This window comes from Oryctolagus cuniculus, chromosome 1 (assembly GCF_051225735.1).
Source record: "Oryctolagus cuniculus isolate XC-2025 breed Fujian yellow rabbit chromosome 1, ASM5122573v1, whole genome shotgun sequence".
NCBI classification, from domain to species: domain Eukaryota; kingdom Metazoa; phylum Chordata; class Mammalia; order Lagomorpha; family Leporidae; genus Oryctolagus; species Oryctolagus cuniculus.
The window spans coordinates 15,774,419-15,901,197 of NC_142867.1; the positions used below are offsets into that span (position 1 = coordinate 15,774,419).

At 37.3% G+C, this 126,779-nt stretch overlaps 7 protein-coding genes and 1 pseudogene across 7 annotated transcripts; 1 reads left to right on the top strand and 7 right to left on the bottom strand.

The window, feature by feature from the left end:
• Positions 1-2,320: 2,320 nt before the first annotated feature.
• On the bottom strand, positions 2,321-3,280 carry LOC100351471 (olfactory receptor 8K3-like). Its single transcript, XM_002708944.4, has one exon. It carries the CDS (start codon positions 3,278-3,280, stop codon positions 2,321-2,323), a length of 960 nt encoding a protein of 319 aa, XP_002708990.4.
• Positions 3,281-19,719: 16,439 nt separating this feature from the next.
• Positions 19,720-20,661, bottom strand: LOC100351222 (olfactory receptor 8K5-like). The gene has a single exon (XM_002708943.3). The coding sequence runs from the start codon at positions 20,659-20,661 to the stop codon at positions 19,720-19,722; it is 942 nt and encodes a 313-aa protein (XP_002708989.3).
• A 21,142-nt stretch (positions 20,662-41,803) lies between these two features.
• LOC100342012 (olfactory receptor 8K5-like) lies at positions 41,804-42,745 on the bottom strand. The gene has a single exon (XM_002709131.3). It carries the CDS (start codon positions 42,743-42,745, stop codon positions 41,804-41,806), a length of 942 nt encoding a protein of 313 aa, XP_002709177.3.
• Positions 42,746-55,041: 12,296 nt separating this feature from the next.
• Positions 55,042-55,992, top strand: OR5J2 (olfactory receptor family 5 subfamily J member 2). The gene has a single exon (XM_008273033.4). The coding sequence runs from the start codon at positions 55,042-55,044 to the stop codon at positions 55,990-55,992; it is 951 nt and encodes a 316-aa protein (XP_008271255.3).
• Positions 55,993-72,589: 16,597 nt separating this feature from the next.
• Positions 72,590-73,555, bottom strand: LOC100350465 (olfactory receptor 8K5-like). The gene has a single exon (XM_002708940.5). It carries the CDS (start codon positions 73,529-73,531, stop codon positions 72,590-72,592), a length of 942 nt encoding a protein of 313 aa, XP_002708986.4. The 5' UTR covers positions 73,532-73,555.
• Positions 73,556-84,952: 11,397 nt separating this feature from the next.
• On the bottom strand, positions 84,953-85,891 carry LOC100341754 (olfactory receptor 8K3-like). Its single transcript, XM_002709130.3, has one exon. The coding sequence runs from the start codon at positions 85,889-85,891 to the stop codon at positions 84,953-84,955; it is 939 nt and encodes a 312-aa protein (XP_002709176.1).
• An 11,465-nt stretch (positions 85,892-97,356) lies between these two features.
• Positions 97,357-98,304, bottom strand: LOC127492828 (olfactory receptor 8J2-like). The gene has a single exon (XM_051853815.3). The coding sequence runs from the start codon at positions 98,302-98,304 to the stop codon at positions 97,357-97,359; it is 948 nt and encodes a 315-aa protein (XP_051709775.3).
• A 12,544-nt stretch (positions 98,305-110,848) lies between these two features.
• LOC127490246 (olfactory receptor 8K3-like) lies at positions 110,849-111,786 on the bottom strand (annotated as a pseudogene).
• Positions 111,787-126,779: the final 14,993 nt, after the last annotated feature.

Here is a 126,779-nt window from a genome sequence, read left to right on the forward strand (position 1 = left end):
AAATAGTTGAAAAGCTCACATAAAATATTTCAGTTGCAAGAAGAAGATGATAAGGAATAAATTTAAACCTCACAGATATCTCATTTTGGGAAGGAGAATTTATTATTTTTCACCCTGGTAGTCTTCTTCCACTTAATCAACAGTAATAACCTGTAGCCTTTTTTTTTTCCAACTCTGCTTCTCTGTAATCTCCCTTTCCGAAAAGTGTTTGAATTTCTCTGGACAGAAATAATGGAAATAGTTGATTATTTCTTGTTTTGAACATTCTTGACTACTTAATGCTAATAATTACTCCACAATTTATTAAAAAAAAAAACTACTCAAACCATCTACATCTAACCAGTTTGTAATGATTTTCTATCTCAGCAAAGTCACTCATCTAAAAAGGACATAAGCATTTATTTTTGAGACTATTATTTAATTAATTATGTCTACTTAATTCATTTTTTATTTTAGCAAGGTATTAGGCATCTTTACTCTTATTTATTTTATATAGAGTATTAAATAGATAAATAAGATATGATTTCTATGTCTAGAGTATACATATAGTGATTACTACAACTGAATTAATTAACATAATTATTACCACTCTTATTTACCCTCTATGTAAGTGTGTGTGAAGATATGGGCAGGTAAGGATGCTTGAATGCTGCCATCTCAATAAAATTCAAGTAAAAATGCAGTGTTATGAACCATACTCACCACATCATACCTTTGATTTCCAGAACTTATTTGTATTAAAAACTAATCCCTGAGAGTCTCCTCTTCTATTCTGACACCTGCCAATGTGGGATTTTACTCTTTATCAATTCAGACTGTCATCAATGAAGAAAATAAGGTTAAGATATAATTTTGGGTAGTTGTTAACATTAAAATATCTGGAGCTAGGTAATCTGACTTTGAAAAACAGTTCTAATATCTAATATTTTGATTAACTGAATTTACTGGTGTGGTGATGACTAAATTAATGTAGACTAGAAGAATGTCTATAACAGAGTACCGAGTAAGTGTAAAACATCATTATTACCCTGTAGCTCCTGTAACTATCTTAAAGATTCATTTTATTTGCATAAACAATGTGATATTTATATTCATATAACTATGCACTATATGCTTCTATATATCAATCCAACTCCAACAAGAAGTATTCAATCAACTTTCATTGGCAGTATGTGGAATTTAATTTCATCATGGTGAACTAAGAAAATAGGATATTTTTTAAAATTAACAAATTTACATGGAATATTGTAGGAAGTTACATGGTACAACTATTTCCAGTGTTAGGCAAGATAATTGCACTTTAGCTAAACATCAGACCTCACTTGTGATAATGAAAGTCTGTAACCACCAAGAGACATTTCCAAAATCTAGAGTAGAAATATGGTATTGTACTGCATATGTGATTTTTCCTATTTTTGTCTCTCACATCCACAGCAATCAACTGATGCAGTTAAACTGGGAAAGTCAGTGAAAAGATAGTTCACTAACAACAATCATCAGAGGACAGTTCAGTGGGTGGCATAATAGGCTAAGGCTCGGCGGGCAGTGCTGGCATCCAGTGTAGGCACCAGTGCGTGGCCTGGCTGCTCCTCTTCTGATCCAGCTCTTTTCCTGGGAAAGCAGCGGAATATTGCCCAAGTGCTTGGGGTCCTGCACTCTTTGTGGGAAACCAAAAAAAGCTCCTGGCTCCTGGCTTTGGATCAGATCACTTTCTTTGTGTTTACAATTTTAAAGATTTTATTTATTTATTTATTTATTTGGGAAGTAATATTACAAAGAGAGAGAGGGAGAAACAGAGGATAAGATCTTCCATCCACTGGTTCACTCCCCAATGGCAGCAATGGCCAGAGGTGAGCCAAATCAAAGCCTTTGTTAAGGGAAAATTGGGTTCCAATGTTCGGAATAATTTTTAATTCAGTGCATTTACAAACATTCAAATCAACAACACAGGTCATGTAAATAACTGATTTGGGATACAATTCCAAATGCAGCAAAGAAATGCAGGAGAGTTAACATGGAAACAGTTGAAATCACAGAAGTCCTCATCATTTCATTCTGAGTTAACATAGTTCTTAATTCCCCCTCAGCAAACTCACTTTTCTTGCCCAGTTTCATTTGGTCTTTATCTGGGTGGCATGACCTAATGTTCTATAAAATTATCATTAAGAAAAAAAGGCAAATATTTTTATTATTTTGCTCATTCATCTATGAACAACAATGCAAAGACAACAGAAAACATATATTGAACCTATTTGTTCTTCTTACTGATTTTAGAGGCACACAGAGCTGAGATTGACACTCACAACCTAACTTACATAAATCATGTTGTATGCACACTTGAAGAAAAAATACTGCACACATTATTCCATGTCCTTTTTAGGGCACAAGTAACATCTTTGTTCCTTAAACTGTATATCAAAGGATTCAGCATGGGTATAATCAAGGTGTAAAATATGGAAGCCACTTTATCAGTGTTAAAAGAATGGGTAGATTTGGGTTGTGCATACATAAATATCAAAGTCCCATAGAATACGGTGACTACTGTCAGGTGAGATCCACAGGTGGAAAAAGCTTTGCGTCTGCCCTCAGCAGAGTTCATCCTGAGAATGGCTCTTAGGATCAGCAGGTAAGACCCAAGGACCACCAGCAGAGAAGAAATCAAGTCAACAGCTGCTATGATCAGAATGATCAACTCTATTTCGTGTGTATTTGAGCAGAGCAAAGATAGCAAGGGGAGACTATCACAGTAAAAATGACTAACGACATTGTCACCACAGAAGGGTAAATTAAAGATCTTTATGGTGATTAGAAGAGACACAAATGTGCAGTAGAGATAGGGGATTGCCACCAGTATGTGACATACCATTTCTGACATGATGACTGTGTAGAGCAGAGGGTTACAGATGGCCACATAACGATCATAAGACATTGCCGACAAAATAAAAAGTTCAGAACCAATGAATACAAGAAAGAAGACTAGCTGCGTAGCACAAAAATAATAGGATATTATGTTTTGCTCCACAACAAAATTTACTAACATTTTGGGTCCCACAGCTGTAGAGTAACCAAGATCTGTAATAGCCAGGTGTCTGAGAAAAAAGTACATGGGTGTTTGTAGCCTGCTGTCTATCTTGGTGAGGATGATCATACCCAGGTTACCCACTGCTGAGATCAGATAGATGATGAGGAACAATGCAAATAATGGGGCCTTCAGCTCAGGGCGATCTGTGATTCCCATCAGAATGAATTCCTTCACCACTGTGAGGTTGTGTTTTTCCATCCAGGTTAATCAGAAACCCTATTTCAGAGAAAGACATCATCATAATTAATAAGTTTTCTGTTTTGTTTAGTGGGAGATATTTTATGTCATAATAAATAAGATATCCCAAAACTTTCCATTTTATGATATTTGAAATTGGACCCATCTGTCACAGATAAGGATCTCTCTCTCTCTATCTCTATCTCTCTCTATCTCTCTCTCTATCCATATATACATATTAACTCAACTTGGGCTACTTTTACTCACAAAATAAAATTTCCAGTACCTAAAGACATTTTCTTTGTCACTTCTGAGAGATAGCTGTTGTTTATCTATCATTGTTAGAGAACATTTAAACTTCTAGAATCCTACTTTATCCAATGTCTGCATAAAAATAGCCACCCCAAAGTAACAATAGTGTTAAGATTGAAGAACAATGTTGAACAAATAAATAAGTGGTAGATAGAAACAGTAGATAGATATTGTGTAATTACTCATATAAACAAGAATTCTAAGGGAGGAAAGAGTATAAAAGTTCAAGATACTTGATATATGGCTGATTATTATAGTATTTATAATCTTATAAGCATATTTATAAATTATACAATCTTGCAAACATATTTATAAACTAAATGTAATTATATATCACAAAAACTGCGGTATTACAAAAAAACTCAAACCATAAATCCCCAAAATGCATATAGCAACTTGCTTTAAACCATGGTCCTGTGTTTTTTTCTTACTATTTGTTGAACTCTTTACTAGTGTAGGATTAATCTTAGGAATATAAAGTCAACCAAAAGTAGATCATTGTAAAAATTAGGAAAGGGACGAAGAAAGGAAAAAGGAGGAAGGGTAGGAGATGCTTGGAAGGTATTGCTATGTTCCTTAATTTCGTATATGGGGTACATGAAATTTGCTTACTTTAAAATAAAAAAAAATGGTCTTTTAAAAACTCTTACCCTTAGATGTAGTATAGTGGAAATTTCAATACACTTGACAAATATTGGATATATATATATATGTATATATATATAAAAGCACAGAATAATAGGTCACTATGATAATTATTTTTAATTTTTATTGAGGAAAATATCAGGATATACATGTATGGAGAGATATTTTGTGGTGTATCTTAATTTATGGTATATTTAAAAGGTTACTTTGGACAAATAATTTATCTAAAACTCATTTACTGTCATCTTCAAAAGCAAATGTGTTGTTGGCAAGGATGAGGGAAGATTAAATTATTCAGCGTATTTATACCAACATGAAATAGCTTTTAAATAACAAGTGCATAGTGAGATTTGTGTTTGTTTATGAGCTTGTGACTGTGTCCTACCTGAAAAATATTTCCTTGCATACATACCTATAACATATTCTGAATTATGAGTTAACTTTTCTGTCAGGGTATAATGATGCTTAAGTAAGAAGCAGACCAAACAGGTTGTGGTACTTGAAACTCATCCCATTCTTCAAATCACTCCCCCATCTACGACAAAATTCGGCAATCAATGGATTATTCATTTGGATTGCTTATTTTCTATTTCCATAACTGTTTTAATAAATTTTCACATAAATTATTTTCACATAAAACTGTTTTACTATTCCTCACAGGGCATTGTCATTACAATGGAGATACATTAATGAAACAATGAAACGCAGTTTATCATGAAAAAAAATTGAAAATGAGGCAATCTGAGCAAATTGAGAAAAGGAGAAGTCACTGGACATAAATTTATGAAAACTTATGTTTGAATAAAAACATTAAGAAAAAAGTTGTTTAAAACCACTTGAATATAATGATATTGTAAATAAAATGCTCTAAATAAGAGTTATACACAAATTATGATATAACATATAATGCAGTTAAACGTATATAATTATTTAAACATGCTTGACTATCAATAATAATCTGAAGAATAAAAACAAACCAGAATAGAAGAATTATTTTTTTAAAAATTTATAATCCCAAATGCTGCTAACAAAGAAAAAATTTGCTATTTACAAAGAATTGTATTGACAATAATCTTTGTCTCAGCTATAAATAAAAATAAAATATAAAAAAACATACTAAACACAAAGAGGATTGTAGGTAATTTGCAGTTAAATCAATTAAAATATCATTTATAAGATTGTGACTTCTTGTTATCCTGCCTTGACACCATGAACACACCTTTCTTATCTTAGAAATATGGAAATGTGTACCAGCAGATAATGATATTATGAAAAAACTCAGCAAATGCAATGCAATGCCATATAAATCTTGAATCTTGTTTTCTTTTGCAATTATGAAAGTCAAATAAAAATAATACAGTTGATAAACATTTGTTTTATTGTCATGCAAGAAAAGATAAATGAGCTTCATCTGACAGTCCTTGGAATTCTAGAAAAAGTACAAGATTGCTTTTTCAATTTTAATGTTTTACTGAATATCAATTACCTTTAAAAAACATATACTCTTTGAGAAAATTACATGCGTTTTTGTCAGATCCCTCTGAAAATTAAAGTGCATATTAATGCTGTATTCTGACATAAATCTGTTGTCTTAAAAGTTTTCTAATATGGAAATTATGCTTTTCAAAGCTGAGTATGAGGAAAAAAACCTTTATTTCAGGAAACGGGGAATTAATAATACCTACACATATATTTTAACATTCACTATTTGTTTTTAAAAATCATAGAAGTGCAGTAACTAAATAACCAGGTACTTAGAAGAACAATGACATGAGCAAATAAATATTAGCAGTCCTAAATCTTGACATTTAAAAATAATTCAGACTTTTTAGATGTGCTACCTTCTTCGTGTTTTGGCTTCATCTGAAGATAAAATTATTTATGTAAAATTGATAATTTATAGGCAATTCAAGATGTGTTTCAAAGATGCTCGTAAGCAGCAAGCCTCTCAAAACATGTAAAAATATTTCAAAAGTTCACCTGACATGAAAAACTGACACATCTCATTTCTTCTCAGGCTTCGGTGATTAGTGGAAAGCACAGAACTGAATGACAGACGTTAGCAGTTTTCTATGATTGTGCTGGCAAATTAAAGTGGAGCTTCACTACGCCCCTGGAACATTGTGACTACGTAGCAGTCTATGAAACATTCTTTCTCCCTCTCTCTTGTGTCCACCCTGTGTTTCACATATGGCCTACTTAGAACAATTTATGGATTTTATTCACTTTTTGGAGACTTTCCCTGAGGAAATGCAGTTTGTTGATTGTCCATAAAGCATTTGAGTGCATAATAGACCGTCTAGAGACTGTGTGTTAATTGTCAAGGGCAATGCATGTTTTCTAATGTGTGCACTAGGATTCTTCAGAGAAACAGAATAGGATTGATGGGCAGATTAATAGATAAGTATTATAAGGAATCGGCAAATATTATGTTTGCTGAGAAGCCAGTGATTCCCGTTTTTCAAACTCTGGGCTGAAATTGTAGCTGCAAGGCAAATCTAGAACAACTTCATCCTTCCTCTGCCTTTTTATTAGATGCAGGGCCCCTATGGATTGGACTGATGCCCACCATCACTGATGAGGGTCATTTGCTTTACTCATTCTACTCAAATTCTAATCTTTGCTAAAAACACACTTGATGGAACACCCAGAAATAATTTTTGCCAGTCGTCTGGTCAACATATAGCCCGTGGAGTTGGCACATCCATCGTTAGTCCACCCTTTTTTAGTCTGGTACTCACCTGCATCTCCTTAAGCCATATTTAATCTCCAATATATATATATATATATATATATATATATATATATGTTTAAAGATTTATTTTAGCCGGCGCCGTGGCTCAATAGGCTAATCCTCCACCTAGCAGCGCCGGCACACCCGGTTCTAGTCCCGGTCAGGGTGCCGGATTCTGTCCCGGTTGCCCCTCTTCCAGGCCAGCTCTCTGCCGTGGCCAGGGAGTGCAGTGGAGGATGGCCCAAGTGCTTGGGCCCTGCACCCCATGGGAGACCAGGATAAGTACCTGGCAACTGCCATCGGATCAGCGCAGTGCGCCAGCCGCGGCGGCCATTGGAGGGTGAACCAACGGCAAAAGGAAGACCTTTCTCTCTGTCTCGCTCTCTCACTGTCCACTCTGCCTGTCAAAAAAAAAAAAAAAGATTTATTTATTTATTCGAAAGTCAGAGTTACACAGAGAGAGGGGAGACAGAGAGAGAGAGGTCTTCCATCCGCTGGTCCACTCTCCAATTAGCCTCAATGGCCAGAGCTGAGCTGATCTGAAGCCAGGAGCTAGGAGCTTCTTCTGGGTCTCCCATGTGGGTGCAGGAGCCAAGCGAAATTTGTAGCCAAAAATCGCACCAGTTAATTCCCTACAATTGAAATTAAAATGAATTAACAAAATTGAATGTAAGGAACATGGCTGGAGCAATTACCCTTAGTGCAAAAAGGGAAAAAGTTTAATTCAGAGTTATGAAAACATATCACAAACTGAGTAATTTTCAGCAAAGATCTATGAGTCACGAAAAACAGAAAAAGGAAGGACTGAAGCCTGCTTGATGTGGAAAGCTTGTAGTGAGTGGGAACTGTCTATTACTGCATTCAGATGTTGAATTTAGCAGACAGCTTCATCCAGGAAACAGTGACTAGTATTTCAAAGGATAGAAAGCAATCACATTTAAAGTACTTAAGGAAAAAAAATAAAAAGTCTGGATCATCAATAAAGAAACTGATTCTATTAAAATAGAAATTTTACAGCGGAGAATGATAGTAATGAGTTAAGATAAGGAATTTTCATGATTCAGTAGATATGATTCACTTGGAAGAACTTCTTACGGTAAAGATGATTTATGGAAAGTGTAGTGCTTATTTACCTAGTGTATCTGACTAAGCATTAATCTAAATATGGTATTGCACCCATTTTACACACAAAGAAGTGAAGAATGGCACAAATCTACCAGAATAAAAATCAGACTGCTGATATGAAAATAGTTGGCTTTCAAATCCATGTACTTCTGACTTGGGACTCTCCACCTAATCATTAAGTTGTCAATATAACATCCACATTTATTCTATGGTTGGAAACATAATTGATTCACAGATTTTTTTCATTATATGGCACTATTAATATCTTTATTTGTAAATCATAACCTTACACGATCAAAAGGTATGAATCCTCAAATACTTTACAAATTCTGACTATTAATTTTTTATTAGTTGCATAGTTTGCAAATATTTTGAGCCAGTCTATCAGTTGCCTCTTCACTTTTCTGAGTTTTCCTTTGCAGTACAGAAACTTCTCAGCTTGATGTAATCCCATTTGTCTATTTTGGTGCTGATGCCTATGGTTCTGGCTTGGTTTCTGAGAAGGCTTTGCTTATGCCAATGTCTTATAGGGTTTCCTAAATGTTCTCCAGTAATTTGATGGTATCAGATCAATGAGCTACATCTTTGATTCATTTTGAGTGGATTTTCTTGTAAGGTGTAAGCTAGGGTCTTGTTTCACATTTCTGTGGGTAGAGATACAGTTTTCCCAGCATCATCTGTTGAAGAGACTGTTCTTACACAGGGATTGATTTTATCTCCTTTTGTCAAAGATAACTTGGTTGTAGATGTGTGGGTTGATTTCTGCAGTTTCTATTCTGTACCTTTTGTCTGCACATATTATTATTATTATTTTTTGCAAATAATAGGCCATTTTTATTATAAGTGCCATGCAGTATGGCTTGAGATCTGGAGTTGTGATGCCATAGTATGTCTTAAGATCTAATGTTGTGATGCCCCCAGCTTTGATTCTGTTATTTAGGATTGTTTTAGCTATTTGGGGTCTCTTGTGTTTCCATATTAATTTTGACATTGTTTTTTCTAGATCTGAGATGAATGTTGTTGGTTTTTTATTGGGGTCACATTGAATATGTTAATTTTTTTAATAGTATTGACATTCTGATTATATTGATTCTTCCAATCCATGAACATGGAACATTTTTCCATTTTTTGTGCCTTCTACTCTTTCTTCCTTTATTGCTTCAATTTTCATCATAGGGATCTTAGATACTCTTGTTTAAATTTATTCCAATGTATTTGATTTTTGTGAATGGGTTTGATCTTAGTAGCTCTTTCTCAGCCATGGCATTTCTGTGTATACAAAGGCTGTTGATTTTTTGTGTTAAATTTATATCCTGCCACTTTCTCAAACTCCAATAGTCTCTTAGTGAAGTCTTTTGTGTCTATCATATTAGAATCACTTCATCTACACTAGGGATAGTTTGACTTCTTCCTTCTGAATTCATATCCTTTTGATTTCTTTTTCTTGCCTAATGGCTCTGGCTAAAACTTCTAGGACTATATTGAGTGGAAATGATGAAAATGGGCATCCTTGTTGGTTCAGGATCTTATGGGGGAATGCTTCCAACTTTTCCCCATTCAGAAAGTGCTGGCCGTGGGTTTGTCATAGATTGCCTTGATTTGTTTTGAGGAATGTTCCTTCTATACACAATTTGTGTAAGGTTTTCATTATGAAAGGATGCTGTGTTTTATCAAATGCTTTTCCTGAATCTATTAAGATAATCATAAGGTTTTTGTTCTTCAGTTTATTAATTTGATGTATCACATTTATTGCTTTGCAAATGTTGCACCATCCCTGAATACTAGGAATAAACCCCACTTTCTCCAGGTGAATGATCTTTCTGATGATTTGTCGGATTTGATTGGCTAGTATCTTATTGAGGATTTTTGCATTTATGTTCATCAGAGATATTGGTCTATAGTTCTCTTTTTCTGTTGTATCTTTTTCTGGTTTAGGAATTAAGGTGATATCAGTTTCATAATAGGAGTTGGGAGGATTCCCTCCCTCTCAATTGTTTTGAGTAGCTTGAGTAGAATTGGAGTTAGTACTTCTTTAAATGTCTGGCAGAATTCAGCATCAAAGCCATCTGGTCTTGGTACTTCCTTGCGAGAGGTTTTATTACGGATTCAGTCTGGGCCTTTTTTATTGGTATATTTAGGTTTTCTATGTCTTCATGGCTCAATTTTGTTAAGATTTATGTGTTTAGCAATCTATCCATTTCTTCTTCCAGCTTTCCCGATTTGTTGGCATACAGTTTTTGTAGTAATTTCTGGTGATTCCTTTTATTTCTGTGGTAGCTGTTACATTTCCTTTTACATCTCATTTTATTGATTTAGGTCTTCTTCTTTCTATTTATTTTGCTTAGTTGGACCAATGATGCATCAATTTTATTTAAAAAAAAAAAACAGGTCTTCATTTTGCTGATCTTTTGTATTGCTTTTTTGTTTCAATTTTGTTTATTTTTTCTCTAATTTTAATTATTTCTTTCCTCCTACTAATTTTGGGTTGGTTTGTTGTTGCTTTTAAAGGTCCTTGAAATACATTGATAGCTCATGTATTTGGTGTCTTTCCAATATAACACCAACTGCTACAAACTTCCCTCTTAACATGGCTTTTATTGCATCCCATGAGTTTTGATATGTTGCATTGTCATCTTCTTTCACTTCCAAAAATGTTTTGATTTCAGTTTTGATATCTTCTATGACATACTGCTCATTCAAGAGCATGATATTCAGTCTTCATGTGTTTTCATAACTTCTAGATATTAAGTTGTTGAATTCCAGATTCATTTGATTGTGGTCAGTGAAAATGCATAGTATCTTTTCATTTTTTTTTAATTTGGTGAGACTTGCTTTATGGCCAGAATTTGTTCTACCCTAGAAAAAGATCCATGCACTAATGACAAGAATGTGCATCGTGCAACTGTGGGATATAAAGTTCTGTAGGTATCAGTTAGGTCCATTTGGTCCATACTATTAGCTCCGTTGTTTCTTTATAGATTTTCTATCTTATTTATCTTCCTATTGATGAAAGTGGGGTGTTGTATTGGAGTCTATGTCTCCCTTTAGAATCATTGACATTTTTTTAAATAGCCAGGCACCCTGTAACTGGGTGCATATACATTTATTGTAGACACATCTTCTTGATGAACCGATCCCTTAATCATTAAATAGTGACTTTCTCTGTCTCATTTAACAGTTTTTGTGTTGAAATATATTATGTCTGCATTAGGATGGTTAGACCAGCTTTTTTTTCCATTAGCATGGACTATCTTTTTCCAAACTTCCACTTTCAGTCTGCATGTATCTTCGTTGTTGAGATATGTTTCTTGTAGGCAGCAAATAGATGATTCTTGATTTTTAATGCATTCAGCCAGTTGTTTCTCTTTACGGGAGAATTAAATCCATTTACTTTTAAGATTATTATTGATAGGTAATGACTTAATCCAGCCATTTTTCTATAAATATTCCTAAGGTTTATTTTGGGTTTCCTTTGTACTTTTACTGGGAGATTTTCTGCTTTCACATTCTTTCATAATGATGACTATCTTTCTGTGTTTCTGTGTATAGCACATCCTTAAGCATCTTTTGTAAGACTGAATAAGTGGTGAGAAATTCTTTTAATTTCTGTTTTTAGAGGTTTTTTTCACCTTCATTCATAAATGAAAGCTTTGCAGGGTAAAGTATTCTTTGTTGACAGATTTTTTCTCTTAATTAGACTATGTCTCTCTGTTCTCTCCTAGTCTGTAGGGTTTCTGATGAGAAGTCAGCTATGAGTCTAATTGGAGATCCTTTGTAAGGTAATGCTATGTTTTCCATCCTACCACTTTTCAAGATAGTTTTTCTTTTCTACTATCTTTCTTTTAAAATTGTAATGAAGGGCCTGCACTGTGGCACAGCAGGTTAAAACCCTGGCCTGAAACCCCGGCATCCCATATGGGTACTGGTTCTAGTCCGGCTGCTCCTCTTCCAATTCAGCCTCTCTGCTATGGCCTGGGATAGCAGTAGAAGATGGCCCAAGTGCTTGGGCCCCTGTACCTACATGGGAGACCCGGAAGAAGCTCCTGGCTCCTGGCTCTGCATTGGCACAGCTCAGGCCGTTGTGGCCATCTAGGGAGTGAACCAGCAGATGGAACCTCTTTGTCTGTTTCTACCTCTCTCTGTAACTCTTTCAAATAAATAAAATAAATATTTAAAAAAAAATAAATATATTTTTAAATTGTAATGAAAATTCATTCTATGATCCTCAGTGAATCTGCATCATTTTCCAATGAGGCCAGGCCCTCTGCTATTGATATGCTAGCTTTCCATTTATTTACAAAAAATACACCACAAGGTATTACTTATCTTCTCCATTATTTTCCTTGGTAAACATAACTATCCATCAAAATAATGCTTTGAAATTATAGCAGCTCTTCCAATTCTGTTAAAATAAAATGTGTTACTTACTGGTTTTATATCTTATTTAAAATGCAATAATAATTAGAACTTATTTTAAATCATGAAAATACCATTCACCTTCAAATTTTCCCTTTCAAAGACACAGATTGTGTTATTTGCTAATTTCTATATATATATTTCCTCATTCTGGGATATCTCTTCCAATTCCAGGGGTCAAGCCTTCATTAAGATTGTCATTAACAAAGAATATCCTTCCTACTCAGCGTGGTGTAATTACCTGATTAACTGGCAGGTACAACCTTCATGATTTTTATTCCTTTTTTTGTGACAGGCAGCGTGGACAATGAAAGAGAGAGAGAGACAGAGAGAAAAGTCTTCCTTTTCTGTTGGTTCCCCCCCCCCCCCAAGTCGCTATGGCTGGCGGCTGCACACCACATTGATCCGAAGCCAGGAGCCAGGTGCTTCTCCTGGTCTCCCATACAGGTGCAGGGCCCAAGGACTTGAGCCATCCTCCACTGCACTTCCGGACCACAGCAGAGAGCTGGACTGGAAGAGGAGCAACCGGGACAGAATCTGGCACCCTGACCGGGACTAGAACCTGGGGTACCTGAGTCACAGGCATAGGATTACCTATTGAACCGTGGCGCCATCCTTAATACATGTAATCTGAGCTACTTGTTAGAAATTTTTATATGCTCTTTACTCATTTTAATGTATTCCACAATCATGTCCATATTGCTTTGTCAGTCAGGGTATCTATCCTACAAGACATGTTATGAAGATTGATTTTCATCTCTACCCCTCTGCATCCTCACGCATACTGATTCTTATAAGATGAAACTTCATGTGTGAGAGTGATGGCTCTCTCTTACCTGCAAAATGACATAGTGGAGTAGTTGGCAGCAGGCAGTCAGAAACTGTAAATGAACATAGTGTCAAATTGAGCTAAAAAGATTCAATTCAGAGTATTAATTATTAATTAATTAAATTATAAACATTTGCTTTAAAATATCTAATTCATTTATGAACAACTATACATATTAATGGAGTACCACATCATGTCTTTTTTTTTTTAAGATTTATTTATTTATTTGAAAGTCAGAGTTACAGAGAGAGAAGAGGCAGAGAGAGGTGGGGGGGGGGTCTTCCATCCAATGGTTCACTCCCCAATTGACCACAAGGACCGGAGCTGCTCCGATCTGAAGCCAGGAGCCAGGAGCCAGAGCCAGGATCTTCTTCCAGGTCTCCCAAATGAGTGCAGGGGCCCAAGCACTTGGGCCATCTTGTACTGCTTTCCCAGGCCATAGCTGGGAGCTGGATAGGAAGTGGAGCAGCCTGATCTCGAACCGGCATCGATATGGGATGCCAGTGCTTCAGGCCAGGGCGTTAACCCGCTGCGCCATAGCACCAGCCCCACCGCATCATGTCTTGATGCTTTTACACACTTTGCAAAGTTCAAATCAGGGTAAACACATATATTTTATCAAACATTAATCATTTCTCTAAGGTGAAAACATTCAAAATCATCTCATAACTTTTATTCATTTGATTTCTCTACTCAGTCTACTGTACAATGCAACACCAGAATTTCTTTCTCCCAACCAACTATAACTTACACCAATTAAGTGACCTGTCCCCATGTTTTCATTGTCATGACTCTCCACAGCCTCTGGCAGCCACAATCTGCTTTCAATTTCTGAGTTCAACTTTTATAGACTCTACATATAAGTGGGGTATTTTTTTCCTGTGTCTGGCTTATGTCACTTAACATAATGACTTCTAGTTCCATCTACGTAGTTGCCAATGTAAGAACATTATTCTTAATCATGCCCCAGGCATGTTCAGGTCTATTTTAGAAAGAGTTTGCATATACTAGGCATATTATTTTATGTCAGTTTTACTAAAGACAACACAGAAATGAATATTTTCTCTGAGTTTTATTTTTCTATCAAATCTGGAATTTAGATGTATTTGTTTAACTGAAAGGCAGACTTACAAAAAGAGATGAAGAGCCAGAGAGAGAGAGAGAGAGAGAGAGAGAGAGAGAGAGAATCTTCATTCACTGGTTTACTCTCCACATGGCCACAATGGCTGGCATTGGGATTGGGCCAAGTGGAAGCCAGGAGCCAGGAGTTTCACTTTTGTATCCTATGTGAGTGGCATGAATCCAAGCACTTGGGTCATCTTCTGCTGTTTTCCTAACTCCATTTGCAGGGATTTGGCTAGGGAAGTGGAGCAGATGGAGCCAGCAGTGCCCATATGGGATGCTGTCATCACAGGCAACATTTTAACCACAGTTCCAGCCCCTGTTCAGTCTCTTAAAATATCTTGTTACTGCTTATGTGAAATTTCTCAGATGGAATATTTTTTAAATGGAAGACATTTGTGAGATATTATAGGTTGGCAGATTTATTTTACTATAAAATAGGTGGTTAATCTAAACATGGTCCACTGTTGTTTTGATTACATGTAGTATTTCAGGAGAATATTAGTCTTTATGTTATCAAATGGAGTGAGTAATTTTTCTGAGAAAAATTGTGATATGCAATTACACTCAAGAAAGGTCATCATATAACTTTGAGAAGCTGTCTATTTGTTTCACATGTTATCCTGTCAGTTATACAATTTTCATTTCAATAATATTTTAAAAATAAAATTGACACAACATCAAAGAACTAAAATCTACTGTTTAGGTAGTGATATAATTTACTTAAGTAAATGAGACATAATGATGCCAATTCTAATTTGGAAGCATAAATAGCTGATCATATTTGATGCTCTATATTCCTGAAAATAGTTAACAGTCATGAGAACAGATTCTAGTTTAAGCATTATATTATTTTATTATATGAAACTCCCAGTATCTTCCAAAATGAGAATGAAGTGGCCCATTTAGGACATGATTGTGGAGTTTTTAAAGGCCTTTAAACAAGAATAAGATAAAAACCGCCTACTCACCTCTAATGCAGAATCTGCTTCAGAATGGCTGCAGTAATGAGAGTTGAGAGTCTCTATAAACCTTTAGAGGCTAACTCTCAAGTACAGATGACTCCAGGATCTGCATTCTTGGGGAGGGTGTTACCTGGGACAAGCTCCTGGACAAGATTTCCTTCTAGGAATCCAGTCATATAGTCTTTGAATTTTCTTGGGTGCAGTCTAAGACTATGTTATAGTTTTATTTTTTGTTTGAAAGGCAGAGACAATAAAAATGAGAGTGAATTCACCCATCTGCGGTTGTACTCTTTAAATGCCAGTAACAGCTGAGGCTGGGTCAGGCTGAAGCTAGAAGTCCAGGACACAATCTGGGTCCCCCAACTGGGTTGCAGGAACCAAGTACTTGGGAAATCACCAGGGTCTGAATTGAGAGGGAGCTGGAGGGCCAGTACAGTGGTACAACAGGTTAGGCCATGGCCTTCAATGCCAGCATCCCATAGAGATGCCTGTTGAAGTCCTGGCTGCTCTACTTCCGATCCAGCTTCTTGCTCTGGGGAAAGCAGTGGAAGATGGCCCAAGTCCCTTGACTTCTGCCACTACCTCTGGTAGTTGAAGTCATTTGGGAAGTGAATCAACAGATGGAAGATCTTTCTGTCTCTTCTCTCTGTGTAATTCTGCCTTTCGAATAAATAAATTAATCCTTTTTTTTTTTTTTTTTTTTACTAGAAGCTAGAACTGGATGCAGAGATGAGAATTGAACCCAGGCTCTCCTAAATGGCACCCAAGTGTCTGAAGTGATGTCTTTTTTTTTTTTTTTTTTGACAGGCAGAGTGGACAGTGAGAGAGAGACAGACAGAGAGAAAGGTCTTCCTTTGCCGTTGGTTCACCCTCCAGTGGCCACCGTGGCTGGTGCGCTGCGGCCGGCGCACCGCGCTGATCTGATGGCAGGAGCCAGGTACTTATCCTGGTCTCCCATGGGGTGCAGGGCCCAAGCACTTGGGCCATCCTCCACTGTACTCCTGGGCCACAGCAGAGAGCTGGCCTGGAAGAGGGGCAACCGGGACAGAATCCGGTGCCCTGACCAGGACTAGAACCCAGTGTGCTGGCGCCGCAAGGTGGAGGATTAGCCTAGTGAGCCGCGGTGCCGGCCTGAAGTGATGTCTTAACCAACACTATAAACACCTGACCCTTTTAAATATTGATTGATTGATTGATTGATTTGGAAGTCAGAGTTACACACAGAAAGAAGGAGAGGCAGAGAGAGAGAGAAAAAGAGAGAGAGAGAGAGAGAATCTTCCATTTTAGTTCACTCCCCAATTTAATGCAACGGCCGGAGCTGTGCTGATCTGAAGACAGGAACCAGGAGGCAAGAGGCAGGAGCCAGGAGCTTCTTCTGGGTCTCCCAAATGAGTGCAGGGGCCCAAGCACTTTGGCCAACCTCCACTGCCTTCCCTGGCCATAGCAGAGAGCTGGATCTGAAGTGGAGCAGCCAGGACTCGACCGGCACCCATATGGGATGCCGGCACTGCAGGCGGCAGCTTTACCCACGGCACCATAGTGCCGGTCCCTGAACCAATATTTTTAAAACGGGTTCAATTCTATGGCACCTAAGCAACACAGTGAATAGAATGTGTCTGTCAATGTACACACTTTTTCATTTAGAGATTTATTTTTGCAAGTACAGGATTATTAAGTGATGGTGAATGATAGTCCAGCAAAATAAAAGAAGCTGTATCTACAAATAATGCATTTATTTTGCCACCAATCTATTGGCTTTCCCCCTCCCACAACAATAAAATTGACACAGCTTTTATTTTAATAAATGGGTGAAGTAAATGTTAAAGGGAAGATATCTCTTCTGAGAAACAAATAACGAGATTCCTTTACTGTTTCCAATATGCTTGCTTTTCAGAAGAGAAACGGCAGAAAACAACTACTGGAGAAGTGTCAAACACAGTATTGGGTCTTTAAAAAGTTCTTGGAAAAATGAATGTTATGAAAAATCTATATGTGAATTTAATTTTTTTGCACCAGAATCTTCTTATTTTTGGCATTCTTCTATCAATTCTTTTTTTTAAAGATTTTTATTTATTTATTTGAAAGGCAGAATTAGAGAGGCAGAGGCAGAGAGAGAGAAATGTCTTCTATCTATCTGCTGGTTCACTCCCCAAATGGCCACAGCCACTGGAGCTGGGGCGATCCAAAACTAAAACCCAGAGCTTCTTCTGGGTCTTCCAAGTCAGTGGCCCAAGGACTTGGGCCATCTTCTACTGCTTTCCCAGGCCACAGCAGAGAGCTGGATCGGAAGAGGAGCAGCTGGGACTAGAACTGGTGCCCATATGGGATGCCAGTGCTTCAGGCCAGGGTGTTAACCTGCTGCGCCATAGCGCCAGCCCCAGTACTGGGTTTTTAAAAAGTTCTTGGAAAACTGCATGTTATGAAAAAAATCTATATGTGAATTTAATTTTTTTGCTCCAGATTCAACTTATCTTTGACATTCATTTGTCTATTAATTCTTTTTTTAAGATTTTTATTTATTTATTTGAAAGGCAGAATTACAGAAAGGCAGTGGTAGAGAGAGAGAAAGGTCTTCCATCTATCTTCTGGTTCACTCCCCAAATGGCTACATCCACTGGAGCTGAGCTGATCCAAAACCGAGAACCCGGAGCTTCTTCTGAGTCTTCTACTGCTTTCCCAGGCCATAGTAGACAGATGGATCAGAAGTGGTGTAGCCAGGACTCAAACTAGCACTCATATGAGAGGCTGGCAATGCTAGCACTGAAACCACATTGAAACATGGCATAGTTATCATAGTCAAAGTGAAAATAATTGATGAGGTTAAAGTCAGAGTCAAAGAAAAATTTAAATGCCTTTTATTAATGAAATCACTCAATTACTTAGAGAATGACAGAAATGTACAGCAGACAGTAAAGTGTTGTACCAGAACACAATGCATGGTGACCATGTACAGAAGATCATTTCAGTTGTCTCAAATTCTGAATAGGGACTCCTGAATAGTGACCTCCCTCAGTGCTGTTAGCCCTAGCTTTCCATGTCTCAGGTAAGCATATTTTAAGTTCAGGTAGGTACACTTTTTTTTTTTAAGTTTCCAGATAAGAGATAGCACATGCGGTATTTGTCTTTCTGGGTCTGGCTTCTTTTCCATATCAGAGAAAAAAAATTACAAATAACACGATTTCATTCTTTATTCTTACAGTAAATGAGATATATGGATATATACTATACTTCTTTATCCATGGCCACCGAGATTTTACTGGGAACTTAAAAGTCCTTGCCTGCTAATTCCATCATCACTATAATTTCAGGGTGTATTTTAATTGTTTAATGCACAGAGACATACTGGTGCTTTCTCATAAGTGGAGAATGGATGCATTAATGTTGAACATTATTAATTTTTTAAAATTTTTGAGTGCTATGTTTTGTTTTGATTTTTATCCTAACATAGTGTTTTAATGTTTTAAACAAGGATCAGTTAGCTTTATTTAAGGTTCGTTTTACAGCTCCCAAAGGGACCTAGAGTAGATTTTACCTTTGAAGTCTTTATTGGATGCACAGGTGTTGAACAAGGATTCTATATTATGGTTATTTAGAACTTGAAAATCTTCTTGCCCCATATGCTCTCTAGGAGTGGTCAGTCTTAAAACTCCTTCATCATTCCTTTTACAGCCTTGTGAATATTCAATATAGACGTCACTCTTCAGAGTTCAACATGTTTTTGAAGCAAAAGATGACCAATGGTTAAAAAATAGATAGATACAATGTATAGGAAATAAATAGCAATATGCCAGAAATATCTTCTCCATTATTTGTAATTGATTTGCATATACATGGATTAAACTCTTCAAATAAGAGATTTGCAAACAGAATACAAACACTTATGATCCAACTATGGACTGTCTGCAAGATAATTACCTTGTTCACACTTATTTTAGCTTCAGAAAATACAGTTAAAATAAAATTGAGATGAGTACTATATGAAAATAAACCAAATAATATAGGAAACTCAAAACAGAGTTTGATGATGTAGAGTTTAATATGTTTCCCATTGGAAGAATGTAAGATTCTTAGAATGAAAAGAACTGTTACATCATATGTAAAAAATGTTGTGTCAGAGACATTTCATTGAAATGTAAAATATAAGATTTATTTTGATAAATATAAGGGAAAAATCAATTTTTCTGTCAGTTACAAAGATGTCATTGCTGTAGATTTAATCACTGTAGCTCTTAGAAGTAACGTCAAGGGAAAGTGTCTTTCTTATGACACTTGTCTATGTTATGTTTATTAAAACTGTATTTCATTTTAAACATTAAATATAAAACTGACATTGATTCTTAAAGACCCTATGGAAGGCATTTTCCACTTCTTTGTTCCGTAAGCTATAAATCAGAGGGTTTAGCATGGGAATCACTAATGTATAAAACACAGAAGCCATTTTATCAGTTTCAAAGGAGTGAGTGGATTTGGGCTGCAGGTACATAAAGAGAAGAGACCCGTAGAACACCACCACCACTGTTAGATGTGAGCCACAGGTGGAGAAAGCCTTTTTCCTGCCCTGTGCAGAATGCATTCGACATATGGCTAACAGAATCAGTGTATAAGACAGTAGGACTACCAGGAGGGAGGAGATCAAGTTAAATGCTGAAAAGTATATGATTAACAATTCTATTTCTTCAGCATTAGAGCACAGCATAAGTAACATAGGAACATCATCACAGTAGAAATGACTGATAACATTAGAGCCACAGAAGGTCAATGTAAAAATCTTAATTGTAATCATCAGAGCCTGAAAGGTACTGTAGAGATACGGGATGCCCACCAGCAGGTGACAAAGCCTTGGAGACATGATAACATTGTAGAGCAGAGGGTTACAGATGGCCACATAGCGGTCATAGGCCATGGCTGATAAGATGAAAAGTTCACTGATAATGAACATGATGAAGAAAGTCATCTGTGTAGCACATCCGTAATAGGAAATGGTATTGCTGCCCACAACAAAATTCACCAGCATCTTAGGATAAATAACAGTAGAATCACCAAGATCAATGAAAGCCAGGTGTCTGATGAAAAAATACATTGGAGTGTGTAGGTGAGGGTCCAGCTTGGTAAGAACGATCATGCCCAGGTTGCCCAGAACAGTGATTGTGTAGATGAGAAGAAGGATCCCAAAGACGGGAAGCTGCAGCTCAGGCAGCCTTGTAACTCCCAGAAAAATGAACTCAGTCGGCATTGTGAGATTCTGTTGGCCCATGAGTTCAATTGTTCCTTCTATGGAGAAATAGAGGCATTGTTATAAACTTTTGCCCACTGTCATATCTAAATTATAATATTTATAGACAGAGTAGAAAGTTGTTCTAATAGAATATAGATCAATGATTTCAACATCTGATTCTGAAAGTAAACTATTAGAATCTTCCACTTCCTCCAGAGAATTGGTAAGAAATTCTTTGCAGAGTTTAGTATAGAGCTAATATAGTGATTAAAAACAAAGATATATATATATAGAAATATTACACTTCATTTCATTTATAAATAACATCATAGTTTTCCTTAGTACACTCCATTTTTGCCCAACAATTCCTGTGCAATTTTGATATTCTTAGAAGTAGAGATATTAACTGGGATAAACAGTGAGAGAAGCTACAAGTACTTAGGCCCCTTTCACCCAAAAGGGGAACCTGGAAGAAGGTCCTGGGTCCTGGCTTTGGCCTGGCCTGGTCCTGGCCATTTGGGGAATGATTTTGCAATAAATAAATAAATACATCTTTTGAAAATGTGGAGATAATATGAAGCTAACAAAACTAAACTGCCAGCTCTCATTTGTGCTTCCAAGGCTGTAGGCAAGGTTTTTTTAGCAATGGACTCAGAAAGAGGTACATATTTGTTAAAAGCTGCAAAAGCAAGATACATAAATCACAACTAATGAAGCCCACTTCTCTTTCTATTTTGAATTCCATTCCATCATATATTAACTGCTATCATGGTACATTAACTGTTTATAGGCACTTATAGGGTCAAGCTAGTGAAATCGAGTTAACAATACTCATTTCATATTTGGTGGATATATTTTTATGGTTCAAAATTAATGTTAATTATCATTTAATAATGCTGTCTCTTCTAGTGTAGGCATAGCAGTAAAAACACTAGTACAACCCAGAATGCAGAGATGTGTCTGGAGTTTCATTAATGAAATTATTATATTTTGACTTATTTTGCTTTGTGGTTGAAAATTTAAACTATTTATTCTAAATATTATTCTAAATATTCACATTTATTTGACAAGTTACATGTACAATATAATTTTATTTTTTAAAGAAAAAATATTCAGATTTGTATAACTTGCACAACACAAAAAGTTTGGATATTTTGCTGCTAAAATACATTGTTTATATTAATATACATGGGTTTTGAATATTTCATTTTAATGTATTTCCTCTTATATAACACATGAAGATGACAGGGTCTATAAGGCATTTAAATACTTACTACTGTAACTTCTTACATCAGATATTAATAACTGGCTGATTTTTAAATTTTACAACAGAGTAATATAGTTTTACAAATATTTCAATGGTAAGTGTCCCTCATTTTACTAAATTCTCATGAGAAGTCAGCAAAATAAATTGGAGATTCTCTGATTAAAGACAATGTGTTTCCTTCAGCTTACTGATTGTCCTTCCTCATCACTTTCAGTGTCTCCATAATGAAAACCTGAAACTGTGTAAGTATGATTTTCCATAGGAGGAGTAATTGTTTATCATAATATTCAGTCATACAAAATTCCGGATAGAGTTACAATTTATTGAAATGTCAGCTTTAGCCCGTATCACTAACAAGCAGTATTTCTGGGAACATACTACAGGATTCACACTTAGCTTGGAGCATGTGGAAGCCTGGAGACACCTGTGGATGCCGCCTGTGGGTTTCTAGGATCTGATCACCATCATGTGTAGGTTTTGCTACTCGGATCCAGGTAGTGGAGAAAGGGGAGAAAGGAAAAACTTGAGATTAATGAGTCACTCAATTTTTCCTCCTGGATGAAGTTGCCTCCTGTTTCTCCATTGAGTCCCAGTCTGTCTTTCTACCCTTTCCTGCATAACAGAAGCATAAATATTTTCATTTTTGGAAATTTGTGTTGGGTTTATAGGGCCACCACAGGGCTTTACATTGGAGCTGCATTGGAACATGCAAAGAGTTCTAGAATTCCATGCCACTCTTACCACTTTGATGCATTCAAATTTTTCCACGAATTGCTCTAGTTCTTAATGTTGTCTCTATTTTTAGTATTGGTCATTATTTCTGGATTCCTTTATCCTATATAGACTATGTGCACAGAAAATGAAATTTCTGGTATACTGGAGATCTAAGTGAATAAATATCTCTACTTAGGGATAACCCATCGAATGTGTTTGAAAAATATACAATGCACTGATTGAATCTCAATCCTTAGACATGCTCATAGTACTTAGAAATTAATTTGAGTTCAAGAGTTTCTCCATGACTTCAAAATGCCTTAAAGACAATTGAATTTATTGATATATACTGGGTGTTACTAATTCCAGTATAAAAAAAATACCCAGAAGTAAGAAACCATGAAGGAAATACAACAAAACAAGTGACTAAAAAAATCTGTTTATGCATGTTGTAGTGTTAAATAAATATTACCTGTGGTTTATAAAATAAAACCATAGAAATGTCTTAAATACTCTTTTAAAAATCATATTTCTGTATTTTGTACTAAAGTGGCCTTTTTGTTTACATAAAACATCAATATTATTCATCATTTATCTGAAAACCAAATAAAATTGGGCATCTTGCATTATATCTGGAAGTCCTCATCTCATTAAATTCCAAAAGGAAAAAAAATCAGTGATGGATTTTCAGGTTTCTAACTTTCTTTACACTCACAGTATTTAAATGTCACATTCAACACTCATAAATCAAATAGGTCCAGGAAACCTGCTCCATTCTCAGAATTTTATGCCCTAGAATAAAACATTAATCTAAGAAACCAGTTAGCAAAGGAGATATTGGTACTGGTAGGAATCACTGGTATTGAGCATATGAGTATCTGCAGTGAGAATTCAGGAGTAGTGGAAAACTACCCAGATGATCATCCCATTCACCCACAGTTCTTGTCCACTCACCTTTAATGAAGAATCAGATTCTCCTTTTCAATTACCCTCACATTGTTTTGAATAGGAGGAATTTATTATTCCCCTCTTTCTTTGGGAAGTTCCCTGAGGCCCTAACATCTAATTCATTCAGTTATTATGCCTAAATCATGTGAGAGACGTTTCAAAAATTCCCTGGTGACACTGCTTATTCCTCAAGGACAAAATGAAAGAGATAACTCAACAAACAGGAAAAACAAACCAAAAGAAAAAATCATCTGCAAAGTTCCATGAGACTTAAGTGACTTAGAGGTACCCACTTAATAAATCACAAAGTCATATATTTTGGAAAAACGGCATACAGTTTGAAACCAGCTGTATAAGTGTAAAACTGGAATATTTCAAAAGTCATAAAATTTTAGTGGGGTCAGCACCGTGGTGTACCAGGTTAAAACTACTACATGCAGTGTGGGCATCCCATATGGGCATCGATTCAAGTCCCGGCTGTCCCTCTTCTGATCCAGCTCTGTGCTATGGCCTGGGAAAGCAGAAGATGGCCCAAGTGCTTGGACCCTTCTACCCATGTAGAAGACCTGGAAGAAGCTCCTGGGCCTGGGCTTTGGATCGTCCCAGCTTCAGCCATTGAGGACATTTGGGGAATGAACCAGAGGATGGAAAACCCCTCTCTCTCTCTCCTCTTCTGCCTCTGCCTTTGCCTTTCGAATAAATCTTAAAAAAAATTAGTGACAATATCATTATCACATAGCATTTTTCATTGGACTTATTCGTCAAATTAAAACTTATAGTAGGCACAAAATTAAAAATACATCATTTATCTCATATATGTGCGATAGATATTTCTATTCTGATATTGACAGAATACCAAATTGAGGTAAACTATTCAGTTTACCTAAAGGCACGTAAACAATAGCTACAAAATTTGAAATTAAATCTTAGTTTCTAAATGACTATACCTACCTTGTCCTTTCATTTGTTAAATGCTTAGCAATTATTATAAAGCAACTTGTTAAGACAATGTCTACCAATCTGTAGTATGTCTTGAGCTCAGAACTTGTCATTGTTGGATAATGATCAGTAAATCTTATTAGGAATTAGATTTGTTTTATTTATTGAAAGAGAGAGAGATATTGATTCTCCATCAACAGCTTCTGGAGTCACTTTTCAAATGGCCACAATTGCCAGGGCTGGGCCAGGCTGAAGCCAGGAAAGACAAGCGTCTTCCATGTCCCCCATGTGGCTGCAGGTTCTTAAGCACGTAAGCCATCCTCCACTGCTTTCCTGGGAGCATCAGTAGGGAGGTGGATCAGAAGTGAAGTGACTGGGACTCAAACCAGCACCCATATGGGATGCCGGTGCTGTGGTGGTGGCTTAAATTGCTACAATACAGCCCTGACCCTGGGAATGAGACCTATTGAAAGATATGCTTTGTCTCCTGAAACACTTTTTTCTTTTTCTTTTTTTTTTGGGGGGGGGATATATTTCTTTGAAAGAGATACACACACACACACACACACATACACACACATATATCTTCCACCCTCTGGTTCATTCACTAGATGGATATAATGGCCAGGACTGTACAAGGTTGAAACCAAGAGCCAGGAGTTTCTTTCATGTCTCCCACATGAGTGGCAGGGCCCCAAACACTTGGGTCATCTTCAGTTGTATTTTCCAGGTCATTAGCAGGGCAATGGATCAGAAGTGGAGCAGCCAGGACACGAACTGGTGCCCACATAGTATGCTGGTGCTGTAGGAGACAGCTTTATCTGCTGTGTCACAATACTGGGCCCTCCTGAAACACTTTCTATTTATCATTTTTTTATTTGAATATTCCAAAAATGGAGACAGTGAGGCATGGGACTTAACTAAATTATGAGTCTTGAAAAATACTATTTCATGCTTAAGTAAAAATACAGAATAAAATAAAGTTTCTTCATGCTTTTAATTACCCACACCCCACTTACATCCATCATAGGGAAATGTTTCTCAAATCATAACACTCAAAAATCCTCCATACCAAGCCAACTGTTGCTCTGCTTTGTATGCTTAGACTTATTAACTCTATTTTTAAAGATGAGCTCTCATATATAAGGGAAAACATGCAGTATTTATCTTCCTGTGTCTGACTTATTTCACTCAATACGATGCCCTCCAGTTGCTATCATTTTGATACAAATGACACAATTGCATTCATTTTTATGGCTGAATAATATGCTGATGATGGACATTGTGTTTGATTCCATATTTTGGCTACTGTGAATATTGCTGCTGTAAACATGGTGGAGCTGGTGTCTCTGCTGTGATGTGTTCACGTCTTTGGGGCATGTACCCAGTAGTGGGACCGCTGAATCATGGCAAATCTATTTCTAGTTTTTATAAGAAATTTCTACACTTTTTTCTGTAGTGGCTGCACTTTCTTACATTCCCACAAAAAGAATTTGAGTTCTCCTCTCTCCACATACTTGACAGCATTTATTACTCTGTTTTTATATAATAGCCATTTTGATAGGGGGGAGGTGATATCTCATTTTGTTTTTGATTTGCATTTGCCTGATGTCTAGAGATGTTGAGCATTTTTTCATGTATCTATTAGCCATTTACATTTCTTCTTTTTTTAAATTTAATTTTACTTATTTGAAAGAGTTACAGAGAGAGGTAGAGAGAGAGAGAGGTCTTCCATCCACTGGTTCACACCCTAAATGGCCGCAAGGACCAGAGCTGTGGCGATCCGAAGCCAGGAGACAGAAGCTTCCTCTGGGCCCACGTGGGTGCAGGGGCCCAAGGTCTTGGGCCATCTTCTACTGCTATCCCAGGCCACAGCAGAGAGCTGCATTAAAAGACGAGCAGCCAGGACTAGGACCAGCACCTATATGGGATGCTGGCATCCAGGCCAGGGCTTTAACCCACTACGCCACAGAGCTGTCCTTGCATTTCTACTTTTGAAAATTGTTTATTGAGATTCTTTGCCAAATTATTAACTAATTGGTAGTTTTTTTGTTATTGAGATTTTTGAATTGTTAAAATATTCTAGATATTAATAGTTTGTTATATACATAGCTTCAGATATTTTCCAATGTTTTTGGCTCTGTCCTCACTCTACTGATTGTTTCCTTTGACATGTAGAAGATTGTAAGTTTGACATAATCCTGTTTTTCTTGTTTTGCTTTTGGTTTTTATGCTTTGGGGGGGGTTCTTATTAGAAGTCACCACCTACACTGAATGGGAGAGGGAAGAGATGTATAATTTGGGACATGCTCAGGCTGACTTGCCCCAAGTGGTGGAGTTGGAAGCATACCAGGGGATTCCAATTCAATCCCATCGAGGTGGCATGTACCAATGTCATCTCACTGTTCCAGGTGATCAGTTTCAGTTCACAGTTGGTCATGGTGAAGGGACTGGGAGTCAAAGGGAACACATAGACAAGTCTAGTACCTGCTAACGCTAACCGATGGAGTAAATAAAGGGGAGAGTGATCCAACATGGGAAGTGAGATACTCAGCAGACTCATAGAATGGCAGATGTCCTAAATAGCACTCTGGCCTCAGAATCAGCCCTAAAGGCATTCGGAGCTGGCTGAAAAGCTCATGAGAGTATTTCAGGCATGGAAAGCCAAGACACTCTGGCAAAAGATCTCTGCGAGTGAGATCCCAGTGGAAAGAACAGGTCATCAAAGAAGGAGGTACCTTTCTCTGAAGGGAGGAGAGAACCTCCACTTTGACTATGACCTTGTCTAAACAAGATAAGAGTCGGAGAACTCAGAGGGCTTCCATAGCCTTGGAAACTCATGACTGGAGCATAGGGAGATTACTGATGCCATAGACGGGAGTGTCAATTGGTAAAGTCAACAACAGGAGTCACTGTGCACTTACTCCTCATGTAGGATCTCTATCCTTAATGTGCTGTACATTGAGATTTAATGCTATAACGAGTACTCAAACAATATATTTCACTTTGTGTTTCTATGGGGGTGCAAACTGTTGAAATCCTTACTTAATGCATACTAAACTGATCCTCTGTAAAAAAAAAAAAAAAAAGAAAAAGAAAAAAAAAAAAAGAAATTATCAATTCCCAACTTGACTCTCACTGGGATTAAACATGACAATAGGTCTGCTCTGATTTCATCATCATTTAAAAAAATCATCTATTATTTTTCACTTTATGTTTCTGTGTGGGAGCAAACTGTTGAAATCCTTACTTAATGTATACTAAGCTGATCTTCTGTATATTAAGATAATCGAAAATGAATCATGATGTGAATGGAAGGGGAGAGGGAGTGGGAAAGGGGAGGGTTGTGGGTGGGAGGGACGGTATGGGGGAAAAGCCATTGTAATCCATAAGTCGTACTTTGGAAAATTATATGCATTAAATAAAAGTTAAAAAAAAATTTACATAAAAATATATTATATGTTATAAATATTTAAATATATTAAAATATAATTTCACAGTTGTTACTAATTTTATTCCTTTTAGACTGACAGATGGTGCTGAACTGAAAGGTGCACTGTTTGGATTTTTTCTGGTACTTTATGTCATTACCTGGGGGAGGAGTTAACTAAAAAGTTCTGGGCATGCTCCTTTTAACTGAAATCACTTTCAAGTTCAACACATACATTTTCCTCATCTATCATAGATTTTATTATACTGTTATTCACCAGTTCCTGTGCCAAAAATACAGGTCAGCTTCTTCGATGAGATGGGATTAGTCTCTTCCTCTGCTTGCTTAGTACAATATTTTTAATGAAGTCTCTTTACCACAGAAGGCTTCTTACTTTCAGTGGTGGTCTATGGCTGCTGCAAGGCCAATTCCAACCCTGTTCTGTGCACTGAAGTCATGTCTAGAGGAAAGCGTGCAGGGCTAGTCACTGGTTCTTATATAGATGGGATCAGCAAGTAGTTGGAAGACACAGTAAGTTTCGGGAACTGCCTTTCTTGGGTCCCAGTGTAGGCCACTGCTTCTGCAATGTTCCCTCCCTGCTAAAGCTGCCATGCTCAGCTATCCCTATGAATGAGGTTTTTTTTTCATTTAAAATTCCCTAGAATCATTGTTATTAGCATATTCTTGTGATCATTTCCTAACTTTAATTGATTTTGGTATTCTGAGAATCCACTTAGCATCACACAGAAAGCTTTCTCCACCTGTGTCTCTCAATTGACTCCTGTGGCTGTATTAAATGGTACCTTGGCTTTAGTTACATTCAGCTATATTAGCCTATTCTCCCAGTATTCTTTAGAAAAGGAGGACATGAGCTCTGTGATCTACATACTAATAATTCCAATGTAGAATCATTTAATTACATATTGAGAAACAAGGGGAATAACAGTTGCTGTGAAATGATTATATAAATGAATCATTTCCCTCTCAATTCAAGTCAGTGTGAATCCTACAATGTTCAACCGATCAGTTCCAATTTGCAAGAAACCTGTGGATGATAAATTGTCATACAATTGTGCAAATGTTCTCATGCTGCACACTCCTGTGTCACATAAGGGCACAGACTGTGAATGGGAAAGCTACTAATCCACAAACTTGCCTTACAAAAATAGCAGTCTATCGCATAGTTAGTTGGTATTCAAGAGTTATTTTGGAGTATTTGAAATTCAAAAGCTGTACATTTCTTCTTTTAAGCTGTCTCCTTACTTTTCAATCAGAATTCAACATTAAAAATGGCAAGAAAATATTTTCCATTGTGAAAATGTATCATTTACAGAATATCCATGGAACATACTTGAAATCAGACTGTGTAAGCTAATATTTACTTTTTGATCTGGTTCTGAATTATTCATTCTTTGATGTTGTAGTTTTCCTTCATTGTATAATGTCACCACTTATCCTCAATACACAAGTATTTTCCATATATATTTGTGAATTTACAATAAATCAATTCCTTTAAGTACATTTTTCTCTGTTTTGAGCTGCATTTGGTATCAATATTAGTGGAGGGATATGAGTTTCTTAAAATTTAAGAGCCTCCTCAAGAAGCATTCATGATTCAGGAGGGTTGTTCAAAAAGTTTGTGGTACTGTGCAGTATGAGAAAACTGTGTGGAGTTAGGCATGAGCTTCAAAGTTGTTTGCATCAAAATAAAATTATATTTTAATTTGATTTTCCATGAGTTATTTGAAGTCCCTTTGTATAGTTGCTAGTCAATAGTTGAATGGTCAGATATACTTAAATTCTAGATATATAGAGAAAAAACAGTTTTTAGTCATTGCTTTGTTAGAAAATATAGTAAATGTCCTATACTTTGGATCCTAAGGACTTATTTAAATTATAACTGATTCTTTTGCCTTACTTCTCTTCTAATCTAATACTTGCCATTGGGAAGTTTTGTGCTTTTTTTTTTTAAGTGAGAAAGAGAGACAGATTAGGAGAAGGATATCTTCCATGTAGTGATTCACTTCACAGATGGGTGAAATGGCCTAGGCTGGGCCAGGATGAAGTTTGAAGGCACATTAGCAGAGAGCTGGATCAGAAATGGAGCAACTGAGATTTGAACAGGGCCTTTGCTACGGGATACTAACTTCATAAATGGTGGCTTAACTAGCTGCACCACAACACTGGCTTACTCCCTGTCACTGTAAACTGATATCAGTGAAGCAGAAAAATGACCAAAGAGAGAATACATGGCACTTGTGAAGAGTGTGAAATCTGGCACTATGCCAGTTAACATTGATAACTGGCTCTAACCTCTAGTATCTTGATTAATTCTATCAAAGTACTCTCTCCTAGCCGCTATTTTATATCTGAAAAACTGAAATTTTAGAGCATGTCTCAAAAGCTGTTGTGATGGCTAAAATAATTAAGATATGAAGAATGCCTCTTATATTCAGTAAATGTGAGGATTTATTATTGCCTGCTAATTCCAATGATGAGCTTCAGGATTCATTCTAGCTTCATCAACAATTTAGTAACACACATGATAATATACTCTGAACTTTATGGCTTCATTTTAATGATCCATTTTCATTCATCATTCTGTGTTTATACAGGAAATTGTGTTTCATAATGACTAAGAAAATATACAACTCTTGCAGTCTTAATAAAATTTTAAGACTATCAAATGTAATAAAATTAATTAAAATCACATGAGATAACATGAGGAGTTGTATGAAGCATCTTTGTCCAGAAGGCAGAGCAACTATACTTGTTTACATATGAGACTTCACTTATGCCGGAAAGAGGGCACAAGAGGATTAATGCATTTTGCTTTTCTTAAGATGAACCATTGATTTATACAAATAATAAAAAGTCAATAAAATACAGTATATCATTAAATCAAAGAAAATTATAAAATTATATGCTATATAAATTATATAAGCCTAATTAGTTCATGATAAAATGATCCACTTATCCAAAAATATAGAATAACTTATGGCTTTTAAATAAGTATAAATTTTTGTGGTAAATAATAAAACACCAATTAATGAAAACAAATGAGTGGTTGCAAAGCAAGACCAACAATTGGGGAACAGACAAACTTGGGAATTTAAAATATTTATCATAATATTTGTATCCATTCATGTCAACAAAATGGAAACATTAAGAAAAAATCAGATAATTTCTGGATTACAAGGTATGTTAATTAAGCAGACACTCATGTGATAAATAAAGGTGTTGTGTAGAAATAATGTAGTACCGAGTTAGGAGTAGGTTTTTTTATTTAGTAAATATAAATTTCCAAAGTACAGTTTATGGATTACATTGGGTCCCCCCCCCATAATTTCCCTCCCACTTGCACCCCTCCGATTTCCTGCTCCCTCTCCCATTCCATTCACATCAAGATTCATTTTCTTTCTTTATATACAGAAGATCGACTCAGTATATATTAAGTAAAGACTAAGTAAAGATTTCATCAATTTGCACCCACACAGAAACACAAAGGGTAAAAATACTGTTTCAGTACTAGTTATAGCAATACTTCACATTGGACAACACATTAAGGACAGATCCCACATGAGAAGTAAGTACACAGTGACTCCTGTTGTTGACTTAACAATTTGAAACTCTTGTTTATGGTGTCAAATATCTCCTTAGGCTCTAGTCATGAGTTCCCAAGGATATGGAAGCCTGCTGAATTCGCTGACTTTGATCTTATTCCGACAGGGTCATAGTCAAAGTGTAAGTTCTCTCTTCCCTTCAGAGAAAGGTACCTCCTTCTTTGATGGCCCCATTCTTCCCACTGGGATCTCACTCACAGAGATCTTTCATTTAGGTCTATTTTTTTTTCCCGGGAGTGTCTTGGCTTTCCATGCCTAAAATACTCTCATGGGCTCTTCAGCCAGATCCGAATGCCTTAAGGACTGATTCTGAGGCCAGAGTGCTATTTAGGACATCTGTCATTCTATGAGTCTGCTGTGTATCCCACTTCCCATGTTGGATCGTTCTCTCCCTTTTTGATTCTATCAGTTAGTATTACCAGACACTAGTCTTGTTTGTGTGTCCTTTGACTCTTAGACCTATCAGTGTGATCAATTGTGAACTGAAATTGATCACTTGGACTAGTGAGATGGCATTGGTACATGCCACCTTGATGGGATTGTATTGGAATCCACTGACACGTTTCTAACTCCACCATTTGGGGCAAGTCCAATTGAGCATGTCCGAAATTGTGCATCTCCTCCCTCTCTTATTCCCACTCTTATAATTAACAGGGATCACTTTTCAGTTAAAATTTAAACACCCAAGAATAATTGTGTGTTAATTACAGATTTCAACCAATAGTACTAGAACAAAAAAAAATACTAAAAGGGATAAAATATTACATTGTACATTAACAGTCAGGACAGGAGCTGATCAAGTCACTGTTTCTCATAGTGTCCATTTCACTTCAACAGGTTTCCCCTTTGGTGCTCAGTTAGTTGTCAGCAATCAGGGAGAACATATGATATTTGTCCCTTTGGGAATGGCTGATTTCACTCAGCATAATGTTTTCCAGATTCCTTCATCTTGTTGCAAATGACTGGGTTTCACTGTTTTTGATGGCTGTATAGTATTCTATAGAGTACATTTCCCATAATTTCTTTATCCAGTCTACTGTTGATGGGCATTTGGGTTGATTCCAGGTCTTAGCTATTGTGAATTGAGCTGCAATAAACATTAATGTGCAGACAGCTTTTTTGTTTGCCAATTTCATTTCCTTTGGGTAAATTCCAGGTAGTGGTATGGCTGGGTTGTATGGTAGTTATTTTCAGGTTTCTGAGGAATCTCCAGACTTCATTGTGGCTTAACCAGTTTGCATTCCCACCAACAGTGGGTTAGTGTCCCTTTTTCCCCACATCCTCTCCAACATCTATTGTTGGTAGATTTCTGAATGTGAGCCATTCTTACAGGGGTGAGGTGAAACCTCATGGTGGTTTTGATTTGCATTTCCCTGATGGCTAGTGATCTTGAATAATTTTTCATGTGTCTGTTGGCCCTTTGGATTTCCTCTTTTGAAAGATGTCTATTGAGGTCCTTGGCCCATCTCTTAAGTGTGTTGTTTGTTTTGATGTTGTGGAGTTTCTTGATTTCTTTATAGATTCTGGTTATCAACCCTTTATCTGTTGCATAGTTTGTAAATATTTTTCCCATTCTGTTGGTTGTCTCTTGACTTTCCTGACTGCTTCTTTTGAAGTACAGAAACTTCTCAATTTGATGCAATCCCAAATGTTAATTTTGGCTTTGACTGCCTGTGCTTCTGGGGTCTTTTCCAAGAAGTCTTTGCCAGCACCTATATCTTGGAGGGTTCTTTCAATGCTCTCTAGAAATTTGGTGTTGTCAGGTCGTAGATTTAAGTCTTTAATCCATGTTGAGTGAATTTTTGTGTAAGGTGAAAGGTAGGGTCTTGCTTAATGATTCTGCACGTGGAAATCCAATTTTCCCAGCACCATTTATTCAATAGACTGTCCTTACTCCAGGGATTGGTTTTGGATCCTTGATCAAATATAAGTTGGCTGTACTTGTTTGGATTGATTTCTGGTGTTTCTATTCTGTTCCATTGGTCTATCCATCTGTTTCTGTACCAGGACCATGCTGTTTTGATAACAACTGCTCTGTAGTATGTCCTGAAATCTGGTATTGTAATGCCTCTGGCTTTGTTTCTGTTGTATAAGATTGCTTTATCTATTTGAGGTCTTCTGCATCTCCATATAAATTTCATCATCATTTTTTCCAGATCTGAGATGCATGTCTTCGGTATCTTAAATGGTATTGCATTGAATGTATAAATTGCTTTAGGGAGAATGGACATTTTGATGATATTGATTCTTCCAATCCATGAGCATGGAAGATTTTTCCATTTTTTGGTATCCTATTTCTTTCTTTAAGGTTTTGTAATTTTCATCATAGAGATCTTTATTTTCTTTTATTACAAGATACTTGATTGTTTTTGTAGCTATTGTGAATGGGATTGATCTTAGAAGTTCTTCCTCAGCCGTGGCATTGTCTGTGTATACAAAGGCTGTTGATTTTTGTGCATTGATTTTATATCCTGCCACATTGCCAAACTCCTCTATGAGTTCCAATAATCTCTTAGTACAGTTCTTTGGGTGCCCTAAATAAAGAATCATATCATCTGCAAAGAGGGATAGTTTGACTTCTTCCTTCCCAATTTGTATACATTTAATTTCTTTTTCTTGCCTAGTAGCTCTGGCTAAAACTTCCAGAACTATATTAAATAGTAGTGGTGAGAGTGGGCATCCCTGTCTGGTACCAGAACTCAGTGAAAATGCTTCCAACTTTTCCCCATTCAATAGGATGTTGGCCGTGGGTTTTTCATAAATTGCTTTGATTATATTGAGGAATGTTCCTTCCATAGAGTTTTCGTCATGAAAGGGTGTTGAATTTTACCAAATGTTTTCTCTGTGTCTATTGAGATAATCATATGGTTTTTCTTCTGCAGTCTGTTAATGTGGTGTATCACATTGATTGTTTTGCAAACATTGAACCATCCCTGCATACCAGGGATAAATCCCACTTGTTCTGGGTGGATGATCTTTCTGATGTGTTGTTGCATTCTATTGGCCAGAATTTTATTGAGGATTTTTGCATCTATGTTCATCAGGGATATTGGTCTGTAATTCTCTTTCAATGCTGCATCTTTTTCCGGCTTAGGAATTAAGGTGATGCTGGCTTCATAGAAAAAATTTGGGAGGATTCCCTCTTTTTCGATTGTTCTGAATAGTTTCAGAAGAATGGGAGTTAGTTCTTTTTTGAATGTATGGTAGAATTCAGCAGTGAATCCATCTGGTCCTGGGCTTTTCTTTGTTGGGAGGGCCTTTATTACTGTTTCAATTTCTGTCTCAGTTATGGGTCTGTTTAGGTTTTCTATGTCTTCCTGGTTCAATTTAGGTAGGTTGCATGTGTCCAGGAATCTATCCATTTCTGATAGATTTACCTGTTTGCTGGCATACAACACTTTGTAGTAATTTCTGATGATTCTTTTTATTTCTGTGGTGTCTGTTGTTACGTTTCCTTTTTCATCTCTGATTTTATTGATTTGGGTCTTTTCTTTTTTTAGTTGGTTGGGCCAATGGGGTGTTAATTTTGTTTATTTTTTCAAAAAACCACCTCCTCATTTGGCTGATCTTTTGTAATGTTTTTGTTTGTTTGTTTGTTTTTGGATTCAATCCTGTTGCTTTCTTCTCTGATTTTAATTATTTCTCTTCTCCTACTAGATTTGGGTCTGGTTTGCTGTAGGTTTTCTAGATCCTTGAGATGAATTGAAAGCTCATCTATTTGGTGCCTTTCCAATTTCTTGATGTAGGCACCTATTGATATAAACTTTCCGTTTAACACTGCTTTTGCTGTGTCCCATAAGTCTTGCTATGTTGTGCTATTATCCTCATTTACTTCCAGAAAATTTTTGATTTCTCTTTTAATTTCTTCTATGACCCATTGTTCATTCAGGAGCATGTTGTTCAGTCTCCATGTGTTTGCATACTCTCTAGGGATTCCTGAGCTGCTAATTTCCAACTTCATTCCTTTATGGTCTGAGAAGCTGCATCATATGATTCTAATTCTTTTGAATTTGCTGAGACTTGCTTTATGGCCTAGTATGTGGTCAATCCTAGAGAAGGTTCCATGTACTGCTGAGAAGAATGTAAAATCTTTAGCTGTAGGATTGAGAGTTCTGTATATATCTGTTAGATCCATTTGGGCTATAGTGTCATTTAAATCTACTGTATTCTTGTTGATCTTCTGTCCTGTTGATCTGTCTATTTCTGAGAGTGGAGTATTGAAGTCCCCCAGTAGTATTGTATTGGGGTCTAAGTCTCCCTTTAAGTCCCTTAACAAATCTTTTAAATAAACTGGTGCCCTGTAATTAGGTGCATGTACATTGATAATCATTATATCTTCCTGTTGAATTGATCCCTTAATCATTATATAGTGCCCCTCTTTGTCTCTCTTAACAGTTTTTGTGGTAAAGTTTATGGTGTCCGATATTAAGATGGCTACGCCCACTCTTTTTTCATTTCTGTTGGCATGGTGTATGTTTTTCCAGCGTTTCACTTTCAGTCTGTTTGCATCTTTGTTGGAAAGATGTGTTTCTTGGAAGCAGCAAATAGATGGGTTTTGTTCCTTAACCCAATCAGCCAATCTGTGTCTTTTAACTGGACAGTTCAGGCCATTAACATTCAATGTGACTATTGATAAGTAGTAACTTTGCCCTGCCATTTTCCCAAAGATATTTTCTAGTATATGTTTTGAACTTCCTGTGATCTTTTGCTGTGAGGTTTCCTTCCTTCACCTTCTTTCATACTGATGACCGTGTTTCTGTGTTTCTGTGTGCAACACATCTTTAAGCATCTTTTGCAGGGCCGGACAAATGGCGATGAATTCTTTCAATTTCTGTTTGCTGTGAAAGGTCTTTATTTCACCTTCATTCACAAATGAGAGCTTTGCAGGATACAATATTCTGGGCTGGCAGTTTTTCTCTCTTAGCACCTGTGCTATGTCTCACCATTCCCTCCTAGTCTGTAGGGTTTCTGATGAGAATTCTGCTGTGAATCTAATTGGAGATCCTCTGAGAGTAATCTGATGTTTCTCTCTTGCACATTTTAGAATCTTTTCTTTATGTTTCACTGTGGTGAGTTTGATTACAATGTGTTGTGGTGAGGATCTCTTTTGGTCATGTTTACGAGGGGTTCTATGAGCTTCCTGTACTAGGATGTCTCTGTTCTCCAATCCCGGGAAGTTCTCTGCAAGTATCTCACTAAAAAAGCCTTCTAATCCTTTCTCTCTCTCCATGCCTTCAGGAGCTCCTAGAACCCAAATGTTGTGTTTTTTAATAGTATCCTGTAGATTCCCAACCATATTTTTTAGATTTCTAATTTCCTCTTCTTTTCTTTGGTTTGACTGTATATTTTTCTGTGCTCTGTCTTCTAAGTCTGATATTCTCTCTTCTGTTTCACTGACTCTGTTTTTAAGGTTCTCTAATGTGTTTGTCATTTGATCTATTGAGTTCTTCATTTCATTTTGATTTCTCCTCATTATCACACTTTCCTGTTCTACTAGTTTCTGCGTTTCATTTTGATTCCTCCTTAAGATTTCATTTTCCCGAAGGAGATTTTCTATCCTGTCCAGTAAGAAATTCCGTACCTCGAGCATTTGTTTTTGAAAACTTCTAATTGTTCTTATCATAAATTTTTTGAAATCCGTATCTTGCATTTCTTCTATCTCATCATCTTCATAGTCTTGTCTTGGGGTGTCTTGTTCATTTGGGGGTGCCATAATTTCTTCCTTGTTCTTGTTTCCTCTGTTTCTGCATTTGTTGCTTGGCATTGTGGAGATATTCTTTGGATTTTCTTGCCTCACTGTGGTGTTTTTTTCTTGTTATACTATGACTCTAGATTAAGTGGACTGTCTGCTTTTGATGGAGCCTTAGAGGCTTGAGATGGGTGTGGCCCGAGAGCTCTGTTTGGTTCCTCAGGGTTAAGAGTGTGCCAAAGGTGACACTCCCAGATTAGGCATGGTATATCTATCTTTCTTTCTTTCTTTCTTTCTTTCTTTCTTTCTTTCTTTCTTTCTTTCTTTTTCTTTTTTTTTTTTTTTTTTTTGATTCAGAGGGGAAGTAATTCTGCACAGCTGAGTGGAATTGAAGGTCCTTAGCAGGTAAATGATATACCCACAGGAGCCAGAGATCAGAAGCTCTTTGCCAAGGACCACACAGGAATCTGTGTGCCCTCAGTATGGGCTCAAATTCTCCTGCAGTCTCCCACTCCTGCAGTTGCCACGGTTACCGAATTGTAGCATCTCTGGAGAGTTCTCACGTAAATTCCGTGAGTTCTCTCCCCCACCGTCTCTTTTTTCACAGTCTCAGTTCATTAGCACCACACATTCACTAGGTCCTAATCTCTGTTATTTCAACACACCCCCCCCCCCCCCCCGGAGTCAGGTTTTTCTACTTGGCTGAAGGCGGGTGCAGTCCTCAGGATGCGCACTTATGATGTATGTCCAAAATGGCGCCTGCTCTTTGTCTTGCTCGCCTTTGAGAGGTGAGCGGAGAGAGAGAAACTCGTGTCCTTACTGGTCACTTTTTTTTTTCCTCTCTCTTCTAGTTAGTCTGGTGAACTTTTTCCAATGGGGTTTCAAGCCTTGTTCCCTCTAGTCTCCTCTTTCCACTTTCCCGCTGATGTCTCGGGTTATTGAGATTCGGCTCACCTCGCGTTCCAGCGCTGGTGTGTTGATTCTGCCGCTGGTGTCCTGAGCTGTGGGCTCCCAAGCCCTCCACGCAGGTCCACCATGAATCACTAGTTCCAGAAGAGTTTCCTCTGCTGTTTCTTCCCCTACTCTTCCTTTTTTTTTTTTTCTACAGGCAGAGTGGACAGTGAGAGAGACAGAGACAGAGAGAAAGGTCTTCCTTTTGCCATTGGTTCACCCTCCAATGGCCGCTGTGGCTGGTGCTCTGTGGCCAGCACACCCCGCTGATCCGATGGCAGGAGCCAGGTACTTCTCCTGGTCTCCCATGGGGTGCAGGGCCCAAGCACTTGGGCCATCCTCCACTGCACTCCCGGGCCACAGCAGAGAGCTGCCCTGGAAGGGGGGAAACTGGGACAGAATCCAGCGCCTCGAGTGGGACTAGAACCCAGTGTGCTGGCGCCGCAAGGTGGAGGATTAGCCTATTGAGCCACGGTGCTGGCCTCCTACTCTTCCTTGAACCTGCAATATCTCCACTTTTATTAAACTGTCTCTTCCTGGACTATCAGTGTACTCCCTTCCTATTCCGCCATCTTGCTCTTGACTGGGAGTAGTTTTATTTGAGCATTCATATGAGTGACTTATTCATATCATCCCAGGACCCATAAATAACTAGTATCAAGTGCAACTCAAGTAAATATCAGCCAAAAGGATGAAAGACAAAATCGAAAAATGCTTATGTCCTTATTAAAATAGACACAGGAACTGGAAAGTTTATTCTGATAGGTGAAAAACATCTAGAATTTTTGCCACTGCCTTCTGTGGCTAGTACTTTTCTCAGTCCTCACTCATTGTACTCACTTTCCTTACCTGTGGCTTTTAGCCTGTAGCCATCTAGAATATTCTGTTGTACTATCATTTTTTCTTATTATGCACATAACAGGTATATTCCTCTGAAGGAAGGCAGTGGCTTTTACTGTTTTTTTTTTTTTAAATTAACATATTATGGCAAATACGATCACTGGGCATGCATGAGATGAGGTATAAATACATTTTGAATTTATTTGTGTTAACTCTTTCTCCTGAAGGTATGAAGAATAAAATTTTATTTCCATAATCTAATTTATAGAAATCAGATTGCATATATAACTTTGCAAAATTATCCAATTTTTTCACACCTTTTTAGGACATAACTTATGCCTTTGTTCTTGAAGCTACAGATTAAAAAAAAAAAACAAAGGAAAACAAGGATAACCAAAGGTGTGAAAAAGATAATTTATCAATGTCAGAAGAATGACTGAAATTGGGTTGCATGCACACAATAAATATCAAAGTCCCATATGGCTGTATAGCCACTGTCAGGTGGATCCACAGATGGATACCGTCTGTTGCCCACTCTCAACAGAGTTCATATTGAGAACGGCTGTAAAGATGAGCTATTGAAAAATAAGAGCTATCAGAAGAGTCAGTAAGATCAGCATAATCAGTTCCATTCCTTGGATATTTGAACAAAGAAAAGCAAACAATGGGGGAGACTGTCATAGTAGATGTGATTGATGGCATTGTGGTCTCAGAGAGTAAAGTACAAATATGCAAGTGACTAGAATAGAAATAATGTATTGTTGAGATATGGGATTGCCACCAGGTTCTGAAATACCGTTTATGACTTAAAGACGGTGTGGAATAGAGGATTACAGAGGGTCATACAACAATTTTAAGACATTATCAACAGAATAAATGGCTCCCTGATGATGAATGCAAGAAAGCAAGTTAAGTGTGTAGCCCAAAATTATTAGAATATTACATTTCGATCCACAACATATTTTTTTAACATTTTGGATTGCTGTTCTAGAATAACCAATATCATTGAGATTCAGATGTCTGAGGAAAAAATGTATGGGTATTAGTAATCAGGAGTCCAACTTGGTAAGGATTATCATTCACAAATTGCCCACCATTGAGATTATGTAGATGATATGGAAGGGTCTAGAAAAGAAAATCTGTAGCTCAGGCCCTTGGTGATGTCCATTAGAATGAATACACTACTTGTAGAATACATTTTAAATCCAAGTTTGTCAACAAACTGATCTGGACAAATACATCATAATAGGTGATAGATTTTATGTTATATCAGGTGCAATTTTTAAATATGGAATTATAGTATGATGCATCACCTAATTTTGTAATATTTAATTATTGAAAATAAACATATCATTTACACATAAAATATTTACAGAGCTAGAGGCAGAGAAATAATTATATCAATGTTCCTCAACTGATTTTACTAAGCAAGTAATATTTACCAATGTCTAGACATTTTCATCATCACCACTCTATGTGATAAACTGTTGGTATCTAATGTTTATAGATCATTTGCACTATTAAACATCCTATTATTTCCTATATTCAGCTGACAATATTACTGGGCCCAAATTATCAGTAGCTCTAAATTTGAACAATCTTGAAGATGTAGAAGATTGATATTGATATAGCATATAGATATGTAAAGCAAAAAGAGAATTATAATAATATTAGTATTTTGGTTGTTAAAATATGGATATTAATATATTGCTCTTTAAGATTTTTTTTTTGACAGGAAGAGTGGACAGTGAGAGAAGAGACAGGGAGAAAGGTCTTCCTTTACCGTTGGTTCACCCTCCAATGGCCACTGCGGCCAGTGTGCTGCGGCCAGTGTACTGCGCTGATCCGAAGCCAGGAGCCAGGTGCTTCTCCTGGTCTCCCATGCCGGTCCAGGGCCCAAGGACTTGGGCCATCCTCCACTGCCCTCCCGGGCCACAGCAGAGAGCTGGCCTGGAAGAGGGGGCAACTGGGACAGAATCCAGCGCCCCGACTGGGACTAGAACCCAGTGTGCTGGTGCCACAAGGTGGAGGATTAGCCTATTGAGCCGTGGCACCAGCACTCTTTAAGATTTTTCATTTTCATGTTAAAATCAATTACAAATTGACAGTTTGTTATAGGTGTTCTTTTGTTTCACAGCTTTGTGGACTATAATTGTAGGCATTCACAATGCAGTGTTCAGTCATAATCTTAAATATTCATGAAATGAAGGAAGAGATGAGCAAAAAATGCATACAGAACAAATGATCAATATGCAAAAGAAGTTATTATCAATAATTATTAAAATATAATCATATTAAACTGTTCAATTAAAAGTTAGAATGGTCAGAATCTGTTTTAAAAATAATACTGTATTTAATAATTAACCACAAAGCATATTTCTGGAAAGAGGCTCACTTTGCTCACATTGTTGTTTAAGATTCAGACAATTAAATAAAAGAAAATGAGAGAAGATACCTGTCCTAAATAGAAATGACAAAGACAAACGTAATTTAACTTGGAGAGGTGAATAAATTTATAGGTGTTCAATATAGCAAAAGTATAAGATTCTATGGAATCACTAAAAGAAACACTGAATCAGATGAAACCAACGCTGATAAGGAAGCCACAGTTAATTTAAATCTAAACATTAGAGTTAATTTGGCTAGATATACTACTTGCCCACGTATTATAATTAGTCTTTGCTCTGGATACAAAAACAATGAAATTATTTCTGAGACAAATATTATCAAATAGTATTGTATGTAGCATGGTTTGTTAGAACAGCAGTCCATACTACATATCAAATACAAATTTTGCGTTGATTCTTAAAGACCCTGTGAAATGCATTTTTAACTTCTTTGTTCCGTAAGCTGTAAATCAAAGGGTTGAGCATAGGGATCACTAATGTGTAAAACACAGAAGCCATTTTATCAGTTTCAAAGGAGTGAGTGGATTTAGGTTGCACATACATAAATAGAAGTGACCCATAGAACACCACCACCACTGTCAGATGGGAACCACAGGTGGAGAAAGCCTTCTTCCTGCCCTCTGCAGAATGCATTCGACATATGGCTAACAGAATCAGTGTATAAGACAGTAAGACTACCAGGAGGGAGGAGATCAAATTAAATGCTGAAAAGAGTATGGTCAAGATTTCTAGGTCTCGTGTATGTGAGCAGAGCATAGGTAACACGGGAACAACATCACAGTAGAAATGACTGATGACATTAGAGCCACAGAAGGTCAACGTAAAATACATTGTAGGGAACATCACTGCCTGAAAGATACTGTAGAGGTATGGGATGCCCACCAGCAGGTGACAAAGTCTTGGATTCATGATGACATTGTAGAGCAGAGGGTTACAGATGGCCACATAACGATCATAGGCCATGGTCGACAAGATAGAAAGTTCACTGACAATGAACAGAATGAAGAAAGCCATCTGTGTAGCACATGCACAATAAGAAATGGTGTTTTTCTCTACAACAAAGTTTACCAGCATCTTGGGACAAATGACAGTGGAATTACCAAGATCAATGAAAGCCAGGTGCCTGATAAAGAAATACATTGGTGTGTGTAGGCGAGAGTCCAGTTGGGTCAAAATGATCATGCCCAGGTTGCCCACCACTGTGATGATATAGATGGTGAGAAAGACCCCAAAAAGGGGATGCTGTAGTTTAGGTTCCCTTGTGACTCCCATCAGAATGAAGTCATTGAACACTGTTAGGTTTGAGTGACCCATCAAGTACAATTGTGTCTTCTTGGAAAAAGCAGAAGGGTTTAATAAGCTTTGTTGTAGTGCAATCTAAAGAAAAAAATTACAAAGTTGGGGTGATTTTTTTCATTATAAAGGAGAGTAAAATAATCCCTACATCTGCTTTTGAAAGGAGAAAAAGGATAGAATCTTTCCCACAGGAAAGATCTGTATGAAGCATGTAAATTTATGCAATAGAGATTAAACACTAAATCTGATCAACTGTGCTTGGAGCATCCACATTGATATCAAAATCATGCAGATATTAATTAAGAATTATTAGATATGATTTCATTTACACAATGACTTTCCAGTTTTTCTTAGTGAACTTTCATATTTTTCTAAGATATTTTGCCCAATTGTGATATTCTTAAATGACAGAGGCAGATTTAACATGAAACCAATGAAGTGTAAGTGTTAAGCTTCTTTGTCTGTACTTCCAAGGGCCTGGAAAGACCTTAATAATGGACTTAATACACGACATATCTTTCTGAGATTTGTAAAAATATAGGACTTAGCCTGATCAAGCAAGCCCATTTTATCACACTTCATTTAGATAGCGATACACTGTTTGATCTATTAATATAGGGTCCTGCCAAATGAAGATTAAATGATTATGCTCTATTTGATGTTCAGTATATATACTTAACACAGTTTGAGCTCAATGTCATTCTTCATTGAATAATGCTATTTTGTGTAACAACGATATCACAGAACATTCCTAATACCCCGTGTTGGATGTATCTGCAGTTTCAATAGTAAAATTAAAATATTTACATATTTTATGATATTTGGACAATTTTGTTACCACTGATTTTTTATAATTTTTTCATTCTATGCAAATAACCACATTTGTTTGAACTTGCACTTATAATTTTATTTCCTTTTACAAAAAGAAAGCCTGAAATAAGCTTAAGGCACACATAACCTTGATCTACTCTTGCTTAAAAACACAATTTATGTCAATAGTCAGGGAATTTGAGTATTTTATTCTATATACTTTGTTTTTCTAACATAACATTGTGGATGATAGGTTATACAAGGAATTTAAAATATTTATTTGAATATTTGTTATATCATTTATTACTAAAATATCAATTTATTCCTGGAATTTTACAATGGAGCATTTATAGCACTGTGATTTTCAACTGCATCAATGACAAATACCTCAGCATTCATTAAAAATATTTACATGAGATGTTCATTAAACAAATGGAATGGAACTTATTAAAGATACTAAGCTAATTTAACAAAATATAGTTGGATTCCCTTTCTATCACATTCAGTTTAACCTCAGTAAAACCTGGAAGTCTTTAAAAATTCTTTGTAATTGGAGGAGTAATTGGAGTTCAAAATACTCAGCCAAAGAAAATTCAAAATAGTTAATACAATGTAATAAGATGACAGCATTAGTTTGAACAACTATCAGATAGAAACTTCTGGTATCCCCACACATGGTTCAAAGATATATTTTGGAGCAACTGCAGTCCATAGCCATCTAGTGAAAGTAGACAGTAATTCTAGGAACCTGTTCATTGTTGGTGAATATTTTCCTAGATTTTTGCCTGCTGTTTTTCCATTGATTTCTCTCCTATTTCAGGTCATTTGTTTATGCATCAATAAGAACAGTAAGTATACCTTCTTTTGTAAACTTTGCTATGAATTTGAAGTGTTGCAAGGTCCACTATCATATAGCTTTATGGTGGAAGAAAAGGTGAATGGATTAAGAAAAGGTTTCAGAATTTCAGCCCCAATCCTCCCAAGTTAAAATCTTCAATGCTTTTCCTAGTTTATTGAATCTATCTTTATTTTGTCTCCGCTATTATCTCCCTCAGATGTCTGGATTCATTTTATCCTGCCAATTCTTCTCACATGAAGATGACTGATTTTTTTAAAATTTGCAGCATTGTAAAGTCAGTTAGGAATTATTTGTAGCTCAGAGGATTCTCTGTAATCCATAAAAGTTATTTTATCATTAACAGTTTGTGATTGATATACTCATGCTGTATGTAACCTTTAATACATATTAAATACATATGTGCTAAAATTTGTTAATTGTTCACATGAAAATTAGATGTATCTGGGTGTTTTATATTATGTCTGAAAATTCCTTCATTAACAGAATTAATTAATATATATGGTTGATAATCAGTTTTTTTCTAATTTCCACTTCATTTCCATGCCACTATCATCAACCACATATCAGACAGGTCTAAGACATCTATTCGGTTCCTAGGACTTAATGCCTTACTACTCCAGGGAAACTCATTTCACAATGGAGATAATTATTTTTGTGCTTTATTAAAGAATTAGTTTTTGGTTACTATAAGAGTGTCTGTAGTCTAAAGCCAGAAGTAATGTGAAATTATTCATATTTAGGTGACCCTACAAATCAGTGATAACTCTTACCCACTTACCTTTACTGAACCAGATTTACTTTTCCAAAGACACCTAGTTCTTCTTTGAGAATAATTTATGGTCTTCTTCCCATTTTTTGGTGCTCCCTTAGGACGTATGCAATTCATTGAAATCATTATGCCCAAATCTTCTGAGAGATTTTAAAAAACACTTCCTTGATATACCTGTTAATTATCTAGGGTACCATACATAGTCACCAATGAGGAAATTGTGAACGACAACTCAAAGAAAGGAACAAAACAATATGTATTTGCTGTTCCCTTGTGTGGATATCAACCCAAATCAACCAATAATTAAAATAGCAATGAAAATATTTTCTCTTTTTTTTTTTTTTTTTTTTTGACAGGCAGAGTGGACAGTAAGAGAGAGAGACAGAGAGGAAGGTCTTTCTTTTGCCATTGGTTCACCCCCCAAGTGGCTGCCACACCCAGCGCACTACACAGATCCAAAGCCAGGAGCCAGGTGCTTCTCCTGGTCTACCATGCAGGTGCAGGGCCCAAGCACTTGGGTCATCCTCCACTGCACTCCCAGGCCACAGCAGAGAGCTGGCCTGGAAGAGGAGCAACCGGGACAGAATCTGGTGCCCCAACCAGGACTAGGACCCGGGGTGCCGGCGCCGCAGTCGGAGGATTAGCCTAGTGAGCTGCAGCGCACCCGAAAATATTTTCGTATTAGATTTATTCTAACAAAATTTGTCACTTCCAATGTCAAGATGAATATGTTGTTGTCATTATCATGTGGAAATGTTCCCTTGAATTAGTTAAAGTTTAAAAACACATTATTTAATTCATAGACATGAGATCAAAACAATTTTTATCTTGAGAAGGCAGCTAACACATTTAAGTATGTAAGTTGCCCAAAGTCATGTAATGGATAACTGAGAATTTGAAATTAGAACCTCAACACCAGATAAGATATCTACATGCTTTATCTCTCTTGTAGAAAATTATAAGAAATTATGTTTTTGTCCCCGCTCAGGAAATAATACAATCAGATAATCATTGTATTATAATGGTTTTGATGAAGTTATACAATAGATTATATTTTATCCCTTAGCACCTTTGTGTAACATTCATTGCCTTTGAAATGCATCCATGCTATGTTTTCCGGCAGCATTATACCCATTTCATGAATTTATCATAATTCTTTAACTATCCTCCTGTTGTTTGAATTTTGGATTGTCATTAATAGTCTAGTATAAACACTCCTATAAAAACATATTTGTTGACATAACCATTAGTTTTTCTTGACTGTAGATATAAGACTGGAATTACCTAATCTTAGGATGTATATGTATAAAACTTTAGAAGAGACTGTATTTTCAAATTTAATTTATCATCTTACATTGCTAGCAGCCATGTATGGAGGTCTGATTTTCTCCCCATCTTCATCAATATTTGATGTATAAAGTGTTTTCATAATCTTTACTATAGAAGGAGGAACTGGAAAAACTATTATTTAATTGTGACTTGACATTCATCTTAATTCCAATGACAGTGAATGTTTATATGCAGTTGTTTATTATTTTTTGTGATGTTCCTTAATGTTGCCCATTTTTAGTTGGGTTATGTTTCTTAACTACTTTTTCAGATTTTCTTCTAGAAGTTCTACTGATATTTAGTTCTTTGGTTCTCATAATAGCAGAGCTGTTCTAGCACTAGCAGTGACCTAAAAATGTCTCCCTCTGAGTCATCCACATGTAGAGAATTGATTGTGATGCAAGGATTGCTGTGGGTAGAAGAAGCTAATGAAGCCATTACCCAATGTCCAGGTACATAGGCCCCTCCTAAACCTTAGGAGTGAGTAGGAGAACTAAGAATTGATCTTTGTTCCTGCTTCAAACCTTGCTTTAATTCTTTAATGCATTCATGGATCAAGAGAATTACCAATTCTACCGTGGGTATGGTGAACTTTACTGTGGAGAAATCTGAAATTTTTATTCTTTGAAAGGTGTTTAATTTTGGGGGGTAGGTGTCAGAAAATAAACATGTTTGGCTCAGCCTGCAAACTTTGTCTCATGGATGGTATTGCAAGTGTCAGTTAAACTTTCCCACATCTGTGTACACTTACATGGTGCTTGATCAGTGAATTGAACAGTGTGCACACTGAATGTGGATTTCCCATTCCCTGGCTGTATCTTTTCTCAGATTCATCCAAAATTTATCAAGACTGTGGTAATCAAAAGCATTTTGTTTGTTTGTTGTTGTTTTTTTAAGATTTATTTATTTATTTCAAAGGCAGAGTTATATATAACGAGAGAGTGAGAGTTTCCATCTGCTGGTTCACTCCCAAAATGGCTGCAATGACCAGAGCCAGGTAAATCAGGCTCATTGGCAGGGAGCTGGATGGGAAGTGGAGTAGCCAGGGATCCCATAAGGGATGCCACAGCACCAGCCACATTTTGTTCTTTAATCCATAAAGATTATGGGTTTTAAATTAAATTCCTTTGTGTAGATTTGGAGTGGTTTCTTTCCTCAAAATAAAATTTGCAAATTGAGACTGACATTGTGAGGTAGCAGATTAAGCTACCACCTATGTTGCTGGGACCCCATATAGGCACTGGTTAAAGTACCAGCTGCTCCACTTCCAATCTGGCTCTCTGGTAATGTGCCTGGAATGCAGGAGAAAATGGGAGACCTAGATGAAGCTCCAGGATCTTGGCTTCAGCTTGGCCAAACCCTAGCTGTTGAGGCAATTTAGGGAGTGATCAAGTGGATGTAAGATCCTCTGTCTCTCTCTCTCCCACTCTTCTCTGTAACTCTCTGCCTTTCAAATAAAGAAATGAATCTATATAATATAAAAGTTGTAAAACTATAGAAACAATCTGTTCTTTTGTGTTAAATGTATTTCAGTATTTGCTATTTGCCTGGTTTTGGTTTCCACCCTGTGGTCCCAGGATTTCATGCAGGATGATTTGTCTTAAAGGTTTTTTAACCATTGCAAGAAACAAAACAATAAATCATATCTTTCCTTTTAGTTTTAAATTACATGGGTATGCATAGTATGGAATTATATTTTGACATATTTATAGGATTTTAAACAGGTTATGATGTTTTCTTTTGGCTCTCATTATTTCAACAAAAAGTCTGAGTTCATCCTGATTACTTATTTTGTCTTACTGTGTGTGACATATTTTCAATAGGTATTTGAAATTTCAAAAAATTACATCCTTGAATGTCACATAGAAACTCCTTTTAAAAATATTCTATGCTTCCTCACACTTATTCTTTTTCTTTACTTTTAGCTTATATTAAAATTGTACATATTACTCATGATTTATGGAATATTTTGATGCATCTATGCATTGTGCATGTGCAGTGGTGAGTATGATAACTGTGGGGGTGAGAAGAGATGGCTCTGGATTGGAGATGATGCTAGAGAGACAAAGTGACCAGAACATGAAGAGCCTTGTTTTTCATGCTAGGGAATTGAAATTTTATCTTGTGAGCAAAAGGGATCAACCAGAAACACTGAAATGGGAATATAATCAAATCATATTCATATTTTTAAAAAATCCTCTCAGGCCAGCGCCGCGGCTCACTAGGCTAATCCTCCGCCTGCGGCGCAGGCACCCCGGGATCTAGTCCTGGTTGGGACACCGGATTCTGTCCCGGTTGCTCCTCTTCTAGTCCAGCTCTGTGCTGTGGCCCGGGAAGGCGGTGGAGGATGGCCCAGGTGCTTGGGCCCTGCACCGAATGGGCAACCAGCAGGAAGCACCTGGCTCCTGGCTTCAGATTGGTGCAGCGCCAGCCATAGCGGCCACTTGGGGGGTGAAACAATGGAAAAAGGAAGACCTTTCTCTCTGTCTCTCTTTCTCACTAACTCTGCCTGTCAAATTAAATAAATAAATAAAATAAATTAAAAAAACCTCTGAATCCTGGCATTCTGTTGAATAATGGGGTGATTTTAGCAAATAGTAACACATGGTATAATTCAAATAGTTAAAAAAAAAGGTTTTAAAATATTTTCACAACAAGTAAATGATAAATATTTAGACTGATGGATATACTATTTAACCTGGTTTGATTAATACATCATGTATACATGGATTGGAACATCACATTTTATCAGCTACATATGTATAAGTATTATGCCAATAATTTTTTTAAAAAATATTATTTATCTTTTAAAAGGCAGAGTGACAGAGACACACAAACAGAAAGAGATCATCCATCTGCTGGTTCACTTCCCAAATGACTGCAAGGAAGAAGGGCTGTGACAGGCCAAAATCAGAACTGATCTCCATCTGTATCTCCCACACAGGTGGCAGGGTACCAAGTACTTGGACCATCTTCCACTGCTACCCTGGAGCACAAGCAGGGAGCTGGTTGGAAATGCTACAGCTGGGACTTGATCTGGCACTTTAATATGGGAGGCTGGCAGCTTATCTTGCTACAGCACGGTGCTGGCTCCAATGTCAATGATATTTCAGGAAATTCTTTTTTTTTTCCTCCCCTAATACTTAAATATGGATGTTTTTTATTGTGTTGAGTTCAAATTCACTGTCTTTTTTTATTTCTTGTCTGAAATGTCAATTCTGCTTTATGAAATGATCAATGGAATGTTTATGACAGATGTAATGCTCAACCTTAATTATGCAGTTTCCACACAATTTTGAAGATTCATTTATTTTTTTGAAAGTCAGAGCTACAGAACAAAAATAAATATAAAGAAAGAAGAAGCCGATACGACAGATAAAAAGGGCTTCTTTCTGCTGAGAACCGTCACTCGTATGGGATGCCCCTGTTCATAGGCTGCAGCTTAACCCAGTACACCACCACAGCTACCCCCAGTTTCCCTATTTTAATGTCTGTTTCTCTTTTTAATATTCATGTTTACTTTTAAATCCTTGCAAATGTGTGTAACTGTTATACTGTCCTTGTCTACTACTTCCATCATCTCTACTATGATTAATGTCTTTCTGATAAGTGACTTTTCTTTTTGTTTTTACAAGATTTATTTATTTGAAAGGCAGTGAGTTACAGAGAGAGAGGGAGAGAGATCTTCCATCCAGTGGTTCACTCCCCAAATGGCCACATCGGCCAAGACTTGGCCAGCCTAAAGCTAGGCTCCAGGAACTCGACTTAGGGCTCCCCTGTGGGTGACAGGGCCTCCTTGGGCCCTTACCTGGGCTTTCATTTGCTGCTTTTGCTGGTGCATCGACAGTGAGCTAGAATGAAAGGGGAGCAGCTGGGACTTGAACCAGCAGTCTTACGGGATGTCTGAATTTCATGTGGTGGCTTAATCCACTATATCACAACAATGACCTCAAGATACATGGTTTTCCTTGAAATTATGGGTACTATTCTCCTGATTCTTCAACTTAACAAATAAATATTTCTTTGGTAGCTGGATATTGCAATCATATTGCCATTGAGACGCAGAATGTTTTAATCATTTGTTTAAACAATATTGAATTGTTTATTTTTTTTTTTTTGGTAGGTGGTTTATCTACTTGAAAATTGGCTTAACTCTTTTTTTGTTGTTGTTGTTGTTGCCTGTAGATTTCTTTTTCTAATTTATTTTTTTATTTAGTAAATATAAATTTCCAAAGTACAGTTAATGGATTACAATGACTCCCCCCCCCATAATTTCCCTCCCACTCACACCCCTCCCATCTCCCGCTCCCTCTCCCATTCCATTCACATCAAGATTCAAATTTAGTATTGAGATATAATCCATAAGAAACTGGCTTAGTGATTTAGTTGCTCTGAGGAAGTGTCTTTTCCCTTCTGCTATTACCATTGAATGCCATAAATATTCTATAATTCTGGAGTTTGCTAGTGCTTGAATGTATCCCATTCCTATGCCAATTTATGGATTTCATCTCCCAGTTCTTGTCGCTTTTTCTTCTTTCAGTAGTTGTGGTTAGCAAGACCTTATGGGATATCATTGTAATATGAGCAGCTTAGGGGCCATCCAAAGTCCCAACAGACTCCAAGCTGATTATTAATCACATTTCCTATCCTTGTCTCTACATGAAAGTAGTCAGCTCTATGTGGTCCAGACACCTTAACCCTTCTTGTTTGGATTTTGTGTCCTCATCTAAACAGGACTATTGCATTCTCCTTGTGTGCTACCACCATCTCACATCAAGGACAGGAAAGGAATCCTTTCTCTAATAAACCGTAGCCTGTCTGCCAGTTGTCAACTTTATGAAAACATATATCACCTATGACATACACCTGTGTAGATTCCATCAGCAGAGTTATTAAAATACAAAATCCCAGCAACAGAAAGTGACAACTGCTGCCAGAAACATGTAGCAATTTCTTATCAAATTTTGAGCACCCTCTTATTTTACTCCATTGATTATCCTCATTTTCCTGTCATTTTAATGTACATTTTAAATCATGGTTAGGCTCTATTTATAGATATTAGCATATGAGTGTTTTGCAGACTGTGTTAATTTTCCTACCTTTCTGACAATGAATCCTTAGTCATTTCTGGTTGCCCTTTTGTCTCTACTGTGCAATATAATAATGCCTAGGATATAGCACACATGGGTAAATAATAATGTGATGGATAAACCTTAGATCTAAGTCACATTTCTTGTAGTATTGTTCAAACTCATTCCATATATTAGACAGGAAATACATGGATTGGCAACTCGACAGGGAGATACTTAATCCAAACATCAGAAATTTGCTTATGGACCGTGTGTGTGAGCAAGTGTGTGTTATGTATGTTTGTGTGGTGCTTCAGAAGGTTTTAATAAGAATACTATTTGTCAGGTTTCTTATCTTGCACATCTGTACAAAATATCTTTTGTAAGGAGTCTAGTAACATTTAAACATTGATCACTTAGGTAATGCACGTTTGATCGAATTGATTATTATCAAGTATTCCTTCTGCAATGTTTTGCAGAATTAAAAAAAATCCTCCCTTCATATTTTCTTGATTATTTTCAAATCTTTATAGTATTTTAGTTAATTATATACTTTAGGGATCTACAGGAGTCATGGGAAATTCCAAAGTCCCTTAAGACAAATAATGCTTCCTAAGGGTTTACTTACTGCTTCCAAACACTTAAGCATATGATAGTGCTTATAGATGCTGATGTTATATATAAATGTGTGTCTAGTTCTCTAAATTTGCCCTATTAGAGGGAAATAAATATGTAAAGCCTTTATTTGTTTCTTGTGATTGATGTGTATCAATGATTAATGATTTCTTTAATTATTTTATCTAGAGTTATTTTTAGGTATGTACCCTGGAAATACTGGTTAAATACATATCATGTTATCATCAACTGAAACTCTTTTGGTAAAGGGTGAGAAACCACTAAAACAAGCATGACATTCCTAAATTTGAAAACGTAAAATATCATCTTTTGGTAAGTTAAGAGTATTTTGTAAAAATGGTTTAATTTATTTCAATTATTTTCAGTAGAAAAATTACACTTGCTTTATATCATAGAGGCATACATAAATTAAAAATTTTGGGTTGGCGCTGGCACTGTGGCTTAGTAGGTTAAGACTCTGCCTGTGGTGCTGGCATCCCATACAGGCACTGGGTGGAGTTCCAGCTGCTCCACTTCCAGTCCAGGTCCCTGCTAATGGCTCGGAAAGCAGCAAAGATGACCCACGTCTTTAGGCCCCTGCATTATATGGGATATCCAGAAGAAGCTTCTGGCTTCAGATCGGCTCAACTCCGGCAATTGCAGCCTTTTGGGGAATCAACCAGGGTATGGAAGACCTCTCTACTTCTCCCTCTTTCTGTAATGCTCTCAAATAAATAAGTGAATCTTTTAGTAAAAGAATATTAGGATTCATTTAATGTAATTCCATATGCTATCATTTAATTATGTTTATGATGTCTTATTAAATTTAGCATAGATTGATTATACTCTAGTATAAACAATATCTTTGAATTTCTGATTTCCAATTGGAAACTTTTGTGTCTTTTATTATGCTTGGAATTATAAATACTTGCACTAGTAACCCATTCTTTCCAATATACCATTTGCTTGATATACAAGAAAGATCAAGGCAGAGGATTAGATAATAGATCTAAATAATTCAAATTTATACAGTGATGGATATGTACCATTATCTATGTTACTCAAAATGGCAGCCAATAGTTACATATGTGTATTGAGTACCTGGATTGGGATTAGTCAAAAAACTGAAATTTTAAATTCAAATAGATTGTAGCTGATTTAAATTCATATTTCCATATGAGCATGCACTTAACTGGTTACTGCGTTTTACAGAACACTCAAGAGAGAGTGCACTGATTCTCAGTTTTGAATGTCGAGGTTTAACATAATTTGTTGAAGAGACTTTTACACTATAGTAAATAATCTGCTCATGTTTACACAGTATATAAGAAATCCTGAAAACTACAGACTAATCCTTTGTCATAGAAAATTGAAGAGCACACATTTGCTTTTCTACTTAATTAATTCAGTTGTGGAAATTGAATTGGTGGACTAAAATAACCTGCTTGATGTATACATAGCCACACCAGCACCCATCAAAGTAAAATCTCATATAGCATCTATCTTTTTCTAATTTATTGCATACTTCGTCTACCTATCTTTTATATCTATATAATCTGAATAGTTGTTATAGACCTAAAGCATTAGTTAACATTTCACATGAAGTGTTTATTGCTTTTTATTTAGAAATACTATTATGTAGGTATAATTAGACAAGGCTGAGATAACAGATACGAAATCCTCAACAGTACAGAGTCAAATTAAAGGACAGTGATATTTTTAATCTAAGGTTAAATATTTTTTAATCCCATGTTGGACTAATTCCAACCTCTTTACCTGTGTGGCTGTTGAAATATAAAAGGAAAATCAATTAATGTAACTTATGAAGATAATTCAAATTTCATCACTGTTTTATCTCCTTATCTCTAAAATGATATGTTATCTCAATTAAATCTGAATGAACAAGAGAAAGGAAGACAGGGATTGCTCTATTCTATTATGGTATATTGACAATTGTAAAAGCTTGCTTTGGGGGGGTAAATGGAATTACTTTTTAAATGACTAGCATTGCATGTGGTTGCTTGCATTGAGATTGCAATGTGTGCATTTATTTTGTAGTTGTGACATCCTGTTGACATTGAATAAGACTTTCATAATAAATACACAATCCTGAAAACAGAAAGCTTCAAATAAGTAAACTTTGCAAAACCATTATGGTCATATATGTATATATATGTTACATAAACCATTATATATAATATAAATCATTATAATCATACATATATATGTTTACCATTATGATTTATATAATGTGTTTGGGAAAGCAGCAGAAGGCAACACAAGTATCTGGGCACCTGAAACCCATGTGGAGACTTGGGTGGAGTTCTAGGCTCCCGGTTTCAACCTGGGCTAACCCTGCATGTTGGGAACATTGAAGAGTGAACTAGTACAGGGAAGATCCCTCTCTCTCCCTCCTTCCCTCCCTCCCTCCCTCCCTCCCTCCCTCCCTCCCTCTACCTCTTTTCTAACTCTGCCTTTCAGATAAGTAAATAGATCTTTAAAAAATGAATATTAAGCAGAAGGCTTTGACTTAATTTTGCGACTTGCAACCACCATCTTCCCTTCATGGGAGTGTCACCTTCCTACAGGGATAGACACTTTAAAGACCATCTGAAATCTTTGAGAGCCTAGATGTTTTTGACTTATTTCTTTAAGAGAAAAATCACAACTAGTGCACAAAAAGACGGTAGTCAAGTTCCTAATACTTGGAAAATATTTGGGCTTGGCATAAATATGTTTATTTTTCTAAGGACACAGGCCCTTCCATGCTACAATTTGATTTTTAATAAATATCAACTTCTCCTCTATCCATTGTGATCCACTTACCTTTTTCACCTCAGATTTTAGGAAAAGGAATGAACAGATGGCGGAAGAGAATGTTTCGGTTGTTACTGAGTTTATTCTTCTGGGGTTGACAGATCGTGCTGAACTCAAAGTTGTCCTATTTGTGCTGTTCCTGGTGATCTATTCCATCACCGTGGTGGGGAATCTGGGTATGATCTTCTTAATCCGAATCACACCGAAGCTCCACACACCCATGTACTTCTTCCTTAGCTGCCTTTCACTTGTGGACGCCTGCTATTCATCCGTCATTGCTCCAAAAATGCTGATCAGCTTCTTGGTTGAGAGAGAATCCATTTCTTTCCCTGCCTGCATAGCACAGCACTTGTTTTTTGGGGTGTTCATTACCACGGAAGGTTTCTTGCTTTCAGCGATGGCTTACGACCGCTATGTGGCCATTGCCAACCCTTTGCTTTACAACGTGGCCATGTCCAGGAGAAAGTGTGTCGTGCTGCTGGCTGGGTCCTTCACGGGTGGCCTGATTAACTCGTTGACACACACCATTAGCCTGGGGAGACTCTCCTTTTGTGGACCCAATGTTGTGAGCCACTTCTTCTGTGATGTTCCCCCTCTGCTGAAGCTGTCATGTTCTGATACGTCTATGAATGAGTTTTTGCTTTTAACCTTCTCTGGAATCATTGCCACGGGCACGTTCTTGATAGTGATTATTTCCTATGTATTCATCGCTGTCGCTATTCTGAAAATCCACTCAGCCTCAGGCAGGAAGAAAGCTTTCTCCACCTGTGCCTCTCACCTGACTGCTGTGAGCATATTCTACGGAACTTTGAGTTTCAGCTACATTCAGCCAAGCTCCCAGTATTCTGTGGAGCAGGAGAAGGTGGTTTCTGTGTTCTATACACTGGTGATTCCTATGTTAAACCCACTGATTTACAGTTTGCGAAACAAGGAGGTCAAGGATGCTGTGAAAAGAGCCCTGGGCTCGACACATTTCTCATGTGAAAGTTACTGTTAATCTTACCACATGTACTAGTCAGTCCTCATTTACTGAGAGTCACATGAATTCAGCGACTTCTGGAGTTAATGTATTTTTATAATTATTCTATTCTTAATATTCATTATTCACGTGAGGAATAAAACTAGAAAATTGAAGTGACTTCATGTATAATTTCGTTTTAGAAAAAGTAGCTAAAACCTCAACTATCCTGAGAAATTTGCCCATTAATGTTTGAATCAACCAAATAATTGTACATATCTTTTCCAATATATGAAGTGCTGTATGTGTATAGGTACTTGGAGCATTATACATGTATATGTGTATATATGTTTATATATATGTTTATATATATGTTTATATACACACATGTGTGAATGTGACTTTTAGAAATATAAAGAATCAGGGCTTTTTTCTAAGGTTCTTAAAATGTATTTTCTCAGGACATTAAAATCATTGTGTTCCTGATATTTGCTTTTCTTTTCAAAACTTGCATTAAATTCTTAATTCTAATAAATCTTCATGATAACTAAATAAGTGGGCATGGTTCCAATTGAGATTTTACATCTTATAGGATTTACTGATTTTTCTTATTGGACCCGCATGACCTAGCAACAAAAAGTGGATGCACATAACCCTATTATAATTCTAGGTGGCTGTGGGGAGCAACCGGACTAGACTGAGTTACTGGAATTAAGACTTATTCTATGCATCTGCTCTCCCACAATATGGCGCTGGGAGAGAAGTAAACAGCTTCCGCACAGCTGCCTCCAGTTCAACTAATAAACTGTAGGACTTGCTCCTGATTGGAGGAGAGCAGCGTACTCGGCGTGTGGGCAGCCGAGTTAGGATTGGCGGAGGAGGACTATAAAGGAGGAGAGAGACGGCATGCACCAGGAACATCTAAGGGGAACATCTAAGGGAACCTGTGCAGCCCCCGAGAGAGCCGGCCGGCGGTGTGCCGCTCCCCTGCGGAAGTGGGGAATGTGGCCAGGGGGAACTGCCCTTCCACGGAGGTGGAAGGGATAGTAGCCAACCCGGGAAGAACCAGCAGCAAACCCGGGGAGGGCCGAGCAGACGAAAGAACAGCGCAGGGTCCTGTGTCGTTCCTCCACGAAGAGGGGGAGCGACATAATGGTGCCGTGACTCGGATATGAAGCCTAGGCAGGACTCTGTGTTGCTCCTCCACGAAGAGGGGGAGCGACATAATGGTGCCGTGACTCGGATAGGAAACATGACTCGGATTAGGAAACCTAGGACGGATAGGAAACTTAGGAGGGAAGAAACGGGAAGAAGCAGGAAAATACCGGAGAGAGAGACTAGCAAAGAGCCTAGGTGCCGGAAGAAGCTATTGAAAGCCTAGGCATAGACTCGGATATGGACTGTGGGAAAGAAGTTAGGATTGAAAGCGAAAGTGAAAGCTTTCATAGACTCGGATGCGGACTATGGCGGGGAAGCTAGGAGATTGAAAGCGAAAGTGAAACCTGGAGGAGGCTTGGACTCGGATATGGACTGTGGGAAAGAAGTTAGGATTTAAAGTGAAAGCAAGAAGAAACTTAGACTTAGATACGGACTGCAGGTTTAAAGTGAAAGTGAAACCTATAAGAAACTTAGACTCGGATACGGACTGTGGGGAGAAGCCAGGAGAAATGAGAGGAATATTGTTGGAAGAAAACTTAGGGAAACATACCAGGTAGAGAAAAATGTTAGGGAGGATGAAGCCGCGAGTGCAGGCCGAGACGAAGACTTAAGCCACCTTGGAATTCTTCAAGTCACCCCGGGGAGCAAGAGGCGAAGATCTGGAACCAGAAGCATTGACGTGGGCCGCCAGGTTGAAATTCGCCAGGTTAGTCCGGGGAACTTGGACTGAATGCCGGTGGTGGCGGAAACATTCGCGGAAGCCGCTGCGTGCAGAGAGAGCACGGGGCGTGAATAGATGGGGAAAACGGGGCTGGCGTGAGGCCGTGGTGCAGAGGCGAAGGGCGTGGAGACCGCGGAGCGCGCGAAGCCAAGCCGCGCAAAGCCGGGAAGCTGCGCAGATGAAAGAGGCGTGGGCTGAAGCGGCTCAGCCGGGAAGCCGCCGAGAAGTAGCCTCGGGGCGGGCACCGGGAAGCTGCAGGGATAAGAGAAATAGAAGTTTAGAAGCAAAGTGAGAGAAATAGGAATGCTGGAAGATAGAAGTAAAATGGGAGAAATAGGAATGCCCGGAGATAGAGAAATAGAGAAATAGAAAGGCCTCCCTACAACACTGCAATGTGAGAGCTTGGATTCGGTCTGCCTGATTAAGTGAGGCGATGAGCACGATGAGCACCTGCGGCGGCTAGCAGCTTATGCGCCGCAGGTCACCGAAGACAGGCACGAATTAACATCAGTAAGGCCTCCCCACAAAAAGGCAATGAGAAGGCTTGGATTCGGTTTGCCTGATAGGGCTTGTAAGCCCCTGCAGGCTCGACCAGAGCATGCGCTGCAGGGCACCGAACACAGGCACGCATCAGCGCCTAAAAACCTCCTCACAACATGGCGAAGAGAGGATCCGGATTCGGTTTGCCTGATTGATAGGACTTGTAAGAGCCTGTGGCAACTCTAGCAAGTAGAGCAGAGTGTGTGCCGCGGGACACCGAAGACAGGCGCGTATCAACGCCAAAAAATAAAAAGAAAGGGGGATCTGTGGGGAGCAACCGGACTAGACTGAGTTACTGGAATTAAGACTTATTCTATGCATCTGCTCTCCCACGATATGGCACTGGGAGAGAAGTAAACAGCTTCCGCACAGCTGCCTCCAGTTCAACTAATAAACTGTAGGACTTGCTCCTGATTGGAGGAGAGCAGCGTACTCGGCGTGTGGGCAGCCGAGTTAGGATTGGCGGAGGAGGACTATAAAGGAGGAGAGAGACGGCATGCACCAGGAACATCTAAGGGGAACATCTAAGGGAACCTGTGCAGCCCCCGAGAGAGCCGGCCGGCGGTGTGCCGCTCCCCTGCGGAAGTGGGGAATGTGGCCAGGGGGAACTGCCCTTCCACGGAGGTGGAAGGGATAGTAGCCAACCCGGGAAGAACCAGCAGCAAACCCGGGGAGGGCCGAGCAGACGAAAGAACAGCGCAGGGTCCTGTGTCGTTCCTCCACGAAGAGGGGGAGCGACAGGTGGCAGTAATGTAGTCTTCCTAAAATATTCACTTAAAGGGGTAGATGTACATATGAAATGACATCATTTTTAACTTAAATCCAGCACACTTCATATACATATCTCCCTATGGGAAACTCCTTCAGCTTCTTTAAAGATAAATAAACAGAGTAAATTTCAAAGCACATGATACTTTGATATCTAACTCGAGGTTCAGCTCTGAAATGATCAGTTGCTTGATTATACAACCTCATAAAAGCCCATCATTTTACTAATAATTACCTATTACCAAAAAGGTCTATGAACAACATTGTAATAAAATAATAAAATAAATTTTATTATCTACTATTTTCTGTTTTGCATAGTCTCTTTTAAAACACTAACACCATAGATGACCTTAGATGACCTCAGATAGTTAATATGAATGTGAATTTAAAAAACAGTTACATATTTTTCATTTGCTATTTTACATTGGTAAACATAGCCAATGTGCAGAAAGAACAATATTTTAGAAAATAAAGCAATAATTAACTTTGCTATGAACAACAACAAAAAACATTTTAAGATTGTTTGTTGTTGTTTGCATATTTTACAACATATGTTGTCTAAAAGTAGACTGATTTAAAGAGAATAATGATGTTCATCTGTGTGCAATGTGATTCAAGTTCTATACACTATACTTCCATAGAGAATAACCATCTTCATTACTGCAATAGTTATAATAGTTTATAGTAATACTGTATGCAAATAAACATATTTAATTTACATGTCAAGAATATTATTTATGCATATATGTTCACATATATTCATAAGTGGATGATATAATAATGAAACAATGATGACAGAGTATTGATTTGTATAGGTGAAAGAATTACAGATACTTTTTGTCTATATTTTAAAATATCTACTATATTCTTTATAAAATTATTTATTTCAAGTACAGCTTAGCATTTACTCCAAGGTGACTTTCTTTTATGCAAATAACAGAACAATATAACACATTTACAATCACTGGGGAATCAGTGACTTTCTTAATCCATTATGTGTATGTTCTCGTAGTTGATCTGCGTCATTCAATTCCAGTGTGGCTTGAAGTTGTTTTTGATAGAAGTCCTATGTTGGTTGTAGGTGCTAGAAATTTTTAATGTAACCTCTTTTTTGGTTTCATGTATTGCAAACATATTCTTTGGTTTCATGGTTTGTCTTTTAGTACATATTTCTTCCTTTGCCAACAAAATTGGGCATTTCAGCACAATTTAATTATACATTTTCTTGGATTAATATTTCCTATTTGAGTATAATAAGAGATATATTATTAAAAAGATTATGTTTCCCACCCTATATGTCTATAAGGACTCCCAAATGTATTAGCATCATTTCATGAAAAAACTGTTCTTTGCTGTTATGAGTTCTTCATAGAGCAAGCATTTACGTATACTAAAGGAAAGATCCTAACTCAATTCTATCTCTGCTCTCCAATGACCTATCTTTTATTCTTGTGTCTATATTATTCCATATTAAACACACTACCTAGTATGTTTTGGCATAAAGGAATCAGTATTTTTCCTTAGATACTAAATTTTTCAGAATTTAGCTGTGCTTGACCCCTCATCCTTGCAGTACACATTACTGGGAAGTTTCCCATTGGAACACACTGATGTGGCTGAAACAGATCTCATAGTCTTGGTCTAGTTCTCTCACCCAATTTACAGAACACAAAGTGTTTTGTGTAGAGACACTGTCACACAATTGAGTGTTTCAAATGTGTTATCACAGGAATGATCACCAATGTACTGCAAGTTTTCTTTCTCCCATCAGAGACCACAAGTTAGGCAAGCTTGGCCCAATGGCTTATATCAGAATAGGTGAATATTCCCAGGAGGAGATGCTGATTGGAAATACTTTGTTTTAAAAGCATGTCCACTGGAATTTAGTTCTTGTAAAAATAATTTCTATGACATTTTGCTGGTACTGTAAAGTGGAATTCTTTAAAAAAAAAAAAAGTGTGGCTTTAGAAGTTTGCAGTTGTATTGTTTCCTTGCATATTGATCATGTTTACCTGTGGGGAGCAACTCGGACTAGACTAAGTTACTGGAATTAAGACTTATTCTATGCATCTGCTCTCCCACAATATGGCGCTGGGAGAGGAGTAAACAACTTCTACGCAGCTGCCTCTCGCCAACTTGACTGAGCTGCAGGAGCTGATCCTGCTCCTGATTGGAGGAGAGCGTGTGGGTAGCAGAGTTGGGATTGGCGGAAGAGGACTATAAAGGAGGAGAGAGACAACATGCACCAGGAACATCTAAGGGGAACATCCGGATAACATCTGAGCAGCCCCTGAGAGAGCCGGCCGGCGGTGTGCCACTCCCCCGTGGAAGTGGGGAAAGTGGCAGGGGGAACCGCCCCTCCACGGAGGTGGAGGGGTCGACAGCCAACCCGGGATGGACCAGCAGCAAACCCGGGAAGGGCCGAGCAGACAAAAGAACAGCGCAGGGTCCTGTGTCGTTCCTCCATGAAGAGGGGGAGCGACATTTACCCATAAGTTGGATATACCACACACACACATACACACACACACACACACACACACACACAAGCTCACCTGTATATAACAGCACAATATAAGAGTAACTGGGCTGGCGCTGTGGCTCACTTGGCCAAACCTCCGGCTGAGGCAGCATCCCATATGGGTGCTGGTTCTAGTCCCAGTTGCTCCTCTTCCAGTCCAGCTCTCTGCTGTGGCCTGGGAAGGCAGTGGAGGATGGCCCAAGTGCTTGGACCCCTGCACCCACATGGGAGACCAGGAGAAAGCACCTGGCTCCTGGCTTCAGATCGCATAGCTCCGGCAGTAGCGGCCATTTGGGGGGGTGAACCAACAGAAGGAAGACCTTTCTCTCTCTCACTGTCTAACTCTGTCATAAAAGAAAAAAAAAATAACTGAGGGGCCGGTGCTGTGGCATACTGTGTAAAGCCTCTGCCTGCAGTGCCGGCATCCCATATGGGCACTGGTTCAAGTCCGGGCTGCTCCACTTCCCATCCAGCTCTCTGCTATGGCCTGGAAAAGCAGTAGAAGATGGCTCAAGTCCTTGGGCCCCTGCACTCACATCAAGACTTAAAAGAATCTCCTAGCTCCTGGCTTTGGATTGGCGCAGCTCCAGCCATGGCGGCCATCTGGGGAGTGAACCAGAGGTTGGAAAACCCCTCTGTCTCTCTATGTAACTTTGACTTTCAAATAAATAAAATAAATCTTTACACAAAAAAGTAACTGAAAGAATGATTTCTTAGAAAACATTCCATGATGATTTTTATTTTTATTTTTTAAATTTATTTTTAATTTTCACATATAATTATACATATTTATGAGGTACCATGATGGATATTTTGATATATATGTAATTATAGTCTTATAATTATATTTTGATATATATGTAGTTATATGTCTTAATAGATGGATATTTTGATATATATGTAATCATAGGTTGACAATGTTATGATTTATATTCCTATGTCAAGTAATAGGAGTCTCAGTGGGTTAAGCTGCTGCCTGAGATGCCTGCATCATAGATAAGAGTAATGGTTTGAGTACCAGCTGCTCCACTTTCAACCTAGCTTCCTGCCTCTGATCTCCCTACTGGATGCCCACATAGTGAACAAGGATTCACTCTACACGATTTCTTTGGGACTCAGATGTGTTCCTTTTTTTTTTTTTTTTTTTTTTTTTTTTTGTGGGCTATAGGAGCCGTTCAGATCTCCATGTAATTCCCTGATTATTTATTTACCATGTGGACTTTCACTGCAAGAATACACAATTTAATGCCCTGCCAAAAACTCTAGAGTATCTGTAATACTAGAAAGAATAGAAAATCAACAAATATTTGAGATACAGAAAGAACCCAGCAAAATGTCAGAAGTAAATCTTTCATTATTATTACTTTAAATGTGAATTGGTTATACCTGCAATTTAAAACCAAAGATTGGCAGAATCAATCAGGAAAATCCGCTCCACCTACGTGTTATCTTCAAGGGTGAAATTGTTTTCATTATTGTTACAGCTTCAGAAAACAAATTAAACACAAGATTGAGAAGATACGATTCCTTAAACCAAACTGACAGAAAGTAAAAAGGTGTTTTATTGATATAGAGATTAATAACTGTTCCCGTAGGGAAGTATATGAGGTTCTGTGGAATCAATAATGGAAACAAATATGGAAGGAAAAAATAACTAAAGTAATGCTGGAGGGGAAGTGACATTTACTTGAAATATAGAACATGAAATTTTTTTAGCTGAATATAAAAACAAAATATATTTGTAAGTATATTATAATTAGTCTTTGTAGTCAAAGACTAATTTTTTTTTTTTTTTGATAGTGGCAACGTTTATTTTTATATTGTGTTCTATCATGTCAAAGACATTTGAGTCCTGGAAGTTCTTATTTACATCCAGAATCCAGAATATTCTTGGGACAGCTCCCTTTCCCCAATCCAAAACAAAACAATGAATACAATCACTAGGAAGCTTAATGAAGGCCTTGCTTCACTTCGGGATGCTGGAGTCAATCTTATCCAGGGGCTGCCAGTGACAGTTCATGAGGGAATCGTAGAGTTCTTCACTTTTTGCCATATATTGTTTGTTTAATTCTTCAATATTCAAATGAAGATTGGGATCTTCTAGTGGGTCTTCGTCTTGGTTTTCAGCCACAGCTGTGGTTTCCTCTGCCAGCAGCGGTAATGGTCGTTTTGCTGGGCTCCGCCCAAACCTGCAGAACTCTCCCATCTAGCCATTTACCCACGAGCTTTTTTTTTTTTTTTTTTTTTTTTTTTTTCCCCCCCACTGGAGTCTTTCCCATTCTTTTCATGACACTAATAAATTGAGAGATTTCCAATGGTAACCCTAAAATTCCACCACAAGCCTTTTGACTTCCCTGCCAAGGTTGTGTACCCTCATGGACTGTGCACACGGTAGCTTGGACCAGAGGGACAGACCCCAAACCTTGTCCCAGGTGATACCAAGTTTCAAGATACCAGGCTTTGGGACTATTCATATTTCCTTTGACCCTCAAGTTGGGTTTGACATCTCAGTGCACAGAATCCCCCGGTTGGAGCTGTGCTGGTGCAAGAGTGGGCACTAGGGACTCAAACTCCAGGTCTACTGTGGAGCCTTACATGAGCTCCAACAATCTCCCTTTCTCTATGACTCTCAAAGTAGTGAATTTAGACTAGACCAGAAGTTTCCAAAACTGTGTTATCAGACTTCAGGAATACTTAGAGGTGCCCCAGTTGTCACCAAGGAAGTCAACTTCAAGTGGTCAGAAGGTCGGGCTCACTTGCTTCCTGCTACTAATAGAATGATTTACCTCTGCATGTTGGGTTTTCCCATGAGATGTTATTAGGAATCAGTGACTCTCTGCTTAAATAAGCAAGTTTGTGAAAGTATGTCGTTGTAAAAATTTTTTTAAAAAATAAGAAATGAAGGAGGAGGGAAGGTGGGAGCATGGGTAGGCGGGAGGGTAGAATGGGAAGTATTATTATGCTCTTCAATCAGTATAGATGAAATACATGAAGTCTGTCCACCTTATACAAGTAAAAAAGTTTTAAATACATAAACAAGTTTGAAAAACATTCATTGCTCTGATACACACAAATGCTAATTCCCCCAAAGAAAATAAAATGACCAAAACACAGTATTTTCCTAGTAATATGCCCATTTCAGAAGATAGGCATGACAAAGAAGTTAACTGTGAAAATACTTTGCTTGCTCATCCACCCCTTCACATATCCCATGAGGGAAGACTCTTAGAATCTTTGCTTTTAGGGGAGTCCAGTATGCTGACTTCAGCTTCAGTGAGCTATTGGGAGAAGGAAACAGAGTCTTCATGGCTACCTTTCATTTCCCTAAAAATTATTATACTCTGTATGTGGTAATGCATCTCAAAATCTACTGACTATTCTATTATGAACAGACCTACAAATTTGGTTAGACAACAACTTCCTTTTTACTGCCACCCCCTAGTTCTTCAGGGCCCTCTCTATTTCTTGAGAATTTGAGACTAGAAGATCCTTCTGTATTCTACTCTAGCCTCATTTCTTACCCCCTCACATTTTAAGTTGCAGTCTCATTGAACTACAGTGCTCTAGGAAGAAATGAAAACTGAACTAGAATGGCTGAAAAGATATGGGAGTAGGGGGAATGATGAATGGTAGAATCCACAGGATATACATGATATATGTGAAGATGATGATGATGATGATGATGTGTGTGTGTGTGTGTTTAGGTTGCTAGAGAAGATTGAATGGGCAGAGTGCATATAGGCATTGAAGGTGAAACAAGACCCTAACAATGTGGATGCTGGGGCCAGTGCCACAAATTGAAATGGATAGAAGAGAAGCAATTCTGGAGGAAAGAAAATATAGCTACTGATAGAATTAAATGCATCTTTAAGGACCTGGAGGGCAAGGGCTAGTCTTACTGATAGAGGATGCTGTTGTCTCTCAGGTACCCTTTCTCAAGTCCAGGGCCTGGATGGATCAGGTCAGAGGAAATGATGGGTCACGGCAGAAGGAAAGCAAGTTGATATGCACATTGATTTATTCAGTGTTCTCAATACAAGATGATTCTGAGGTAGGAGTAGGCTGGGCTGGGAAGAAAGAAATAATTTAAATGAAAGAATCGACTAAAATGTTTTACAACAACATGTGGTCCATTTATATCAGGGAGAGTACATTAATAATGTAAATGACTGGGCTGGCCCCAAAAGTACTATATCAGAATTTCTGTGAATTTTTATTTTTTACCCTTTTTTGGATGATTTTTATGTCTACTCATGTTCAACACATACCCTGATTGAGAATATCCTTGGGATGGTAAAACCTAATAAATGTTCCCCAAAGGGTTCCCCAAGCCCTTTGAATACTTGTTCTTCTCTCCTAGTTCCCCCATTCTGGCTTCCTGTGAAAGGCAGAGCAGACAGGGTTTCTCTGGGTACATTCCTCTTCCTTTAGGCCCACATTGTGTCCTCTTGTGCATCATGGCTAACATTGTTCATAATGGTGTCGCTCCCCCTCTTCGTGGAGGAGCAACACAGGACCCTGCGCTGTTCTCTCGTCTGCTCGGCCCTCCCCGGGTTTGCTGCTGGTTCTTCCCGGGTTGGCTACTATCCCTTCCACCTCCGTGGAAGGGCAGTTCCCCCTGGCCACATTCCCCACTTCCGCAGGGGAGCGGCACACCGCCGGCCGGCTCTTCTCGGGGGCTGCACAGGTGTTCCTTCAGCTAGATGTTCCCCTTAGATGTTCCTGGTGCATGCCGTCTCTCTCCTCCTTTATAGTCCTCCTCCGCCAATCCCAACTCGGCTGCCCACACGCCGAGTACGCTGCTCTCCTCCAATCAGGAGCAAGTCCTACAGTTTATTGGTTGAACTGGAGGCAGCTGTGCGGAAGCTGTTTACTTCTCTCCCAGCGCCATATTGTGGGAGAGCAGATGCATAGAATAAGTCTTAATTCCAGTAACTCAGTCCAGTCCGGGCTGCTCCCCACAGATCCCCCTTTCTTTTTATTTTTGGCGTTGATACGCGCCTGTCTTCGGTGCCCCGTAGCACACACTCTGCTCTGCTTGCTAGAGTTGCCACAGGTTCTTACAAGTCCTATCAATCAGGCAAACCAAATCCGGGTCCTCTCTTCGCCATGTTGTGAGGAGGTTTTTAGGCGCTGATGTGTGCCTGTATTCGGTGCCCTGCAGCGCATGCTCTGCTCTGCCTGCAGGGGCTTACAAGCCCTAACCCTATTTATTGGAAATATTATTAAGTTCAATGTTTTCTTGTTTATATGTCTGTATGTTCTTTCCATTGAGAAGAGTAAGGTATTAGAATCCATTATTGCAGGCATTATTGTAAGCTCTTTTTCCTTTTATTCTGTTAATATTTGCTTTTTATACACATAAATATTTTAATGATTATATTTACTCATTATTTGACTTTATTATATATTTTAAATTTTTAGATTATATAAAGTGACAAATATATTGTATTTCATATATGTGGTTTTAAGAGCATAATCACACTCCCCACCTCGTGTGATGATTTTTGTCTTAAAGTGTATTCTGTAGGTATAGTCATGTGCCAATAATGCTTTTTCAGTTTATGATTAACCATATATGCAATGATGATCCCATAAGAATCTTATGCAGCTGAAAAATTGCCACTACTTAATGACATTGCAGCCATATTATGCCACAGCACAATGAATTACTCATACATTTGTGGTGATGCCTTTATAGACCTGTTTCTTTCTTTTCTTTCTTTCTTTCTTTCTTTCTTTCTTTCTTTCTTTCTTTCTTTCTTTCTTTTTTTTTTTTTTTTTGACAGGCAGAGTGGACAGTGAGAGAGAGACAGAGAGAAAGGTCTTCCTTTTTCCGTTGGATCACCCCCCAATGGCCGCTGCGGCCAGCGTGCTGCGGCCGGTGCAATGCACTGATCCAAAACCAGGAGCCAGGTGCTTCTCCTGGTCTCCCATGCAGGTACAGGGCCCAAGCACTTGGGCCATCCTCCACTGAACTCCCTGGCCATAGCAGAGAGCTGTCCTGGAAGAGGGGCAACCGGGACAGAATCCGGCACCCCGACTGGGACTAGAACCCGGTGTGCCGGCGCCACAGGCAGAGGATTAGCCTATTGAGCCGCGGCCCCCGGCCAATAGACTTGTTTCAATACACAGATACCATTATGTCATATTCTACAGGCTAATAGCAATGGCCTGTACCATAGAATCTAAGTGTTTAATAGGTTACAGCATATAGTTTTCTGAATGTACACTTTATGATGTTTGCACAAAATTGAAATTACTTAGCAACACATCTTTCAGTGTGGTTCCCATTGTTAAGTAATGAATAGCTGTTTAAGTATGTTCACATCTACTTTTTTATTTCTCAATAACCAGCACTTTTTTCTATTCCTTCACTCTGTTTGCTTGTATTTGAAAGTGATATGATTCTCTTATAAGGAGTATAGATTTGGATATTTTTCTTTTGTGTTTTTTTTCAATCCATTCACACTTTGACTTCCTTTTTGAAGGAGCAGGGGTAGGAAAATTTCTACAGTTTACATTAAAATTAATTATTATATGGTCAAGGGTTTCCTATTGGCATTTTGTTCACTGCATATTTGTTATTTTGTAGAATCTGTTCCTTTTTAACTGTTCTACCATTTTACTTTGTGATTTGGTGATATTCTTTTTTATGAAGTGTATCATTTATTTTTTACTTTTTTTCTCATAAATTCTCTTGTTAATTTGATATTAATGAAAGAACAGGTTTCATGTAGTTTATAGACACAATTTTAAGGATATAATATTTCCCTCTCTCTTTCTCCTTCCTTCTTCCTTCCTTCCTTTCTCCCTCTCTCCCTTTTTTCTTTATTTCTCTTCCTTTATTCTTTTCAAATTTTTGAGATAATGTTTTTGACTATGATGTAAATTAAAAATGATATTTTTAATGCTAGCCTTTGGTTCCTGTCTTTACCGCTATTGGATACTTACTATATGCTTTTGCTTTGTGGTTACCAGGAGGTTTACACAGGAAAGCTCATAGTTATACTGGCATTTTTTTGGCTGGTGACAATTTTGCCTGACTATATAAGTTCTGTCATTTTTCTCCCTTTCTCCCAAAACATACACATTTTAAGTTTTTGATGTCTCAGTTTATATCTTTTAATGTTAAAATGTGGGTATGATTTTTTTAAGAATTGTTTTTATTTACTTGAAATACAGAATTACAGAGAGATGGAGGGAAGGAGGGTGAGAGAGGTCTTTCATTCCTCTAATTCACTCCCGAAATGAGCACATTGGCCAGAGCTTAGCTGATCCAAAGCCAGGGGTCAGGAGCTTTTCCAGGTCTCCCACGTGGGTGCATGGGCTCGAGGACTTGGGCCATCTACCACTGCTTTCCCAGGACATAGTAGAAAGCTGGATCAGAAGAGGAGAAGCCATAACTGGAACTGGTGCCCATATGGGATAACCCATGCTGCAGACTGGGGTGTTAACCTGCTGCACCACAGCACCGGCCCCATATGATTGTATTTAAATTTTTTCTGTTTTAACCTTTATACCAATATTATGAATAGGTTGTTGTACACTGCCATTTGAATTGTTAGAGTATTTTGAATTTTATCATAAATTAACCTTTACAAGTGATTTTTATACTGTCATAAGTTTTCATGTTGTTGATTTATGGTCTTTCATCCCAGTTTGAAGAATTTCTTCAGCATTTGTTATAAAATAGTCCTAGTGATAACGAACTGCCTGAGGTTTACTTGATGATATACTACTTATTTCTCTCCTTTCTTTTCTGTTAAATAATGACTTATAAATAATTTAACTTGAAAATATTTTATGTACATATATTTAAGAAGTACAATATAGTCATTTCTTATATGTATATTTGGTATAAGTATTAAAACAAGCTAATTAAAGTATTCATTACCTCATCAACTTATTTTTTCTATAGGGAGAATATTTGACATCATTTTTATTAGAAAATTTCAACTATTCAATGTCGCTCCCCCATTCGCGGAGGAACGACACAGGACCCTGCACTGTTCTTTTGTCTGCTCGGCCCTTCCCGGGTTTGCTGCTGGTCCTTCCCAGGTTGGCTGCTGACCCCTCCACCTCCGTGGAGGGGCGGCTCCCCCTGCCACTTTCCCCGCTTCCGCGGAGGAGCGGCACACCGCCGGCCAGCTCTCTCGGGGGCTGCTCAGGTGTTCCTTCAGATGTTCCTGGTGCATGTTGTCTCTCTCCTCCTTTATAGTCCTCTTCCACCAATCCCAACTCTGCTACCCACACGCCGAGCACGCTGCTCTCCTCCAATCAGGAGCAGGATCAGCTCCTGCAGCTTATCAGTCAAATTGGCGAGAGGCAGCTGCGTAGAAGTTGTTTACTCCTCTCCCAGCGCCATATTGTGGGAGAGCAGATGCATAGAATAAGTCTTAATTCCAGTAACTTGGTCTAGTCTCAGTTGCTCCCCACAATTCAATATGTTATTATTGATCATGATCACCTTGCAGTAATTAGATCACTGAAACTTTATAACATTTTTGTCTTTACTCAATTCCTCTGCTTTCCTCACCCCAATTTTCCTCTGCTGCCTTTGGTGATCTCTCCTCTGTGCTCTGTCACCATGAATTCAACTTTGTTAGATTCCAATGTAAGTGATACCATGCAACATTTATCTTTCTGAGTCTCTTCACATCACTATTATCTCCCGGATCATCAACATTGTCATGAATATCAGAATTTTTTTTGTAAGGCTTAATGGTATTTTATGGTATATGTGAATTTTTATATATAATCATTCACTAGGTTGACTATATATTTTGGTTATTGTTAATAATGTTGCAATGAACATGAGAATGTAGGTAACTCTTTGACATTCGATTTCAAATCCTTTACGTGGTCATTTACCCATAAGTACATTGCTGAATCTTTTTCTTTTTCTTTTTCTTTCTTTTTTTTTTTTTTTTTTTTTGTTTGACAGGCAGAGTGGACAGTGAGAGACAGAGACAGAGAGAAAGGTCTTCCTTTGCCATTGGTTCACTCTCCAATGGCCGCCGCGGCCAGTGCTCTGCGGCCAGTGCACTGCACTGATCCGATGGCAGGAGCCAGGTACTTCTCCTGGTCTCCCATGGGGTGCAGGGCCCAAGGCCTTGGGCCATCCTCCACTGTACTCCCTGGGCCACAGCAGAGAGCTGGCCTGGAAGAGGGGCAATCGGGACAGAATCTGGTGCCCCGACTGGGATTAGAACCCGGTGTGTCGGCGCCACAAGGTGGAGGATTAGCCTAGTGAGCCACGGCGCCGGCTGTACATTGCTGAATCTTATGTTGATGCTATCTTCAGTTAATCTTTTTTTGTGGAATTTACCTAAGTTTTCTATGATTGTACTGATTTGCTTCCCATCATCAATGTACAAGAGCTCCTTTACTCTCTGTGTTTGCCAAACTTTCTTTCATCCTTGTGATAGCAGCCATTTTGACAGGTGTGAAATAATACCTCATGATTTTGTTTTGAATTTCCCTGATGATTAGAGATGTTGAAGGGATTTCTCAATATTTTTGTTGGCCATTTGCATGTCTTTTTCTGAGACATTTCTGTCAAATACTTTGCCAATTTTCAATCAGGTTATTTGTTTCCTTGCTATTGTGTGGATTTTCATTTAATTTCTATTTTGGATATTAGCTCCTAACCAGATGTATGGTTAATAATATTTTTCCAATAAATGAGTTGACTTTTTACTCTGCATAGATAAGGCAAGAAAAAAAGACAAAACTCTCATTTGACAAATTTGTAAATAAGGCTAGAAGTCCCATAGGTTTTGCAGAAGAGATTAATAGAGGCTTACCCTGGTATAGCATGCACAGTATTTGCTTCTTATGTTTAGTTTTCCTTTCTGTTGCTTCAGTTACCTAGTGTTAAATATCAAGTGAAAATATTATCGGAAAAATTCTAGAAATAAATAATTTGTGGATTTTAGATTGTGTGCCATTCTGAGTAGCATAGCCTCAGATAAACATAATACTCAACTATTAGGGTAGTACATTTCTTATCAGCATTTCACACTGCAGAGAAATCTTGCATAAAATGAAGAATTGATGCAGCAAGCTTCATTGTTGTGTTAGCTTAAGAAGTAGCTATGGTCTCCTCAGCCTTCAGTCAGTAGTCATCAACATCAAAGTAAGTTTGTCTACCAGAAAAACAGTTACAACTTACAGAAGCTTCATGTGATTGCCAGCGTTCTTGAGTGATAGGTGTTTTTATTTGAAGTATGTACATTTTAAGGATTTGTTTTCTTTACTTAAAAGACAGAGTTACCAAAAGAGAGGGAGAAACAGAGAGAGAGAGGAATAAAGAGAGAGAGAGAGAGAGAGAGAGAGAGAGAGATGTCTTCCATCTGCTTATTCACTCTCCAAATGGCAAAAAAAAAAAAAAAAAACTAGGTGTTGAGCCAGGCTGAAACCAGGAGCCTGTAAGTCCATTGAGGTCTCCTACAATGGTTACAGGGCCAAGTACTTGGACCGCCTTTGCTGTTTTACCAGGTACATTAGCAGGGAACTGAATTAGATATGGAGAAGCTGGGACTCAAACCAGAACTCATTGGAGATGCCAGCATCTCAGGCAGCAGCTTAACCAGCTGCTGGTCACAGTTCAGGCCCATAAAGTATGTTTGTTTTTTAGACATAGTGCTATTGCACACTTAACAAAGTTTTGAGTGAGCTTATTCTTTATGCCTTGAAAAATAAAAATGCTCAAGTAACACACTTTATGGCAATATTCACATTATGGTGGTCTTGACTGCACCCATAGGTTCTTCAAAGTATGTCTGTCAATTATTTTATGAATATATAAAAGCATATGTATGTATATACATTTCACACCTTAAATACATTCAGAAACAAATAAATATTACCAAGTGACTCTTTCCTTTATCATAGTTTATGTTATCAATAGTATGTATTGATTGCTACATACAAAGTTTGCACTGATTTTTAAATACCCTGTAGAGGGCATTTTTCACCTCTTTGTTCCGTAAGCTATAAATCAGAGGATTTAGCATGGGAATCACTAACGTATAAAACACAGAAGCCATTTTATCAGTCTCAAAGGAGTGAGTGGATTTGGGCTGCAGGTACATAAAGAGTAGAGACCCGTAGAACACCACCACCACTGTCAGATGGGAGCCACAGGTGGAAAAAGCCTTCTTCCTGCCCTCTGCAGAGTTCATTCGACATATGGCTAACAGAATCAGTGTGTAAGAGAGCAGGACTACCAGGAGGGAGGAGATCAAATTAAATGCTGAAAAGAGTATGATTAATAATTCTATTTCCTGTGAATCTGAACAAAGCATAGGTACCAAGGGAACATCATCACAGTAGAAATGGTTGATGATGTTAGAGCCACAGAAAGGCAACGTAAAAATCTTAATAGTGAACAGCAGAGCCTGAAATGTACTGTAGAGGTATGGAATGCCCACCAGGAGGAGACAAAGTCTTGGAGACATGATAACATTGTAGAGCAGAGGGTTACATATAGCTACATAGCGGTCATAGGCCATGGCTGATAAAATGAAAAATTCACTGATAATGAACATAAGGAAGAAAGCCAACTGTGTAGCACATGCATAATAGGAAATGATATTTGCATCCACAACAAAATTAACCAACATTTTGGGGCAAATGACAGTGGAATTGCCAAGATCTATGAAAGCTAAATGTTTGATAAAAAAATACATAGGTGTGTGTAGGTGAGGATCCACCTGTGTCAAAATGACCATGCCTAGGTTTCCCACCACTGTGATCATGTAGATAGAAAAGAAGAGACAAAAGAGGGGGAGCTGTAGCTCATGCTGCCTTGTCACTCCCATCAGAATGAACGCAGTTGGCATTGTTAGATTCTTTTGCTCCATCGGCTCCAGTTGTATCTTCTGGAAAGAAATAGAGGGGTTGTTATGAACATTCATATAAACTTTCATATAATACTTGTAGAGACAATGGTATTTCTCTTTGTGATATCATATGGAAAATAATTTCCAAATATATGCTTTTCAAACTAAAATATATAATATTATAATTACAAAAAGGAAGGATTTCTATCAAAGTGATACACTGACATAAAATTCACTTCGAACATTTGAGCAAATACATTTGTAACAAAGTCAGATGGCTGTGTTTTTCTTTTTAAAATTTTTGACTGATATATATGTGACTTCATGTGATGCTTCAATATATGTAGTTATGTAGTGTCCAATTGGGAGTAATTTTATATATGTATGTACATATATATACACATATCCTCAAATATTTAATATTTCTTTATGGTGAAAAGACTAAAAATTCTACCTTCTGTGAAAACAATAGTGAAATATACTGTGTATTCATATTATTACCCTACTGTTCAGTAGAACTCCAGTACTTCCTACTCCTATCTAACACATATATTTTAGACTTCATTTCATCCACACAGTTGTAATATGTGACCAAAATTTCTTTACTTCATATCTATTTTTGAAAATTCTAAGAGAATTTCGATATTCTGGGAGAGGAAGAGATGAGTAAAGGCAAGAGACCTTACATTTTAAGAACTTTTATTTGCAATTGTAACATATTGTTATCATGGTCTATTACTCTGGCTTTCTTTCTGACAACTTCTACTCCATCATACTTGAACTATTATACAGTTGTATTGGTGGTACTGCACACATTTGAGGTATCCATCTAAGGAAGTATTGAGTTAATACTATTTTGCTTGAAGTTCAGTGAGTATATTTGTGTGGTTCAAAATAAATTATATTTATCTATTCTGGCAAACCAGTGTCTCCTAAGAATGCCCCTAGCACACTGCATGCTGAATTATGTCTGACGCTTAATGAATACTAGTATTGTGTTTAAAGATTTCATGATATTTGTAACCATTAGATGGAATTGCAAGCCACTTTCTTTTCTAAATATATATTCACATTTATTTCTCAATTTGCATGTTTATTTTTTCTTTTTTAAAAAGAAAATCTCCTTAGTAAGACTCAAGACAGAAATATTTGAATCCACTTCTGCTAAAGCACATGTTTTGTATGAATGTTCAGAGATTTTCAGTATTTAATATCATATGCTTTATTTTCTTGATATAAATTGTAGAAATTATATATCTATAAAGGATCAATATAATTATTTGAGCATTTATTATATCACATTACTGATACCTATAATGGACTAGTGGATATAGGATAATGCTGATTTCAATAATTTCATTAATAAGTAATGCTTCTTTATTTAATCAATTAACAAGAGAATAAATAAAAAAAGTAGAACTGTTCTGACTTAAGTCAGTGAATTGCATTAGATTACCTTCATATCACAATTAGGGTGAAAACCTAGTACTCCATAAGTGTGATCTCAATTGGATGAACAATCAGGGTCCAAAATGTAAAGTCAGATGATTTCAGGAATAATTATTATGGCATAATGGAATGTCAGCTCTTTCTTATACAGCTTTGAGTAAAGTCTTCTGGGCACCCACCAAAACTTCAAATCCAGAATATGGAATTATGGGAGCCTGAAGACACTTTGTAGTAGCAGGGAGTGGTTCTTGAGACCCTCTAATTTTTAATTCTTATCGATTTTGCCAATCTGATCCATGGAACACTGACAAAAAGGAAGGTAATATTGATGATTAAGAAGCCAATTCCACCCCATTTTCCTTTGTTAATTATTTAACAAAAATATTCTAGTGGTTATTAATTCTATTTTATTATTGAGTGTCAATAATATCTCCATCTTATAATGTTTTAATTTTTTACTCTATGCATTCTTTTATTTGGTAATTATCATTTTTTCAAATTTGTTGAAATATAATTATTTACATTTAAGGTATACAATGTGATGACATTTATATGTATATATGCAGTGTGAAATATTTACCATGTACACCACAGCATTATGTTTATATGTTTAATAACCATAAAATAGAAAAAAACAAACAATAACATGTCAATCAACAGAAGAGTGGATGAAGAAAATGTAATACACACAGATATATGGTATGAGAAATACCATATATATCATAAATGTGTGTATATATACGCACACACATTGTGTATATATATACACACATTTATGATATTGGAAATATCTTATGTTTCTTTAAAATATTACATTGGGTATATTCAAGTACAAATAATATTTATTCATTGTTATATATACATATAAGTATGTATGGATAATTAGTGGACTTTAAAATATTTATAGGAGATGAAATGAAGTTTATTTTGTTCCCAATATTTTGAAATTCTTAGATACTTTTATTCATAATACATATTCTTCATTCTTATAGCCTTTTTGAAACTCACTCAAATGTATAGTGTCTATGAGATAAATGCCATTATTATGATCTCACTAAAATGGGTTGTATGGGGATTCGTTAAATATGCAAAATCACAGAAATAGAGAATAGAATTGTGGTTGTCATGGAAGTAGGAATCAGAGAAACAGCAAGACATTAATCAAAAAGTACAAACTATCCAGTCTTCTTGTGAAGAAAAGCATATTTCTGGTCTTCTAAACACCTTAACATATAAACTTTAAATATCCTGTTGGTGTTCTAAGCAACAGGGAAGATGTATACAAAATGTATGCACAGAGTGCATTTATCAAACTTTAGGTGTGATGAAATTTGAAAAAATATTATTTGGGGTAATAACTCTGTAATTCAAAGCTCTTGAAAGTCATTCTGTTCAAGGACACGCAATCATTTTGTAATACCAATCTTTAATGAAAAAAAAGACAGTAACAGCAAGCCAGTAGGAAAAATAATCAAATGCCAAACAAGATTATGCATGTAAAATCCTTAAACAAAATTATTTATTGCTTGTAAAATATGGAATGGGGAATACTTATCTTAAATATATATTTAATATCATATATACTATATTCCTATAAAATAATACTTATTTGTTGTCTATATTCTTCCAGATAACCCAATCTTACTACATACTAATATACATGATTAAAAATAAATTTTGTTATTTCTAACTACTATTAACTTACAATATCCAATTGCTACTAATAGGTCTCATAAATCAAACAGTTCTAGGACACCTTTTCAAATCACAGGATTTAATATCCTAAAATACTATGTAAACCCAGAGAACCTCAGTTAAAGGCTATAATGAATTTTTGTCTGTATTTGAAGGAATCAGTTGTCAGTTACCATGAAAGTTCTGAAATCAGAAGCAAGTCTTCATGTGAAATTACTCACACAGGGGTGATCACCAAAATCAATTGGAATTTTCTCCATTTACTGTTAATGAACAATTGGATTTTATTTTGACAAGATAGTGTTACCTTTTCTTTGTGCAGGAAGAATATATAGTTTACCTCCCTCTTTTTGAAACTCCTTAGAGAAATAATATATAATTGATTCAGATCATTATGCCTGAATTATCTGAGAAACTAAAACATATGGCCTTAACTTGCCTGCTAATTATCTAAGATACACTACATATTCCCTACTGACAAAATATAGGAACAACTTAAGGAAAGGAACAAACAATATAAATGATCTGTGTAGCTCTGTGGAGACACAGGATGAAAGATAGTCACTCACCCATTGTGAGTTAGTTATTAAAATAATGATGAAAAATACTTTAACATCAGTTCTAATCCACTAAATTAGAACAAAGCCAAAGTCTTAATGAAATTGTAGAGGATATTATCATAATTACACATAATTTTTCTTGAATTTATTATTCAGGTAAATATTTGTGATAGTCAATAGAATGAAAATATATCTTTTAAGCCATACTTGTGAGGTAGATATTATTCTCAAATTTAGAGACATCAAGTTCAGCTAAACTATGTAACTTGCCCAAAGTCATACAACTAATAATAATAATATTTGAAATTCAAGCTAATCTCCAAATGAGTGATGTAAATGTCTGTTTTTTTCATATAACAAACACATAAGTTACTGTCATGAAACACAATACCTCAATTACTGGCCAACAGCCATACTTCTTGAGATAACACATCACTGGTGAATAGTATTCAGTACTACTTACTAAGAGTAATATCTATTATGACTTACAGATTTATATGAATTGATGAAAACATACATATGGGAAACATGAAATATACAATAAATTGCTGTAGACTATAGTTATTCTACAATACTATAAAGCACAGTATCTGTATTTTGATATTATTTTATAACTTTTTGCTATTCTAATACCCTTCCCAGCCTCTTTCGACTACTAGTCTATTCTCTGATATCAACATTTCAGCTTCCCATAAATGAGTCAAGATATTTACTATTTGTCTTTTTCTGAATGGCCTAATTTCACTCAACATGATGTCCTCCAGTTTCATATATATTTCTGCAAATGGCAGGCTTCAGTTTTTTATGATTGAATATTATACCACAGTATTTTCTCTTTTTAAAAAATATATCCATCTACTTATGGGTATCATGCTTGATTCTGCATCTTAACTATTACAAAAAGTATTGCAATAACCATGATAGCATGATAGTGCAAATTCCTCTTTATATGAAGATTCTGTAGTTATATGCTCAATAGTGTGGATGCTTGCTCATGTGATACTGCTGTTTCTGAAGAAACTCAATTTTATTTCCCATAATAGCTATACTAATTTAAATTGTAGTCAGCATTCATTATTGTCTTTGTGACAATAACCTGTCTAACTGGAACTAGATAATGTCTCCTTGTGGTTTACGATTTTCATTTCAATGCCACTTATTGATGTGAGGAACTTTGTTTTTTCATATACCTATAGGCTACAAGCATTTTCATGTTTGAAAAATGTCCATTCAATTAATTTGATTACTGTAATTGAATTATTTTTGAGTTATTTGAGTTTCTTATGCATTCTGAATATTAGTCCCTTGTGTAGATGGATAGTTCGCAAATATTTTCCTCATTCTTCATGTTGTCTCTTAACTTTATTTACCAATTCCTATGCTGTGCAGAAACCTCTGACTTGTATTTCTCCTATTTTGCTTTTGTTTCCTGTGCTTTTGGGATCTCATCCAAAAATCAGTGTGTAAACCATTAGCCTGAAATGTTTCCTAATGTTTTCTTATAGTAGTCCATAATTTTATGGCTTACATTTAGGTATTTGAACCATTTTGTGTTGATTTGTTTTTATAGCATGAGACATTGGAGTCAAGCTTCTGTCTTGTGCTTTGGATATCTAGCTTCCCAGCACAGGGTATTGAAATGTCTTTTCTCCAATGTACATGCATGTTTTTGATGCCTTTGTCAAGAATCAGTTGGTTGTAGATGTGTTGGTTTATTTCTGAGGTCTCTATTTGGTTCCGTTGCATTACGTATCTGTTTTCCTACCAGTAAGATGCTGTGTCAGTTTCTGTCACACTGTAGTATGTCTTTGAAAATAGGTATTATGATGTTTCCTACTTTTTTCCATTTTCTCAAGATTGATTTGGCTGTTTGGCATATTCTGTACTTCAATATGAATACAATTTAGATACTATCTAATGTTTCATAACACAATTCAAATATGCCAGGTGTCAGGCAGAATATAGGCACAAAGAACCATACATTTTATGACAGCATTTCCTCGAAATGTCCAGAATGGACAAACTCACAGAGAGTGGGAGATGCTGAAGGAAAGTGGTAACTGCCAATGGGCTTGTCTTTTCTTTTGGAGGTGACAAAAATGTACTAAAATTAATTCTGTTGATGGTTATACAATTACAAACTACTGAATTAAACAATTTAAATGGAGGAAATTTATAGTTTGTAAATTATCTTTAAAAAACTGCTGTGAAATGATATTGGCAACAGGGAAAATCAATTTATTTGATTATTACCAGCTGTGCATAACCAACTCAGCAAGAGGCAGAAACTTTTTATTTAAGAGGTATTACATTTCTTTATGTCTAGAGAAATGAATGAAAATTTAATAACTTTTTATAAAAAGAGAATCTTGAAAAAAGTCTTTGTATTTTTAGCATTTCTTAGCAGATTTACTGAAAATAGTTTATGCGTTATAAAATATATGTCATTTATGAAAGCCAATACATAATTCATTAGGAAGTAGGACTTTACTAAGTAAACATTTTCCATGACAAAGCAATTGAATTTTTATGTTTATATTCTAGGGTTATTGACTTCTAGTGTTTGCAAATCAATATGCTGAGATGAATTATATAAATAGAACTGTTAATATATTCGCTATTAGCTTGTGTTTTATGCCATGTATTTTAAGAAATAAAGAGTATTACACCAAATATTTTGATTCTAATTACCAAGAAGTTTTGTGTAGGGGTTAAAAGACAGAGCTTGGAACACTCGCATGTCATATCAGAATGCCTGGCTGTACCTCCTATTCAGCTTCCTGTTGAAGTGCATATTAGGAGGCAACAGGTGAAGGTTCAAGAAGTTGGGTTCCTGTTAACTTTGTGGGGGACCCAGACTGGATTCTTGGCACCAGGCTTTAGCCTGGCATAGCCCCGACTCAGGGGGAATTTTCAAATTCAATTTCAAAACTCTCTCTCTCTCTCTCTCTCTCTCTGTGTGTGTATGCAAACTTCTGTCCACATATAACAAAATGAGGAGCAGGAGAACCCCACATTACCTTGTGAAATATTTGCCACACCAGTTTCCTGAGTGTGACACAGCTACAGGAAATTAGAACAGACCCCTTCCTAATACTTTTGAAACCTCTTTCCTTGTATTGCTCTAGTGTTTTACTATTTGCTTAGAGAACACATTGGTGTTCCAATTTACTCTCTGCTCCCATTTATCCCTGGTGACACAATTTTCCCATTATTTTTCTTTCAGCAATCACAGATGTATTCTGACACTTGGAAATATGAAAATTATCACAAAATATTAAATATCAAGTCACAATTTCTTGTTCTAATTTAATAATGCTTAACTTTTTTAAAAGAAAAAAATTATGTATTTTGAAAGAATTACAGAGAGAGAGGCAGAGACAGAAAGAGATCTTCCATACGCTAGTTCACTCCCCAGATGGCTACAACGGTCAGCAGTGGGCCAGAGAGAAGTCAAGAGCCAAGAGCTTCATTAAGGTCTACTATGGGGGTTAAAAGGGCCCAAGAACTTTGACCATCTTCCAATGCTTTGCCCAAGGCATTGGCAGGGAGCTGGATCAGAATGAAGCAGCTGGAACATATGGGATGCTGGTGTCACAAGTGGCAGATTTTACCTGCTATGCCACAATGCTCTCCCTATAATGTTTAACATTCATACTCAAAATCTCCAGTAGTATTTTTTATCTATTACTTTCTGGAACTCTTTCAGTTATAACCTATATAAATAGGTTAGTAAAATATTTTTTTAATTTGTTCCTTTTTTGACTTATGAAATGACTTCAGTGGGTAACTTTTGGATATTTACATTAATCATGACAGTTCCATAAATGTCCCATCCTACAACAATGTGCCCAGTCTGCAGGATTGCACGTGGTGCCTTTGCCTTTCCTATTGTATCACATGGGAACTCTTCTCCCATGCATTTAATGGACCCCCGCCCTAACAAATGCTGGTCTATTGAAAACGGTTCATCTTCAAAAAGTGATGTCATGCTGGAACCTAATGGCCTTAATTTGCATCAGTTCAGTAGCTCAAGAATATCAGAATCAGAATTAGAATGTTTGCCATGGGGCCTGTGCTGTGGCATAGTGGGTATGCGGCTCATTACAATATGTAGGCACCCCTTCGAGTCCTGGAGCCACTCCACTTCTGATCCAGCTCTTTGTTAATGCACCTGGGATTGCAGCAGAAGATGGCCCAAGTACTTGAGCGCCTGCATCCATGTGGGGGACCTGGAAAAACTCTTGTCTACTGGCTTTGCGGTCATTTGAGAATGAACAAGCAGATGGAAGATCTCTGTCTGTCCCTCCCTCCCTCTCTCTCTCTCTCTGTCTTTATAATTCTGCCTTTCAACTGTGCACTTACTCCTCATGTAGGATCTCTGTCCTTAGTGTGCTGTACATTGAGATTTAATGCTATAACTAGTACTCAAACAGTATTTTTCACTTTATGTTTCTGTGTGGGAGCAAACTGTTGAAATCTTTACTTAATGTATGCTAAACTGATCTTCTGTATATAAAGAGAATCGAAAACGAATCTTGATATGAATGGAAGGGGAGAGGGAGTGGGAAAGGGGAGGGTTGCGGGTGGGAGGGACGTTATAGGTGGGAAGCCATTGTAATCCATAAGCTGTACTTTGGAAATTTATATTCATTAAATAAAAGTTTAAAAAAATAAATAAATAAATCTTTTTTTAAAAAAAGAAGAATGCTTGCCATTTAATTGCCCTTGAATTAATGTCCCAAATTGATGAAGCTGGTATAAAATGGTTGAAGTCCAAGTTGCCAAAGACAATGAGGAATAAACATTTCGTTCAGAGACTCCCCTATGTATTGAGAGGGATCACATATTACTCCAGAAAGACTACCACCTATATCATTAACAATAGTTATTTCATCGTTTGTTCTTCATATGGTTTAATTCTGCTTTTTCTCAATCTTCCAAACTTCTTAGGAAAGCAATAATTGGTTACAATGGAATCACCAGTGCTCTTTTCATTTTCAGCATGTTCTTGGTTTTACTTCCATCGTCTGCAAAGTTTCTTACTAATCCACTCAAAATATCATCTTCATTCACTTGTGGTGGCTTTGTATTTGACATGTCACTGGTACAAAATGAATTCATTACCTTCTATCTCTATGTGATAATGTATTTATTGGTTAGTTATATCTTTCTTGAATTCATTTTCTGTATTTAATACTATTCTAAATAGTCACTGTTTCTTATTAATTTATTTAAAATATTTCATTTGTAAGCAAAGAAACAAAATGTGGTTCTTTTATATTGAATACATTGTGCACTGAATACCAGTCCAATTAATATATCCATCACAATAGGTGTCTCTTTTGAGTGTGTCTGTGTGTTGTGAGAATACTCAAAATCTTTTCTCTTGTCAACTCAAACAAAACAGTATTACCAACTTTAGTCACCATATTGTACATTAAGTACCCACTGACTTACATGTGATGAGGTCAGAACAGGATTAGACTAGGTGTATTTGAGCAAATTTATGTGAACGAGTATCTCAGGTAAACAATATACATCTAGTGTAATTCCAAAATATGCCAGTAAAAAATAGGAAGCCTGGGGCACAAGGAAGGGGCTATATATACAGAAACAACACAGACATTGGGATGCTTTTCTTTTTGCATTGTTATCAATGTATTATGGAGACAATCATATATTTCAATAATTGCTTAAATTATGATATCCAGATTTAATCATGGAAATATATTGTTACTCATAAATAGTTTCATATACTACAACATTAAATTACAATTCAGGTTACATATGCCTGTAGTACATATAAGGAACTTCTCCCTATACATTATATGCAATTATTTCTCTATGAAAAATCTCTTTACAATTAACAGCTAAATTATCCATCTTTAGAAGTCACTATCTATCTTATTACACTCTTATAACCACTCTTTAGAAAACTCAATCAGGACTGGACAACATAGTTTTATTTATTTATAAAAAAGATGGCTGTGGCAGCCCCATGGCTCAATAGGCTAATCCTCCACCTAGTGGCGCTTGCACACCAGGTTCTAGTCCCGGTTGGGGCGCCGGATTCTTTCCCGGTTGCCCCTCTTCCAGGCCAGCTCTCTTCTGTGGCCCAGGAAGGCAGTGGAGGATGGCCCAAGTGCTTGGGCCGTGCACCCCATGGGAGACCAGGAGAAGCACCTGGCTCCTGCCATCGGATCAGCGCGGTGTGCCGGCCGCAGCGTGCCAGCCGTGGCGGCCATTGGAGGGTGAACCAATGGCAAAAGGAAGACCTTTCTCTCTATATCTCTCTCTCTCACTATCCACTCTGCCTTTAAAAAAAAAAAAAAAAGATGGCAATGCAATTCTACATGAGCTGGTCCCTAAGTAACAGCATATTACGATAAATCCTTTCTATAGAAAGATTTCATAAGATAAATTGTGTATTATGCTATATGCAAATAACAGTTAAGGAAACAAGAAATGCAGATGCATTCTGATGAATTCCACTTATTACAAATAACTAGACAGACCAATATTTCTTTACCGATTGTTCTTTTTTTTTTTTTCTATTTGTAAGTTACATAGTTTTAATCCCATAGCTTAGCAAGGAAGGATCATTCACTGAAGTCAAAAACATACCTGGCATTTCAATCAAATTATGTCCATATACGCAGCTGAATCAGTTAGAGGTAAGCCTTAAAAGTGCTAGGTGAAACTTTGTAAAATAAATTTTGGGAATACAAAACTTCATCTTGCACACCAAAGTCATTGCCCACACGGGACAAAGTCAGAGCTTGTATATTTGCATTTGTTCCTCATCTAACTTGTAAAACACTAATATAGTTCAATATTAAAAGAAAGCAATAACAAACAGCAATGATACTATGATCATAGTCCTCCAGTCATTCATTGCTGCATTGTTCACTGAGCCCATTAAGAAGACTGACAACAAATACCATGTCTGGGAAGATGTTCAACATCCTCAAACCTTTCTCCATTATTATGGCATTATATTTCTTGGTTTGAATCAAAATCCATCAATTCTATCTGATCCATTTCATCTGTCACTTCTACTTCCTTCCTCTCAGTTTTTTTTTTTTTCAGATTTATTTATTTATTTTAAAGGCAGAGTTGCAGAGAGGCAGAAGCAGACAGAGAAGAAGGTCTTCCATCTGCTGGTTCACTTCCCAAATGACCACAATGGCCAGAGCTGCACCAATCTGAAACCAAGAACCAGGAGCTGCTTCTGCATCTCCTTCAAAGGTGCAGGGGCCCAAGGACTTGGGCCATCCTCTATTGCTTTCCCAGGCCAGAGCAGAGAGCTGTATCGGAAGTGGAGCAGCCGGGACTCGAACCAGCGCTTATATGGGAAGCTGGCACTGTGGGCAGCAGCTTTACCTGTTATGCCACAGAACTGGCCCCTTGGGGAATTTTTAACAGATAGAGTTTAACAGGAGAGAACAACGAATTCCCAGGAAAGTTTACCTTTTGGCCCATTTACACCAAACACATTCTGCTGTAGTATAAAAACCTATTAGGTGTTTAATCCACTGATCCCCCCCTTAAGGAGGTCAAAGAATTTTCCTGGTTTGATTTAACTAAATTAGTTTTAGAAACCAGAAGTGCCTGGATTCTCTGGAAATACAGAAATGTAGTTGAACGTTTTGTATAATTGCCATTCATTCTGGATGCACATAGAGTAAAGTGTATTTGCAGGACTAATGTTAAGGAACCATAAAATGGATACTTACTAAGAGAAAATGTTGCATATATTTTTCCATACCCCTTGTAGGGAAATTTTTACATCTTTGTTCCTCAAGCTATAAATCAAGGGATTCAACATGGGAATAACAAGCGTGTAAAATATAGAAGCCATTTTATCAGTTTCAAAGGAATGGCTGGACTTGGGCTGCACATACATAAATATCAAAGTTCCATAGAACACTGTGACCACCGTCAGGTGGGATCCACAGGTGGATAAAGCTTTCTGCCTGCCCTCAGTAGACTTCATCCTGAAAATGGCTATAAGAATAAGCAGATAAGAGAACAAGATTATCAGAAGGGAGGAAACCAAATTAAATCCTGCTGAAATTAAAATTATCAACTCAATTTCATGTGTATTTGAGCAGAGCAAAGATATCAAGGGGAAGCTGTCACAGTAATGACTGATGACCTTGTTGTCACAGAAGGTTAAGGTAAAAATTTTTGTGGTGATTAGAAGAGAAATAAGCACACTGTAGAGATAGGGGACTGCCACTAGCATGCAACATATCCCTTGTGACATGATGACTGTGTAGAGAAGAGGGTTACAAATGGCCACATAACGGTCACAGGACATTGCTGACAGAATAAAAAGCTCACTAATAATGAATACAAGAAAGAAAGAGAGCTGTGTAGCACAAAAGTAATAGGATATTATATTCTGATCCATGACAAAGTTTACTAACATTTTGGGTCCCACAGCTGTAGAATAACCAAGATCTGTAATAGCTAGGTGTCTGAGAAAGAAGTACATGGGAGTGTGCAGCCTGGAGTCCATCTTGGTGAGGATGATCATGCCCAGGTTGCCCACCAGTAAGAGCAGATAGATGATGAGGAACAACACGAAGAGTGGAGCCTGCAGCTCAGGGCGATCTGTGATTCCCATCAGAATGAATTCCTTCACCACCGTGATGTTGTGTTTTTCCATCCAAGGTGATCAGAAAATCTAGAATAGATAACAACATCATCATAACCAATCACTTTTCTGTATTGTCATTTTGGAGATTTCTGATATTTGAAAATTAATCTCATACAAATACATAAGGGTGTGTGTGTGTGGGTGTGTGTGTGCTTGTGTACATAATTTGAATTAAGGGATAGTGATGCTAAGTTGGGTTTGTCACTTCTAGTGCTCTGTACATATTGTTTATCACCCTTAGATGCTGGTTAGAGGTCAGTTAGAGTGCTAAGCATCCTACTATATCCATAAATACATAACAATAAATACTGTATCATGCAAAGTTAGAGGGATTTTCATGATGAACTACAAACAACTTAGGAGAAAAAGAGGTTATTGGTGTTGATTTAGATAATGAAAATTCATAAGAAAACTCCTTTTGGAGAAAGAGAAACTGTAGATAAAAGAATAAGATTGTGGTCGGTGCTATGAAATAGAAAGATAAGCCTCCACCTGCAGTGTCAGCATCCCATATGGGCACTGGTTCAAGGCCTGACTGCACCACTTGTGATTCAGCTAATGCACCTGGGAAAGCAGTAGAATACGGCCCAAGGGCTTGGATCCCTGCAACCACACGGGAGACCTGGAAGAAGCTCCTAGCTTCAGCCACGCCCATTTCTGCCTCAAGTGGTCATTTATGGTCTGAACCAATAGATGGAAGATCTCTCTCTCTCTCTCTCCTTCTCTTTCTGTATCTCTACCTTTAGAAAAATAAATGTATCTTTTAAAAACAAGAATACATTAATTGAAAGTCACCATGTTATGCATTATCATGGATATAAAATTACATAAAGATAAAATGTATATGGATTCCTAGTTGGAATTTGATTTTCTGCACATTAAGGCCACAGGAACTTTTTTGAAATTATGAGTATTATACAGCACATAATGCATATAAACATGTCTAATAAAATAAAAGTATCTGAAGATCTCTAGTAACCCAAAGATTAATAATGGACCAGAGTAGGACACGGATGATATTTAAAGGAAGATATTTATTACAGATTTTAAAAATTCTTAGCATCAAAGTTTTCTCAGAGAAATAAAAGAAATAAACAGAAATGATACTGTTTATAATGAAATTTTTGTCAAAATAGTCTCTAAGAAATAAGCAAATTAAAAACATACAATTTGATAACATTAACTGTAGAGATTTTTACAGGTAATTTTCAATTAAATCAACCAAAATATTGCTTAGAAATTTGGGTTTGCCTATATCATAAAAAGCTCTAATCTACACATTTTTAATACTAGAAATATGGGGATATTTATCATATTATGTTATTAAGGAATTTTTTTCAGAAAAATGCAACAAGAATCTGTATAAAATGATTTTATCTGTTACTGTTTATTTGGTCTTGTTTCATGATCATGCAATTCTAAAAAATAAATGTCATGCAAAAGCATGTTTTCAGAGACAAGAAAGGCTGGGGTCTTTCCTCTTTCTGGTTTTAGAGATCTGTGAAAAGAAATAAACCACTTTTTCCTAGTTTACTATCATTTTTATGATGGTTATCATTTTTAAAATAGTACTTTAAGAAATCTGTTTTTTATCAGATTCCATTAGAAATTGAAGAGCATTCAGAACACTGTATCATTGCCATAAAACACTTAGAGTTTCCTAACCTCTAAATATTTGAACATGATATAGAAATCCCATTTCACTAATCAAGAGAGATAGGAACATATTTCTACATATATGGAAATAACCATTAACTGTTACATTATTTTTAAGAGATTCACAAAGAAGAGGCTGGAGTACCTGAGTAACTGTGTTTAGAAGGATTGTATCCATGCAGGTTCATAATTTTGCCACTAAAAAAAATTTAAAAAATGTTCCTTTAGGCTGGTGCTGTGGCTCACTAGGCTAATCCTCCGCCTGTGGCACCGGTACTCTGGGTTCTAGTCCCAGTTCCTCCTCATCCAGTCCAGCTCTCTGCTGTGGCCCTGGAAGGCAGTGGCGGATGGCCCAAGTGCTTGGGCCCTGCACCCGAATGGGAGACCAGGAGGAAGCACCTGGCTCCTGGCTTTGGATCAGCTCAGTGTGCCGGCCATGGCGGCCATTTGGGGGGTGAACCAGCGGAAGGAAGACCTTTCTCTCTGTCTCTCTCTCATTGTCTAACTCTACCTGTCAAAAAAAAAAAAAGTTCCTTTGGCTATGTTTCACCTGGTCTCAGATTTGATCTGTGTTAAAATTATTTATATAAAGCAATGATTTTCTACACAATGTTCAAAGGATTTTTCAAGTATGTTTATGAGAATTTAGCCTGTTAATCCATATGAACATATTAAAATATTAATGTGAAGAAAAAAGCACAGCTCCTATTTCTGCTTGCTTTTACTGAATGGTGAAAACACAGAAAATTGAACTATAAGTACTTACGCAATTTCATCATCAACTAAAGAGGAACTTTGCAAATGTCACCAAAATAACGTGGGTATCTCTCAAATAGCACATCCTGTAAATATTCTATTATTTTTACCTTTGCTGCAATCACTGCTTTGGCATTTGCATGTATTTCTTACACAGCATAGTGAGAATTATTTATGGGTTGGTTTTTGTTTCCTTTAAGTTCTCTCTAAGGAGATGACAGGCAATTTGTTGATGATGGTAGTGCATTTGAGCTTGACAAAACACCTAGAGATTGTTCAGTAATTGACAGCAGCAATTTTATTCACATGTGTATTATTCAAGGTCTCTAGAGAAAGAGAACCAAAAGGAATTACCTATATCTAATCAGATATACCTTAAGGGATGCATCACAAAATTTTAGTGTCTGAGAAATCCCATGAGTTCTGTCTGAAAGCTTAGACCCAGGAAAGCCTTGAATAGTGTCAGTACAAACCTGCGTTCTTGCATAAAAGAGAAGCTAGTGCCCAACCAGAGTACAATGGCCTGGGAAACTGCATAGCAGAAAGAAAAGATGGATGCCCTACATCAAGCAGGGAGCAAACTTTTTTTTCCTCTACCTTTTGTTTCAATCAATACTACAGTGGATTGGTAGGTTGTCTGGCCCCATTGGAGAAGGCAATCTTCCTGATGAATCTGTAGATTGAAATATTCTAAAAATATCCTCACTGACACAGCCAGAAATAACGTTTACCAGTTATCTGGGCATCCTTGAGCTCAGTCAAGTAGGCACATAATCAACTGTAATAAGAACACCTCCTTAACAACTCGGCATCATTATATATCTCTTTAAACCATGTTCATCTTCAAATAATGGCAATAGCAAGATTGTAATTCTACCTAAAATGATACATTTATCCTCCTGTGTACAACTGAAAATCCACTAATCTGTTTCCGAAATAAGGAGGTAAAGTCCTTCAGGGACATGTATTATGCCACTTATATTCCTTAATTAAATATTATATATAAAAAATGAGCACTGAAATATAGCTTTCTACTCCACAGAGGTAAGGGCATTTGCCTAACATATATGTATACAGTCAAGCACATTCATACCAAGATGAACAAATGTTTATGACAATTACAGTCCTCATATCTGTAACTGTTCATTTCTGTATCTACCTTCTGTGCTTATGCATTCTGCATTTCTCTTTGCCTTCAGCAAGCATCTTGCTTGGTTGTGGCTTAGTTTTGATGCAGTGATCCAAATCTTCATTCCTAAAAGATTTGTACCATTAGCAGTTCTGTAACGATTGAGCAGTTGCAGATGTTATTGACTTTAATCATAGAGTATGGTGATACTAAGATATGCTCAGGTATCTTGTTTCAGGCTTAGTTTTCACTATCTACATTATGTAGTCCAGTAGTCCAACTGGCAGTCAAGAACAATGACCTCGGCAGCACTGTAGCTTTCTTTTTTTTGGCTTCTTTTTTCACAGGCATAAGAACCCCAAGGTGATCAAATAGCACTCCTAAGATCTCCTTCAACTCTTCCATCTCCACTGGGAAGCATTCTTCACTTTGGAAGTATTTCTTCTTCTGGAATTACTACCTCTAGGCCACCAGAGCATGAATTCGTGGGAACTGGAAGCAAACATTTTGCTAACATGCCACTGTGGATAATAGTAGTACCACTTTCATTTCTGGCTCTTTGTTCCCGATCATTGCATCCTAAGTATGTGCCAGAGGCCAATTCACAGCATACACAATGTTGTGGAAAACTTTGTTCTAGTCCCTCAAGGTATTTTTTTTTAGTCTGCTCTGCAACTGAGTCTTTGTGATATTGTGATTTATTACAAGAAGTACATGTTTCAGACTTCGTCCCCAGGTACTAGTACACACTCTTAAAGCCTTGGGAATCTCTTGTTCTAATATTTGGTTGTGAGCCTGGTTCTGGATTCCTTTACTGAATTTAAGAGCACCTTTTGTTCTATTAAGGTCACTTTGGGCAGGTGCTGCAGTTTACTAGGCTAATCCTCCCCCTGCGGCGCCGACACCCTGGGTTCTAGTCCCAGTTGGGGCGCCGGATTCTGTCCTGGTCACTCCTCTTCCTGTCCAGTCTCTCTGCTATGGCCCAGGAGTGCAGTGGAGGATGGCCCAAGTGCTTGGGCCCGCACCTGCATGGGAGAACAGGAGAAGCACCTGGCTCCTGGCTTCAGATCAGCTCAGTGCGGCGGTAGCGGTCATTTGGGGGGTGAACCAATGGAAGGAAAACCTTTCTCTCTGTCTCTCTCTCTCTCTCTCTCTCTCTCTCTCACTGTCTAACTCTGCCTGTCAAAAAAAAAAATGTATGTGAGTTTCAACCCATGGAGGTTTACATAGCTCAAAACAAAACAAAACAAAACAAAACAAAACAAAAATCACTTTGGATGGGCTCCTGAATGGGAATTGTTTCTATCACCAAAGACCAAACCATGATTTGAAGGTTGACATATTCCTCCCCACTGTCCAGCACCTCAAAAGGGAAGAGAGATAAAGATCAAATTCAATAACTGGTTATTCTTTTGTAATGAATTTTCTGTAAAAAGTCACCTAATTATGGTATTTGTAATGCTTCCTGGTTTTGAACATATAGAGTGTATAGTGCCTTAAGAGGAAAACACAGTTTGCACTTCTTCCCTCATATGTAGTACAGTGCATTTTTCCAACTGGCTGTTCCTGAATGATACACTTAAAAAATGGTCAACCTCATGGTATGTGTTTCTCTGATTTCTGTAAGCTATTCTACAAAAACATCAAATCCAAGGAAGGCATTGTGGGAACTCCAATTTATTTTCAGTTCACAACCAGGAACCTGTGATTAACATTTCAATTGGAGGCAGTCTTGTGAGACTGAGCATAAACCTATGAAATCTGGTGCTATCTCTAGGAAAAAGTGCTACATTGTTTTAATTTGCAAGAAGCACAGCAACTTAGATAAAATTACTTGTTTGTAGTAAAATATACATACATTTTGTCATAGAAATGTCCCATGTTGAGTGTTTGAGAATTCAGCAGGTGAAAAGTTTGTGTTTTGTATCATGTATTTCATTGCCTAATTGGGATTCTATAGAGTGGTCTTTGTTATAGGAGTGTGTGGTTTGGGTAGAGAAATCATGAAAGGGTAGGGTATTAGAAACTTATGGTCATTATATGGCTATGTAGTTATCCATTATATGAAACTATAATTATGCTATGAACAGTTACTAAAGATAAAAGTTAATAATGTAAATTAGGATGTAGACCTATCTCCAGAGGAGTTGGTCCTTAAATAATAAGTGCATGTAAAATTATAGGTAACACACTAGACATACAATTTCTTGGTGACTGTTACCTGTAATATTTAAAATGAAAAGTGATGTGTTGCACCTTGATGTTGAAAAAAGCTTATAATTAGATCAGCCTAAGCTTAACCCACTAGTTTAAAAGCCACCTACAAAGGAAACATTATCCATGGAGAAGAAAAATAATAAGCAAATTTAAAATGAGCAAACTTAAAAAGAGTATATTTAAGTTATTTAATAAGGATGGATCTATTTCAAAATTACATTTATCAAAATACATTCTAATTGCATTACATAAGAATTTTGTACTCCTGACATCCAACTTAAGAGTATGTACTGCTTATGCATATGCATTTCAATAAGCAATTAGTTCAAGTTAAGCATTATGGAGCTCAAATGGTCTCACTTCCTCTATTATTTTATAAACTAATCCAAATATTGAGACCAATTGAAAATAGAAATATTCTTTGGGTGTAATTCATGCCAAGAAAAAAATCCAGAGATTGTAGCAGATTTATAACAACTATTTATATGTAGTTTCAAGGTTTGAGTGTCTGAAAATAATAATGCTAATTTTGAAAAATGCTGACAAACTAGTTGCTGAAATGATGCAAACAATTTGATGGACATCCTGTAGCAGAGGTGGAGTGTCTGATCATCCCATTTTACTTCTTTTCCTGCTGCACACAGAACCAGATTATTTCTTATCCTCTCCGCAGTTAATTATGACAAAGTGCGTTCTAGCCTGAATCTTATGTGATACAGAGCATCCTGTTGCCTGTATTCTATCCTTTCCATCACTTAGCACTTGTCCTGAATGGCTTTCCTCAATGCCTGTTTCAGGGCCTGTATTTTTTCATTGTTGGACAGAAATTAATAAAGTATTGAAAGGTCACGAGAAAGAAGGGATGATGACTGCAGGGAGTACTAGATGTCCCTGCAGTCAAGGAACACTTTGTTTGCTGCTACAATGATTACATGGAGATCCAGAAGCAACATCTCAACATGAGATTTTCTTATTTCTGCAATTCTAGCATTTTAAGTAGCAAGATCTCATGAATCTCTGCCTTAAATCAATTATTTTATAATTTTAAAACTAGTAGCATTTTATCCTTCAATAATCTATTCTGTTTTGTCTTTGAAATATGAACTGTATATAGCATTTTTTTTAATCACTGGAAATCATTTTGGCCATTATAGCACAAATTGATTTGGTTAGAATTCTAAAAATTGACATTTTACATTTAGATTTTGGTTAGACCAACTTCAATAAGTATCTTGTAAGACAAAGTAAAGTATTGATTCTCGCAACTGCTATGTAGACCAACCCTCTCCAAGTCAGATACTAGGTAGTTGTTTAAGATATATCTTCACAGTTAGTGAAAGGATCAACAGCAGTGCAAGACAGAAGCTTGGTCTAGAAGGTGACAACTGGGGGAATTAAGTAGTGGAGGGACTTTGGGCTTCATAAAGTAAGAGTTCCTTTTAACAGCAGGAAAGAAAGAGTATATAGACTTAAAATGAATTGCAGAGAAAAGGAAAGGAGGAAATGAGAAAAAGAGGAACAGGAGGGAGGAACCAGTATTCCAGTATAAAATGTAAAGCAGGAAGAGCACATGAAAAGGACAACTGGGAAATTCTTCCTTATTATAGACGTTACCTTAAGAATTAAGGATGACCATGCTACAATATAAATCTCTGTTTTGCTTCTTTCCACCCATAACTACCATGTTCAGTAAATTCTTCTACTTTCAATGATTTTTTTGAATGTATGGTTTCATTTCTATGAAAGTGGCTTTTGGAAATACATTTAGGAAAGTAGAGCCAATAGCTGTGGCTTACAGCAAAGTAGCTGGATTGAAGTCTGTGAACATAGCTAGACTATAAAGGGCAAGAAAAGTTCTAATGGAGACCTTAAAAGTCCTCAGTTTGACTTTTAAGTTTGTGTGCGTGTGTATGTGTTTAAAAAGTTCTAGTGGTGAGTGATGGCTCAGCGGAAAGACATCGTTTGGGATGCCTTCATCCCCCATCAGAGTTCCTGTTTGGAGTCCCATGTCTGCTCTAGGTTCCAGCCTCCTGACTACATGCACACGAGGAGGCAGCAGGTGATGGCTCAAATAGTTGGATCCCTGTCACATATGAGACCTGGATTGAGTTCCTGGTTCCAGAGCTTTTGGCAATTGGAAGATACCTTTCTCTCTGTCGCTCTTTCTGTCTCTCAGATAAAATTAATTAATAAAAAAAAGCACGTCCTTGTTAGATGTGTCATCTGGGGGATTAGGTTGATTCATTACTTTTAAATAAAATTGTGACCAGTGTTATGTGGATTTATATGGCTAATGTTCATACTTTTGGAATCTTTTTTTAAAGTGGTTTTAACCTCCAATCAAAACAGGATCAGGATAAAGTTTTTTCTTAGCACAGATTAATTTGATTCCAAATAATATTTAAAGCATAAATGGTATTCTTCTGAGACTACAGTATACTGTGTATTAGTTAATGAGACAGATGCAATACTTTAAATGATCCAGTTTTACAAAAACAAAACAAAACAAAAAAACAAAAAAAAACTGCAAGGAGATGTGGTAGCCCAAATAATGCTTCCATCAAAAATTTTCCTGCTCTAATTCCCATAGCCTGTGAACATGGTTCCTTTTCAGGAGAAAGAAATTTTCTGAGGTCATGAAGTTTAGACCCTTGAGATAGAAAGACTCTAATATATTATATATGTAGATCCAACATGATCTAACAAAGGAGAGAGGCACCAAAGAGAATTAGAATCACAGGAGAATGCGACAGGTGAAGCGGAGGTCCAAGACATGGTTTTGCTGATTGGATTTGAACACAAGCAAAAGGCTGTGGGCAACTCATAGTAAGTTGAAAGACAGGGAGCAGATTGACCCCTAGAGATTTCAGGAGGAACATCAACTCAGAAAACTAGATTTTGTCCAGGAATAGCCACTCCTGACATCCAGAAATGTGGTATAATACATTTAAATGGTTTCAAGCTCCTGTGTTTGAAGTGATATCTTACAGCCACACAAAAAAAAAAAAAAAAAAAAAAAAAAAAAAAAAAAAAAACTATTAGAAGAGACACACAATTATCTTTAGAAAACACACATGTATAAGTCCAGTTATATGTATCTAAAATGCTCTACATCTTGTTACTTTACTTAGCCTATTTAAAAATTTGCATAGTATTGACATAAATAAAATCTGAGTTTAACCCTATTACCTCAATCCTGTTCACTGAGCCAGAACCAAAGAAAACCCTTTTCAACTGCAAAGTGTGTTTCTCCATTTGTGTATATATCATCTAGTAAAGGCAAAAACATTCATGGTAAAGCAAGAACAAGCAAATGCACACATACACAGATAAAATACAGTGTCGCTTTTTGTCTTCAGTTATTCTGCTTCTTCAAATCAAAGCTAGACGTTACTTATTGGTCTGAGTCCCTTAGTCCTTAGATTTGGTATTTCTCTTCTCTCCCTGGAAATACCATGAATGTAGTTTGTTTCCATATGATGCTTTCACCTGATAGTTCAGATCCATTATCCTTCACATCATCATATGTCAGTAGCATTTAAATGTAGATAACACATAATATCTATTGAGATATTTTAGTCAATCAATATTTATTTTTTTCAAAAATAATTTACAAGCTTACAATAAAATGCTCATGGAGAAATGACTGGATTGCCTAGGGGGAATATCAGCTCCTCCACGTCTAATCCGTCTTCCTGCTGATGCACATTCTGAGAGGCGGTAGATGGTGGCTGAAGCACTTGTGTCCCTGCCACCCACCTGAGAGACCTGTAGTGAGTTCTGATATCCTGGTGTTGGCATGGTCCAACTCTATCTTCTGTAGGCATTTGGGGGGTTAACTACTGAATGTCCCCTTTTCTCTTTCAAATAAAAGCACAAAACTTGAAAATTTGTGAAAATGGAATTTGTGATAAGTTTATTTGGTACAACATTTTTAAACAAATGCATTGTATGTTTCTAATATGGATTTCTCAGTAACTGTCATACATGTTATATTATCTGTGTTTATTTATGGATGATAGTGAGCCACAAGGAGGATAAAATCCTGGTATTTGCAGAAACTTGGGTGGAAAGTAGGACAATATGTTAAGTGAAGTAAGCAGGCATAGAAAGACAGAAACTGTTCTCTCTGATTTACAGAAGCTGAAATCATAATCATGAACTAGCAGAGAGTAGAATTGAGAGGGTGAGTAATAGACATGGAAATACAACTGGAGACGGTAGAAGAAGGAAATTTCATCTTCTTTTTGGCAGGGGGACTCCTGATAGTAAGTGGCGCTTCGAAGATAATGGCTTTGTTGGTCTAATAACATTTTACTGCAAGTCATGCTAAGTACAAGGGCAAAAATATTGATGCCTCATGCTACAGTTTCGTAAAGCCAATTAACTCTATAAAATACTTTTAATATGAAGTGAAAAAATAATTTTATGTCTTTTTAGATGTATAGAAATATTTATCTTAGTATATACATATCAAGTGAGACTGTTGGAGAATCTTCCTTTAAAAACTTAGTCTGTTTTTCCACAAGTCCTGTTTCCATATGTATAGATCACTTTTGTTTAGTAATTATTTCCTCTTAAAAATTTAATTTTTATGATTTACATTTGGTTTTAAGTAGTAGATAAAACAGGGCTCCACAAATTTTGATGGATAGAATGCTGCAAAATCATCATTTCAACAGTTGAACAGAAGACGACCTTTGCAAGGAGTATGTTGTACATCCTACCACCTTCCAAAAAGTCCCTGCTATACCTCTATAATATGTGTATAGGCTTTCTTTTCCGGTTCAGAAATTGTAGAAACACTTTGGACACTTACATTTTGTTTACAATATACGCATAACAATCTTTTTTTTTTTTTTTTTTGACAAGCAGAGTGGACAGTGAGAGAGACAGAGAGAAAGGTCTTCCTTTACCATTGGTTCATCCTCCAATGGCCGCTGCGGCCTGTGCTGATCTGAAGCCAGGAGCCAGGTGCTTCTCCCGGTCTCCCATGGAGTGCAGGGCCCAAGCACTTGGGCCATCCTCCACTGCACTCCTGGGCCACAGCAGAGAGCTGGACTGGAAGAGGGGCAACCGGGACAGAATCCAGCACCACGATCGGGACTAGAACCCGGTGTGATGGTGCCGCAGGCGGAGGATTAGCCTATTGAGCCGAGGCGCCATCCATAAAAATTAATTTTATTACAAACATATTTTCTTGCCGGCGCCGCGGCTCACTAGGCTAATCCTCCGCCTAGCGGCGCTGGCACACCGGGTTCTAGTCCCGGTCCGGGTGCCGGATTCTGTCCCGGTTGCCCCTCTTCCAGGCCAGCTCTCTGCTGTGGCCAGGGAGTGCAGTGGAGGATGGCCCAGGTGCTTGGGCCCTGCACCCCATGGGAGACCAGGAGAAGCACCTGGCTCCTGGCTCCTGGCTCCTGCCATCAGATCAGCGCGGTGCGCCAGCCGCAGCGCGCCGGCCGCGGCGGCCATTGGAGGGTGAACCAACGGCAAAAGGAAGACCTTTCTCTCTGTCTCTCTCTCTCTCTCACTGTCCACTCTGCCTGTAAAAAAAAAAAAAAACATATTTTCTTGCATGCATTTGTGAAGTTAGGATAGAAATAATTCAAAAATTTTCCCTCTGAAATTAACAGTTTTAATCATTTTGTGCCACTTCATAGAACAGTGGTGTTTTTAGGATAAAATGAGAATAGTGAAGATAAGCATAGTTTCAAATTTATATTGCTCTGAGTGATTGGCATGGGTGTTTCAGTAATCTCTTCAGGGCATCCTTCACATCCTTGTTCCTTAGGCTGTAAATGACAGGGTTAAGCATGGGGATCACTAGGGTATAGAAGACCGAGGCCATCTTGTCGGTGTCTAATGAGTGGTTGGTCCTCGGTTGCAAATACATGAACAGGAGGGTGCCATAGAACACAGTGACAGCCATCATGTGGGAGGCACAGGTGGAAAAGGCCTTTTGTCGTCCCTCCGAGGAACGGATCCTCAAAATGGCAAGGACGATGTGGAAGTAGGAGATGAGAACTACAGTCATGGAGAAAAGCAAGTTGATCCCTGAAAAGGTGAACACAGCTGTTTCTGGAATGTGGGTATCAGAACAGGACAATGCTAACAGAGGGACATCATCACAGTAAAAGTGGTTGATGACATTAGAAGAGCAGTAAGACACAGAGAACACACAGGAAGAGACCGTCAGTGCTGTGGTCAGACTCTGCAAGTATGTGAGGGAAACCAGCAGCAGGCAGACCCGCCGAGATACCACCACCATGTAGAGCAGGGGGTTACAGATGGCCACATAACGGTCATAGGCCATCACAGAGAGCATGAATATCTCTGCCACGATGAAGACTAAGAATCCTCCCAGCTGGGCTGCACATCCATAGTAAGAGATTGTTTTCTTGGTAGCCAAGAAGTTAACCAGCATGTTAGGGGCAATGACAGTAGAATTGCCAAGGTTGATGATGGCCAAGTGCCTGAGGAAAAAGTACATGGGGGTTTGCAGTCGAGAGTCAATGCTGGTGAGGGTGATGATGCACAGATTCCCCACCACGGTCAGCCCATAGATCACCAGGAACACACAGAAGAGGGGGATCTGTAACTCTGGACTCTCTGAGACTCCCAGGAGAATGAACTCTGTTATGTGGGTGAGATTCCCTGCAGCCATTTATTTTGTTAGTCCATCTTTGAAGGGGAAAAATAAAAAATAATAGATGATAAAATTACTTTATCTGTTATATGCTACATCTTTAATATTTCATTTAAAATCAATTTATTTTTTGAGAAAACTTTAAGATTTATATCTTATTTGCTTCTTCCTATCTTTTCATGGACCTTAGATAAGCGAATTACAAGAGACATTAGAACCCCTTAGAACTTTTTAAATGAGAAAACTTTAAGATTTATATCTTATTTGCTTCTTCCTATCTTTTCATGGACCTTAGACAAGCGAATTACAAGAGACATTAGAACCCCTTATAACTTTTTAAATGATCGATTTATTTTTCACTGTTGGGAATAGGTTATATTAAGTGAACATATATTTAATGCATTATTATCTTGTGCATTAAGTCTTTTAATAACATATACAGGTTAATTAACATTTGATATCTTATTAATATCTTATGCATTTTTTTTCTTATTTTTTCTTATTAATTTCTGCCGCACCAATCTGCGTAAGTTGCCTACAACCAAGCCTGGGACTGAATATCAATCCTTCTGATTGCTATTTGGAAACTCTGAATGCTCTCTACATAATCAGATTACATTTGTTTTGCAAAATGAGCAAATCTTGACTTAACAGTCTAACTTTGACTTACACTACATTTTCTCTATTATTTTGTTCCAACAGCTCTTCCTTCCATTACAGCTTTTACCTCTTCCTTTGAATTATCTAACGTCTATTTTTAAAAATTCTATTATGAATAAATTTTGTCTGTTAAAATTTGATTATTTTTATTTACTTTTATAAAGGAAAATGAGTGGAGGAGAGTGCATGTATTTAGCAAGTAATCTGTTACCTGAATTATGGTAAGGGTTTTGAAATAATAATCTCAGTATTCTGTTGGATTGTCCTAAAATATGATTATACTACTTTTGAATTTTTATGTATTGATTGAGATTCAGCAACATATAGTTACTCAGATTCTGTGTCAAATGTTGGTTAACAGTATAGCATTAACGTCATAACATTATGGTTTTGTTTTATGTGATTTTGTTTATGTGTTTCTTTTTTCTGTTGTTGACTGTTAGCACATTGATAACTATATTTTAACAATTGTTCATATTCTTATATTATGCAAATTAAGTGAGAAACATTTATATATATGTTTGTATATATATATATACATATATATATATGTGTGTGTTTGAACACAGCCTTATATCAAATGAGTACCAAATTAATGCAACCTGCAGTTACTGTTATTAACATATTTTGAATGTTTTTACTGTGGTTTCTTATTTCATTTGTTTTACATTACGGTGTAAATGTGGTTTCTTATTTCAATCTTAGTAAGTCAGTCCACCTTACTGAGCGCTCCTACAGTTGAAATACACAGAATAGATTATAATTTTGTATTATAAAAATTAGCATGTATCATAAAACAAGTTATATTTTCAGAAAAAGAAACACCTCTTCAGCAACCAGATTCTTACATCTTCAGTGTTCTGATACATTCAGTACGTCACATCAGTGTCTACCGAGCTGATCTGATTGTGCCGTAACAGCTATTCTTATCTATTATACATTTGAACATGAAAAGAACTGTATTGCTATAAAGCAAGTTAACTTATGGTGGAAAACCCTCAGCCAACAATTACTTTGATGAAACTATTTTCTGCAGGTTGCTACACTTAAGAAACTCAGTGCATTGTTCTCTGCGACATTTGATATTACATGAGTTTATCTTTAACTTTGTGACAACTGTCAAGTATAACATCAATGGCAATAGCAATCATTGGTTTTATGCTATGGCTTTGAGATGGGAGATGATATGCATGTATTTACTATTTATATCGTCTGTTAATTCTTTCCTTCTCTGAAATATGACCCATGGCAAAGCTAGAGTTGCTTTTGACTTCAATAAGTTTATGTCACTGAAATGAAGCTTCTGAATAATACTCCCCATTTTTCCCTTTATGTTTTCAGAATCTTGTTTAACTTAGCATCTTCCCAATAAGAGTTACTTGAATTTCCTAAACATTTTTTAACTAGTTTTTGAATGGAAATAATGTATGATTCTAACAATATTAGAAATTCTCAGCAAGTAAAATTTTAAATTTTATACATAATATTAACATTGTATCTTACGCTTTTAAAAATTATTATAAAATTATTTTAAAATTATTATATATTATTTATTTGAAAGGCAGAGTGAGGCAGAGACAGAGAAGGATCTCCTGGTCCTTGGTTTATTCCCCAAATGACTGTAACAATTATTCCTGATCAAAGCAGAAACCAGGACCCTGGAACTTCACCACATGGTTGGCAACAACACAACTACTTAAATTCCTCGCCTGCTGCCTCCCATGATGCATGCTAAAAGGAAGGTAGAATCAGAACCAGCAGTGGGACTTGGACCCCAGGCACCTTGATGTGTGATGTGGATATCCAAACTGGCCTTTTAACTGCTGAGCCCAACACCCACTCCCTAATGTTAACATTTAAATGTCTCATTTCATCTCCAGAAGTGTTACAATTTAGATATGAATGGTCACATAAATTACTTCTTCTGAGATGCCTTTGAGAATGTATTCAACTACTCTCAAACTGTAGAATGTGTCTTAAGCTGGTTAGACATGGACTGTGTTTGTAGCAAACACTGAATTTATGTATGTGCTCTCAGTATCCCCTTGGGACACAGTTACTATCTCTTGGCACCAAGGATTCTTTCTTTTGTAGAGTTTTTCATCCTGGCCATGCACAAATCAATAGAGGAGAAAAAACTCACCATTATTGTCTTTAAGTAATTTTGCAAGTCTCTCTTAGAAACTGAAAATAACTTGTTTGGCATAGCATTAAGGCAATATTTAGGACTCCTACATTCCATATAAGAGTTTTTGGGTTCAAGTCCCAGCACTGCTTCTGATTCCAGCTTCCAGCTACTACGCATCCTGGGAAACAGCAGGTGATATTTCAAGTGTTGGGTCCCTGACATACATGTGAGAAATGTAGATTGATGTCCTGGCTCCTGACCTTCAGGGTGGCCCAGTTTTAGCTGTTGTTGGCATTTGGGCAGCATATAACAGATGAGGGATCTCTATCTGAATCTCTGCCTCTGACTGTCTTTAAATCAAATAAAATACATAAATAGCAATTAAAAAAGAACACTTTTTAGCAGACACTTAAGAAGCTTCCAGTCTGGTAGAGAGTGTCCTCTAAAACACCCACAAACTGTATGGAAGATACAATTTCTCTTTTTACATGGATCCAAGTGCTGTAATGACTGTTAATTATCTGTGTCAGCATTAATATCAATAGACATGTTTATCATTATTATAGATCTAACAGTATTATTCTACTTAGCAATCAACGGGCAGATATTTAAGTCACTCGTGAAAAGGACAACATTGTGTTCTTGCGTATGATTTGAATTAACAAACCTTTAAAGATATTTGAATCTTACATACAGGTGATCATTAGTGAAATACGTTGTGCAACCTACCTGCATGGAGAAACTGGCTAGCACCTGCCAAGAAGGTTGCTGCACAGAGCATCCTGAGCAATGTTATAACAGTCTGGTGTCCCTGAAGACCTTCGCACTCCACTGTGTTTGTTTTCAAGCTCCAGTCCCTGAACATGAGAAATGAACTTCCCAAATAAAGTTCTGGTTCCTAAGGGAAAGCAAGATGAAGTTAGGGCTCGTTAGTCAGCACTCCACTCAAGTGTTTCCTCAAACAGGAAGTGGGGCTGTCTGGAGGCTTGTTTAGAGGACCTAATTGAACAATGACAAACCAACATAATGATCCCATCTGTTTTCTTTTTCTTTCGTATTTTTGAGCTGTACTCAAATGCCCAAAAGTGCTGGTGCCAGCCCAGAGATAAAAAAATATAACAATTAGAAAGTGCAGCAACATGGCCACAGTGAACAACGTTAGCCCAGAACTGAACTGAAGTCGACATTTTAAGGTCAAGAACAAGTCCTCATGTGACCATCATAAAAGCTGGCTGATAGTCAATGTAAATTCCAAAGTGGATGGTAGTAAAGAGATTCAATATCAGTTTTCTAATGGAAAAAAACTTAAGGCACATGCCATATATCTATTTTAGTTTTGAATTAGAAAATAGAACAAAAATTCATTTTTAAATAGAATTCAGATTTCTACCCTCAAAAGAGTTCAATACTTACAACTTTTATCTTTTATCATTTGTGGATTTTTTTTATTTGTAAGTAATATAAATGCAAAATACATGTTTCAGTAATTCTCCTTTATTACTAACTCCTAAAATAATTCTCATGAAAGAGTGGGTGTTTAGTCTGACTGATAGAATCAGTGAAGGCATGAATGAAATACCCACCTGAAATTTTGAAACCAGCTGTAGGATTTGAGGTCCTAATGCTATAGTTGATCTTTATTGTGATTTTCATTTTTATGGAATAATAGTCACAGGTTGAAGTTCATGCTCTAGAATATCCACTCCTTAAAGTGAGTTCAAAACCACTCCTTCCTGTAAGTAAAAAAAAAAAGTTGATTGCATTGTGGCATACAATACTGAAAACCCTCTTCTGAGTATTTGTCCATAATAATTGTAAATAAGATTTTGGGGAGATTTTATGAATTCACAAGTGCATTAACATATTATTCACAATAATCAAAATGTGCAAGGTTCCTAATGGCCCTAGTTGGAAGAAGAGAAGAAAATGATTGACAGATACACAAGTACACTATCACAAAAGATAGAAAGATAAATTTATTTTAGTGCAAAGATTTTTTTTTAAATTAATGAATAATTTTGTAATATGTGATTTGTGAACATATGAAGACCAGTCAAATGCCTGGATTTAACTTTTTAGCCCCAAGTAAATTTAGCTTTTAATTACATTTTTCATGAATTTTTTGTTGCATTTCATTTTATAAAATAGGAAGCACAGTAGCTATCTTCATTTGCATGTCTGGGATATGCACAGATGACGATGTAATGTGATGAGTATCTGTGACGATGTGATGATGATTTGAAAGCATCCATGTGAATAACAGTGGAGGGAGTTTTCAAACTAAAACACAGAAATTGTGAAAGGGATTTATAATGGGCAGAAAATCTGTGTGAGCGCTTTTTGAGAAGTTAAAGTTCATAATGTCAATTTAGGGAAATTTCATTAAATTATGTTTTCTACAAAGACTTCGCCTTTGGAATTAATAATAAAGTTACCCATGGAATAAGAGACTGAGTACAATGAGTCTCTTCATATAATAAAAATTAAAAATAAAAATGAAGAAAAGAAACATGAGAAAGCAGAATCAGTTTTAGAAAATTCTGATTTCATGTATTTCATATGCCTATTCAGTTGTCCCAGCTGCATACAGTAGTTATTTTTTTTTTGCCAACCTAGATGAGCTAAATATCACCATCAATTTCTTTTTTTATTGTGCTAATTTGAGAGTCAGGGAAAAGAGAGGGAAGAGAGAGATACACACAGAGAGAGAGAGAGGCAGGTAGAGAGAGAGAGGGAGAGAGAGGGAGAGAGAGAGAGAGAGAGAGAGAGAGAATGTTTTTCCATCTACTTGTTCATTTCTCAAATGGCATCAATGGCTAAGACTGGGCTTAAACAGAACCCGGAAGCCAGGAACTCAATCCAAGCCTTTCAGAGTCAGCTGGACTCAGTAGGTGGAGTCTGGAATCAGACCCACATACTCTGATGAGAGATATGGACCAGACTAATGCTTCTCCCTCATTATCATTTTAATTTGTGTATTTTTTTTGACGGGCAGAGTGGACAGTGAGAGAGAGAGAGAGAGAGAGAGAGAGACAGAGAGAAAGGTCTTCCTTTTCCATTGGTTCACCCCCCCCCCCCAAGTCGCTGCTACAGCTGGCGTGTTTCGGCCAGTGCGCTGAGCAGATCTGAAGCCAGGAGCCAGCTTCTTCTGGTCTCCCATGGGGTGCAGGGCCCAAGCACTTGGGCCATCCTCCACTGCACTCCCAGGCCACAGCAGAGAACTGGATTGGAAGAGGGGCAACCAGCACAGAATCCAGCGCCCTGACTGGGACTAGAACCCAGGGTGCTGGCACCACAGGTGGAGGATTAGCCTAGTGAGCCGCGGCGCCGTCCTTAATTTGTGTATTCTAATACTGAATGTAATTCTGAAAACTTTCATAGGCTTAATATCATTTATATATTTTCCTTTGAAAGAAGCTCATTTGTTTTTCCCCATTGTTTCATTGGATTCTTGTCAATTATTATTTGGTAATAGCAATTTAAGTATTTTTATATGAAGTCTCTGTCAGATATATAAATCTGATTATGTAGTTTTGAAAACATATCATCTCCTATTTCAAAAATTCCTGTTTGATGGCATTGGTGCTGTGGAAAAGCCAGTAAACCTGCTACTGCATATGAAATGCAGTGCTGGCATTTCATATGGGTGCCAGTGTGTTCTAGCTAATGCACTTCTGATCCAGCACTCTGCTTTGGAGTGGGAAAGCAGTGGAAGATGGCCCAAGCCCTTGGGCCCCTGAACCCATGTGGGAGACTTGGAAGAAACTACTGGCTCCTGGCTTTGGCCTGGCCCAGCCCCTGTCATTTTGGTCACTTGGGAAGTGAACCAGCAGATAGAAGACCTGTCTCTACCTCTTTCTCTGTAACTCTGCCTTTTGAATAAATAAAAAAAAAATCTTTAAAATCTCAATTTTACTCCAGTATATTTTTGATAATCTACTAGTTACCATAGATCAGAGAAAATATACAGTATCTGACTTTTTGGGACTGGCTTACTTTACTAAGTTTAATGGTTTCCTGTTTCCTGTTGCTTACATTTTGTGGTAAAAGACAGGATATTTTTAATCACCAAGTAGAATTCCATATATATATAGTGATCCTGAGCATTTTTTCATGTGTCTGTTGGTCATTTGTGTTCCATCCTTTGGAACATGCCTGTTCATGTCCTTTGCCCATTTTTTAACTGGATTATTTATTTTGTTGTTGAGTTTCTTGAACTCTTTATAATGCAAAAGTTTTATACTATCTGAAGAGGAACCAGAGTATATCTTGTGATTTTTTTAAAAATCCTGGATATTAATCCTGTATCAATTGTGTAGATTGGGACTATTTTCTCCCATTCTGTTGACTGAGTCTTCCTTTGCTGAGTATTTCCTCTGTAATGCAGAAGCGTCACAGCTTGGTATAATCCCATTTGTCTATTTTTTATTTTATTATCTGTGATTCTGGGGTCTTTTCCAAAATGTCTTTGACTATGCCAGTGTCTTACAAATTTTTCAGAGTATCAAGTCATGGATTTATAGCCTTGAAATGTTGTGAGTTGGTTTTGTATGAAGTGTAAGGTAGGGGTCTTGTTTCACACTTCTGAACACACAGATCAGACATTTTGTCATTATTACATATTTCTATTGGAGATTTGGTGACTTGTAGAAAAGAATAGTCAATCAGATGATGCTAGTTAAGGTGGTAATGATGATTTTCTAGTGTGCTGTAGGAGTTCCTAATATAATTTTTGCTTAATCCAGTATAAAACACACAGTTTGCAAACATTTTCTGCTATTATGGAGGTTGCATTTTCCTTCATTTCTTACTTTTTCATGCAGAAACTTCATCATTATGTAGTCCTACTAGTCTGATTTTTTTGTCAGTTGACTTTTGGTGTCTTATTGTAGATGTCATTGTCAAGTACTAAATCCTTAATGTTTTCCTTTCTGTTTTCACCTAGGATTTGACTTTCAGGTCTTAATGCTTCCTTAGTCCATTTTAGTTCAATTTTATATATGTTAGAAGATATACATCCAATTTCATTACCTTGAATATGCATATATATGTATATTCAGTTTTCTTAGTATTAGTTGAAAAGAGTAACCTTCCTTCAACTGTTAAGATCAACTAACCATGTGTTATGGGATGATTCCTGAGATCTGTAATCTGTTTCATTGGTCTATATGTCAGTCTTTATGCCTGTATCATAAAGTTGAATTACTGTTGTTTTATAAAATGGTTGAAATCATAAATTGTGATGTGTCACCAGCTTTTTTCTCCTTTTCAAAATGGCTTTAGTCATTCAGGTCTTCTGTAATTTTGTTTTATTTTTGTTTATTTATTTTGTCTATTTTGGTAAGAACTATCATGGGATTTGGGAGGAATGACATTCAATCTTAAGACCATTGTCAGCAACATGAGGATTTCAGTATGTAAACCAAAAAATTACACTGAGATATCATCTCATAGCTTTGGGATACCTGCTATTATAATATATAATATATACTAAAATACATATAATATAATACATACTAAATACATATGTGTATATATATCTTCAATGGTGAAGATGTGGAGAAATTGGGGCCTCTATACACCTTTGTTGAAAATGTAGAACAGTTTGAAACACCATGGGACATTCCTCATAAAATTGAAAATAGAACTTTCATGCAATCCATATTTATCCAAATGAATTGAAATCAGGATGTAGAAGATACACATGTGCTCCTGTGTTCTTTGTAGCATTATTGACAATAGTTAAGGTGTGGAAAAATGTAAATGTCTATTAGTGGATGAATGCTGAAGGAAAGTGTTACACACATACAATGGAATTATGTTCAGCTTAAGGATTGAGGTTCACCTGTTATATGCATGACAGTATGATAGAATCTGTAAGACTTTAAATCAATTGAAATAAGCCAGGTATGGAAAGACAAGCAGAGAATGATTCCACTTATCTCAGGGTTCTAAAAAAAAAAAATGTTTCAGTAGAGTGGAATGATTATTGCCACAGGCTAGAGGAAGGGAGAAACACAAGTTGATATTCAGTGAGTATAGAATTTCAGTAATGCAAGATGAATGACTTCTAGAGATTTGTTTTGTAACAGTCTACATCCATTTAAAACATGATTATTGCAAATTTAATATTGTATTAAAATTAATTGATGTTTTCTTATCAAAATAGTTAAAAATTAAAACATAAAATTTTGCAGTGGGGGAATATTAAATTGTATATGAAGCTTTTTAAAAGATTTTATTTATTTATTTGAGAGATAGAGTTACAGATAGGGAGACACAGAGACAGAGAGAAGGGTCTTCCATTCACTGGTTCACTCCCTAAATGGTGGCAATGGCCTGAGCTGGGCTGATCCAAAGCCAGGAGCCAGGAGCTTCTTCCAGGTCTCCCACGTGGGCACAGGGTCCCAAGCACTTGGGCCATCATCCACTGCTTTCCCAGGTCATAGCAGAGAGCTGGGTTGGAGGAGGAGCAGCTGAAGCAAGAACTGGCGCCCATAGGGAAAGCCGGCACTGAAGGTGGAGGATTAATCTACTGTGCCACTGGGCCGGCCCCTGTATATTAACTTTTTGAAGTATCCTTGTACTTAATTACAAAGATGTCATACACATAAAGAGATTTAACTATTAGAATATTATGCAAAGATTTCATGTAGTATTCACTAACAAATCAACCTGATAAAAGAAAAGATTACAGAATTTCTATCTATATATGGCCTATTGAAGTGTTTCAATAAAGATTTATACTCAGGAAATAATGAATTATTTACTGCTACTTCAAGTTAATGGCAATTCAGGTGATAAAAACACATGATAGGCAGGCACCGCAACTCACTGGGGTAATCCTCCGCCTGTGGCGCCAGCACACTGGGTTCTAGTCCCAGTTGCTCCTCTCCCAGTCAAGCTCTTTGCTGTGGCCCAGGAGTGCAGTGGAGGATGGCCCAAGTCCTTGGACCCTGAATCGCATGGGAGACCAGGAGGAAGCACCTGGCTCCTGGCTTCGGATTGGCGCAGCATGCTGGCCGTAGTGGCCATTTGGGGGGTGAACCAATGGAAGGAAGGCTTTTCTCTCTGTCTCTCTGTCTCTCACTGTCTTACTCTGCCTGGCAAATAAAAAAAAGATTCAAGATTAATGTCATTGCAATTAATGTCTAGGTATTTTAGCAGGTAAAATCCTTGGTATTATAAAATTATTATCATAGAAAACATTAACATCTTTAATGCTGAAAGCTCTTTAAGAGAAGGGGAAGGGGTGACCTTGATTACCTTTTTCCTGACTCTTTGGCTTTGCTGCAAAAGCTCTCACCCCTCTAATTCTACCAGCCATCCCAACATACAGACACACATACACACACACATATACACGTACACACTCCTCAGTCCATGAAATTTTCAGAATCTACTCTTTTGGGGCTTTCTCAAAAGTGCAACCATGTACAGATCTTCACTATTTCATCTGACCTACACAGGTGTGGCTGTTTTATAAGGGAAATTAACAACAATTTATCTGATAAATAAGTTGCTAAATTTGTAGATGTATCATTACTGAGGACTTGGATTTTCATTTGCTGGGTTTGTAGTTTAAGTTTTTATATGATTTTATAAATGCTATTATTCATTTAAAATTATTTCCTAATTATTTTCATGAGGATGAGGAACTAAATACATTTTTAGAGCATTTTATTGCATTTGAATTTTTATCAAACATCATTTGATTTTATTGGTACATTCATGCTATTTTAATAGCTTAATAGTGTTATAGTAGTTTATACATATGACACCATGATAACACCTTTAGATTTTCCCCTACACATTATATAACTTTATTGCTAATTGAATCACTAGTTCTAAATGAGTTAAGACTAGATCTTTTGTGGCCAGCGCCGCGGCTCACTAGGCTAATCTTCTGCCTAGCGGCGCCGGCACACCAGGTTCTAGTCCCGGTCGGGGCGCTGGATTCTGTCCCGGTTGCCCCTCTTCCAGGCCAGCTCTCTGCTGTGGCCCGGGAGTGCAGTAGAGGATGGCCCAAGTGCTTGGGCCCTGCACCCCATGGGAGACCAGGAGAAGCACCTGGCTCCTGCCATCAGATCAGCGCGGTGTGCCGGCTGCAGCGCGCTGGCCGCGGCGGCCATTGGAGGGTGAACCAACGGCAAAGGAAGACCTTTCTCTCTGTCTCTCTCTCACTGTCCACTCTGCCTGTCCAAAAAAAAAAAAAAATAGATCTTTTGTAAGATTACCATATATTCATCAACTTAGGAAAATTCACTTATTTCTAAAGTGTCATCCTTGGGGTCAGCTTTGTGGTATAGAGGGTTTATTGATTCCCACAATGCCAGCATCTCATACAGATTTGCCTCATATCTCTGTCATTTATGACCCAGCTCTCTGTTAATGTACCTGGGAAAGCAGTGGAAGCTGACACTTGTACTTGGGCCCTTACACTTATGTGGAATAGTCTGTATGTTTTTTTTTTTTTTTGACAGGCAGAGTGGACAGTGGGAGAGAGAGACAGAGAGAAAGGTCTTCCTTTGCCGTTGGTTCACCCTCCAATGGCTGCCGTGGCCGGTGCGCTGCGGCCGGCGCACCACGCTGATCCGATGGCAGGAGCCAGGTACTTCTCCTGGTCTCCCATAGGGTGCAGGGCCCAAGTACTTGGGCCATCCTCCACTGCCTTCTCTGGCCACAGCAGAGAGCTGGCCTGGAAGAGGGGCAACTGGAAAAGAATCCGGCGCCCTGACCGGGACTAGAACCCCGTGTGCAGGCGCCGCAAGGCGGAGGATTAACCTAGTGAGCCGCGGCGCCGGCCAGTCTGGATTTAGCCTTGCCCAAGCCTACCCTTTATGGCCATTTGGAGACTGAGCCAGCAGATAGACCTCTCTCCCTCTCTCCCTCTCTCTCTCTCTCCCTCTCTCCCTCTCTCCCTCTCTCCCTCTCTCCCTCCACCTCCACTTCCACCTCTACCTTTATCTCTCCCTCTCCCTCTCTGTAACCCTGACTTTGGAGTCAATCAATAAATCTTAAAAAGAAAAAAATTCCTTAAGTCTAATTTATTTTATGTAAACAATTCTGACCAAATATAACAATTACCACATTTTTATTTCTACTTCATCTAACCTATAGCAATGATGTTACTTCAATAAGTCTGTGATACAATAGAATTAAAGAACAACATTTTCCGTAAAATGTTGGAGTCATTTTTTCATGGTATAATATGTGTAGTATATATGCAATGTATGTAATATGAAAGAAGCCTGTGATATCTATATATTATAGAAAGATATAACAATTTAAGAAAATACAGAGATGGTACCCATTACAATGGAGTTAAAGCATCATTTGTCATTTTTATGTATCTTTCGTTTCTGTGTACGTGTATGCCCAGTGCAAATAAAGATTGAAAACCTGTGTATCAACATGCCAGTCTGGTGCATTCTTTAATGTGGTGTGTAAGATATAAGGAAAAGTATGCCTTTTAAAAAACACAAGTATGTCCTTAATATGAGCAAGTTTAATGACAGATTCACACAAAACTTTCCTTCCATGGTGCCATATTACTTGGCCACTGAGAATAATTATTCAGACTTCAGGTACTTATGTTGAACTTATGACAAACCAAAATGAATACAAAAAGGATAATCAGTACTTGAATATCCTAGGTTGCAAACCAAGAAAGTGTCTAATTCCATGCTTATCCATGAGTTGTTTAAAAATGCTTATAACACAATAAACAGTGACCTACAGTATACTTCATTATACATGTTTTTGTGTTAAACTCTATATGTGAAATGTACACAGGTATTTCCATACCCTGTGCAGGGCACTTTTTACTTCTTTGTTCCTCAAGCTGTAGATCATGGGGTTCAGCATGGGTATTACCAATGTGTAAAACACAGAAGCCATTTTATCAGTATCAAAGGAATGACTGGACTTAGGCTGCAAATACATGACAGAGTCCCATATAGTACAACCACGACTGTCAGGTGAGACCCACAGGTAGACAAGGCCTTGTGCCTTCCCTCTGCAGAGTTCATCCTAAGGATGGCCACAAGAATCAGGATGTAGGACAAAAAGACTATCAGAAGAGAGGAAATCAAATTAAATGCTGAAAATATCAATATTATCAACTCAACTTCATGTGTGCTTGAACATAGCAAAGTTAACAGGGGAAGACTGTCACAGTAGAAATGACTAATGACATTATCGCCACAGAAAGTTGAAGTAAATATTTTTACTGTGGTTATCAGAGACAGAGAGGCACTGTAGAGATAGGGGACTGCCACCAGCATCCAGCATACTCTTTGCGACATGACCACGCTGTACAGCAGAGGGTTACAAATTGCCACATATCGGTCATAGGCCATTGCTGAAAGAAGAAAAAGTTCACTGATAATGAACGTGATGAAGAACGCTAGCTGTGTGGCACACCAGTTGTAAGGGATTGCATTTTGATTAGCTACAAAATTGACTAACATTTTTGGTCCCACAGCCGTTGAGTAACCAAGGTCAATGAAAGCCAGATGCCTGAGAAAAAAGTACATGGGTGTTGCTAGCCTGCTGTCAATTAAGGTGAGGATGATCATACCCAGGTTGCCCACCACTGAGGTCCCATAAATGATGAGAAACAATCCGAAGAAGGGAACCTGCAGCTCGGGGCGGTCTGTGATTCCCAGCAGAATGAAATATTTTAGCGCTGTTATATTCTGTTTATCCATCCTGGACCTCAAGGGAAATTTCTGTGAAAAGAATCAACAAATGTCACTGAGTTTTAAGAGGGATCACTTGTTGGAATTTTACTATTCAGCAGTAATGTGCTCGATATGTAAATTTTTCTTTGATGAAACAAATAAAATAAGACTCCTCCCCATAGTTCACCCTGAAATCAGATTTCAAAACCATTGGAACATGAGGCATATAAGCATAGAAGACTTTTTTCTTTGTCATGTGCGGTAGCTATCATTGTAAGATCTTTTTATGATTCCTTCAGCAATATACCCCTAGAAAAAATTTGACTGAGAGATGGGTATTGTGATGCAGCAGATAATGTCACCTCTTGAGATACCTGAATCCCATGTTTGAAAGCCAGTTCGAGTCCCAGTTACACTGCCTCTGATCCATATTCCTGCTAACTCTCCTTGGGAAGGATGAGATGGTGGCTCAAGTACTTGGGCCCCTACCACTGACCTTGTGGACTCTGATACAGTTCCTGGCTCCTGGCTTCTGCCTAGCTCAGCCTTCTCTGTTGTGGGCACTTGGAAGGAGTGAACTATTGTTTTTCAGATTTCTATCAGTCACTTTTTCTAGTAGATTAAAAATAAATAAATAAGCATTTTTTAAAAAGACAAGTTTGTACTAGAATGGGAATCCTAATTTTCATTTAAAAATACATACCCAATTTTGAGCGAAATTTTACAGAAAAAAGAATAACACAGTGCTTAGTATTCCTTTGAACCTCAGTCCCAATTTCCCCAAACCAGCACTAACTCATTTCACAACCCCGAATGATATTCTCATTCCTGTATTCATTAAAACTTTTACAGTTATGTACTCACTCCACTAACCTTTAACAGACTTTTAAAATTGTTAAATTTTACTTCACAGTGATAGGAAACAGTTGATCTTTATTGTGGTTATCTCCAACATCCCCTACCTACACAACACATAGGCTAACATAAACGACCTAATCATTTCCCCTAGATTAGTGTATCCAAAACTTGGGCACTTGAGTACAAACGATCTGATTTTTTGTTCTATTACATCTCATGCTAAGTCTTGTATCTATCATTTACTCAGTCCCAAAATGAATGACTATCAGGCATCTCCATGTTGGATTTTAGTAATGATTTTGTTGAAATGAGGTGTGTAATGTGACAGATATATTTTGTAGCAAATCTTAAAGCAAGTACAATTATTTTAATTTAATTAAATAATTTATCTCCTATAGTTATCAAGTAAACTACTATAAATATAATTAGTCCATGATGAGAAATTTTATTCTATAATAGAAACCTAAAATATTTCAAGGGATTAGAATATTTAATCTTTCATAAATATACAGAGAAGAAGATAAGAAAATAATGGAGACTAAGGGAAACTAGATACTTCAAGGTTAACCTGAATTACTCAAATGTCACTCACTTGAGTATACATGGACAACACAAATAATTGTTTGATGTAGACTAAGACAGTTGGACATGCAACTTATTTTAATGGAGTATATTTACAAAATTCTTATCCCTAAATTATTTTTATACAATTTTGTATCTTCCAACAAATATATGTCAAAATTTTAAATAATTATAACTGGGAGATTACATTTTCCTTAACTCTACTTTTACAACTCTTTTCCATTCAGATTATTTTCAAGATTTGTGACTTCTAGCTTTCAAGAAAAAATGATTATATTCTTCACAAATTCTTACATGATACAAAAATTGAGGATTGTAATTGTGCCTCTTTTAACAGATCAGCAAAATCTTAATTAAAATATTGTCTAATTAAAATCATTATTTTCAGAATAAACACATCACATAGACTAAAATCCTAAAATATGAAATGTTAATTAATTTAACAAAATACAAGCATTCGCCAAACTCATAACTTAATGTTATGATTTATGAAACATTTAATTTCACAAAATATATAAGAATGACTTACATATTAATAGTTTGATATTAAAATGAGTATATGAATAAAAGTGTAATTAAGAAATGATCAAAATGCATTTTAGAAGGGAAACATTATAACTTCACAGAATGTATTATAAGCATTTGACTTACCTATCTTGAACATGAGAATGGTAAAACATTATTGAAAAATGTCATTGCATTCTTAAATAAATATATCGGAGCACTATGTTCCTGCATTGTACAACCCAATATAAAACTGTCAATTCTGCCAAAATTGGTCTGTTTGTTCCATGTCTTTTTGATCAAAATCTTACTAGACTATTTTGTAAGTTATCATATTTACTTCATTTAATATCTTTCTAGAAATTTCTAGACACTCTTTTTCAATGACCTGAACTACTAAATCATAAGGATTTAGAAAAACTAGAATCATTGAGAAAGACATCAGTACAGGACCAGATAAATACATCAAAAAATGGAACAATAACATCACAAAGACTCAGAACGCACAAAACTGTGAACCTGTTAGAGGCAGCATGCATAGACAAAATGGCACAATTCTGCTGAATAAATAGAAATGAATAAAATGAAAATCCCTATAAAAGATGATGAAATTAGATGCTCACTTAATACATATGAGAGTATATCCCATATAGATCAAGAACTTAATGTCAAATAATCTTTAAAACCTTTGTAACCTTGTTAAGTGGAACTTCTAGATGTCCCTAAATATAAAGAGATGTCAAGAATAGTGGAAGAGAAATTCTAGATTAATAAAATTTACTTTAATAATCTGTCCAAAATATTACCAAAATGAGAATTTAAAAAAAGAAAAATAAGCACTCACTAACAACCATCAAGCAAATAAAATGGCAAATTCTGAGAGTTAAATTTCAATGACAATTATATACAAAGACAGACATTGTCAAAAATTTGCACAGGTGCCAAACCTCTTTATCGCAATATCCTTTTATGGTAATTCCACAAATTCCTAGAGAATTTCTGAGACTCAGCTAAATTCATAATCTTATTTCCTCCCTCTCTTCCACACCAGTGCTTCCACTCTGGAGAGACACAGGGAGATTGAGAAACAAACCTAACTGTTAGTGATGGGAGCTTCACCTGTAAGCTGCTGAATGATGCCTTCTGATACCAACTGGATAAGCAACCTCAAGTGAATGTTTGACAAAATTCATTTAGATCCAACAACAACACAACAACGAAACAAGCTGGTCTCACCAAGAGAACATGGTGTCCCCACTCAAGGAGGGGAAAAGAAAAAGGAGGGGAAACAATGAGAGAAAGAACTCTGGAAAGCTCTAAAATAAATCAGATCCAGAAGTCTTTGGGTAAGTTATCATTAGCACAAATATGTACACATTAAGTGTTTTAAAGTTACAAAACAAGGGGCTGGCACCATGGTGCACTAGGTTAATCCTCTGCCTGTGGTGCCAGCATCCCATATAGGTGCCGGGTTCTAGTCCCGGCTGCTCCTCTTCTAGTCGAGCTCTCTGCTGTGGCCTGGGATAGCAATGGAGGATGGCCCAAGTGCTTAGGCCCCTGTACCCACATGGGAGACCGGGAAGAAATTCCTAGCCCTGCTTTGGATTGGCATAGCTCTGGCCGTTGTGGCCATTTGAAGAGTGAACCAACGGAAGGAAGACCTTTCTCTCTGTCTCTCTCTCACTGTCTGTAAACTCTACCTGTCAAATAAATATAAAGTTATAAAACAAAATGGCAACCACCTATATGTATCTTATGCATCACATCAGACAATCTCTTGAACCCTTGTTTATATTTTCATTCCTTGTTATAAAAATTTGCTACATTGTCTCAAAGAAATGCCAACTGAAATATAGAGGGATTTACTTGTAAGTGATATAAAAGCCAAATAAATCTTTCCTAATTAAAATTTTGGAATCCAAAAAATGTGTTGCTTAGCAAATCCTTTTAAAGAAATAGCAAATTTGATTTATCAGAAAATAGGTACAGTGCAATAGCCATGAGCTTTGGGATCTAACTCTGATCCCCCAAGCTGCTATTATTATCTGGTGATGATTCTTGTGAGATTTTTAAAACTGCATGTCTTAAATATAATCATGTTCCTCATGTTAGATTCACAAATGCTGAAGCAGTCTTACAGCCTGAGGTCCATGGTTGTATTTGTTCTTGTTCCGTATAACTGCAACTTGGAGAGTTGTATGGAAGGATCTATTATTCTTCTACCCATCCTCCAAAAATACTTTTTCCTATTCAGTTCTAACATCCACAGTTTATAAAATGAAGACTGGATTAGTGTATTTAGGTACATTAGAAGAGCATGAAGGGAGTACTTAACACTAGAACTACATAGAGTCAATGTGTATATTGTATAATTAAAAATATATATGAAAGGGAATTTATGAAAAATGCATATTATTAAAAACTATGGAATTCACAAAGATGCAGCAAATAAACTTGCCTTTAATTGCAATTTTCTTCAAATTTCTTGAATTCCTCTCATAATTTTCTGTGCCTCAGTTCCTGGAACAGAGCTCAGAATGGCTGCAATTTCCTGAATAAGAAGTATTTTAGGGGCATATTAAAAAAGCAAGAACTATTATTTCATCTGTGACTCCAGTTCAGATCAGTTCAGCACAGGACTCCTAAATGTCTTGCAAAACTATTGGGATGGGACTACTCAAATAGGAATATTTATCAGAAGAAATTAATGCATTTTCAGGCACATTACATGAGAAGAAAGGGAGTGTCAAAGCCTAGGAATATACAATGTTTAATGTGTGGCAAGTTCTCCAAAACTGAAGGCAGAAAATGTGCATTTGAGTTATAATCATTCTGATGGTTGACCCTCCATGAGTCTTTAGTTGTACTGATTCTAAACTTAGTTTCATGTGATACTTCCAAACTTTGAACCATAGCATCAGTATGAAAAAAAGATCAGATTTAAATTTTAAAAAGTAATAGATTCAAGGACCTTTTATTTATGTAGTTTGAGAAAAAATATCAGCCTGAGTCAGAATGTCTACTAATTTATTGAACTTTACCATCACTTACTATTTCAAATATCACTGTATGAAGACATCCATTTCTCCATCTCTTCATTTTGGACAACCTGTGACTTGGTCTATGGATGAGGCAGATTTCTTTTTGCTGAGATGTTGGAAACTTTGTGCATCATGCTTTGATTCTTTGCTGAGGAGATACTGTTGGGGGAGCTAGCCAGGACGTTAGCATAGGTAGTTATGCTTTCTAGAATCAGCGAACAGATTAACATCAAATGCACAAGTCCTGTAGTCAGGGAATACCCTTGGGGAAATTTATACTGTCACAAACTCATAGTTGCATAATATTAGTAAAATGAAGTTTCAGTGAGTTATGGCACAAACGAAAGTCTACAGATGCATGAAATTAAGAGAAAATGAACTCCTGCGCCATGGCTCACTAGGCTAATCCTCCGCCTGCGGCTCCAGCACCCCAGGTTCTAGTCCCAGTTGGGGTGCCAGATTCTGTCCCAGTTGCTCCTCTTCCAATCCAGCTCTCTGCTGTGGCCAGGGAGTGCTGTGGAGGATGGCCCAGGTCCTTGGGCCCTGCACCCCCATGGGAGACCAGGGCGCAGCGTGCTGGCCACAACGCACCAGCCGCACTGCCGGTCGCAGTGGCCACTTGGGGGGTGAACCAACGGAAAGGAAGAAATTTCTCTCTGTCTCTCTCTCTCTCACTGTCTAACTCTGCCTGTCAAACAAAAAAAAAAGAGAGAGAGAGAGAGAGAGAGAGAGAAAATGAGAGCATTACATTACTGAAATCCTAGAAACTTCCTTAGAAAGCTATTCATTTTTTGATGTGCAGACACTTGCAATGCACTAATAACCCACATCTGAACATTTACATCATAGTTTAGACAGCATGATGGTTGAAGCACTCAATAAAATGTTTAGTTTCCTTTCAAAATACTCATTGCTTAGAATCCTAGTGAAATGCATAAATAAAAACAAATAGAAACAGGAACATTTACTCCATTTAAAGAACATGATATCAGTATTATAAATACATTATAGTTATAGAAACCACAACAATTAAAGGAGACAATTATTAAGTGTAGTTGGTGCATCAAGTCTGTCATTAGTGTCTATAAATATACCTAAAGTTCAGGCTGAAGACAGGGTCAAATAATCATAGGAGTTAACCTAGGAATCATCAGGACTAGTGCAAAATACTCACCTAAAAGTAGGAATGCATTCTCGTTCTTTCATATGCTTGTAAACTTGATTACAGTGTGAGAATTTATGAGTGTGTCTCTCTTTTTTGAAATATGCTCCCGGGAACTTGAGTATAATTGGCTGTTTATTCCCAGAACAACTGAGAACAGGAAAAAAAAAGTCACTGGGTGTTTGTTAATTGTCCAGGGTATCCTTGGGTTCCCTATTGACAGAACATTCACTTATATACAACTCATATGTTTCCATTGTCATTAATTTTTACTGACTGCAATCAAATGACTACCCTGAATATTATTATTTGTTGAATATATATGTGAATCATTCACAGATTACTTCAGCAGCCCCTATTTCACAATGCCTTATTTTTAAATTTTATTTAAGGTAAACAAATTTCATGTATTTCATATACACATGCTCAGGAACACAGTGATACTTCCCACCATTCCCTCCTTCCTGCCCATGCTCCCCAAATTCATCTTCCTCCCTCTCCTATTCTCACTCCTAATTTTTACAAAGATCTATTTTCAGTTAAATTTATACTCATTAAATCAACCCTATACTAAGTACAGAGTTCAACAAATAGTATGGAAAAAAAAACAACTGTTCCTCAACAGTTGAGACAAGAGCTGCAACTGTCATTGAATCTCAAAATGTCGATTTTGTTCCTATACATTACCATTTTGGTAGTCTATTAGTTACCACAGATCAGAGAAAACAAATTATATGTGTCTTTTGGGGACTGGTTTATTACACTAAGTATAGTGCTTTCCACTTGCATTCATTTTATTGCAAGACAGATTTTAATTTCTTTCTAACAGCTGAATCATATTCAGCTGTATTCATAATTTCTTCATTCAGTAATCAGTTGATGGACATCTGGGTTGCTTCCATATCTTAACTAATTGAACTACAATGAACATAGGCATACAGATAGCACTTTCATACACTGATTTCATTTTTTGGTAAATTTCCAGGAGTGCAATGACTGGGTCACATGCGAGTTCTACACTCAGGTTATTGAGGGATATCCATACTGTCTTCCACAATGGCTGCACTAGTTTATATTCCTACAAACAGTGGATTAGGTACCTTTTCCCCCAATTTCTTGCAAGATTTTATTTATTTATTTCTATTTATTTTAACTTTTATGGATTACAATGGCTTTTTCCCCCTCATAACTTCCCTTCCACCCACAACCTTCCCATCTCCCGCTCCCTCTCCCATTCCATTCACATCAAGATTCATTTTCAATTATCTTTCTATACAGAAGATCAATTTAGTATATATTAAGTAAAGATTTCAACAGTTTGCAACCACACAAAAACACAAAGTGTAAAGTACTGTTTGAGTACTAGTTATAGCGTTAATTCACATTGTACAACACATTAAGGACAGAGATGCTAAATGGGGAGTAAGTGCACAGTGACTCCTGTTGTTGACACTCTTGTTTATGGCATCAGTAATCACCCTAGGCTCTTGCCATGGGTTGCCAAGGCTATGGAAGCCTTTTGAGTTCACCAACTTCCATCTTATTTAAACAAGATCATAATCGAAGTGGAAGTTCTCTCCTCCCTTCTGAGAAAGGTACCTCCTTCTTTGATGACCCGTTCTTTCCACTGGGATCTCACTTGCAGAGACAGAAAACTTTCATTTAGGTTTTCTTTTTTCTTTTTTCTTTTTTTTTTTGCCAGTGTGTCCTTGCTTTCCATTCCTGAAATACTCTCATGTGCTCTTCAGCCATATTCGAATGCCTTAAGGGCTGATTCTGAGGCCAGAGTGCTGTTTAGGACATCTACCATTCTATGAGTCTACTGCGTATCCCACTTCCCATGTTGAATCTTTCTCTCCTTTTTAATTATATCAGTTAGTATTAGCAGACACTAGTCTTGTTTATGTGATCCCTTTGACTCTTACTCCTTTCATTATCATCAATTGTGAACTGAAACTGATCACTTTGACTAGTGAGATGGGATTGGTACATGCAACCTTAATGGGATTGAATTGGAATCCCCTGGCATATTTCTAACTGTACCATGTGGGGCAAGTCCAATTGAGCATGTGCCAAATTGTACATCTCCTCCCTCTCTTATTCCTACTCTTATATTTACAGGGATCATGATTGGTTTTCAAAATCTAAATTTCATGGGAATATTTTTCATTCATTCATGCATGGATTTCCTTAACTCATGATTTTTCCTCTCATTATTTCTGAGTAAATCTGTGATTAATATTTTCCTGCTTTTGCCTTTTAAAGATTTATTTGAATGTCAGAGTTACACACACACACACACACAGAGAGAGAGAGAGAGAGAGGGAAAGAGAGAGGTCTTCCATCTGATGGTTCACTCCCTAGTTGGTGGCAATGGCTGGAACTGTGCTGATCCGAAGCCAGGAGCCAGGATCTTCTTTTGGGTCTCCCACACCGGTGCAGAGGTCCAAGAAATTGGGCCATCTTCTACTTCGTTCCCAGGCCATAACAGAGAGCTGGATCAGAAGTGGAGCATCAGATCTTGAATCAGTGCCCATATGGGATGCCAGTGCTTCAGGTCAGGGTGTTAACCTACTGCATCACAGCACCAGCCCCATGATAAGTCTTTTCAATTCCATTTTAGGCATTTCATCAATCTTTCTATCTTCACATTTTAATATTGAAGTGTTGTGTTCCTTTGAGGAGGGGGTCATGTTGTCTTCCTTATGCTTGTTTCTAGAATCTCTGTGGTTATTTGCAGGCATTTGTGGAGATACTTGCTGGTTCATTCCTCTGATGCTTTTTATCTTTGAAATATACCTCTGTGACTGAGTGGAGTGTCTTCTCTTTCAGTGAATACCCAGATACATGTGTTGGGTATTGCTAAGGGAGTCTGATCCATGATCCAGGGTTGGGCAAGTATCCAGAGTGACACCAAAGTTGAGTATGATATATCTCCTTTTGTTAACACAAAAGTGGGTATGATTACCTCTGTTGGGGTAATCATGCCCTTAACCCCTCTTCCATGGTGATCAATGCCTGGGTGTTAGCCCATAGTAGGTGCAATACTTAGCCATGAAGCCCCATGAACTGCATAATAGATCTATGCAGTCCTCAGTGGGAGCCCATATCCTGCTGCTATGACCAACCCCAGTCCATCTGGGAGCTCTTAGTTGTGGAGTCACATACAGTGATTGCCCAGAGACTCAAATACACTCTGCACCCTCTTATGTAGTTACAGAGTTCTCACAGTCTTAGCATACAGGGCTCACACAGAGAAGGGGTGCAGAGAATACCCTCTGCCCCACCAGCCTGTCCCATTCATGGAGAGGCCAAGACGTTCCCAGAGGTAGCTGTCTATGTGTGCTCTACCTAGATGGTTTGAACCGTGGGTCCTTTGATATGTTGAGAATCTGCTAGTACCTCACAGTTCTACATTGGTGCACAGACCCTGTCAGTCCTCCCAGCCAGACTCAAAGCCAATGGCAAACACAGATTTTTCCCTCTGGTAAGAACTCTAGGGGCTGGCTCACTTGGTTAATCCTCCACCTGTGGTGCCAGCATCCCATGTGGGCGCTGGGTTCTAGTCCTGGTTGCTCCTCTTCCATTCCAGCTCTCTGCTGTGGCCCAGGAAGGCAATGGAGGATGGCTCATGCTTGGGCCCCTGCACCCGCATGGGAGACTGGGAGGAAGCACCTGGCTCCTGGCTTTAGATCTACGTAGTTCTGACCATAGCGGCCATCTGGGGGGTGAACCAACGGAAGGAAGACCTTTCTCTTTCTCTCTCTCTATCTCTCTCACTGTCTAACTCCGTCAAAAAAATGCAACCCTGTATTACACACCTTCACAAGAGCTGCTGGCCACAGTCCCTACTTGGTTCACAGTGGTGCCTTCTCCATGCTGGTTGCAGGGCACGCCCAGGAGCCTCTGAAACTGATACTGATGTCAGAACAGCTCCTTCTCCCCACCCATCCTTGGATGCATGCACCAGGGCTGCTGCTGCCACCATTGTCAAGTTGGTGGTTCTGTCCCTCTCAGTTGCTGGGTGCACACACAAGAAACACAGCAGCTGCTACTAATGTCCAAAATAACTCCTGCCCTCACTTAGCCAATTAACAGGTGCTGCTGTAGTGGGGATGAGGAGAGAGAAATTCACCCCATTTTTTTCTCTGCTTAGTGGGCACCTCATGCCCCTCAGGGCTCCAGGCCAAACTCGAAGGCAGTGTAGTCAGCCAGACTCTGACTGCATCACCAGTGGTGCAGACAACTGCAGTCTGATCTTAGCTTGCCTTCCAAAGGAGGTGCTCTCTCTGGCTCTTGGCCACTGGGGCCGTATGCTGCGTCTGTGCTCTTTGTTGAACGTCTGCACCCTCCACACAGATACACGGTATCCTTCTTCCCTCTGTAGAATCTCCACCACATATTTATCCCCAGTTCTCCCTGATAATGCATATTCTCTACTTTTCTTTTCACTATTTTCCCTAGCCTAGAGCAGCAGCTCCATCCATACTCTACCTTCTGAGACCACAGCCTCAGTACACACAATTGCCTTCTGTCACAGCAATCATCAGTTCTTATTTCCCATGCCCAAGCATATTATAGATGTTCTCTTATATTTCTACTTCTGTCCTACTGCCTCTGGTATCTTTCCTGCATCACTCACATCCAAACATAGCTGCTTTGGGATATCTTGCTGGAAGGAGAGGCCAACACTGTATTTCTCATTGTGGCCATCATGGATCCCCTATTCTTTAGAGTTTTCCATGTGTCAATTATATAATTTAGAACATGTAATGACATGTATATTTTAATGCAAATAATTTCTCATAATACTTAATCCATATATATATGTATCCATGTATATATATATATATATATATATAATGTAATCCATGTATATAAAGAGAATCGGAAATGAATCTTGATGTTAATGGAAGGGGAGAGGGAGTGGGAAATGGGAGGGTTGCGGGTGGGATGGACGTTATGGGGGGGAAGCCATTGTAATCCATAAGCTGTACTTTGGAAATTTATATTCGTTAAATAAAAGTTTAAAAAAAAGAATAAAAAATACTTAATCCAATTAAAATGTAAACCAGTAACTTCAAAAATATAGAGAACGCAATATTATGTTCATAACATAGTGTATAATACTTCATAATGTAATCATATGGAATCCATTAGTTACAGTTTATGTGGTTAAAATAGTTGATGTACTTGACAGACACTGAACATATGTATTAATAATGAAATACACATACCAAAGTGAGCATTATTTATTATTATATGAAGGAATATCAAAGATAGTAAGTATAAAGGTATAATAAATGTTAAAACTTTATAATATGTATATTTATATACATAATTATTTGGGGAAAATAATGTGAGTTATTGAAATCTTATTATTCTCATATATGCAACTAATATGCCCTCTAGATTTTGTGAGAGGAAAGAATTAAGATTAAATGATTTAATATATCTATGTCCCTATAAATAATTCTCACCATCAAGAATATTGTAAGCACCAAGTATTTTAAATAATTTTATTTATATAAATGGAATAAATTTCACATATTTCATACATACAGTTTTAAGAACATAATGATACTTCCTACCCTACTTTCCCTCTTTCTTTCATGTCCAAACACTCTCCTCCTTCCTTTCTTATTTTTCTTTTCATTGTTACAATGACATACTTTTCAGTTAACTTTATAAAAACAAGCTTAACCCTCCACTGAATAAAGAATTCCACAAAGTATAAGAATAAAGGCTATTGTTCATCAGTAGTATAGACAAGGGCTATAAAAAATAACTGAATCTCAAAAGGTCAATTTTGCTCATATATACTTTTTTGTGCTCTATTATTTTTAAATGAAGAAAAAACAGAAATGACACTGGCTACCATGAACACTGCAGTCCCACGAGCATCTTCCAAAACAATAATAAAATTATAAGAGGTCAGTTTTATTCTTACACATTTTTGCATTCTATATAAACTACTGCATATCAAAGAAAACATATGATATTTGTCTTTTTTATGTCTAAATTATATCCCATAGTGCATGTATATCACATTTTCTTTATCTAGTCATCAGTTGATAGACATCTGGGTTGATTCCATATCTTAGCTATTGTGAATTGAGTTGCAATAAACATGGGGGTACAGATCACTTTTTCATATGGTGACTTCATTTCTTGTAGGTAAATTTCCATGAGTGACATGGTTGGGTCATATGGTAGATAAAATTTTAGATTTCTGAAGAACCTCTGTACTGTCTTCCCACTAACAGTGTATTAGGGTAATTATTTAATCCACATCCTCACCAGCATTTATTATTTTTTATTTTTGAGTTTTGGATTATGGACATTCTAACTGGGATGATATGAAACCTCACTGTGGTTTTTCTTCAGAATTCCCTGGTGGCTAGTGATGCTAAACATTTTTCATCTCTGTGTTGATCATTTGTATTTCATCCTTTGAAAAATGCCTGTTCATGTCCTCTACCAATTTTTTAACCACATTGTTTATTTGTTGCTGATGATATTTCCATCTATTTATTTATTAACTTATTTTCTAGACAGAGTTACAGAAAGAGGAGGACAGGCAGAGTGAAATCTTCCATCTTCCAGTTCACTTCCAGGGCTGGGTTAGGCTAAAGCCAGGAGTTTCATCCTGGCATCCAGTGGTGGTACATGGGTCCATTTATTTGGGCAGTGTTCTGTTGCTTTCCAAAGTGCATTAGCAGAGAGCTGTATCATAAGTGGAGCAGTTGGTAAATGAACCAGTTTCTATACTGGATACTAACATGACAGGGGGTTTCTTAACCCACTACAAACACTGCAGGCCCCAGATCACATACTTTCACAAAATATACTCTAAACATGTGTCTTTACATGGAAAAAGAGAAGAGCTGATGTGATAATGTGTGTGATAGTGTGATAGTGTAAAGGGCATTGAAATTCGGAAGCTCTCATGAATTATCTGTGTAATGGATATAGAAGAGGGAGGAAGAATGGAGAGAAAGAGAAAGAGAGAGAGAGAGGAAGAGGTTTAGAATCATAGTGGCTGGGAGTAGAAGATAAATCAAAGGTGATTTGAACTACAATGAGTTTTCAACTCACCATGGTTAGAATGGCTATCATTCAAAAATCAAAAAACAGCAAATGCTGGCAAGGATGTAAAGAAAAAGGTACCGTAATACACTGTTGGTGGATTTGTGAACTTGTACAATGAATATGGAAGACAGTATGGCTATTCCTCAAAAATCTGAAAATTGACCTACTGAATGATCCAGCCATCCCATTCCTGGGAAGTTACACAAGGGAATAAAGTCATCGAATGCAAGAGTTAGCTGTTGTGCCTGTGCTGTGCTGTAATGAGTTAAGCCACCATCTGCAATGCTAGCATCCCATATGGACACCAGTTCAAGTCCTGGCTGTTCTACTTCCAATTCAGCTCTCTACTATGACCTGGAAAAGCAGTACAAGTTGGCCCAAGTCCTTGGGTCCCTGCACCCATGTGGGAGACCAGTAAGAAGCTCCTGGCTCCTGGCTTCAAATCTGCACATCTCTGGCCGTTGCGGCCATCTGGGGAGTGAACCAGCAGATGGAACACCTCTAAGTCTCTCCGCCTCTGCTGCTCTATAACTCTGCCATTCAAATACAATAAATAAATCTTCTGAAAAAGAATAAATTGTGGGAATCTAGTTAGTGTACATGATCTTGTTGTCAACATTCTGCTGTACACTTAAAATTTTGTTAAAAGATCAAAGCTCTTGAAAACAATTCTTATCACCACATGAATCATGGATGGAGTCTCTGGCTCCTAGCTTTGGTGTGACCCAGCCCTGGCTGCTGTGGCCATTTAGGGAGTGGATCAGCAGATGGATTATCCTTCTGTTTCTCCCTCTCTCTCTGTAACTCTGCCTTTCAAATAAATAAAATATACCTTATAGAACAATTGTCCTTCCCCTATGCTTATTGCTGCTTAATTCACAATGGCTAAGATATGGAATCAACCCAGATATCAACATACTGATGATTGGATTAAAAGCATGGTTCACATGCACAATAGAATATTATTCTGCCCTTTTTGAAAGCCTGTCTTTTGCAGTAAAATAGAAGCACCTGAAGATGGTTAGCTTACTGAAATAAGGCAGCCTCAAAAAGACAAACACTGTATGTTTTCTTTGATTTTCAACTAATATGTAGCCTATGAAAAAGTAATATATATGAGTCAACTTGACATCTTGAGATTTGATTATTGTTTGTAGTACTTGTTTCTACAGAGCAGTGGTCTATATTTTACTTGTTGAATTCTTTATGTAGTGGAGAATTAAACCTATGAGTATAAAATAGTTTGAAAGTATGTTATTGCAAAAATTAAACGGAGAAAATTAAGAAAGGACGGAAGGAGGAGGGTTGGAGGGTGGGAAGTATCATTATGGGCATAAAATTGTATATATGAAATACATGGAATCTGTTCTCCTTAGATATTTTAAAAATAAAAAATAGAAGTTGATTCTTAGGTTGGAGTCCCACTATTCCTAGATTTGCTTTATGTCTAATTTTCTGAAAATATCATCATGATAGTTTCTTTCCTGATGCCACCTTTGTCTAACACATAAATCCTTCTCTTTCTTACTTCTTAGTATGTTAGTTGCATTTTACAGGTATAGAGATATGGTGCATAATAACTATCAACTTTCATTACAACAGAGGACTCCTGAGAATCTGTGATGCTTTGATGACATTGTTTTTTTTTTTTCTCATCTAGTGATATTCACTCCTAGGTTCAATAGATGAAATATGAAAGACAATGATGCTTGATTTTCTTTGGATTCACTATGAAACAATTGCTTCTACACAAAAATTCATATATGCGATGGGAAAACAAA

Coding starts and splice junctions, on each gene's coding strand:
- LOC100351471 (XM_002708944.4), bottom strand. CDS start 3,280: ATGGAAAAACACAACCTCACAGTGGTGAAGGAATTCATTCTGATGGGA.
- LOC100351222 (XM_002708943.3), bottom strand. CDS start 20,661: ATGGGCCAACAGAATCTCACAATGCCGACTGAGTTCATTTTTCTGGGA.
- LOC100342012 (XM_002709131.3), bottom strand. CDS start 42,745: ATGGGTCACTCAAACCTAACAGTGTTCAATGACTTCATTCTGATGGGA.
- OR5J2 (XM_008273033.4), top strand. CDS start 55,042: ATGGCGGAAGAGAATGTTTCGGTTGTTACTGAGTTTATTCTTCTGGGG.
- LOC100350465 (XM_002708940.5), bottom strand. CDS start 73,531: ATGGAGCAAAAGAATCTAACAATGCCAACTGCGTTCATTCTGATGGGA.
- LOC100341754 (XM_002709130.3), bottom strand. CDS start 85,891: ATGGAAAAACACAACATCACGGTGGTGAAGGAATTCATTCTGATGGGA.
- LOC127492828 (XM_051853815.3), bottom strand. CDS start 98,304: ATGGCTGCAGGGAATCTCACCCACATAACAGAGTTCATTCTCCTGGGA.